Genomic DNA, 144,179 nt, shown 5'->3' with positions numbered 1-144,179 from the left:
AAGAGAGAGAAAAGAGAAAATGGAAAGGACAAGAACAAGAGAATAGAGAACTCATGAGTGTCACAATCACTGCACCTAGGGGTCCTCAAGTTAGGTGCGTTCGGTGGCTTTAGTTGGCTGGCTTCGTCCCTAACCCCCCACCCCATTTTGATTCCCCACTTAACGCTTAGGACACATCAAGGGCAGGGCATACCTAAGGAGGTCAACCTCGCCTATGGTTAGACATATCTCCCTAAACTGCACCCATTGCACCTCCCTCACACACGAATTGGGTCCTAAAGTGTGGGACAACACGAGTCTTTTGCATGTGGTTTGGACCTAGCTCTCCGAGTTCCACTAGCACGAGCACAATGCACTGCACGGTAAGGTAGACACATCCCCTAGATAGTGCACTTTTCTTCCCTTTGCAGATAGATTCGAATGCTCCCAACTAGCTACATCGGAGACCCTGCCATCCACTCGATATACCCTCGGTCTCCACTATTGCAATCAATTGAAAAGCTTTTCTCCCGTGAACAATCCCCACAAAGCCCCATCATCAACTCACATGACCACCCTTCAAATCGTCGAGCCCTCATCCACAAAGACCTGTAACTGCCATGGGGCTAGCACTCGACTAGGAGGGGGGTAATGTTAACCCCCATATGAGATGAAAAAAAGAAAATTTAAAATATAGATTAATGTGAAAAAAGATAGCCCAAAAAACAAATAAGAGAGGAAATGCTAAAAGTGCAAAAGGTCAACTCGAAGGTAAAGGCACATTTTAAGATATAAAGGCATCACAAACATTTTGTAAAAGAGCATCAAGCTCCCTCCTATGCAAATCATAAAATCTAGATGAGCATAGGTGAATGGATAAGGTACCTAGAAGGGAATAGGGAAAGAGGACCTTGGCAAGATGCCCGGTCATGTAAAAAAGGGGACGTGTGCCCAAGGGATTTAGGGCTTTTATATAAACTCAAAAAGTGAATGATAAGCTCATTCTTTGTGTGTGGCTAAAGTGGCTTCTTCTTCTTCTCTTCTATTCTCTTCTCTCCTTCTTTCTTGTGTGTTCTTGTGTTGAGAAAGGGAGTGTGAGAGTGAGAGGAAGTGAGTGTGTGAGGGTAAGGGACCAAGGAGGAGAAGCTCTCCATCTTATCCTCTCTCCTTCTCTTCTCTTCTCTTCTCTTCTCTTGTCTCGCGTGCGACTATGGAAGATGGAGCTGGAGAGAGGAGGGTTGAGGTTGCTTGAGCTTGTTCTTGGATCGTGGAGCTACCGGAGTGCTTGAGGAAAGAAGCCACTCATCGGGGCATTAAGCTAAGCTCACTACACTCATAGGATCGGAAGTGCGTTGGCTAGGTGAGAGATAGCCATTAGAGCTCGCTTGAAATACTTGAACAATAAGCGGTCCGTGGGTCTTGGCAGTTGAGTGTGAGCTCACTACAACCATAATTTATATGAAGGAACCAAAGAAGCTTTTGATCAACAATGAGCAATACTACTCAAGCCAGAGCACCTGCAGCTAGCAGTCATCTCCAGTTGTCACCAAGACGACCCTACCTTAATCCAGTTAATTCATGAATCCCCCTTGTTGCATGATGATTTTGACAACAATGTCAAGAGAAAAATCAAGAGGGAAAAGGAAATGAAGTTTGTGATTTTTAGGAAACTAATGGATTGTTATACTATAAGGATCTACTCTACATCCCTCCAAAAAAGCTGGGACCCCAGATACTCCAACAACACCATGACACCCTAATAGGAGGATACTTTGGAGTTAATCAGAACTTAGAGCTTATTTCAAGAGATTTTTGGTGGCCCTAGATGTGAAAAGAAGTTAAGGAATATATAAAATAATGTGATACCTACAACATGGCGCTAAGGTACCTCGTCACAAACCAAATAGTTTCCTGCAAACCTTGCCCATTCCAACGTGATCTTAGTCTTCTCTGTCTCTGGATTTCATAACAGATCTTTCCAAATCAAACAAATATGACTCTATTCTTGTTGGAGTAGATAGGTTCACAAAAATGGCACATTTCATCCCTACCACCAAGACTATCACAGGCATAGCTATTGCTAAACCCTTTCTCATATACATTTTCAGATTATATGGACTCTTAGATGACATCATCAGTGCAATTAGGGTCCCCAATTCATATCTAGCTTTTAGAAGAGCCTTTACAATCTCCTTGGAGTCCAAGTTAAGTTATCCACGGTCAATCATCCATAGATTGATGGTCAAACAAAATGAGTAAATCAAGTCTTGGAACAATATCTGTGCTACACCATCCACTACCATCAGAATGATTGGTTTGAGTTCTTTCCCTTTGCAGAGTTTGCTTATAACAATAGTATCCATGCATCTACTAAGCAAACTCCTTTGTTTGCAAACTATGGCTAGCATCCAACAATGGATATGCATCTCTCCAATCAAGTAAAGAGCCCTACTGCCCAAGATGAAGCTCAACACCTAGCAGATATACAATAAAAACTCAAGCAACAAATCCAAAATGCTCAAAATCAGTACATGCACTATGTGGACTAGCATCATCTCCAACATCCAACATACAAAGTCAGTGATGATAAAGTTTGGTTACTCAAGCATAAGCTCCAAACAACAAGGCCCTCCACCAAGCTAGACCACCAAAGATTTGGGCCCTTCACTATCATAGCCCAGATCAACCAAGTTGCTTACTAACTCCAACTCCCCAACACCATGAAGATCCACCCAGTCTTTTATATTTTCTTGCTTGAGCCACACCATAGCTCACCACTGAGGGGGGAGAGATCTAATCCCCCACCACTTGTCTAGATTGAATATCACAAAGAATTTGAGGTCAAGCATATCTTAGACTCAAGGATCTCCCGGTCAATTGGAATACATAGTTCACTAGAAATGATATGACATTGATCGCACTTGGGAATGTACAAAATATCTCCAAAGAGCACCTCCCAAAGTTAAAGCATTTCACAACAGTAATCCCACAAAACTTGGACCAAAGCACCAAGCCTCTCCTCATGGAAGTTTTTGCTAGAGGAGGGGTTGATGTCATGGACATGCCATGATCAAGTATACCAATTAATTCTTGCTTATGCCATATGAATACACACCCCATTCGAACGCACCCTTAACAGGACATCCTCATGTCAACCATAACAGTCAATGCATTTTTTTCTATTATACCACTTAGCTTTGCAATGTTGCATTAAAGAAGTTATGGGAGCACTAGGCTGTGCTCCCATAACATTCAATGCATTTTTTTCTATTATACCGCTTAGCTTTGCAATATTGCGTTAAAAAAGTTATGGGAGCACTAGACTGTGCTCAAGAGACTAGACTAGATGCAAGATTTGTTATAAGAATTTTGATTGCAAGATGATCCCCTGTAGGGGCACAAGGTACAATGATAACTTAACAAGATATGGAAAATCCCACAACCCGCAAGGTCCCTAGGGATAGACAACATGACTTGATAGGATATGAAGGATCCCACGACTTGAGACCATAGATATGGATACAAGATATCGAAATTACAAGATCTCCCTCAACAAGGATGAACAATATACAAGACAATACTAGACAAGATCTTGTACTACGAGATTACAAGGTGGTGAGACAACACGAGTATAATGGAAGATAAGACAAGACTAGATATAATGACTAGACAAGAACTAGAATTGGAACTCAAAGTTACTTGGAGGTATTGACTCCTTGAGCTCCTAAGACTGGCATTGGCAAGACTGCGGAGCTCTATGGTGAGCCCCTCCTTTTATAAGTGTTGGAGAGGGGCTAAAAATCTTCTAGAATATTCCATGATGACATCATTGATGATGCACATGGTGACATGGCATATCTTCTAGAAGATTCTATAATGGCATAGCAAGGGTCGGTTTGCATGGTTGCCTCGAAGATGTCCTATTAAGGGTGCATTCACATGGGGTGTGGATTCATATGGCATGAATAATAATTAATCCGTACACTTGATCATGGCATGTATGTGACACCCCCTCCTCTAGTGACGAGTTCCACAAGGAGTGGCTCATGGTTTGGTCCAAGTTTTGTTGGATTCCTATTGTGAAATTATTTAACTTTGACAGGTGCTCTTTGGACATATTCTGTAGGTTCCCAAGTGTGATCATTGATGTCATGTCCTTGCCAATGAACAAGGTATTCCAATCGACTTCGGGAGATCCTTGATTCTAAGATATGCTTGACCTCAAATTCTTATGATCTTCAATTTGGACAGGTGATGGGGGATTAGATCTCTCCCCCCTTAGTCGGTGGTGAGCTATGGTATGGCTTGAACAAGGAAATATGGAAGTCTGGGTGGATCTTCATGGTGTTGGTGGAGAGTTGGAGTCGGTAAGCAACTAGGTTGATCTGGGCTACGATAGTGAAGGGCCCAAATATCTGGTAGTCTAGCATGGTGGAGAGCCTTGTTGTCTGGAGGTTATGCCTGAGTAACCATACTTTATCACTAAGTTTCTATGCTGGATGTTGGAGACAATGTTGGTCCGCATAGTACTTGTACTAGTTTTGAGCCTTCTGGATTTGTTGCTTGAGTTCTATGTATATATCTGCTAGGTGTTGAGCTTTATCTTGGGTAGCAAGTTTCTTTACTTGATTGGAGAGATGCACATTCATCCTTGGATGTTGGCCATAGTTTGCAAAGAAAGGAGTTTGCTTGGTAGATGCATGGATACTATTATTAAAAGTAAACTCTACAAAGGGCAAGAGCTCAAACCTATCATTCTAATGTTAGTTGATGGTACATCAATGGAGATATTATTCCAAGACTTGATTTACCCATTCTATTTGACCATCAATTTGTAGATGATTGGAGGTAGATAACTTAACTTGAACTTCAAGGAGGTTACAAAGGCTCTTCCAAAAAGTAGATATGAATTGGGGACCTCGATCTCATTGATGATGTCATTTGGGAGTCTATGTAATTTGAAAATGTATGTGAGGAAGAGTCTAGTGGTAGTAGTTGCACTTGTGATGGTCTTGGTAGTGGGGATGAAATGTGCCATTTTCGTGAACCAGGGTTGCACTTGGATGGGCAAGGGTTGTAGGAGGCCATGTGGTTTGTGATGAGGTATCTTTGCCCTATTGCAAGTATCACATGATTTTATATATTCCTTAACTTTGTTCCACATTTGGGGCACCAAAAATCTCTTGAAATAAGCTCTAAGGTCTTATTAACTCCAAGTGTCATGTTATTGGGGTGTCATGGTGTTGTTGGAGTACCTAGAGTCTTAGATTTCCTAGAGGGATGTAAAGTAGATCCTTATAGTATAAGAATCCATTAGTCTCATGAAGCCCACAAACTTCATTTCCTTTTCCTCTTGATTTTTTCTCTTGACATTGTTGGCCAAATCATCATGCAGCAGGCCTTCATGGATTAATTGGATCAAGGTAGGGTTGTCTTGGTGACAACTAGAGATGGATGCTAGCTGGAGGTGCTCTATCTTGAGTAGTATTGCTCCTTGTTGATCAAAAGCTTATTTTCCCTTCTTAGGTATCAAGTAGGATCTTCTTGATAAAGCATCTGATTGGCATTGTTGGCATCCTAGGCAACAAGAGATGACAAAGTCAAACCTAGATAAGAAGTTTTTCAAGCGGGATTATCTTCAATTGAGGATGCAAGTTGTTATAAAGTATTCTAGATTTTTGTGATCTATATAAACGATAACTTTATGGATTGCACCCTCTAGATGGTGACACTAAGTACTAAAGGCATCTACAATGGCAAGGAATTCTTTGCCATGGATCTCATAGTTTATCTTCGGAGGGGAGAACTTCCTTGAGTGGAATGCCACAAGATGCATATGACCATCATCTCCATGTTGGGAAAAGATGGCTCCTAAGGCATAGTCTAATGCATTGGTCTCCAAGAAAAATGGCTTGGTACAATCTGGGTGAACTAGGATTGAGGCAGTGGTGAAAGTGGTCTTCAGGGTGGCTTGGAAGGCCTTCTCGGCTTCTAGGGTCCATGAGAACTTTGAGTTACTTGTGAGTCTGGAAAGTGGTGTGACTATCTTTGAGTAATCCTTGATAAATATCCTATAGAAGTTGGCAAAGACACAGAAGCATTGGACATTGCAGACACATGTGGGTGTTTGCTAGTCAGGAATAGTCTCAATTTTCTTGGGGTCCATGAAGATTCCTCTCAAGGAGACAATGTATCCCAAGAATTCCACTTCCGTCAGATGGAAAAAACATTTCTCAAGTTTTTCATATAGTCCTTTTTTTGTGAGCTTTTCCAAAACTAATTTTACATAGTGCTCATGCTCCTTTGGATCTTTTGAGAATATCAAGATATCATCAAAGTACATAACTACAAAATCATCTAGATGCTCTCGGAAGATATCATCCATCATATATTGAAGCATTATGTAAGCATTGTTCAAATCGAATCACATGACAATATACTCAAAGTGACCATACATTGTGCAGAAGGCTGTCTTCCATTCATCTCCTTCTCTGATCCGTACAAGATTTTAAGTCCCTCCTAGATCAATCTTTGTGAAGATCTTGGCTTTTCCAAGGCATTCCAAGAGCTCTGGTATCAATGGAAAAGTGTATCGATTCTTGACTGTTCTCTTGTTGAGTCCCCATTAATCCACACACATTCGAAGTGACTCGTCTTTCTTCTTCAGGAACGGAATTGGGGCTCTAGTAGGAGACTTTGAGTGCCTAATGAACCCCTTGGCTAAGTTATCATCGATGGTCTTATGTAGTTTAGCTAGTTCATGAGGGGATAGCTTGTAGATGGGTGCAAAAGATGATTGCGCCCCCTCATGGAGTTCTATAGCACAATCATATGATCTATGTTCGAGCAAGAGATCTACATTATTTTTTTCAATGGATTTCTTGATACTAGCTTGGTAGCTTGATTGACTCATCCTTACTAGATTCTTGAGCTAGTATATGATATATCATGTAAGTCAGTGCCTACCTTGCTATGTGCATAAGGCTTTGGCTCCTAGATATACCAAAAAACTTTCTTTTCATGACGTGCAATCTTTTTTTTAACCTAATCAATCTCTGGTTGTGTTTCTTTAGCCAAGGCATCCCAAGGATGATTGGATTTGTGGGATTCGATATGACATTAAAGCATACATGACATTTGCACCAAGAGTTACCATGAGTGGTTGGGTTTTCTTGGCAATATCTCTAAATGCTAGAGATCTTCTATCCAACAACTTTAGCTGTTGCAAGATTGGTCTTTTGGAGTATTGGAATTTGGTATTCATTCACAAATCCATCATCAATGAAACATGCGAAGGCCATGTAGTCGAGCAGGGCTTTGAGGAAAAGGGTCTTTCTTGACAAGAAAGTTTCCATGGGTGTGGCTAGGATCAAGAGACTCTTTCTTATATCAATGTCTAGTTGTACAGTCTCATTTACAATCGAACATCCTTGTTTTCCTAATCAAGGATGGTTGTAGCAACTCTTGGGGTTCTTGCCCTCTTATTTGCGCAATATAGAGTGATGTGTCTAGGGTTTTCACAATATAGGCATAGATGATTCTCTTTATTTTTGCTTTTCTTATAGGGTGAAGGGCTAGAATTTGGTATTATCTATTTGCATCGATTTGGGCTTGGTTTCTTCTATGATTGGATCTTTGATTGGGGTTGGGTTCCTTGATGAGGCCTTAATTCTTCTTGCTTTTATTGCTTTCTCTCGGAAAATCTATTATCACACTGGATGGCTTGCATGATATAATCGTTGAGTATTTTTGCCTCAGGCATTGTGAGTATGAGGTCCTTGATATCATCTCGAAGACCCCATCTAGATTGGCCAATAAAATACACCTCTTGCCAAGTGAGGTCACAAACTAACCTAAATTTAGATGCATGAGCAGAGACATGGTGGTTATATTATCATAGCTTTCGAAGTTTTGTTTCTACTACTTGACCGGTGTCTGCATCTGCAAACATGGAAGCGAGCTCACAAAGAAATGTCTCATAGTAATGAAGTATTGGCATATTCTTTTCCAAGATTAGGGTGATCCATGATACATCATCTAGATACCTATCCAATTGCAAGTGGATATAGAACTTTACTTATTGCAAGAATCCCTTGAACTTCGAAGGGTCACCATTGAACTTCTTTGGCATGCTAATCTTAGGTTCTCTTTTTGGGGGTTGATAAACACGTAGAATCATCTAATCACTTCTTTTGTTGTTTTGCAAGTCTTGGATCTAGTCTTGCATCTCTTGAAGCATAGGGCCTAGATGCATAGGGTGTTCTATATGAATTTGTGCTTGTCATTCATTCAATTCTTGAATTTGTTATTCAAAGTTTTGAAGGGAGGCCACAATTCTTTCAACAAGAGTCATCCCCATGGTGCTTAGTAGGGCTAGAACGTGGACTCCACTCCAAAGATTACACTAGATGAAAGAGTTGTTACAAGTATTATGATTACAAGATAATCCCACATAGGGGCATAATGTACAATGATAACTTAGCAAGATACAAAAAATCCCACAACTCGGGACCGTAGGTATAGACAACAAGACTTGGTAGAATATCAAGGATCCCACAATTGGGGACCATAGGTATGGATACAAGAAGATATCAGAACTACAAGATCTCTCTCAACGGGGATGAACAAGATACAAGATAGTACTAGCCAAGATCTTGTACTATGAGATTACAAGATGACGAGACAACACAAGTATAATGGAAGACTAGACTAGACTAGATACCATGACTAGACAAGAACTAGAACTAGAACTGGAAGTTACTCACTTGTAGGTTTTGACTCCTTGAGCTCCCAAGACTGGCATTGGCAAGAATAAGGAGCTCTATGATGAGCCCCTCATTTTATAGATGTTGGAGAGTGGTTAAAGATCTTCTAGAATGTTCCATGATGACATCGTTGATGATGTAGACGATGACATGGCATATTTTTCAGAAGGTTCTATGATAATATGGCAAGGGAGGATTCACATAGTTGGCTCAAGGATGTCTTGTTAAGGGTGTGTTTGCATGGGATGTGGCTTCATATGGCATGAGCAAGAATTAATCCATATTGTTGATCATGGCATGTCTGTGACATAATTAAGGAAGATATCTTTGCATGTCAAACATAAATGTATTAGGCTAATTAGATAAGTAAAATAAACCCCCAAGAAAAACAAGAGGGTGAGATCCTTGATGGGTTTGTTCTATGGATGTGTGGTCTTGGTGAACCAAGAGTTTTTCTTAAGGCACTAGACTTAGGAAGTGGCCGAATGTGTGACTAGCTAGTATGTTGTCTTAGATAGTGATCAATGTCATTTTTAAGGAACGAAATCAAGACTATATCTTACAGATAGAGTCGTCGATGTGTCTCACTCCCTTCATTTCTCACTCACTATGAACCAAGTGTAGCATTGATCTACTTCCGATTGAGTTGAGCCCAAGGACCAAGGTTAGTTAAGCTATTAGGTGACCTTAGTTTCAAATCAAGAACTTACATATCAAGATCAATCCTTATGGGTTATGGCTGAAACCCTACATTGTGGAATGGACTCGAGGAGCCTAGGAAACAAACCATGTGTTATTCTAAGGAGCATTGGGTGGCATTGCTTATGAAATGTCTCTCGATGGATCACTAAGTTGTGGGATCGAGGGCTCATTAATTGAACACATTACATACATGACCACCTTCTTTAGCCACCAATCTTGCCTTACACTTAGGCAACACATCAAATGTAGTTTCCTTAGCTTGTAGACCCAGTTACATGGCAATGCATGTTTGTCCTTAGGCAAAGAAACTAACTCCTAGATAGAATTCTTTTCCAAATAATCCACATAGTTCTCTTCCACTTATGATTGTTATCCCTAGTCATAGCATATACATAACAAGAAGGCTCACCACAATCCATAACCATGACATGGTCTATAGATGGAGTATATCTATTTGCCAATCTAGAAACCCTCATAAACCTATGTAAAACTGACTCAAGAGGAGCCTCTAGTTGTCCCACCTATCAATCCTATAAGGCATGAGGTTGTCCACCATTGTATAGCACTTCCACCTCAACATTTGCTGGCTATCAAAGCTCTTCATCATGTGGAAAGGCCATACACTCTACTCATATGCTAACTTTCCATTTTTTTGAAATACCACTCTATGGATCTTAGCCATTTTGATATATTGCTTATGCATCTTATCCTCATTAAAGATGACATTAGGGTTGTGTACTACCTTCTTTGATTTAGGATCCCACAAATGATAGCCCATTTCACCTGACTCTCCATAGCTAAGAAAAATGTGTTTAATCTTACTTTGCTTGTCTAGATATATGCATGAATGCCTCACAACAATAAACAAGCAACTGATCATAACTAGGTATCTTGCCAGACCATAACTCCTCTGATATATTATCATCCAATGGCTTGCTAGGAGACCCTTGATCAAATGCATTTATGTCTTTATAGCTTCAGCCCAAAATCCATTAAGATCCCATAAGAGATATACATTTCATCTGACTCTCCATAGCAAAGAAAAATGCATTTCTTAGACTTAGGATCAATTGTACTCCACTTGTCCCTAGATATATGCATAAATGCCTCACAACCAAAAACACGCAAGTGATTATAACTAGGTCTCTTGTTGCTAGACCATAACTCCTTTGGTATCTTACTATCCAATAGCTTGTTAGAAGACCTTTGATCAAATGCACTAATGTCTTTATATCTTCAGCCCAAAATCCATAAGTAAGATGTAGTTTCCTTAGCTTGTAGACCCAGTTACATGGCAATGCATGTTTGTCCTTAGGCAAAGAAACTAACTCCTAGATAGAATTCTTTTCCAAATAATCCACATAGTCCTCTTCCACTTATGATTGTTATCCCTAGTCATAGCATATACATAACAAGAAGGCTCACCACAATCCATAACCATGACATGGTCTATAGATGGAGTATATCTATTTGCCAATCTAGAAACCCTCATAAACCTATGTAAAACTGACTCAAGAGGAGCCTCTAGTTGTCCCACCTATCAATCCTATAAGGCATGAGGTTGTCCACCATTGTATAGCACTTCCACCTCAACATTTGCTGGCTATCAAAGCTCTTCATCATGTGGAAAGGCCATACACTCTACTCATATGCTAACTTTCCATTTTTTTGAAATACCACTCTATGGATCTTAGCCATTTTGATATATTGCTTATGCATCTTATCCTCATTAAAGATGACATTAGGGTTGTGTACTACCTTCTTTGATTTAGGATCCCACAAATGATAGCCCATTTCACCTGACTCTCCATAGCTAAGAAAAATGTGTTTAATCTTACTTTGCTTGTCTAGATATATGCATGAATGCCTCACAACAATAAACAAGCAACTGATCATAACTAGGTATCTTGCCAGACCATAACTCCTCTGATATATTATCATCCAATGGCTTGCTAGGAGACCCTTGATCAAATGCATTTATGTCTTTATAGCTTCAGCCCAAAATCCATTAAGATCCCATAAGAGATATACATTTCATCTGACTCTCCATAGCAAAGAAAAATGCATTTCTTAGACTTAGGATCAATTGTACTCCACTTGTCCCTAGATATATGCATAAATGCCTCACAACCAAAAACACGCAAGTGATTATAACTAGGTCTCTTGTTGCTAGACCATAACTCCTTTGGTATCTTACTATCCAATAGCTTGTTAGAAGACCTTTGATCAAATGCACTAATGTCTTTATATCTTCAGCCCAAAATCCATAAGTAAGACTAAGCATTGGAGAGTATACTCCATACTCTTTCTTGAATGGTCCTAGTCATCTTCTTAGCCACATCATTTTGAGTAGGATTCTCAAGAGCTATCAACTCTCTTTTAATACTACTGCTTGCACAAAAGTTCATAAATGTATGCGAGGTGTACTCTCCACTATTATTAGTTCTCAAGCACTTAAGCTTCTTGCTTGACTAATTCTCTACAAATGCAAAGAAATTTTGAAATGCATCTAGCATATCACTCTTCTTGTGAAGAGGATGAGCACAAACCTTCATTGTGGCATCATCTATAAAAGTGACAAAGTATGATGCTCCTCCCAAAGAAGCCATGGGTATTAGCCCACACAAATTACTATGAAACAAATCAAGACATTCTAATATTCTACTCCCACTCCTCTCTTATATGAATTTTCTTTTGCTTTCCAAAGAGACAATGCTCACAAAATTCAAGAATGAAAATTTTAGATAAGATAGTTTAAATAGTACAGAGCTTTCATTCCAATGATTGACATATGGCCCAAATGGTGATGCCATAAAGAAAAAAATGGTTGTTTAGCAATAACTACAATATGACCTTTAACACCAAAAAACATATAAAGGATACTAGATTTTGGCCCTTTGGCCAATCCCTTGCAAATCTTCCACGCATGATCACCAAAGATCACTCTATAGCTACAATTATCAAGTTGTCTTTTATTGATCAAACTTTTTGTCAAGTCTAGAAATACATTCCACTAGACAAAAGAAGAACCATTTGGCAATAACAAATGTATATCCCCAATGCCAACAATACTACATGCATTGTTCTTTCCAAGACAAACACATCCTCTCTTTCCAACCAATATCATTAGTAGAGAACCACTCTTTATGTGGAGTAATGTGAAATGATGCTCAACAAGCTAGATTTGAGACAATAAATCCATCAAATCTATATGCAATCCAAAGCCCAACCCAACCACATTATTCTACTTATATGCTAACTTATTTCTTGAAAGAAAGTTCCAACTACATGGATTGAAAGGAACCAAATGATCTAACTATCTTCAATATTTTTCCAATCTTCATTTAAGGTTAAATATCTTTGACTTGGCATGATGTCCTGATCATCAAGTTTGCCTCATCGGTAAGCGAATTTAGACTAAATATAGGGAGTTCTTTCAACCTTCCGTACACCTATGAATTTGCTATAATAATATATATTGTATAGTTTTAGAAAATATTTTTGAATAAATAATGATGGATAATCAGGTTAAATGAGGTTGCTAAACTCTATGAACATGACTTTAAATAACATTAGGGGTGTTCCACACTTATTAATGGAAACATATATCCACAAAGGAATAATGTAAATAAGGGACATGGCCATAGCCTTACAATGAAGTAGAAAATACTGCTACATAAAAGGTGCAATCTAAAGATATTTTTCACAGAATATACATAATGAATGTTTACATGTCATTCTTTTAACATGTAGTTCAAAGCTTATGATCTATCCTTTCCTATGAATTGTAACATTTTCTCTCTTTTTTATATTAAACTCATGAGTATCTACTCATGGAGCTTGGAGGTTCTTGGATGCCATAGACATTCTCTTTTGCAGTAACATGTGCATAGCTCTACAAAGTTATATGATCACTTAGAAGAAGCCATAAACTTGATGCGTCAAAAAGATGAGGTGAGATTAGAGTGGAGGTGCCAAAATAATGAAGCAACAAAACCATTTTATACAATAAGATGCCAAAAATATTATATTTAAATGCTTAGATCGAGGAAGATGTTTCTACTTTTTCAATTTTGAAGGCACCTAAAAACTATGCCAATTCTTGAAAGTCGCATCAACTGTTGTGCTTTTGGCTAGAAATCCCTCAAATGGATAATTTTAAAGATACTTTGTGACATTTTTGCTAAAAATATATAAATATTGGTCTACTTAGTTCAAAATCAAATGTTACATTTAACCATCCATTCCCTAATCTCATTATTAGTGAAAGTTACTACTTGGCCCTCCTTGAGGAGTTTTTGTCCCTAATATATGTCATGATCAACATGGACCTTGACAAAGTATATGATAGGGTGAGATGGAATTTGACCATGCTTGTGATGAAGAATATTGGGTTTGAAACTATTATTTACACATAGTTGGATGCATGCATTAACATGCCTTTTTCTAAATGGATATATACAAGCATTCTTTCCTTTGAAGAGCAACTCTTATTTTGTATGGTCTCTATTCTCATGTTTGAAATGTAGACAACTCTAAATCCTCACATTGCATTGAGGAAGACAATAGTTAAGATCAATGACATTGATTTTGGAAAATCATCATGAAACTTGGCTATCTAATCAAGATACATATTACTAGGAGTCAAAGGTTTAAGTGTCTACTTGGAAAAATCAAAGATAATGGAAAGATGGAAGGATGCATCTATGTCCTTGATAGTCAAATATGTCTTATAATAATCCATGAAAATATATTTATGCCACTACTTTTCCATTGTGTAAGAATTATTGGATGTGGTTCAAATATAGTTTTTAAAAATTTTATGTGGAAGAATGGGGTTCAACAACAATTGCATTTCATTACATAGAAACAAGCCACTTCCTCAAAATATTTGACATGAAAATAGTGTGAAATAAGAGTTTATGAGATGAAGCACTTGATTCACAAGCCTAATTTCTATGACTATGAAGACTCTTAATAAAGCTTTAATAAAAAAGCACACAATAATAGTTCAAATGATAAACTAAAACTAAAAGTAATACAAAGGGCAATTAAATGAGATGGAAGTAAAATGGGCAAAGCATCTCTAAAGGATGAAGAAAAGGTTCTTTCCCACCTTGATAAAATCAACATTAAAATCAAGCCACATTGTCATTCAATCACTAAAGAGAAGTAGTTGCAAGGAAAGCAAGTGTTTGTGTTTCCTTTCCTCCTTCAACCCATCATGATATATGCAACTTTAGTGAAAGAGCCTTATGGTAGGTGACCATTTCATATAGTTTGGAGAGCTTCATTCGGCTTATGCAAGTAGATAAAAGTTATGTTATTTTATCACTTATATTAAAGTGCCAAAATGTGGTGGTCAACTCTACTTATTATTATAGAGAATTGTTACATTAGAATGTTGATCTTAAGATGTTATTTTTGTGTCATTATTTCCAAGATTCCCTCTATTAAGAAAACTATTCATAAGAAGAACTAATGAATTACTTCTTTGAGGTACACAAAGTAGTGGAGCTAATCATAAATTGCAATGCAATAATAGTAGGAACTAGTAATAGATTGCAATGTGACAACTAAATTACTATTTTATGCACATAAAATAGAGGAACCAATAACAAAATTTTATAATAAAGAGCTCGTGTAACATATTTTCTTCATATATCAATTGTAAAAAATATAACAATCAAAAAAGCAAATAAATTGAAACCATTGATAATTAAAATGCACCCATCATTATACCTAATGCACCTTGATATTCTTCTCATCATGTTTGTTTCTTTGAGAGATAAATAACTCCAACTATAGGGAACCTCATGTGTTTCTAGAAGGACAATGAATAGAACTAAAGTGTAGTAAGAGAAGACTAGATTAAAAGGGAATGGGGCTAAAGAGAGGAACCATGGGATTGAATCTCGTCTTGGTAGGTGTTTTATTTATTATTTTCTTGAAAAAACATTCATTGATGTATTCTTCAAACCTTAATTATAAGGCTATTATTTTTCCCTAGAAGTGGCTAAAGAATATTGAATCTCCTCAACTTTGATCTTTGTTACTTAAGAATAGGATAACTAGGACTCCAAAGATAGAAAGTTATATCAAGTATTACCAAGTTGGAAAGGTTATGGTGAAACCTAAAAGGATTAAAATCAATTTTGTAGTTCTCCAATTGAGAGAGATGCTTTTCTATAATTATAGTTTTATTTCAAATTTGTAGCTTCTCAATATAAAACCCCCCTAGTGGTGGCAAACCCTCATTAAGATCCCTACAAATGATGGATTAAAGAAAGGGACTCCAATTTATATTCTTACACTTCTTTCTACAAATCAATATGTGGAAGGATTATCGTTATAAAGGAAACATTACACATAAACACGAAATTTTATATATGGGACATTCTCGTGCAAGAAGAATTAGTAAGTAGGTGTACTTATGAAAGCACGATATTATATGTCTCTTACTTTGAACCATCTTGAGGATAGATTTTCAATGCATTATGGACGGTTATCTATTCAAGTGATTTGTTCATTACCCAATTGTAAGTTACCTTAGGATGTTAACACCTATGTGAGATAGTTATTAAATACATTAGGATGGTTATCACTTCATTTCAAATATTGGCTACCCTTACATACAATGATTGGATTTCAATACATTGGGAACAGTTATTTACTAATTGTCACCTTTTGATGTGAATGCTAATGTAGTTAAATTTTAATCATTTTTGTTTTTTAACCTACTTAATTAAAAATAAAAATAAAAGAAATATTTCTAACTATTATATTAGCTATAATGCTCTACTACACTTGATATGATTTTGATTCTTGCTCATGTTTAGGGTTCATAATCTAAGCTATGCATGATGGAAGCTTTCTAGCTAATTCATCTCCTTCTTCCAACTTCGTATACTCCTTTTAGATTTGATATTCTTTTAGGAGGCTCATTATGCTGCTTACCTTAGTGCAATGTCAAGGGAGTGATATTTGCCTCGAGCCTCTCATACTAAAGGTACTAGTAACCTAGTAAATTACCACAAGTATAATAATCATACTTGAATCCATGAGGAATAAATGCAATAGAGAAGAGAAACATGCAATGTACCATATTTCTCTTCCCTTCTTCCCCAATGGAAATTGCTTCCATACATGATTTATTTTCCATTGAATCGAACATTTTTCTTTGTTTTGAATGGTTTAAAGAGTAAAATTGCTATGTCTATTATTGTCCAAATCATACTAGATTGAATGTTGTTATGATCATGGATGGTTAGAGGGTGAAAGAAATCCTAAAATTAGTTTCATATCAATCTAGATTGCACACACACACACAGACACACACACACACACACACACACACACACACACTCTCTCTCTCTCTCTCTCTCTCTCTCTCTCTCTCTCTCTCTCTCTCTCTCTCATGTGTGTGTGTGTGTGTGTGTGTGTGTGTGTGTGTGTGTGTGTGTGTGTGTGTGTGTGTGTGTGTGTGTGTGTGTGTGTGTGTGTGTGTGTGTGTGTGTGTGTGTGTGTGTGTGTGTGTGTGTGTGTGTGTGTGTGTGTGTGTGTGTGTGTGTGTGTGTGTGTGTGTGTGTGTGTGTGTGTGTGTGTGTGTGTGTGTGATGCATGCCGACTATATAATTTCTTAACAATGCATCAATTTGATTACTACGAGCCACACAAGTGCAAAGTGATCAAGTTAGCTTTCTATCAGATCCATCTTAAGGAAGAATTATTTTCATGTTGTTTCATATAGAAACACTAGGTGGGGCTAGTGGCAATTAAGACCTCCTCCCAAAGCTAAGAGAGCACATGATTAGGGGCTATGCAAGCAATAAGTTCTCCCATAACCCTTTGGGATTCTGAGAGGACTTTTTCCACACACCTTCATAACATGAATGATCTAAATGTAGCTAATGTGGAACCAAGAATTTTCTTTATCTACAAGATATACAAACATATCATGCACCACAATCTCATATCATCTAATGAATGCAAGTACTATAAAAAAAGAAGCAGCCTGCAAAGATGCTTCTAACATCCCCAAATTTCCACACTATTATGATAAGCTTAAAGCCTAACCTTGGCAACTTGATCCACTAGGACCTTTGCTAAATACTTCCACTAATAATGGCAACATAAAGCTCAAGAGCAACAAATAGACCTTTAGGTGTCATGCATCCCTAGTTAGCCAAAGCAATCGTGCCACATGACAACTCCATGGTAGGCATGTACTCATCAAGTGATTATTGCCCCTACCCATTTGAGTATAAGAGAACTATTAGAATTGGCAATTAAGAGCTAGAAGACATGAGAAACATGAGTCTACTAGTTGCTCCATTACATGCTCTCCAAAAACCTCTTTGAAAGCTATCAAAGTAAATCTCCTTGTGGGCAATCAACTTCTCACTCTAACACTGCTTACAATGTTCTTGTGTGCAACATTTAAGACCATTGTTTCTCATTTATGTGTCTATTATCTTTAGTAGATAATTGAATAGATTTATGTGTCTATTAACTTTAACAGATAATCCAATAGATGGGACAATCATTCGCATTGTACCTAAGCCATTGCAACTTATGAAGGTCCCACAAAAAAAAAAGACTTAGCTTCCAAAAGCAAAGGTATCACTTTTCCAACTCCTAAATTATTCAACATTGATTCACCCAATGTTATGCAAGCTCCAAAGCTCCCACAAAGTCATCTTCTTTGATTCTACTTTAGGAAAATCCACTCTACCACATCAACTATACTTTTTATATCCACAATAATCAAAGCCACATTTATCCTTGTAAACTAGACGATCCAAATGAGGGACTATAGCTTTTTATTTGACAATGCAAGTGGAAAATAACTTGTATCCTTTTGAATTGATTTGTATTGTTAGTTACTCACTGGATTTTTTTCCTTTATAGCTCACAATGCAAGTAAAAAGAAATGTGTATCCTTTTCAACCAATTTGCATTCTTAGTTACTCATTGAATTTGTTTTCTTTGTAGCTAATGGATATTTAGAACAATTAATAAGACCTAGCCACTAAAGCAGTCAAAGGTTGTGATCATGCCACACTCTGGGTTAGAAGAGACATAGTGCACACTTCTATCTGTATGACTCAATTGGATACCTATAACCAGAACTCAAGCATATCACAATTATACTCACAAACATAAAAGATTAATATCTTGAAGTCTAGGTTAGATCCACCAGAATACACAGTTATAATCAGATGTTAATGATTTTGAATATTTTATACAATGTGCATATGAAGGTTAAATATTTATGCACATATCTTTCCAAAAAAAACTAATATATTTTTTAATATACTAAAAAAAACTTTTACATGATATCCATATTAGGAGGGGGATCATTGATTCCTAGGAGATCCCTAAATTTTCAGAGATTTCTAAATTTTAGGAGCCTTAGATTAACCTAAGAATATTATGGCTGAAAAATAAGGATGAAATTCTAATAATAGTAAGTTTGTGTTCTAAGAGCTCTACTAAATTTGGTTATTTCTACTTCTTAGTAGTTTTCAACCAAAAAGAAAATCCCATAAAGAATAGACAAATATCAAGGCACTTGTCTCTTAAGCTTCCAAACATCCTCCACTTGTCTCACTTCACATGCTACTCCACTTTTCCTCTTTGCACTTAGTCTACCTTCCTTCTATGAAAAACAAAGCTCATTTTCTCTTGTTCCACACCACATTTCCTTGCTAAAACTCAGGTATAATAGCTAAAGATAGGCCCAAAGTTGATCACGGTCATCTCGATCACATCCTCTATTTCTTGTCATCAAATCTTTCAATTTCCCTCTTCTCTCACTACTTTTTAATTAAACATCAAGCCTCTAAATTCATTCCAATACCTCTTTTTGAAAGTCTTCTTTCACAACAAAGTCAAGGTTAAGAAGGAAGCCACATCGATATACTACTGATCAACCATGAACCTTCCACTCAAAAAATTTATTAAAAATCTACAACCACTGTGAGGTCCATCCTCAAAATCACTTTAAAAACCCATCTTTCATGGCCACTTAAAATGGTTGATTGCTTCCAATGGGATCACATTCCTTGCTTTAGAATAAGAAAGTTTGGCATACTTTTGGCCTTTTCTTGGCTTTAAATTCTACTCTCATTGGCGAACATAGGATAGAGCGACTCGGCCCATCAAACCCTTAAACAGATTTACGCACAAAAACCATAGAGAGCATCAAGTTGCTTCCAATAAAATATACAACAGAACACAAAACACAGCCCTCACCCTATCCCTTGACAAAATCAAGGCATGAATTTTACAAGGGATAGGCTAAGCGCAACCAAATACGAGATTAAGAGCTAGCTCCAAACCAGTGCTCCAACACAAGCTGACTAAAAGAACTATCAAAGAATTAAAATCAATTGTTTTATTACATAGAAAGTATAGACAATTAATGCTTTTGTGTGTGTGTGTGTGTGTGTGTGTGTGTGTGTGTGTGTGTGTGTTGGGGAGGGAGGGTGGGAGGGGAGACAAGGGAGTGGTTTTGTGTGTGTGTGTGTGTGTGTGTGTGTGTGTGTGTGTGTGTTGGGGGGGGGGGGAGGGAGGGGCAGGGTGGGAGGGGAGACAAGAGAGTGGTTTTGTGCCCATCTTCAACCCTCAACTTATCTAAATTTATCTTATGTCCATGGTGTAAATTTCTAATCAATTATTGAGCATGCTACTTTTTATGATGCATTTGTATTGGTATCAAAGCTTTAGCTCAATCCTCATCCCAACACTAGTAGTGCTTAAAATTATAATTTTTTCTTATTTTCAACCATTGCATTGAGTGCTTTTTACATTTCTCATAAAGTCTCAATCAAAGAGCTGAGTGATGTCATTCAAGCCATTTAGAGCCTTAGAGAAGAGAATCAACATATTCTGGAGCAAATTTTTAAACCAGAAAGAGTTGAGAAGCGTAAAGAATCCAAGGAAGAATCCCATCTTATTCATAGAGACAAAGACATCAACAAATATCAATCAAGAAGCCCAACTACTTCCAAGTGGTAAACTAGAACAAATAAGAGGATCAATTTCACTTCAAGATGAATAAAGAGCTTGTATCCAAGCCCATTCTCAAATTTTCAAAGACATTTGGTGCCTTCTTAGATGGATCCTCATCAAGTGATAAAGAGTCACTCTTCTTGTGGATGATCTCAACATCAACAAAGGTATCATGACTCTCCACCCTTATCTCTATCTTTATGCTAATCAACCACTTCATCATCTTCAATGTCAAGATATAGACATGGAGGAAAAATTTGAAATCATAAATCTAGGTTAATATCTTAGTTTAAAAATATCAAATCACCTATGTGTGATGGGTCATAATGTTGATCTTCTTCATAAGTTTATTTGTCAAGTCTAAATATTGTAGTGATGTAAATTACAAAGAAAAAGAAAGATTAAGTCTATTTTGCGCTACATTTTACCAACCTATCCCAAACTTGGTGGATAGGGATGGAATATGATCACATCCTCTCAAGGTCATGGAGATCCTTTGTTCACACATTACAAGGCCAATTCTTCCTACTCATTCCAAAACAAATGTAAAGAATAATTTGGGATCCATCTTAGCAATCAAAGAACGAGTCATCTGATTACTAACTTTTGAAGGTCCAATAAGCTAAGTTCCAAGCATGTCTACATTTCAAACTTCATACTTTTCTTAATGATAATCATTATTCTAGGTTGAGAAAACCCGTCAAGCATGATGAGACATGGGAAAGAAAGCACAATGGTAAAAAATTATTCTAAAGCAATGATAAGAAAAGACCGGCTCACAATGAGGAATATTCAGTTCTCAAAGAATAAATAACAATAGCAAAAGCAACCATCAAATCAAAAGAAGATAAAGCCCTATACACCTCCAATGCTCCTTAATTTTGCTTCAATTTATATCCACGAATCAAAAAGCAATTCAAAAAAGACAAGAAGCACTAAAAAAGAAAAGAAAAGTGGTTTAATTATGGACAAATATGCCACGTAGCAAAGTAGTATCTAAATAAAGGCCAAGCTCACCATTTTGTTCATCGAATCTTCTTGTTCATAAGAAGGATGGAACATTCAAGATGTGCATTCATTATTGAGCCCTTAACAAAATGATTGTAAAGAATCTAAGTCTTATTCCTAGAATTGATAGCCTTTTAGATCATCTAAAAGACTCCAAGATTTTCGACCACATTTATCTAAAGAGTGATTATCACCAAATTACGATAATATTATAAGATGTACACAAATTGCTTCCGCACTTCATTTGATCTTGTAAGCTTTTCATGGTTCCTTTTGGCTTGACCGATATGCTAACTGCCTTCCATCTAATGATGGAATGCACCTTTAGAAATCATTGATAGTAAATCTACACTTTAATGGTATTCTTTTATTTAGCAAAATGAAGAGAAATTACCATTCTACAACTGTTTTAACAAAATAAACTCTTCATAAGTGGTAAAATGAGTGAATTTATTATGCATTAAGTAAATTATTTTGGGCAATGTTCTCTCTTCTAAAAGGATCAAATAGATCTTGAGAAATCAACATGATTCAAGAATCTGATGATCTTTCTTATGTACAACAAGTATGATCTTTTCTTAGCTTATGCTCCTACTATCATTGCTTCATCAAGCATTTTACACATATACCTTCTGCTCTTCATGACTTTATAAAGAATAAAGCTTCTTTCAATGGAAGGAGAAAAATGAGATAGCCTTTATAAAGCTTAAAATCACTTTCAAAGTTGTTCCAAGTATTCTAGATTTGGTAAAACCATTTGTAATGATTGTACTGGCGCATTATCATTCAAGAAGACCAAGCCATAGCATTTGAAAATCATATGACGGATGTGGAAAAAAGATTTGAAATTCATGAAAAGAAGATCTTAGTTATTAATTCTTTCAAGATATAAAAGCATTACCTTCTAGGCAATGAATTGCTCGTAATAACTTATCATTAAAAATTAAAGTATTTTAGGACTTAAAAGCATTTACAATAAAAAATACAAGATGGAAAAGTTTCTTATCAATGTATTGTGCTTCTCTTTGCACAAGAAACTCGTTTAAGGATCCTGGAATCATTTTTGTAGTCTATTTTAAAGGAGCATTCACATGATATCGATATTGGAGGTGTCCCTAAATTATTAAAGCTTCGAATTCGCTTAAAAATGTGAATCCTAAAAAAATAGGAATTACATTTTAAAAGTCATAAGCTTATATTCTTATAGTTCTAACTATTATCAAGCCTCGTTTCTTAAGCTTACAATTGTCACACTATTGGTCTCACTTTATGACATGTACACTTTGCCTTACACTACTCTACTTTCCCTCTTTGCAGTAGGTCTATCTTTCTTCAATAAAAATAGCTAATTTCTTCAAAAATTCATTCCAACCTCTTTTTGAAGGTCATCTCCCATATCAAGATTAAAATCTCTCTTTCCACTCTTAATTTGTAAAGAAATCACTTTGTGCATGATGCAAGTATACATCCTTTACATGATATTGTGAGTAAGAAATGCTTCTCTTGACTCTCAAGTTGATCATAACTAAGTCCCTAGGGACATTGATCGAGCAAAAAATACATCACTTTACGTAATTAAGCTCGCCAATGGAAAATGCAAAGCCATTCAACTCTCAATTTGTATCCATGGTGGTGGTTTTCCAAATAATTATCATGTTCAACAACCATTTTCTTCAAATGTTTCTCAAAAATAATTAAATATTATAGTTATCGAGTATACTAGGATTTGCAAACATTTATATCCCAAGAAAGGGAGTCATCATGAAAAGATTTAACTTCTATCCTTCTACTCGAACAGCATAACATGGTCCTTCAAAATGTGGAGGAAAGATAGGATGTACAAGGACACGGTTATATTCTTGAAATCGAGGTACCTTCAAAACTCCATTCTAATTCCTTGAAAGGGCAACTCGGAAGGTTAAAGGATTTCAATGTCCCACGTGACTCTACAATAGCAACACCAAAGCTCTGGTGAGATCAATGTAGTGTCCTTCAAGAAAGATCCTGTTCTGCTTAAATAGGGTTGGGTTGCTAGATGACAGGCTCTTTCACTTCAACTTCCCAGATGGACCCTTCCACTTCAGCTTCTTGGATCTTATTGCCTTAGATATGCTTGCCTTAGACAACACTTAAGGCTTCCTAAGAATGCTAAGGCTCTATGCTGCCTGAGACATCTATGGTTAAGACATTTTGGAAGACAACAAGCTAAATTGAAACCAACAGCCAAGACCTTTAGATAAATAACTTTGCCTTTGTTTGCATAATATCACCACTGTAAGTTGGACAATTTGTTGCCGATGAGTGACTTGATATTTATCTTTATAGACACAAATTCCCAACCCATAGTAAACAGTAAGCTTCACATTCCTACATGGAAACTTTCTTTAGCCAGTTGTTCTAACGTCAATCACATGCTTCTATTTGCCAAACTAGACTACTTCATGAAAGATTTTTGAGTTACACTGCTCGCTGGAAAAATGCTTGCCTCTTAGATTCCAGGAAATCTCTAGTAATGAGCTCGAGCTGTCTATTTTCTGTGCGCATACACAGAATACACCAGAGAGAATTGTTCAGAGTGTTCAGAAACCGAATTAACTTAACTCATACAGACCATTTACTCCTGCTGTTTGAAGCTACTGAGCAAAACTTTCAGGCAAAGGAAATTTTCTTGATGCTTCCCCTCTGCATGCTCCAGATCAGGTACTCATCACACACTCGTAAAACCCCTGTACTCTCAGATTCACACGAAAACAGCAAAAATTCCATGCCATAGAAAAGGCAACATCTACTAACTTTCGGTAGCTTGTGCTAAATGCAAAATAATATCTGTGAACAAAAATAACCAGATTTCCAAGCGTCAGCACTGTCCCCGCACTGCCAGCAAATTAAGTTCAATAAAATGCCAGACCACCAACTCAAGGCACCTACATTTTATATCAATTGGCTAGCCGATCTATTCGTGTAAGTGGTTGTGTGCCAATAATCTACTAGTGGAGTGTGTTATTGCAAGGCCACTCAATGCCCTAAGTCTGTAAATACCTACTTCAGTCAGTTCGTTACAGGTTCAATTCTCTGCTGTGATCACTGAAACAGAGATCGAAGCTCTGCAAAAGAATACCGTTTACAGACCCTTGGCTAAAATTAGTTAGATTAAGCAAATGAAGTGAAACACTAGGTAAGTTTTGATGTTACAAAACATGCCCAGAATGTTCCAGCTTGATTATACAAAACATGGCAATGGCTTTAGTGGTTTCTAAGTTCCTGTGGATGATCCTTTTGGTTTGTTTATGTATACATGGTTCATCATATCCTAGCAATGTCTATAACAATTACTCTGCCAGAGAAATAAGGAAGTATTTCCAGTGTGTCAAGAGCAGAAGATGAAGGCACTATGACAACTCCACCATCAGGCCAATGAAGACACCTAGTTTTACTGTTGAACTGTATTGTTGCTACTGTTGTTACCGAAGTTATTTGAAAGGAAGTGAATTGCATTAGCTATTTGAAACAAAGCCATATTGTTTTGTCTTTCATTTTCTCGTTTTTCCTTCTGGAGTTGTACATTGGCTTCAAACTCACTTCTTCTAATGTCAGAAAGCTCTCTTTGCCATTCATTGCGCTCTTCTTCCACCTTTTGAAAGATGTCTACCAACTTTCTGAAGCTTTCTTCCAAGTCTTCTTTTATCAAAGGAGCCCCCTCAAGTTTAAATCTTTTGTAGCCATTACTGGACTCCTTTGCATTGCGGTAATAATCATTTCTACATGTCACATTTGTGACCAGGTCTGCTTCATCAGATGATGCATTTTCAAATGCATGTGCACGTGCAATGCCATCAACATCAAGTTCCATATGTTCTTCACGAGCATGCACACTGTCAGTGGCATCAGATCCTGGTAGGTGCAGTTTGTATGAGAAAACTAAAGCAAAGTGCAGATGCAAGGAACACATAATTTGCCAAAAATTTTGTAATTTTAAAACAGAGAAGGCAAACCTAACATGTCCCCAGCTGAGTCCATTAGCATGTTGCCTCGGAGGTTGCCCCTTGATCTACCATAGCGGCTCTCTATTGCCTTGTACAGATCAGAGTCAAATGTGCCTGGCAGCTTCGCAGATTTTCTTTCACGAATCATCATGGACCAGTATGAATGTTGGCCAGGTGGAATATTCTGCTCATAGTTGTAAATTGCTTTCCACTCTTTGAGGACCCTGTTCCATCTGTTCATGCATTGGGTCCCAGTTCTTCGAACCTCTGACTTGGCACACACCTCAGATATATAGTCCCACCGCTGATTTTTGGATTTCACATCATTAGGAAGCTTCTTGCTCTCAATCAGCTCTTCAAGGCGAAGCTTGGCAGCCACCAGCACAGTGGTCTCAAGTGGGTCCCAGTTGTCAAACGATGCATTTTTGTTGCCGTCTTGCTGGTCACCACCAGAGCGAGCCACATCGTCTCCCATTTCTCCACCAGCCTCAGACTGGGCACCTTGAGAAGCTAGTGGGGCATGAGGCAAATCGAAGTCAGTACCTTTACCAGGAGTATTGTTACTGTTGTTATCAATGGAGGGTTGACCTTGAACTGAGGTCCTTGCTGTGATGCCTTTACGCTTCAAAAGGTTTTCACTTGCTGATACTCGTGAGGGTGGACTACTTCCAGCAAGGCAGTTCAGTGGCATTCGAGATGATGGAGGCATCCGAATGGGTGTTGTTAGGCCCCTTGGAGAGGGCGATACTGTTTGGACCCTTGGATCCAGAAAGGGAGACAAACTTTTGGAAACAGGAGGGACAGTGGACTTCTCCATGTCTTGATTCCAATTAGCATTCAAGTCCCAGGATAAAGAAGAATTCATGGCAAAGCCACACAAGGAAATCCCCATATTTGCTGCAATCAAGAAAGACTATTTTGTTTCACTCTTGTACAAAAAATTATACACGACAGTGAACCACTGAAGCATGTGCATATCCATTTAAAACAAGGCATTTGATGTCCTCCGCAACAAGAAGCACATGAAACCTGGGCCTAAATGCCTGTCACATGGCACAAGAGCTAGTAAACATGCATTAGAAGCCAGGCATTAAATACACCAACTTCCCATTCTATGAATGATCATCAAACCCCAATGTCCATTGTTTCTGCAGTATACCTACCAGCTATATGATTAGACTGAACTACATGATGTATATGCACTAGAAGACAGGCATCCAAACACACTTGCCATTCTGTACAGGTCATCACTCCAAAATATGCGCTGTTTCTGGAGTAGATGTATCAGCTCTATAATTTCACTTGACTGCACCATGTGTGTGTATGAATACATGCCTTTTCTACATACAGAAAAAGATCTAAACCTTGCAGGGTACTTGTGATAAAAATGAAACAATCATGAGTTTGATAGAAAGTAAAAAAACACTGTTTAATGATTTTAGTAGACATGATATGACTAGGGGATTCTTTTAAACAAGATGGGGAAAGCTATAAAGATACGTAGGGTTTGAAAAGAAAATATTGAGTGTGTGAACACACCTAACGTAGAGTGAAGATGTAACCAGCCTTCCTTCCATGGATGGGTGGTAAATCCCTGATTAAAACTTAATTACAATAGCAAACAATTAATGCAAATCTGAAAATACAAATTTGCCTACTCATCTTGGACAAAGCACACCCGATTGGCCCCAAATTTGGCGCCCCTTTCGATATTTCTTTAGCTTTATTGAAGAAGAAGTTGATTTACAATGGGATTCTCCCATTCCCCATTGCAATCCAAACTCCCCTTGCTATCCAAAGTGTGACCAATAAGACTTCAATTTGATTTTCCCCTTGATTCGGGCACTTAATTGGCCTTCACCCACAACATAGACGATAGAAATGCCCCAAATTGAATGGTTAGCTAGTCATCCACCTGAATTTAGCTGAAATTCACCTTCAACCCTGAAAAATCCAAGTCTTGGAGCTTCCAATTTCTGGCACACTTCTCGAGGCTGCAGCACAAAAATTTGTAATTTCTCAACCTCCAAGGATCCAAATGCTAAGATCTTCAGAGCAAGGTTGTGAAATGGCTGGGAGATGAGAGAGAAAATTCAGAGTTTTGTCGTGAAGAATGACTGAAAATCAGTCAAATGTAGCTGTTGCCTTGCCCCAACAGCTTGTAGATGCAAAGAACTGAAGAAATTTAGTAATTTACTGCTGCTGCCCTATCTCAACAACGTGTAAATGCTATCACCTATTATTGATTGGTCTTCTCCTACCCCTCGCTACCTTAGAAGGTCATCCAATGGCGGCAAATCAAACCAGTAGCATCTCCTCCCTCTCTCTTGAAAGTTAAATACACTAAAAATGCCTCTCTTCAACCTCTAAAGACGTTTTTCAGTCTTGCATGGGCATTTTTGACAAGTGGCAGCCTTTCCAAATAGTTTTTTCAACATTACACATAATTAAATATTAATTTTCAGTCTTAAAATATGAAAAATTAATCTAATAATTATTTCGATGCCCTGAAACATAATCTAACTGGCCAATAATTAAATTGGCTAGGCATCTTTCACTCGTGAGTGTCTCTGTGCCATCTTTGACTATCAGATTGGCGTTAGGTATCGTGAAACACCACTTCTATAGTGTCACCAACTGACACTTAATGGCCAAATGAATGACCTAGGCCAACAATTGACACCACATACTACCAAGTACCTGTGCAACATAACTTATAGCAACTTTTCCCTTTGATATCCCATGATTTCTCGGATCCCGGGCTCGTAAATTTACTCTAGTCCCCACCTCACATGTGCAACAGTTACTTAATCATGTGATTAAAAATTAATCCACATGTTAAGTGAGGTTTCAAAAATACATGTCCTCATGACAGAAGAACTCTTAACGGTTGAGAATGAGAATCCCATGAGCTGCCCCCTGCTTGAAGCAAGGCCCCAGCTCGTAGCAAAAGTCAATGCACGCCTGAATTGTTGACACAACCTACTCATCCTGAAGCCATGTATCTTCCCACGCCCATCCGCTGAAGCACTATCACACACAGCCCCATCTCACACAGCCCTACTCACCACAATCTCACCACCACAGGCCCGTCATCACAGCCCTACCAACACAGTCCACCACCAGAGATCAGACCATCCTACTATCACTCTGTCCACCACACCACCACAACCCTACCACCACCTCTCTGACCTCACCTTGTCACCACCTGCCTGCTCTTCGCTTGCAATTCTGCCCACACCATCACCACAGCCCTGCCATGCCCCGTCTCTACCCAGTACAAACTCCCAGTCCTGTCGCCGCCCACTATTCTGCACAACACTCCCACCCACTGCTGCCCCTCCTCCTGCCTATCTGCCACACCCGCACCTACACCAGCCACCTGACAGCGCACCTTCCCACTCCACCCACCCTACTTTCCCCCTTGATAGAGGTGCGCCCTTCTGCCTTCGGCCTCCTCATCCACTTTTGCAACCTCTGTACAATTTCTCACCCAAACAACCTCCATCTCCCCTGTTCTCGATCAACCACAATAAGCATTACTACAGCATAGTTGACCAAGAAGTGTCCACATCACATACACCTAGAGCTAGTGTATCACCCAAGACTGCAGCCAGTCATCCACCACTACTAGGGAGTTCCAATGCAGCCCCCCATCCACATGCGGCTGATGCCTTCCCACCCATTCACTTCGCACTGGACATAGAGTTGGCACTCAGGGACAAAGTGATGGCCCTTGAAACGGCTTCTCTAGCCTACAAAATGGTTGGGGCTCACCCGCCCATTTACATTCTTAAGGACTCCATCCAATCAGGTCTCACTAGCATCCCAGCTAGACTCACACAAGTGGTACCCCTAGGGAACGGGTGCTTTAGGCTTCAATTCAATTCACCTTAGCAAATCAAGGCAATGCTTGCTACCAGCCCGCTCGATGTCACATCTTCAATGGGATACTTCAACAAATGGATCGGGTCACAACTACTCCTCACTCAGAGATGGCACTATCATCACCATTCGTTTTCCCGGTCTTGATGAGTACTTCATACCATACATTTCTCAAATTGGTAGTGCCTTCAGCCATGCCATACAGAGGGATAGGACCTTTGCTGATAAATCCAAATTATCATACCCACACAGTCTTTACACTCCCCCAAGGGCCAAACCATCAAGATTTCCTTCATCCATGGATGATATCTCACTTAGCCACTCACATATACAAAACTCCTTGACCAGTGCTTCGCATGTAGAATGATTGCACATCTAACAACGGAATGCCTTAAGACACGATAGTGCCAGAAGGCCTTCAATGATGAGGGAGGCAATCAACCAAGGCTGTGAAGGAGAGGTGACGCAAAGCACCAGAGATGACACAACACTAGACAAAGGAGGTGGCAATGCCAATGATAGCAAGAGTACACAAATGAGAGACAAGAACAAGCACAGGAGCAGTGAGGCCTAGAGCTACAGAGACGGGCAAAGGGGCAATAGAGAGTGGTTAGGGACCTCAAACAGCCAATCCGCATTGAAACATCCCCCTAGGATCCAACTTGCATACGAGATACGACACGAGCCACATTCACAATGAATATAAGGGACTAGACATCAAACTCAACTCCTAGCTATAGAGCCAAACGAACTCATCCCTCAGCCTAGGAGCTAGCAAATGCTATGTCACGACAACATCCCAAGGGTTGGCATCTATTATATCATCCAGATGGGTGCTAGAAGCATTGGTCATAGGGAAAAACACCGCTCAAAGGCACAAGCTACTTGGGAATCAATACCTTTGTTGAAGAGTTGCTTTTCCTACTTCCTTCCTAAGAATATTGCTAAGGACAACAACCATTCATAAGGGGGGAAGTGTTATATCCTTGGATACTTGGATGAACACTAGGAGCATTGGTCATGAACTAAGGGCACTTCAAGGTTAGGGCAACCAAGTCCTATTTATAAAACTCAAGGCCCTATTGTACACATTTATTGTGTGATCACTACTCTTGGACTCTTGGCCCGTTGGCCGACACATCCATAGACATGGATGGTGTGGGCTAGTGGTATGAGACACCACTCCGCACCTAGTATACTGTTGAGAAACCCTTCACCCGCAGTTTGCGTTTTTGTGTTTCTATGTTTTGCGTTTAGGGTTTGCAGCCCCAAAAAGGGGCGCCACCCTAGACTGACTATGCCTATTTATAGGCCACTCTCTCACTCATTCTTTACGGTTGATTCATTCAATATGTCACCTCTTCTCTCCAGCCTCCCCACTGCCCTCATACCCCTTCAGGAGGACATTGTGGTTCATGGTTCGTGGCTATCTTTATCATCTTCCTTGTGCTACGGCTTGTTCCCTTGTATCACATTCAGTCCATGATTCAAAACTTCATCATTCCATTAATCAAAGTTTCTTCTCTCTTCTCTTCTCTTCTCTGTGTGTGTCAAGTTCACTCCGTGTTCCTCCCCACAAACCCTACTGTCTCGCTGGTACGTCATCTTCTAACATGGTATTAGATCTGGATTTGCTCAAACAGCAGCAAAGATCCTCCACTCTAATGAAGGCAAAGACCGGTGGCAAGTTCGGCATCCACTTCTCTTCTTCCGCTGCATCAACATCCTAATTGGCGGCTACTCCCTCCTGTGTTTGCTGTTTTCCAGCATGCATTCAGGGCTGTTACTGCCACCTCTACCTCCCTGCTACTAGCGGCTCCTCCCTGCTACTGGCCGCTGTTCTCCACAACATGGTTGCAGATTTTCTCTCTCCTCCCTACTGTCGCTACTGTTTTTTTCTCTCCTCAGCCTGTCGCAGTAGATTTTCTCTCCACTGCTTGCGCTTGCTGTTTTCTCTCTCCTACAGCCTGTGTTTTTAGTATTTCTCTCTCCTCACCTGCATTTTTCTCCTGGTTGCAACCTCTTACTACTAATCACATCCTTCTTCAGCAAGGCACACTAGTATCCATGGCTTCTTTACCAACAAAAGACCAGACTACTAGGTGCTCCTATTGTGGCATCATCGAACACACCACCAATGCCTGCCGACTTTGACCTTTGTTCCCCACCCCCGAGAGTATATGCGTCTTCCACCAGGCACTCCTTGTGCCACCTCTCCTTTCTAGGCAACAGAGATCGTTATGTATCGACTATCAAAGTACTATGCTCAAGGCCATAAGACGCATCTAATACGCACTAAGTCCTTTCGAGCACATGGAATATCCATTGGTGCTACGACCTCCTGGAGATCGTCACAATGCCAGTGATAGTCTTCCCCCACCTATTTTCGAGTACAGTGCCTACCACGGCCAGTGGTTCTACAATCCACTCCATCAAGAGACAATGAATGTTTGATACCATCTCGTCAGTCTGCTCCTTCGAGAGACATTGGCTGCTCAACTCCTTCCTCTTCTATGGCTTCTCAGTCCACTCCATTGAGAAGCACCGCAAATAACACAACACACGAAGACATGCAATCCAATGTGACATCCTAGGTGCTGTGAAATACTAACTGAGTATGCTAACTAAGTAAGCTAAATCTGGCCTAGTGTGAATTAATCAAAGAAGTTTTCCTACAACAGAACGATAGGTGTGTGCATCGAAGGGCTGTCCTAGGGTATCCTTTGACAAGTGGACAGTAGGATCAAGAGGCATGGCCACTGACCGTGTCTGATCCGAAGTGGTAAGCTTACCTATCTTGTCATTAGGCGTGTGTGTGTATGTACGACACCCGAAGATTCTGAAGTGGAAAATAACAGGCCGAGAGCCAGAAAATGCCTCATACGCGGTCTTCTGAGGAAGAGCGGCAGTCGAACACCGGTTGAGGATGTACACCGAAGTGTTAACAGCCTCGACCCACAAGCCCTCAGGAAGCTCTGCTGTGAACATCATAGAGAGTGCCATTTCCATGAATGTGCAGTTTCTACGCTCTACGACTCCAATCTGAGAGGGGGAGTTGGTAGAGGTGAGCTGGCGAGAAATATCATGCTTCTGTAGAAACTCGGAAAACTCATGGGAGATAAACTCACCGCCGCTGTCACTCCTCATGCACCCAACACAATGACCAATCTGGTTATGAACCAACAACACCCAAGCAGAAAAATATGTGAAAGCATTTGACTTATGCTTGAGAAAGTACACCCACATGTATCGAGAATCATCATCCACTATCAAAAAAAAGTACAGTGCGCCATTCAAAACAACAGTGGATGTCGGCCCACAAAGATCAACGTAAATCAATCTAAGAGGCTCCTCAACTCTATGTGTAGACTGCTGAGGAAATGGGGTACAATGTTGCTTTCCGAGCTGACAGGCTTTACAGACATCTCGAGCTAGCTTCAAGCGTGGAAGGCCCTCAACCAGCTCACGGCGTTACAACTCATAAAGTGAGTCATAATCAAGATGCCCTAAGCGAAAATACCAAAGACACTCATTGTGTGTAGGCTCCCGAGATGTGGCTAAGGCCTGGAAGCTATGGAACACAGAGCTCTCGGCACTCGGCTCGGTGAGAAAATGAGTCATGTGGTATAGGCCATTAGGTTGTGCCTCACCGCAAGCAATCACTAAACCAGTCTGAGAATCAAGGACCTCGACTGTGGTCATTGTAACGAAAACTGCTCGCCCCAACCTGCAAAGCTTCTGAACAGATAACGAGTTCACCCCAAGCTGAGGGACATGATATATATTGTCCAGCAAAAGCCAGATACGGACCTTTGTCAGTGGTAAAACTGACGCAACCTTGAGCCTGAATCTTGACCGAGGAGTTGTTTCCTACACCGACCCACTCGGCTGCAAGGGGTCAGGTACGGAAAATGTTCTCTATAGGAGTCATGTGATGTGTAGCTCCATTGTGAAGTATTCAGCTGTGACGAGTGGGCCTCTGTAGTAACCTCGTCAGGAGACAACTCACAGATATGAACGAGACTTGGATCGGATGTCTCTACGGAGACGATGTGGGCCTCTACAGACCAGTCAAACAAGCCCTCTGGAGCTGAGAACATTGTCGATTGAGATGGCTGTGCGGTGACAATGTGAGTCTGACCTTTAAACTACCCCTTGCCGTCACCCTGCCTCCCCTGCTGGGGGTTGCCTGACTGAGGGGCGGGGGTCTGAGACTTAGGTTTGGTGCTGTGTCTCATGCCTTTGATCGACACTCGTCGTCAAAATGGCCAGCCTTTTGACAATGTTGACAATACCTATTCTTTTTAGGTACATTCTACCACCCAAATTTGAGTTGTGACTAGGAGTTTCCTTGAGAATCCCCAGATTGATTTAGCTTTTCAATTTAATTTTGATTTTGAGTGGAGGTTTGCTTTGGTTTGCCCTTCCCTTGTTGCCCTTTTTAAGAATGGCTAAGAAGAGCCCCCTCTGAAGAGGAATTCATACGAAACTGATCAAACCACCGTGCGTAATGCAATTGCTGACACTCAAATTCATAGAATGTAAGCATGGTAGGTTTTGAAACTATTCCTTCCACAAAATTTAAGTATTTCTTGGGGAGTTTATTTAGGAACAACGTGACCTGATCGTCAGAGGACTTGGGAGTTGCCATAGTGGAGAATTCAGCGAGGAGACGCCAATACTCAGTCAACTTGACTTTCAAGTCATCCCAGTCAGTGATTTTGAAAAGCTGAAGCTCATGGTCAAGATTAATACGACAGGTCCTATCTCGAGCCGCATAGCGGTCAGTCAAGTGTGCCCATCACTCTGACGCTAAGTCAAAATACTGAAGCTGAGAATGAAACTCTAGCAATAAGCCCTGCATCAGCTCGACAATAGTGGAGGCATTCCTAGCCTTCCATGAGTGGACGACCTCATATGGAACAAATGCAGGATCGGATTGGGGTTTCAACCCCTGCATTAAATCCCATAGATTCTGTGAATCAAGAACATGTCTCATCAAATTCGACCAAGTAGTAAAGTTTGATCCGTTAAAACGAGTCTTGTCATTAAATGCATTCTTGACAGAAGATGAGCTAGAACCATGAGGTGTTGGACGGGTGGAGTAAGATGATGGTGGAAAAGATGGTGGAGGTGAGAGTGTCTGATAAGAGTAAGGAGGGAGAAGAGGTAGGTAGGCAGATGTAGATTGTGAGTTTCCAATGAGTGCCGATTGATGCGGAGGCACTGAAACATGAACGTTTCCATAAGGTGCCAGTGTAGGAGGAGGTACTCGGACACAGTAGCCTTGTCCAAAGTAAGGCTGGGACACAGCATTATGACCAGAAGGTCCACTGGGCAATGCCATGGAGGCAAACTGTGGAGGCAACTGATCCACACTCGGGAGAGACCGAGTGAAATACCCAAGCTGCAATGATCCCAAAAGTGTGTATGAGGTAGGTGAAACACCACCCGGTTGAGGGAAGGATGAGGTCCTAAAGGATGTGTCTATGTTTCCATAACCCCCCGATCTGATGTGCGGTGTAACATGAGGTGTCTGAAATGGAAATGGTGTAAATGGAAGTGGCGAAGTAGTGGAAGAATATGGTGGGATGGATGGGTTTTGAAAGTGAGATGTATGAGGTGCAGATTCTTTTTGTTCATTTTTATCATTTAAAGACTAAAAATGAAACTGTGAAGATGATGATGATACACCATATAATGAAGTGAAAGAAACACAAAATTCATTCTGAGAAGGACAGAATAAGAGTTATCTGGCTTTTTCTTATAATCCCTGCGACGTGTATTAACATACAAGAATTGGTCCTCTAGAGAACATTTTCCGTAGTCAACAGACTGGAATCTTTCTTCCACATGATCTCTACCAGTATATTGCAAAACAGAAGAGATAAAAGAAAAAGGCACAAAAGACAAATCAAAAGTACCTTGCACCGGAGAGAACGGAAGAGTCTGAAAAAATGGAACATACTCTGGATCTTGCTCTCCAAGATGGGGGTCCATCCCTGATGGAGGTCTCGACAGCCCTGCAACATCATCAAACTTACGCACAACATCTGAAGAGTGAAATCCATGCATATCTTCATTTAGAAGCTATATGACAGCAGTGCAGATGATCAGCAGTCATTTGCCAGGTAGAAATAGCAGCAATCAGCGTGTGGAGGGCTGGAAACAGATGCCAGACTGTAGGGAACAATGATGAACAGCAAGGGCTGAGATGTCCTCTGTGACTGGGTTGTGGGCAGCAAGCTGGTAACACCTAAGACTTGCAAAAATGAGATTGTGAAAGAGTGGAGGGTTGGCTGCCAATTTATAGAAAAATAAGGGTTTTAGATCCTCTCCCACTTAACTTTCTCGATCCGCTCCCCATTTTAGGATTTTGGCTAAAATAAGCCTAAAATAAGCATGTTTTGGAGTTGTTTAAGTGGCTAAGTGCATTTCTTAGCACAACAGGGATTTGTCTCCAAGTGAGGAGCCTTTGGAAGAAACTTTTGATAGGGAGGCTTCAAGATATGACACCTTCACATGGAGGACCATGGCAGCCCAGCATCCACTAGATCGTTTAGGAGATTAGGATTGTAGATTTAGAGAGAAGCTTTGAGGTCAAATGTGCAGCTGCCATTATCAGAACATGGAGATATATATCATCCAGGCTTCACCAGCTACCTCTGACTAGAATCAAAAGAGAAGAGGCTGCCATTATCAAAGCATGGAGATATATATCATCCAGGCTTCACTGGCTACCTATGAGTACAATCAAAGAAAAGAGGAGGCAGCCCCTTCTCTTCAATCACTATTTGAGATTAGAGTAGGGTCATACACTTGGACAAAGGACATACTTATCATGGCGAGATTCTCTTTACAAGTAGCTTCATCCATGGGAGATTGGTTTACATTCCAAGAGCTACCACATGAGACAAAGACAGAGACTACAAGGTCTTAGGGGAGCTTGAGCTATGAATCATGATTCAGGCCATGACAGAGGAAGTTCCACCAAATTGGCGTACAAATATGGGCACTTCTCAAACTTGGATCAGTCCCTTCTCTAGAGGGGACATTCTTCTATTAGTCATTGTGACTAGCAAAATCAGGACATTCACTTCAAAGGACTGTGACCAAACAACATTCACTAGATGCTCCAAATAAAGGGTTGGAGTAGTGGCACACTTTGAGAGGAAGTAGCACATCGACCTAGATCCAACCACCTGTCTTGTAGATGGATGGAGATATTGGGCTTATGATAGGAGACCTTTATAGAGATTACAATGGGATCCACAAAAGTGAGTGCGGAGGGATCTGTTCCTTAGTAGACCATGTGGCATGGCCTTCTTTGGCTACACTACTAGGCTAGGAAGGAGGATACTAGCTAGGCCAACTCCCATTAGCACAAAGAGGGATCTCAGATGAGTTCTTATATGACTTTTGGAGAAGGCTACATGATAGCTTTAGACCTAGTAAGATATATCTCTTCCTACAGCTTGTAGCTCATGAGAGCTTAGCAATGGCACTTGACTTGGATACAAAGGGGATGCAGTAACATGCACAACATGTACGAGCCACACTCCACACACACGAGGGGATTCCCCTAGAGCCCAAGAGGTATGGAGGAGAGCTCTTAGGATGGTAGTCCATGGCACAAAAAAGACCATCGTGGCGACTTGGGGCGTTGTCATTGGGTCATAGATAGAGGCCCAACATGTAACTATAAGGAGGGAGTTTTCCTTTTCTTATCATTGGACAGCATCTAAGCAAGATCCTCACTCTAGATTACTCGAAAGACTGATTCGCAAGGCTAAAGACAACAAAACAGCAGGTTGGATATTGAAGCACGTTAGTCTCTGGGGCTGGAATGACCAAATGCAGCAGTGTACCACCTAGCAGCAATCTCTATGCAAAGGTGGAGGCACAGTGCTGGCAGCCACCCAGAAGGGGTGGCAGCCATGCAGCAACGATGCAACCACCAGTGATGAGGGCAGTGACACCAAAGGGAGTGTGGCTGCCTACAGCAAGGGGGCAGCAGATGGAGATGACGATGACGACAATGACAATGACAACAACGATGATGACGATGATGATGATGATGATGGAGGGCTGGCACAAAGTGTGGAAAAGGGATGAAAACCGGCGTAGCTAGAATGAAACAGAGGGTGTTGGACAGCTAGTCAACAGCAGCAGATGTGGAGAGTGCTGGCAGCCAAGGCCCGAAACGCAAATGGCTGGAGTGCTCTGAAGGCTGGTTGCAGCCACCCAGCAGGGGTGGCTGCCTGCAGCAAGGGGGGCAGAACACGGAGATGATGATGATGATGACAACAATGATGATGGAGGGCTGGCACAAAGTGTGGAAGAGGGATGAAAAGTGATGTGCATATAAATCCCTTTTATGGAACATTCTAGGCCACAAAAATGTTGTCTTGTTCCAGAAGCAAAAATGCCTTTCTAGTACTGTTTAATGAGCCAAAACAATATGATAATTTAGAAGGAAATTTTAGGTAGCTCAACAAAAGCCAATATGATTGAGAGACAAATATCCGCAATAATTCCCCCATTTTAAAGGACAGATCTATACAGTTAATAAGATGAATGATCCATCTAACTCGAGAAATCCATGCATTGTCAATTCGTATCAAAATTCGAAATGTTCCTAGGTTTTGAGACTCTTGTTAGCAACAGAAAAACTACCCCATATTGTAACATTAACAGCAAGGGGGAATCTTTCCACGTATGGTCCCAATACCAACATCTAGACCACACAAGGGAATCACCTATTCAGGAGAACTGCATGAATGCAAACATCTAGACCACACAAGGGAATCCAGTATTCAGGAGAAGGCCAAAACTTTCCACTATCAAACAGCCATTCCGACTGTACAGTGTACAGAAGTACCAACTTAAGAGCAAAACTTCAGTTTCAGCCCTAAATCCCAGCAGTCCACCAGTGCCAGCGAGCTACACTCAGTGTGCTGCAAGACCCCTGTTTATTCCCTCCATGCTGGCCACTCAAGTGCATGACAGCCAATACAAATGAGTTCACAAAGATAGACAAACAGATCATAACCTCAAAAAGCAACTGAGACGTTGTTTGAACAAGGGGAAAATTTTAGGCAGCAGCTCACAGACTGAGATGAGAGATTGAGGGCTGTGATAAAGAAGAGGAAGTAAGACATAACAGGCAAAGCTGGAAGCATTGGTGCTGTTGTTCCCACCTTTTGAAAAGGCCCTTTAAATTGGACCTGAAAATGGCTGGTCTGACTGGTGTCGTGACAACGGCATAGGCAGGAAATTTGGGAATAATCACCACATGTAGAGTAAAAAGAAATTCCAGGGAAACAAAAAAGCAAGCACTGCTCAAGAAGTATGCCTTACTTGTGTGAACATGTTTTGGGCAAAACATAAAGGCATCAGTCTAGTGCGCACCCCATTGATGTGATTAAAAGGCAGATGGTCAGTAGACCAAAGACTCACATTTAATTTCCTAGTTGTTTAACAATGGTATCAGAGCCTTACGCCTCTCTGATTCTCCTTCTAAGCTCTTCTAAAGTTGCTCCACTCATTCTCTACAAACGTTCTTTGAAGCAATTTGTCACAAATTTGAAACAAAATTTCAATATCTGCTGAATTCTGCATCAAGACAGCAGAACTCATTTTCTCTTAGCCTTCACACAGATTGAGGGGAAATTTAAGTGCAACAGCAAATAGTTAGGACAGCCATTAAAACTTGCTTTCCTTGGCTATAATTCAGTAATCAATGCCAGAAATTCTCATTGATTGAAGAAGAATTGATCGTGGTTACTTCCTTTGCTGCACACAGCCCCACAACACACTAATTCTGCTTTGCTGCACACAGTCCCCCAACACCTGAATTCTGCTGTGTTCAGGACAGAAAACCCTATCTCTGACACACCCGAACAGAAAACCTGAATTTGACTGCACATGATTCAAGGTGCCTAAGAAGAAATTCAAATATACATCTAACACAAACAGCAGCACATTTCAATGGCTGGAGCAAACAACAGCAAATTTCACCCCAAAAATTGCTGAGACTAATTATTTAGAAGCTAAAGACTGTTGCCATCAGCAGTGTCTGTCAGAAGTGGTGCAGCAATGGAAGCATAAACAACATGCTGAAATGGAAGCATAAACAACATGCTGAAACACAAGACGAGAATGAATGAATAAACACAAATACAGATGAGGACTCGATGTATGCTTGGGAAACGGAATCCATATCAAACATGAGACAGCAACATACAACAGTGAGTCACTGGCTGTGTGGGCACCCTCGCACCGGCTCCTCTCTCCTCAAAAGAATCCACAAATGATGGCTGAAGTACATAGAGGAGGAGGAGCCCTAGCAATATATAGGCATAAAATGGGGAGAGCAATAAATGCAGTCGGCCAGCATTTAATGCTGGTCAGCCAGCATTAAATGCTCCCCAGCCCTAAAAAGGGCACCAGAAAATGCCATAAAAAATACTACATAAAATGTTGTAGCCTCTATAGCATAGATTCACACCTAAGCTGACTAATCTGCTAACACCCTCTCTCAGATCAGGGGTGATCTGATACAATACAATAGTACAATGATGGGGTATCATAAACATAGAACCACCAAAAGAACCATGGATATCCAAGCAGTGAGTGGCCAGCACACCACCAAGATGCCTCGGAGAGTATCTGACGTCGACATAGTTTTTCCATACGTGAATCAAACGTCAAACGCAAACGCGTATGAAAGTATGAAACGAGTATGATTCAAACCCTAGACCTGAATCATACGTGACCCTAATTTTTTAACATATTCTTAACAAAATATGAGAAAAATACACAACTTTAAGATATGATAAACATGATAAACATGTGCTAGTTTCAAAATAAAAGAACAATGCACAACTCTTGAACTTTGAAGACTGAGACTCGAGAGTTTGAGTCAATATAGAAGGATTCATGATTCATCATTCAACTTTCAAGGAATTGACATGATACATGATACATCTGTCATCAAGATTCAAGCCAAGTTGCCCAATGCCAACTGCATAGTAGACTAAAAACTGAAAGGGAACAACCAAAAGAAAAATTGAAAACTGTATAATTGAGTCACATCATATATCATGATTCATGATTCATCTGTCATCAACTAATCTACTCATCATCTTCATCATTCTCAAGAGTGCAGTCCTCCTCCTCCTCCTGCTCATCATCATCATCATCATCATCGTCGTCGTCGTCGTCGTCATCATCATCCTCCTCCCTCTAATGTGGACCAAGAGAACTCGAGCCAGAAGCATCACTAGTGCTTGCCTCCCTCTGTGGCACTAGCAATGAGACTACGATGTCCTCTTTCTCTCGTATCTGCTGCAATGCAAGCAATCTATCATCATCCTTCTCCTTGTTAAGCATGTCCAATGTAACCTCAATCTTTTCATAGCCTGATTCCTTAATTTTATTAATAAGACGAAGGTTTGTATGATATATACAAGCTGCTCAGTACGTTTTGGAAGCAATTTATTCCTTCTCTTTGTTTGAATCGGTGAAAATGTGCTCCAATTTCTCTCACAAGGAGAGGCACAAGATCCTTGTGAGAGTATTCTTAAAGCCAATTGCTGCAATCTAGGTACGCTCAGTGCTCACAGGCTGAAGCCTGAGAGAGAGAGAGAGAGAGAGAGAGAGAGAGAGAGAGAGAGAGATCTTACCTAATGATCAAAAAGTTTGGGGCAGCAGTATTTCCAAGTAGAGAGCTGTGTTTCCCACAGTTTGTGGAGTTCCTCAGGCTGAGTTCAGTCGTTTTCAGTCACGATTCCTCAAGAGTGTGTGTTTCAGACTACCTAGATCCAGGGAAAGAGTCGGCAGATAAAGGCGACCACATTCTATATGCTTTTGTGTAAAGTCGTCAACATTTTTTAATTTAAAAAAACGTCAAGTCTGATATGGGGTTTTCAAACGTCTGTTTTTTAGACGTTTACAGACGTCTGAAATTCATTTCAGACGCGTCTGAAAACAACTATAGACGTCGATGTCGATCACAACAGCACCACCTGAAAATAGAGATGAATCATAGCAGCTCTCTGTGTTATGTCACCTATGTCACTTAGGACATACAAGACCAATCTGCCAAACATGTCTCTGAACATGTGACCATGGAATCCCCACCTTTAGCCAAAACCACCAAAGTGTCCCCTCATGTGAGATTCAGACGAAAGCCTCCCGCTCTCTATCAAGTAACCAGTCCTTCATGAACCTGGATGTCAATCCTAGCTCCACGATTTGTACCTGCCAGACTTCAGTCGATACGTCCGGAATGTCACTCTTTGGATCCTATGCATCTGTATAGACATATAGATGAGGCACGGCTACCCCATCTCACCATCCTCTCACACTCCCTCTCTGGCATTGGAGAGTCGTGAGGGATGTTCGCATCACCACCACTAGAAAGCAGCTGAGGAAGGGGCCACTAAGCCCTTCCCACAATCCGAAAAAGAGGATCCCTTCCGCGCCTTGGACTTCACCTTGGCTGGAGGATTGGGATCAAAATCTGAGCCAGAGGATGACTCGTCGGAGGAGTCCGCGTCCCGCTTTGTCTTCTGCTCATTTTTCTTCTGGGAAGCCGCTAACTCTTTGCAGTCCTTCCTTAAATGACCTTTCTTGCCACAGTGGTAGCATTAGACCTTCGACTTCTTCATCTATGAACCCCTCTCTGAAGCTGCAAGAGCCTCACCTGAACCTCCATAATGTGACGGAAGCCTCCCCTATAGTCGCAAAGTAGCTTCAAGCTCAAGTAGCATGGAGGACATGTGAAGAAAACTGACAGGAGTCGCATATGTTTGCGCCCATAAAGCATTCGCCACTCCATCAAACACTCGAGGAAGCTTGTAGAGTACCATACCAACAAGATGTGCCTCTGATAGGGCAGACTGCATAGTGCTAAGCTGGTCCTGGAGTTGGATAACACGAAGTAGGAAGGATTGAATCGTATCTTTGGATTCAAACTTCAGTTGCTGGAGCTGGCCATAGAGAGTAATGGCCCTCATGGTGAAAGAAGCCTCGTACATCAACTGTAACTTCGACCATGCATCTGAAGTTGTCGTACAGGAGGTGACCGCCGGTAGGAATTCTTTGGAAATACACCGAAGTAAGGCCGAATAAGTACGGGCATCATCCGAATCCCATATAAGCACAGCCTCCTCATGGTTGTCTTCATCAAAATCAGATGGAACTAGAGAAGGTTGTCGAGGACGTGCCATAGCTCCGTTAACCACATACCATAACCGCTTCTGAATAAACCAAGCCTTCGTCACTACACTCCACGTGTAGTAATCAGGTCCATGGAGCTTGTCATCAGTGGATGTGCATGGAGGAGCCATCTGGAGAGGATTTAGAAAAGAAGTAGAGATAAGAAGGGATTGGGAGAGGGAACACAACCAAACCACGAGCATAGACTGCAAAAAACAAGAGTTCACATGTAGTATAACCCAAAAACTGATCAAAATAAAGCCAAAATCTGCTGCACAAAGTCAAAAAATCAGTTGAAATCTACTAAAAACAGCAAAAACGGCCTGTTCTGCCAGTTGCCCAGCCCAAAATAGTGCTGTAAACAGCAAAACACAGGCTGCACACTACCTAAACAGGTGTAGGGAACTGTCGCCAGCAGCCTGATGAGGAAAACACAGGCAGCAGGAGGTGTTGGACAGGCAGGTGATGCATATGCTGACCTAAACGCAAAGTATGGAAGCCAAAATCTGGTCGCAATCAGGTTGACAGCAGTCGCCAGGGCAGCAAAGGGTAAATCAGTCCTGAAATCAGTAATAAAACATAGCAGAAACACAAATCTTGAAATTTGATACCATGTCAGAAGTGGTGCAGCACTGGAAGCATAAACAACATGCTAAAATAAACTGCTGAAACATAAGACAAGAGAATGAATGAATAAACACAAATACAAATGAGAACTCAGATGTATGCTCAGGAAACGGAATCCATATCAAACACGAGACAGCAGCATACAACAGTGAGTCACTGGCTGTGTGGGCACCCTGGCACCAGCTCCTCTCTCCTCAGAAGAATCCACAAATGATGGCCGAAGTACATAGTGGAGGAGGAGCCCTAGCAATATATAGGCATAAAATGGGGGGGAGCAATAAATACAGTCTTCTAGCATTACCAACCCTAAAAAGAGCACCAAAAAATGCCATTAAAAATACTACATAAAATGTTGTAGCCTCTACAGCACAGATTCACACCTAAGCTAAGTAATCTACTAATAGTGTCATGTCATTAGTCAACCTCTGTTGCTGCCACATGGCAATCCCAGCCTATTGTCATCCTGGTCATTGCATGATAGCAAGTGGAGCATTCATGTGTATGTATCCCTCATGCCGCATATAAAAGAGACCACACTCTTTAAAGAATCCCAGCCGTCCAATTGGGCCAGAGAAGATATTTGGGTAATTTCAGCAAAGGATTGAAAAATCCGGGTTAAATTTTATTGTATCCTCTAGGTTGTGACCGTTGAGATAGATGAACATATTACCTACTATTGTAGATGATCCAGTAGAAAAGGATCAAGTTCCCATACAAGAAGAGACTGAGGAAGAAGATGTGGTACAAATGGGGCAGCTTCAGCAGTTAAAAGTGCACAAAAAATTACAGAAAGTTGTCTCATTGGGATGGATTAGAACACACCTAGGAAAGTATACACATTCACAATACTAAACAAGAATATAAGTGATTGTCACACAAAGTAAACAAGCTTTTGGGACATCCCAGTTCAATCAAAACGTAAAAACCAATACTACTTAGATAGATAGATTTTCGAGTGCCTACTATGGATAGAGAGGGTTTAGGGGAACCATAAAAAGTGTAAGTGTGGTGAGCACACAAAGGCCATGCTTATTCATGTGGTTAAAAGGTTGGTCTTTTAAGGCTCAAATTTAGTTTTCTAGCCATCTAACAACTGGCTTATCCTATTGATTATTAACACTCTGATCCACGTCCTCCATCTGGCTTTGTCTAGCCTACTTCCATCAAGTCCTATCTAGCTTCATCCAATTCCCTCCACTATACATGCAACATCATCATCATCAACTTCCTTAACTTTAGCTGCTATTCACACATTAAACAGGTTGATCCCGTAAATTAATTGGCCTTAGCCAATGCAATAGAAACATGGAATGGGGAGCAAGGAATGGGTACGGGACCGGGAAATGCGATAGGACAGGGAGACCCCATTCTGGGAATGGGACATTTAATAATAGATAGATTTGGGATTTTTCATCATTCTGAAATAAACAACTTCTTAAGTGTGGCACGGACAGGAAGGCTGATAGCTTGTTCTCCAAGTAGTAGATGGAGAAAATAGCACCAAAATGGATCACAAATGGGGGCAGCCACACAGAATGTGGCATTTTCAATAACATTCCTCCAGGTTGGAACATTTCCTGTGGGAGATACTACTGAGAACATGACAAGGAACGTTCCTAGCAGTAAAAATCCACTCCACATTGCCATCTGTTAGGGAAGGGCATTTCCACATTTCAAGTCCCCCGTCCCCTATGTTCCATGCTGAAATGGCCCATGTGCACAAGGGTGTTTTGCATGCGCATAACTGTCCCATGCCCTGAAACCCACGTGTATTCTATGATATGGCTACAACTCCTAATAATAAAATGCACACAGAATGTGGCATTTTCAATGACATTCCTCCAGGTTGGAACATTTTCTGTGGGGGATACTACTGAGAACATGACAAGGAACATTCCTAGCAGTAAAAATCCACTCCACATTCCCATCCGTTAGGGAAGGGCATTTCCACATTTCAAGTCCCCCGTCCCCTATGTTCCATGCTGCTATGGCCCATGTGCACAAGGGTGTTTCGCATGCGCATAACTGTCCCATGCCCTGAAACCCACATGTGTATTGGCTACAACTCCTAATAATAAAATGCAGGCTTTCATATACCAACTTACCTTCCCTTGTATTCCATAGAAATCAGAAGGACAAGCATATGGCCATGGTAGATCATGAACAAATAAGAACCCCATCAACCCTATGTCAAGGGTGAAAGTTGTACTCCGGAAAAAGTACCCCACAAGTACTCAAGTTAACAGGTGCACTCACATCTGCATACTTGAGCCCATCATTAATATACGCACGTAACTGAAAGCTTTACTTGGGGAAAAAGTACCCACAAGCACCCAAGTCAATGGGTGCACGTGCATTTGCATGCTTGAGCCCATCATTCACATACTCATATAACCCATGGGCATGTTTTGCCATCATGTGTAAAAATATTTGTGACCAAATGCAAGCTCAAAATATAACAATAACTATGGAGACTATGAAACTAAGAAAGCTTCAGCAATTACTTCTGTAATGAAAAATCATATTTCTGCGTACTTGGTTTTTGCAAAGCAAATTCATGAAGTTGACACTAATATGTCTATACTAGATGAAAGTAGAAGGGCTTTCTTGGATAAGTTCAGTGATTGTTTCTCAGATTCGTTACCAGGAGAGTTACCCCCTGAGAGGCTTGAAGATCATACCATAGATCTTATTCAGGGACTAGTCCGCCCAATAGGCCACCGTATAGGATCAGTGCAGCACAACAAAAAGAGATTATGACACAAGTTAATGAGCTTTTAGAGAAGGGACTAAGTCAGCCCAGTAGTTCTCCGTTTTGTTCACCTGTGTTGCTAGTTCAAAAAAAGGACGGCTCTTGGCGAATGTGTATTGACTATAGAGCCTTGAATAAGAACACGATCAAGAATAGGTTTCCGATTCCGAGGATAGATGACATTCTTGATCGATTACAAGGAGCATGAATGTTTAGCAGGATAGATTTGAAAGGTGGGTACCATCAGATCAGAGTCCGGCCAGAGGATATCTATAAGACTGCTTTTAGAACGACATTTGGTCTCTATGAGTTTTTAGTCATGCCGTTTGGATTGACCAATGCTCCTACTACCTTTAATAGGATGATGGATAGAATTTTCCGCCCTTATCGAAGTTTCGTTGGCACATTCTTTGATGATATGATTATCTTTTCAAAAAATGAAGAGGAGCATAGAAAACACTTAGTTACAGTCTTTAATGAGCTTAAGCATAATAGACTGCTCATTAATGGCAAGAAGAGTGAATTCTTTTTTAAAGAGATTCACTTCCTTGGGCACATAGTTTCTAAAGATGGTGTGAAGATGGATGCTGCAAAGATAGAAGCAATTGTCTCTTGGCCAGACTTGAAAACCGTTCATGATGTCCACAGCTTTCTTGGCCTATGCTCTTATTACAGAAGATTTGCAAGACACTTTGCAGAGATTGCCTCTCCTTTACATGCTCTTGAAAAGAAGGATGTCAAATGGCAATGGACTGACAAAGAGAAATCAACATTTAGATGTTTGAGGGGGAAAATGACTACAGATCTAATACTTATTTTGCCAGTTCTGTCTAAGCCATTCGTAGTGCAATGTGATGCATGTGGAAATAGCATTGGTGTTGTATTAATGCAGAATGACCATGTTGTGGCATACGAGAGTAGAGTACTTTCTCTCGTTGAAAGGACTTACCAAATTTATGAGAAAGAGTTATTAGTTGTGATCCATGCACTTTCTAGTTCAAAGCACTATTTGCTTGGTGCTGATTTTGTAGTGCAAACGGATCATCAAACACTTAGATACTTTCTTACACAAGCTAAATTGTCAGAGAAACACATGCATTGGGCAAAATTCCTATCTATGTTTTATTATAGTGCATGTGGAAGGCAAGAAGAATATAGTTGCAAATGCTTTATCTTGCAAACCACAGGTGTCAGCTGTTTCAATTTCTTATCACCATGAATTTGATGATATGAAAGAGCAATATGCCGATGACGAAGATTTCTCTGAAATCTATGAACAATTGACCAATGGCCAACATCATGATCATTATGTGTTCAAAGAAGGCTTTATCATGATGCATGGAAGACTATGCATTACAAAACAACTAAGGCCAAAAGTTTTATTAGAAAGTCATGCTCCACCATATGCAAGACATCGTGGTATTGATGCTACAGTCAAAGCGGCAGAGACGTTCTTCTATTGGCCAGCCTTGATATCTAATGTTGATGAATATATGAGATCTTGCAATAACCCTAGTTGCAATGACATTCTATGAATATATGAGACAGAAGGCACCAGGGTTATTGCAACCACTGCATATTCCAAAAAGGCCATGGGAAGTATTGCCATGGAATTCATTTTTTATCTTCCAAGAACTTCTTCAGGGAATGATGGAATTTGGACTATCATTTGCATATTCAACAAATAGGCACATTTCATTCCTGCAAGGAAAAAGGTTAAGTTAGAACACATGGTAAAGATATTTATACGTAATATCTTCAAGTACCATGGAATGCCACAGTCAATTGTCAGTGATAGGGACCCAAGAATGACTAGCTTATTTTGGAAAGCATTGTTTGAAAACATGGGCACTACGCTGAAATTTTCATCTTCTTTCCATCCACAAAGTGATGGACAGTCTGAAGAAGCAAATTCGACTATTTTAGATCTACTAAAGTGTTATGTTTTAGATCATAAGACTTCTTGGGAACACTACTTGCCATTGGTTGAGTATGCATACAATAATGCAGTGTACTCATCTACTAGCAAAGCACCTTCTGAGATTGTGGAAGGTGGAAAGAAACTGCCTCCCATTTTGCAGACAAAAGATAACATTTTTGAAGTAGATCGTTATGTAAAAGATTAGGAAGAAGCATATAAAAAGGTCAAGTATGCCTTAGAAAAGTCACAAGCTAAATAAAAAAGAGCTACTAATAGTCATCGTCGGGAACTCTTGTCCAAAAACAATGATTGGGTCTTATTGCGTTTTAAAAATGCACGTTTGAGAAAACAGAAGGGTAAGAAACATTTGTTTCCAAAGCTGAGTATGCGTTACTATGGCCCTTTTAAGACCTCAGAGAATATCAATGATGTGGCATATGGACTAAAATTGCTAGAGAATTGGAAAATTCATAATGCATTCCGTGTGAGCCTATTGAGACTATTGAGGCCTTTTATTGGTGAAGTGCCAGAAGATATGGTTTAAGAGGAACAACCTTAAGTAGAGGAATTAGATGAGATTCTAGTTCCTGAGCAGATCTTGGCACATAAGGATAGGAAAGTGAAAGGTAGAGTTATAAGAAGATTTTTGGTGAAGTTCAAGAACTATTCACCAATGGATACCAAATGGATGGAAGAGGCTGAATTGGCAGATTCACCTCAATTATTGCAACTCTACCGAGAAGCTTTCTTACTAGAATCTACAGTGACTTAGAATGCTTTTTGAAGCAATATACATTCTCTATTGTACAATTGAATACTGCATCTCATTGAATAATGCACAATGTATGGTTTACACTTAGCATTAACATGTGTATCATTGAATGAAATCTCAGTGCTTTGAAGTTGTATTTGTTACACTTCAGTTGAATGATTATACATGTTGTGACACTAATAGTTCAGAGATACGTGCTATCGCCCTGTGTTGCATCCGGAAACATGTATATTAGAAAGGCTCCTAGTGATCATAGTTGGATATAAGATGTGATCCTCCACCTATGTGAGACTTGAACTTGCAATGGCACAAATGGTAGTGGGAAAACTCCTACCATCGCCCCGTGTCATCTGTTAGCAAGTGATACATGCGATGGCACTAATAACATGGAGAATCTTGTTATCATCCTATATCATCCGTTAGCATGTGTGGCATGCAATCGAGGTCGCTTGATTCTTTCAAGAGAGGGATATGTCACCGGGTGGTGATACTTTTTGCAGTTGCTTTCCTTATTTACTTATATAAATATTTTATTTTTCTTTTCTTTAGTTACTGTTGCTTTTTACCCCCAAAGTTCTCTTGGATTAAGCCGGGATCTTTGCATGGTCAGAAGAGGCAGCCATTGGGACAAATTGAACTAACGGTTTGTCTGAGCCTTAGGACCAGTTCCATATTGAATGGGCACTGAAGAATAGAATGCCAATGGTTTGGGACTATGTGCTTAGCTACCGGAGATTGGTGCAGGACAATGAACCTGGCGAAGACAGAAGATGCACATGTGAGAATGCTCGCAGAATAAAAATCATCGTAACTAAGCCACATTACACTTTTTGATGTGGTTGCAATCATAAAAGTTGCTCAAAACAACTTGAGAAATGTAGAGGTCACCACTCCTAAAATTTAGGGAGTTACTATTTTTGGACCCCAGAATCTGTTCACGTCATTATCTTCGTTTTTCCACGAGGATTAATTCTCTGGTCTGTGCAAAGATCAAATTTTGCACCAATCATGGAGAATTTTAGGCCGGAAGGTTTAAATGGAAAAATTGTTACATGTATGCCATGTGGCACAAATTCCCGAGAGAGAGAGAGAGAGAGAGAGAGAGAGAGAGAGCATTTTTTTAAAAAACGTAATAGGCATGGGAGGTAGATCTGAGAGTAAAGTTTTGAGGAGCTGAGGGCAGATTGCTACATCAGCTATGGAGAGTACTTCTTCGTCTAACTCATGTACGAAGGTAGAGCTTGCTCCCTCTGGTCAACTCTCTCTCTATTCTCAAAAGGAAATGCCATGCATGATTGACTGATTCCATCGAAGGTACAATTATGTGTTTTCTTTGCACTTTTCTGAGGCAAGAACCTCACTGTCCAGGTTCAAGAGCAGCTGTTGGCTTTTCCAATGCAAGAACTAAAGCAAGTGATGACCATGCCACACAAGAACAAGATTTTTCAGTTCTGATTTAGTGTTATTTGTGGGACTGTTTTACTACTGGAATGATGCTTTCCTAAAAGGGATGTTGAAGGGATGTTGTTCTGGATATGCTGGAAAGTAAGAATAGTGAATACAGAGTTCTACAAACTGCAATTCTGCACATGAATCATTGAGTTATGGTCACAGCAAATGCTTTCCTAAAAGGGATGTTGTTCTAGATATGTTGGACAGTAAGAACAGTAAATACAGAGTTTTGCAGACTGCAATTCTACACATGAATCATTGAGTTATGGTCACAGAAAATGGTTTCTTAAAAGGAATGTTGTTTCGGTCATGCTATACCGTTCTTATGTAGCTGAAATTTACTCGAAAAAGATGAAAACCAACTGTTCACAGGTTATGTATTTTGAAACATTTCAGTTTTGTAACTTTTCATCTTTTAATTGATAAAGAAATACCGAGAGAGGCACCGGTCTTCAGGGCCAATCTGGAGTTGAGCAAGGGAGTGAGGTCTCTATTTGTGTGTGTGTGTGTGTGTGTGTGTGTGTGTGTGAAAAGACCAAGTGTTAATTGAAGGAACTACCGCTTTATGTGAGTCTTAGACCGGTTTCAGGTGCAGCTGTCTCAAGCAGTCTGCAAGTCAGGCATGACCTGTTTCAGGCACGCGACAGTCAATTTTCAGTCAGGTGACACCTTTTTCAGGTCAGTGCACGTCAAGCGAAGCCATTATAGGTCAGGCACAGGTCACACATGTAGTGAGACAGGCAACGGGCTGTTCCAGGTCAAGCGCGGCAATTCACGTTTTTTTTCTGGTAAAAATCACGTTTTCTTTCAAAGGTTCATCCTTTTAGGCAAATTTGTGAGCTGTCACGTGCTGCTAAGCAAAAATTGAAGAATCTCAAAGATTGTGTATGCATTTACTCCCTGAATTTGGGGCTTCTGATGTATGCTTGGAGATTTTACTCGGTGAGTAAAATTTGTGAAATTTGCACACATTTGGAGCTTAAATTTTGCAGTTTTTCATGTACTTCTGGGAATTACACAATGACAAGTACTATTTCTTGAAATTTTGATACATTGGGCCCCGTGCAATTTGGGGCTTTTGCAAAATTTACAAAATTTGTGTCAAATTTGGTCTTGAAATGCACTTGTGGTACAATTTCTATGCAAATTGAGCACATTGGACCCCGGGCAAATTTGGGGCTTTTGCAAAATTTACGAAATTTTGGCAAAACTAGCTTGTGAAATCTACTCAAGAGTTATGTCTAATGCAATTTAAGCAATTTGAGCAAAGGAATTTTGGGGCTTTTGACCGTGTGGGTCAAATTTGTGCCCATGGATAAATTTGGGGCAAATTTCATAGCTAAAATTTGGGGCATTCTCATGCAATTTGATGTATTAGCCCGAGGAATAGCTGCAATCAATTGTGTGGTGCAACACACATTTTGTGACTCTGAAAATTGATTTGCTGATCTGAAATTTCTGCAATCACTTGGTTTTTCATTGCTGGTTTATACTTGTTTTGTACCTTGGTCATTTGTGTGATAATTGGGCTTGTATTTGTTGACTTTTGAGTCATTTTTGGGCTATAAATCATGGCTGGCAGCGGTGATAGCAACACTCTCTTGCATCAAGAAGCTTGAGCGTGCATACAACTTTGTTGTATGGCAGAAGCAGTGCTATAATGTCTTGGTGCAAAAGAAACAGGTGAAGCCCATAAAGACAGAAGGGGTAAAACAAGCAACTATAGATCAAGATGAATGGGATGAGTTAGATGAGCTTGCATGCTCTACCATAGAGCTTTCACTGTCAAACACTCTACTATTTAACATAAAGAAATTGAATTCTGCTTATGGCATGTGGCAAAGACTTGAGGATTCATATGCTCAGAAAAGTGCAACAAAACAAGGTTTATTGGTTGAAGAAATTGATGGACCTTCGTATGAAGAAAGGTATAGCCATATCTATACATTTGAATGAGTTATAACTCTATTTTCAGCCAATTGGTTGCTTTGAAGTTCAACATTGATGAAGAGATCAAGGCAATATTTTTGCTATGCACTTTGCCTGAAAGTTGGGACACTTTTAGGACAGTAATGAGTAACTCCAATGCCATGCTGTTATATTCAGATGTGGAGAACTCTTTACTCATGGAAGAGCTAAACAAACAAATTAATTCAACAAGCAAGTCTTCCAATGCATCATTGTATACTAGATGCAAATCCCAACAGAAGGGCAAGTCTGAAAACAAAGCACGCAACAAGTCTCGTGGAAAATATGTAGAGTGCCATCATTGTGGCAAGAAAGTGCACTTCAAGTGGGATTGCTTGAAGTGGAAGAAAGATAAGGGCAAGGACAAAAGCATTGATGATAGCAAAGACGAGAAAAAGCACAGCCAATATGCAAAGAAGAGCAATGTGAAGATAGAGGAAGTCAATGTAATCAATCACGAGAGTGATAAGTAACTCCAATGCCATGCTGTTATATTCAGATGTGGAGAACTCTTTACTCATGGAAGAGCTAAATAGACAAATTAATTCAACAAGCAAGTCTTCCAATGCATCATTGTATACTAGATGCAAATCCCAACAGAAGGGCAAGTCTGAAAACAAAGCACGCAACAAGTCTCGTGGAAAATATGTAGAGTACCATCATTGTGGCAAGAAAGTGCACTTCAAGCGGGATTGTTTTAAGTGGAAGAAAGATAAGGGCAAGGACAAAAGCGTTGATGATAGCAAAGACGAGAAAAAGAACAGCCAATATGCAAAGAAGAGCAATGTGAAGATAGAGGAAGTCAATGTAATCAATCACGAGAGTGACAGTGGCAAAGATATACTCTTTGCTTTTTCTTTTAGTCCATAGTCATTGATTGCAAAAAAGCCACTCACAATGTGGTGTCACATGGAATGAAGCATATGAATCAAGAATCCAAGTGTGCATGTCATCATCAAAAGCCACTCACGGTGTCGTGTCACATGGAATGAAGCATATGAATCAAGAATCCAAGTGTGCATAGTCATTGATTGCAGATTTTGATGATGACATGCACACTTGGATTCTTGATTCATATGCTTCATTCCATGTGACACCACACCGTAAGTGGCTTTTTGACTATAATGGCGGCAAACATGTTGTCCACTTGGGAGACAACTATGCATGTGACATTGTAGGGATTGGCAGTGTGTAGTTGGCATTTCAACATGGTTCAGTGTTCACCTCGCATAATGTGAGGCATGTACCCCAGCTCAAGAAGAGCTTGATAAGCACAAGGCAACTATATGATGAAAGCTATCACATCACTTTTAGGAATGGCAAATGGAAGATATGTAAGGGATCTAGGATTTTTGCTAAAGGCTCTAAGAGTGACACTTTATATCAATTACATGTATCTAGTGTGCGTGACCATGTTGTCACCATAACCAAGCAGCCAAGTGTGTCTTTGTGGCATAGCCGGTTGGGACACATGAGTCAAACTGGAATGAAAGTGCTTCCTCGTTTGGGTTATTTGCCGTGTTTGAGATATGCTGATTTTAACCATTGTGATTATTGTATATTTGATAAGCATGCCTAAACGTCACATAAAAAGTCTCTTTCATTAAAGTCTTCACCCTTAGAGCTCGTACATTCAAATGTATGTGAGATGCCAAGGTTGTCTCTAGGGGAAATAAATATTTTATCATGTTTGTTGATGATGCTACATGCAAAGTATGGGTTTATCCAATTTTGCTGAAAATATGACCAACAAGACATTAAAGTGCCTTCACTTTAACAATCGTGGAAAAAATGTGTCAAAAGCATTCCAAGCCATTTCTGACAGCAAAGGGATAAAGAGGGAACTCACTAACCCTCGTAATCCACCCCAAAACGGTGCTGCAAAGCATATGAATAGGACTATTCAAGAGAAGGTTCATACCATGCAGTCTCATGCTGCATTACCCCATGGATTTTGGGTAGAGGCTGTTATGGCAATCGTACATTTGATAAATCGGTCACCAAAAAGGTCTTTGGGGGAGAGCGTCCCTCAAGAAGTGTGGTCGGGCAAGCCACCTTCATATGCACACTTGAGAGAGTTTGGTTGCGAGGCATTTGTGCATATACGCAAGGAACAACACAGCAAATTGGAGCCAAAATCCTATAAATACATTTTCCTAGGATATGGTGATGAGGGTTGAAATGGGATACAGATTATGGAATCTCGAGAAAAGGAAAATTGTACGCAACAATGATATTATCTTCCGGGAAGGTCGTATGCATAAATAGCCCAAAAAGACTAAGGAAGTCAAAAGGATTGTAATCTGAGAAGAAATACTTGGACAGCACAAAGTGCCCGATGTACAACAGCAAATATCTGTTGTATATGACCCTATAAATGCAAGGAATGATGCCGAAATTGATCAGCAAGAACTTGCCTATGATATATCACAATTTCAGTAAGAAAATGAGCCATTAGAACAGCTGGAATAGGCAAGGCAGCATGCTGAACCATTTGAATAGCAAGCTGTTAATGCAGATTTGCAAGTTGAATAGCCAGCAAACACTAATCATTGGGTTAGTAGATCGACTAGAAATACCAAACAGCTGGATAGGTTTGTTCTTGGTGCAAACTATGTTGCTGATTATGTCATGTTGACATACTGTGGTGAACCAGCATGCTTCAAGGAAGCAATGGACAGAGAGGATAGCAAGAAATGGTATAAAGTTGTGCTATCAGAGAAGAAATCTCTAAAGAAGAATGGCACTTGGGATTTGGTTCATTTGCCCAAGGGGCAGAAAGTCCTACCATGCAAATGGGTTTACAAAATGAAGGTCACTTCTAGTTCCTTGCCACAAGTACAAAGCACGGCTTGTTGCAAAGGGGTACAAGCAAAAACATGGGATTGATTTTGATGAGATCTTCTCTCTTGTAGTCAAGATGACTACTTTGCAGACTATATTGGGCTTGGTTGCATGTAAGGATATAAGACTCATACAGATCGATGTAAAGATTGTTGTCTTACATGCTAATCTGCATAAGAACATATATATGCAACAGTTAGAAGGTTTTGTGGCAAAGAAAAAGGAAAAGATGGTATGTAAACTCAACAAAAGCTTGTAAGGGCAGAAATAGTAACCGTGTGAATAGTATCACAAGTCTGATACATTCATACAATCTCAAGGATTCAAAAGGAGTCAAGTGGATATCTGCTTATATATCAAGAAGGGAACAGATGGCAACCTTATTATGTCAGTTTTGTATGTGGATGACATGTTGATTGTTGGTAGGGTTGTTCATGCTTTGGACACATTGAAGCAAAACCAACACAACAATTTTAACATGAAGGATCTTGGTGAGACAAATCACAATCTTGGCATGCGTAAATCGAAAGGTCTTCTTTATTTGTCATAGCAAGAGTATGTATCAAAGATTTTGCAGCATTTCAATATGTAAGGGGGGAAAGCAATTGGCGTACCATTGCCTCCATATGTGAAACTTAGTGCAGAGGACAGCCCTACATCTAATGATGGAATGGCTGAAATGGCCAAGATTCCATATGCTTCAGCTATGGGTAGCTTGACGTATGCTATGGTTGCTACACACCTTGATATAGCATTTGCAATGAGAGTGGTTAGTAAGTACATGGCACATCCTAGCAAAAAGCATTGGGAAGCACTAAAAGGTATCGTGAGATATCTTAAGGACACAAAGGATTTGTGCATCTGCTTTGGAAAGTAAAAGGCATCCGTCATTGGCTTTATGGATACAAACTATGTTGGTCATATTGAATGCAGAAAGTCTACTTCAAGGTATGTATTCACCTTCACAAGGGAAGCAATTTCCTAGATCTCCAAGCTATAGAAGTATGTTGCATTATCTACTACAGAGGTAAAATATGTGGCTACGACTAAGGCATGCAAGGAGGCTTTACGGCTTTCGCGTCTGGTAGGAGAGCTTGGCATTACCGAGATCCATGTCCTCCATTGTGATAATCAGAGTGCTATCATGCTAGCACGGAACCCTGTCTTTCATGCAAAGACGAAGCACATACACGTAAAGTCTCAACTTATCAAGGATGAACTTGACAGCAAAAGCATTGAGCTTGTCAAGGTCCATACAAATAATAACCCTGCAGATCTTCTCATGAAGGGTCTTCCAACAGAGCGATTTGCTCATCGCTAACGGATAATGGAAGTTGGATAGTATATGTATTTCAACTTTGTACATACTTAGACTTAGCTAAATCTTTTCCTCAACCTTAAGATACGTTGCCTTTAGGTGGCAGGTTGTTGGGAATAAAGGGCCACTGTGCCTTTTATATGTGCATGGGTATGAATGCACCCTTAGCACTTGTAATTTTATATATCTATCTCAAAAACCTAAAAGAGATACATCTATTGTAACCACACATCATGCATCTCTCTCTCTCTCACTATTGCTCTACTCCTGCTCACGTTTTTCTCTCTATCTGCCATCACCATTTGCTGACCATTGCATCTCCACTGTGTATCGCTCACTTCACATGACTTTTATGTTCCCACTTATCACTAAAGAATGCACTACTTCACAGGGAATTTGGGGCATCATAGACAAATTATCATGTGTTTTGCCGAGCTCACCTTACCATTGTATGCACTCTTAGGGGATTTGACTGCAAGAGAAACATGCTATCAAGGCTTTCACCAATGTATGTCGCTTTATTATCAATACTACAGCTTTATAATTAAACTCATGAAAAACAAGACCTAACCTCTTTGAATCATGATAGCCAACATGGAAAGGTTTCTCAAAATTAAAGTTATTCATAATATATTTTGTTGATCATAAATTTCACTCATATACAACAATAGAAACAATAGGAGAAAGCACTAACCCAAGTATCCAGGTGAATAACCCAATTCGCGGACACCGTGAAGCCATGGAGGTGGATCTTTATCCTAAAGAAAGATAATTTAGACATTAGCTTGACTAAGATGTACCTTCAAACTAGATGTCTTGCACCAATACACAAGCATCACAATAAACAAAAAGAACCTCCAAGCTACGAATTTTGCTTAGTAAATGATAACATGCTTTATCCAAATGTGTAGTCCTTTTGAGTATAATACCAATAATATGGATTATTATCAACATGCTTACATAAATCAAAGTTAGAATGTTGATTATTATCAACATGCTTCAACCATCCCATGACTTCATTATTTACTTTACAATAAAATCTCTTTTGGTACATTCACAAATTGTACTTACAATATGATAAACATTCGAAAAAAGTCACATAATGGAATCAAGTCTTGAAGTAAAAAGGGTTGTGAGTAGGACTTTGGGTTGCTTTCTCTAAGGATCATGGTACAATCCATTCTGCATATGTTTTTCTATAGACATGTATAATTGGCATTATGGCTAGAAATACTTAAGAGGTTTTAAAATTGAACCACTGCAAACCAAATGGATCCTACTTTATGGATCTAGAAATCTTGCATAGACATGCTAACTATCATAGCTACTCTAGAGAGTTTGTATGAAGCAGGTTGGAGATGGGCTATGGTGTTGAACTCTCTTAATGTTGTTAGAAATATTAAACTATCCATATTGGACATTATTGAAATGATAGTGGTGTTGTTTGAGCTGCACCAAAATGATTGTTGACATTAGAGTGTAAACCATTATCCTAATGCAATTTAGAGTTCCACAAGTCCTTATGGAGCGATCTGCCCTCCAAGATGGTTCCGCAATGAGTGAAAGTACAACTTATGTTTAGGTCAAGGGTTGACCTAACCAACCTTCCACCAACTAACTAGAGTTAGGTTTATTTTACTCTAGAGCCTAGTGTCACTACTTTAAGTTTCTAAGACTCTAGGTGTACATACCTTACATTGACACTTTAATAAGTGTCCACACCACACAAATTACATCGGGCGTTGCCCATAGAATCGGCAAATTCTAACACCCCCCTACAGTGCCAATGTGATGAAGTACAAGGATGATCAATCACCAAAGGGTGACAAGTTTAATGAGTTTCGAAATGCCTCAAACTTCTCATGCGGTAGTGCCTTGGTAAAAATGTCTGCAACATTTTTCTGTGTGGGTACATACATCAAGTTGATCTCTCTTGCATAACATCTCTCTCTAACATAATGGTAATGCACCTCTATGTGTATCGTGCGAGCATGAAACACAAGATTTCGTGCTACTGCAATAGCACTCTGACTATTAGAAAGAATGGGTGTAGGACCCTCCAATGATAAATGTAGATCAGCCAACAATCTGCGCAACCATATACATTCCATTGTTGCCGTGAAGGTTGCCCTGTACTCAGCCTCACAAGACGAGGTAGTCACTATAGGTTGTTTCTTACTTAGCCATGAAATGCATGAACGGCCTAGAAAGAAACAGTGTCCACTAGTAGATTGCCTAGTGTCAGCATCACCAGCCCAATCTAAATCACTATAAGCATGTAAGTGCAAGTCTCTCCCCCTAGGAAATAATAATGCATGTGACTGAGTACCTTGCAAATATCTGAAGATCCACTTAACAACTTGCCAATGTATGATCCGTGGGCTATGCATATACTTGCTCACCTGAGATACTGCATATTGAATGTCAAGGGGGTGTGTTGCAAAGATAAATAAGACAGCTAACAGCCTGGCTGTAAATTGCAACATCAGACATCTCTTCACCATCATGCATAGACAGCTTTAAGCCAGGCTTTGTAGGAGTGTACATAGGTTTGCAATATTGCATACTAAACCTGTGTAATAGCTTATCCACATATTGTGACTATGACATGATGATACCATGCTGATTTTGGGTGAATTGAATCCCCAAATAATAGTGTAGGCAGCCCATATCTAACATAGTGAATGCATGTTTTAATTCAGCCTTAAAATCTGCAATTTTTTCTTCTATAGGTCCAGTGAGCAGCATGTCATCTACATAAAGAATGATAATCAGCAAGTCCCCCCCCCCCCCTCATTCTTAATGTATAGAGTGGGAGCAGTTGGACTATTTTTGAACCCTTTGCTAGCCAAATAAGCATCAATTTTGGAGTACCATGCACGAGGAGCCTGTTTGAGACCATAAAGAGCTTTATGCACCTTGTATACCATAAGCTCTTTCCCTTTAACCACAAACCCTGGAGGTTGTGACACATAAACATCCTCATGCAAATCCCCATTCAAGAATGTTGTCTTGATGTCCAACTAATGTATTTTCCAACCATAATTTACAGCCATAGCAATCACACATCTCACTGTACTCATACAGGATGTAGGAGCAAAAGTTTCTTCATAATCTATGCCCTTCTTCTGTGCATAGCCTTTTGCTACCAACAGTGCTTTGTACCTATCAATTGTACTATCGGCCTTGCGTATAAGTTTAAAAACCCATTTTGTGCCAATGGCCTTCTTGCCAGGTTGTAAATCCACAAGATCCCATGTAGAGTTGGTGGCAATAGAGTCTAACTCATCCTGCATGGTCTGTATCCAATGTACATCTTGCTGAGCTTCGTCCAAGGAAGTAGGCTCATCATCATCCAATAGTGAACTCATAACCACATGCTCATCACAATAATTTACTTCCGTAAAATCAATCAAATGTGCCTCCCCTGCATCATTTCTTGCATTTTTAGCAGCCCTTCTAGTGCGTTGAAGTATAGGAGTGCAATGTCCCCATTACTTAGTTTATTTTAATGTGTGTATACATTCCAAAGAAAATTGATTCATATCACAAATTTATTTATTTATTTTTAAATACTAGCTCTAATTATGAAACTAACTATCATTATGAAGACAATTAATGAGGTATTATATGCTAATTCATAGAAGGACTTGGGAGACCCTCCCAAGACTAACTTATTAAAACTATGTTTGTAATATAGAACAACAAAAAAAGAACTAGCCTAGTGGATAGTCACTATCCTAGTGGATAGTCACTTGGTAGTTAAGCGCACTTGGGTGACAACACTATTGGGATGGGTAACCTCCCAAGAAGATTTTTCTATAAGCTAGTAGGAGCTTCTTATGCGCAACCAATGGCGCCAACGAAGCCTTCGTAGCCTGCTGCCAAGTATGCCAAAGTCTATGCCTTGGTCGCCGCCTTAGTATTGAGCCTTGAAGTGACACCCGCCCGATGACGCACCACACAGTGCTCGCCAATAGATTCGTAAATTTTTATCTTCACGTTACAAAAATGAATCTCCCTCTTTGGCGACATCAATGATGTCATCAAAAGCGCTAAAAGAAAGCGTTCTCTCTTTGTCATCGATGATATCATTGAAAAACACTAAAAAAGCAAGCGTCCTCCCTTCTACCCCCCCCCCCCTTGCAAAACTATAAATTGAGGACTTGGGGATGACCAAAAAGAGCGACAAGAGCAATCTTGACGGGATGAGACGCTGATCACGAAGGAGGAGACTCTATTCCACGAGACGAAGAGACATCATTCTGTTCAACCCAAGGAAGGGGATATGCTAAAGGTCTCTCATCCTCTTCTACTCTGATCCGAGAAGAGAAGACACTGAAGAAATCTATCCTATTCTATCATACCTCTACTCTCGTCTCTATTTCACCTACTAGAGAGAGTGAAGTATTGCTCTCCACGAGACGAGAAGAATCATCCACAAGGCCTACATCATTGAATCCCACAATATCCAACATCATCATCGAGAGTCTTACACCCTTGTCAACCGCTACTATTGTCGTGTTCTTCCCCTTCTTCTACGAATCATATTTCCGTCATGGCCCCGAAGAAAAAGAATTCAAAAGCAAAAATCGCAAATGACCCTACTATCATGGAAGCGACAATTGGAGTTGCGAGCATGGGAGTCACTAACAGAGTCACGGGCGCGGATAACAACCCTTTATCAATCGCGATACCACAAGTTTTTCTAAAAAGTTCTATCCAAATAAGATAAGTCTCTTGAGAAATACTGACTTAAGGCCAAGAAAGTTGGTTACAAGAACTGGGAAGTTAGAGACCCCAAAATCTAGATACCCCTAGTTAAATTCCAAGGGGAGGATTTCATTATGTGAAACTCAAGTATCAATTGCTACTAGAATTAAGCATCACTTAAAAGTTGCATGATTGATTGAAATCATAAGTGCTTGCAAACATCAATCTTATTTGTGATCTTCTAGATTAGATCATGATTGAATTGAGTATTGAAACACATAAAAATTGAGGAGCCCTATACCTCCCCCAAGGATAGATGCTGAATCCCCATACCAAGAGGGAATGTTTTTACTGCCGCGGAAGCATGGACACGCTCCGATGGCGAGGTCTCCCAACAGGGATCATATTAAGTAGGAGGTGGATAGGGTGCCAAGGGGGCTTTGGTTAGTAAATCCCTTTTCGCACCTAGGAACTACTTGGTCCCCTGTATAGCCCGAGTTCTACTTGGGACACCTATAAATGTTAGCCATAGGTGGATTTGATCTTGGTGACGTGCAAATGCGTCGGATGAGGCAGCACGTGAAATTGTAATTTTTCTCTTATATAGGCAAGAGAACACACATTATGAAATATAATTAATGAAATTGTTTTCTTCCGATTGTATGTCCACGAGTAAATTACATAAACAAACAACTCTGCATAAAAGGATTTTAATTAATGAAGCTGTTTCTATATGTTTCACGTAATGTGGTAGATACTTAGATAATTAAGAACTTCCATAGAGGGAAGCGGGTGGATGGATTCCCAACGAATCTAGTCCTATGGCAGGGTGGTCTCAATTAGCCGAGAGGTTTTCCCAAAAACAAACACTAGGAAGAAACTCTAGAAAGGGCCGATTTGCTGACTTACTAAGGGTTTGGTCTTAGAACTCGAACTGTAAATTATCTTAGGGGAAAGGTACGAAGGCTATGCCAGAGCACTGCGACAGATTTCATAAATCCTTAGTCTGCTACTGGAAAAAAGCATTGTACTCCATGAACCAAGGGTAATGGCAGTCGCTCCTTCCAGACAAGAAGCCTCTCGAAGGACGCCTCCGAATATGAGTTAGTTGTTGATAGGTGGCTGTTAGGTCAATTAGGAACCTTCAGGTCAGTCCTCCGTGGGTAACGGCAGGGCGCTTCCCTTGCGGGGTAGACCTAGGGTTAACTAGCCGGACAAAATCCAATCATTTTGATTAGAGTACAGATAGCGACGGCTAGAAGGTAAACTCTGGGTAACTACTAAAACGTTATCTATCAAGAAATCAAGGCGGGTACATTACAAGTGGTATCAGAGTAAAAAGAAATCAAAAAAACTTGGTAAATATAGCATGAGATGTGAGATGTTTTCTCTTTCTCTTGCTGATATGTGTTTTTTTTTAAATCATATCACAGAGAGATGAAGATTGGAAGAAATTCCTAGTCTTCCGAGCATTGTTTACATCGGCAATGCATTCTACGGATAATGGATAGAGAATGCAAGTAATGCAAATTCTGGATCGCATCTACGATCCTTCTCCACTATACTGAAAAAGACGTTGGATGATAAACGGTGGAATTTATTATATCAACGCAAACCGTCTTGCCTTCCTTCAAACCAATTTGAAGAGGATAAGATGGATGGAAAACCTTAAAGTCGTGAAGGTTTATTTATTCCATGAAGCCAGAGTGAATTCAACTTTATTCACTAGAGGCCGGGAGGTTAAACTAAATCGATATATTTACGAGGAAGTGATAAAGGTCATCCCAGCGGACCGAATCATAGTTATTGGCCGCTCTAAACGCTGCAATTACGTCAAAGATGGACTTCTTGATCTTTCTTTAAAGTACCGATTTTTAGATATCCATTCTTCAAAGCCCGATTATTACCCAATGGATATATCCAAATGCCATGCCTAGATTGTATTAGGGAAATCTTCTCTTCCAAATAACCAGCCATCCCAAAATAAACCATGTATTTATCCCCTACAGCAAAAGAAATTATTTTGTCTATCCATTGAATATGAAATTGGTTACCATTCTAGCAATTAAGAATTATGAAATTGGTTACCATTCTAGCAATTATGAAATTGGTTACCATTCTTCAAAGCCCGATTATTACCCAATGGATATATCCAAATGCCATGCCTAGATTGTATTAGGGAAATCTTCTCTTCCAAATAACCAGCCATCCCAAAATAAACCATGTATTTATCCCCTACAGCAAAAGAAATTATTTTGTCTATCCATTGAATATGAAATTGGTTACCATTCTAGCAATTAAGAATTACGAATCAGTAGATATATCTGAAATCCATGGTTAGATTCCTTAAGTTCATTCAAAAAACTCTATCATGATGTAACCTTCTTTGAAAATTTAATATAAAAGCATTTCTATCCTTCTAAAAATGATTTCTCTTTTGAAAAGATACGAGCAAATTGTATGATAACATTCGTAGAGCTAACTAGAGAAAATCTTACAATACCACAGGAAGCTGTTCCTACCCTTAATGCTGCTGATATCCAAGAAAAAAAGTTCTTGCTTAAACAAATCAAACCACCTGAGTTTGATGGCCAAGGCAAAAACATCGAGGTTGAAGCAGAAATATGGGTTGAGTCCATGGAAGATTATTTCATTGCTACTGGAATTACCCCAGCTAATCAAGCAATGATCGGCAAGTTGAAGCTAACACAAGAAGCCCGAATTTGGTGGAAACAATGGTGTAAAGACCAAGGAATCTCCGAAGCGTCTGTTAGTTGGGACATATTAAAGAATGCAGTGCGAGGCCGGTATCTTCCGCCAACATACCGCACATAAAAGATGAATGAACTCTTTGGTCTAAAGCAACTTAAAATGACACTGGAAGCCTATTACTCCAAGTTTGTAACACTTCTCAAGTATGCACCATCTATGGACATTGCGCAACAAGTATCCAAGTTTTGCCACAGATTGGATGATCCCCTGAACACACAACTTGGAGCAATGCGTCCATCTGACCTCCAAGATGCATTGATAAGAGCAAGACCGATTATACAGGAACTCCAGTCCAAACCAAGAAACAATAAGCCTTGGAATAATAAGTTCCAAAACAGAAATATAGCTAGGGGCTATGCAAAAAGAGCCCAAGGTCAATTCTAATCTACTAATAGCAAGAAGGCTAAGACATCGGCAGTGGAGAACTTTACTGGTGGTAATAAGGATACTTTGAGGTGTTATGATTGCAAGAACCTGGCCACATCCAAAGGCGATGCCCAAAACTCAAACAAAATGAACGCCAAAGCAAGTTCCGTAACAACCAAAGCTGGACAACCACAACTAGAGGAAGAGTTGGCAGCATAACCCTCAAGGAAGTAGAAGATGATGAAGGTCCCACCTTGGAAACCGATATGGAGAAAGCGAGCATTCACGCCTCTCTCAACAAGAAGGGACCAAATTGACAATTCTCAATGATTCAAACACCATCAACCTACAACGGTAAACCCTTTAAATTTTTTATTGATTGTGGAAGCACACATTCATTCATATCACCAAGGTGTGCTTGAAAACTAGGCATATACACAATGCATGCACCTGGGCTAATAGTTGAGGTAGCTGATGGAAAAGAAGTTTCCTCAACACAACGCAATGAGCCTGGGAACCTATGAGTGCCTATTAGGAATGGACTGGTTAATTCCCAATGACGCTCATATTCATTGTTAATTGGACCAAGTCACATTCTTGAATCTTGTAGGACAACAAGTGACCACACAAGGAGAAGCAGAAAAACTGAAGATTCAATTAGCGAACGCTTCTCAAATCGCTAAAGGTTTAAGAAAAGGCTCACCTATATACCTAATCAAATTAAATAAGACTGAACAGGATAAAGAAACCGAAGATTTAACTAAACTTCCACTACAAAGAGAAGTCAACCACGAAATCAAGCTAGTACCAAGAGCTGCACCAGTTGCAAAACGACCATATCGAATGTCCATTCTGGAAGCCATAGAACTAAAGGAACAACTCAAACAGCTCTTAGATCAGGGATACATTAGACCCAGTAACTTACCCTAGGGAGCTCCGATGTTATTTCAAAAAAAAAAGGATGGGACTCTCCGTCTCTGCATTGATTATCAAGGGCTAAATCAGGTAACAATCAAGAATAAAGATCCGATTCCAAGGATCGACGAACTACTTGATCAACTACAACGAGCGAAGATTTTCTCCAAGATTGATCTCAGATCAGGGTATTACTAGATCAAAATTAAGCAAGAAGATATTCCAAAAACCGCTTTTAGCAGAAGGTACGGTCATTATGAGTTTATCGTAATGTCATTTGGATTAACCAACGCCCCTACTACCTTCAACAGATTAATGCAAGATATATTCAAACCTTATCTTGATGATTTTGTCCTTATATTCTTTGACGACATCTTAACATATTCCAAGGATGAAAAAAGTCACGAGTCACAACTGCGGACAGTTCTTGAGACAATGCGGACTCACAAGCTATATGCTCAGAAAAAGTGTGTGTTCTTCAAGAAGCAAATCGAGTATTTAGGGTTTATAGTTTCAATAAAGGGAATTTCAATAGATCCAGCCAAGGTCAAGGATGTACAAGATTAGCCGCCTCTAACCACTGTAAGCGAAATTCATAGATTTTTGGGCTAAACAAGATGGTATTGGATCTTTATCAAGAATTATGCCTTGATTGCTGCACTCCTCACCGACCTACTCAAGAAGTAGGTTGCCATTAAATGGACCCAATATGAGCAGTCAGCCTCGATCCTCAAACTATCCGATCTTAACAAAGAATTCGAAGTGGTGACCGATGCAAGCTCTCTTGCTTTGGGATGTGTACTCATGTAGGAAGGACATCCAATAGCATGTTCCTCTAGAAAATTGAAGACTCACGAGAGAAATTATGCTACTCGTGACTTGGAATTACTTGCAATTATCCGCCCTCTTAAGTTATTGAGACATTATCTACTCGGGAAGAAATTCTCTCTGGTAACCGACCATAAAAGTCTTAAATGGATCTTTACTCAACCAGATCTAAATATGAGGCAATGTCAGTGGATCAAAGTCTTGCAAGAGTATGATTTTGAGATCAATATAGACCGGGCAAAGAGAATGTAATTGCAGATGCTTTAAGCTGCAAATCATTTCTCAATGCACTTATCTCAAAAAAACCTCTTAGAGATCAAACACTAACTACAATGATATCAATGCCTATCAATCCCATCATCGAGCTAGCCAAGGAAAATGTGAATAATTATCCCAAATATCAACAAATGCTTAAGGAAATTCAAAATAAAGAACAAAATTCTAAGCTTAAGACAAAGTATCTTTACTTCTCTATTGACGAAGGGCTTGTCTACTTTAGGACAAGATTATGTATTCCTTCAAGTCAAGATCTTAAGAAGAAGATACTATCGAAAGCTCATGATTCCCCATTTGCAGAACATCCTAGCTATGCCCAAACTCTCAATGCAGTTAAGAGAAGCTATCATTGGAAAAAGCTCAAAAGTGACGTACTTAAATACGTAATCAAATGCTTGAGTTACCAACGAATAAAAGCCGAATGAGTTAAGTTGCCAAGAAAGCTACAACCACTTAAATATTCCTCAGACGAAATGGGAATTCATTAGTATGGATTTTGTAGTTGGATTACCCTCAGTTAAAGGAGGATACAACTCGATCATGGTAATTGTAAACATGTTGACTATGGTTACCAACCTTATTCCGATCCACACTAGCTACAAAGCCTCAGATATTGCCATGTTATTTGTCAAAGAAATCTTTGGACTTCATGGACTATCAAAGAGAATTATCAATGATCGTGATTCTCTATTCACTACGCATTTTCGGAAGGGATTATTTGAAGCTCTCGGTACACATCTTTGTTTTAGTACATCTTATCGCCCTCAAACTGATGGACAGACAAAGCGTGTAAATCAGGTCATTGAAGACATACTTAGGGCATATTGTTGCAAAGAACCTAGACGGTGGATACAATATCTACCTTTGGTGGAATTCACTTACAATGTGTCCTATCATCAGAGCATTCAAATGACCCCATTTCAAACTCTATATAGGCGAAAATGCCTAACCCCACTAAACTTCTCCGACCCTACCTTGAAGGTTGAAGCTTCTAAGAAGATGCTTTAAGAGATGGACGAACAAGTCAAAACCATCAAGCAAGATATACAAGCTGCCAAGGATCGACAGAACGCCTATGCTGATCTAGAGAGAAAACAGCGAATCTTCCAAGAACGGGACAAGGTTTTTATCCATGTACGCCCAAAGAAGAGTTATTTATCCTTGGGAAAATTCAAGAAGCTAAGCCCAAGATACTGTGGATCTTACAAAGTCATAAAGGCTCTTGGACCTAATACTTATAAGCTGCAACTTCCTAAAACCCTAAAAGTTCATGATGTATTCCATGTAAGTCTCTTGAAGCCCTATGTACCTAATCCTGATCATATTCTTGATGATCAACAAGTTGTAATGTCGAGCCAAGCTTTACTTGAACTTCAACCTAATAGAATCTTGGATGTAAAAGAAAGAATCCTTAGGAATAGGACCCTTAGAGAATATCTCATCCAGTGGAAGGATTATCCTTAAGAGGATGCCACTTGGGTAGATGAGGTAACCCTTATAAAAGAATACACCTAGTTTCTCTCGAGATGAGAACATCTCGATTTCTCTAAGGAGGGATGAATGTAATGTTTCCATTACTTAGTTTATTTAATGTGCGTATACATTCTAAAGAAAATTGATTCATGCCGCACATTTATTTATTTTTTTTAAATACTAGCTCTAATTATGAAACTGACTCTCATTATGATGATAATTAAAAAGGTATTATATGTCAATTCATGGAAGAAAGACTTGGGAGACCCTCCCAAGACTAGCTTATTAAAATTATATTTGTAGTATATAACAATAAAAAAACAACTAGCCTAGTAGATAGTCACTTGGCAGTTAAGCGCACTTGGGTGACGACATTGCCCAAATGGGTGACCTCTCGAGCATATTTTTCTACAAGCTAGTGAAAGCTTCTCGCGCGCAGCCAACGACTCCAACGAAGCCTTCATAGCCTGTTGCCAAGTATGCCAAGGTCTATGCCTTGGCTGCCGCCTTAGTTGTGAGCCTTGAAACGAAGACCGCCCGACGACACACCGTGCAGTACTCGCCGATAGATTCGTAAATTTTTAAGCACACTTGGGTGACGACACTATCAGGTAACCTCCCAAGAAGATTTTTCTAAAAGCTAGTGCGAGCTTCTCACGCGCAACCAACGGCACCAACAAAGCCTTTGTAGCCTGTTGCCAAGTATGCCAAGATCTATGCCTTGGTCGCCGCCTTAGTATTGAGCCTTGAAGTGACACCCGCCCGATGACGCACCACACAGTGCTCGCCAATAGATTCGTAAATTTTTATCTTCACGTTACAAAAATGAATCTCCCTCTTTGGCGACATCAATGATGTCATCAAAAGCGCTAAAAGAAAGCGTTCTCTCTTTGTCATCGATGATATCATTGAAAAACACTAAAAAAGCAAGCGTCCTCCCTTCTACCCCCCCCCCCCCTTGCAAAACTATAAATTGAGGACTTGGGGATGACCAAAAAGAGCGACAAGAGCAATCTTGACGGGATGAGACGCTGATCACGAAGGAGGAGACTCTATTCCACGAGACGAAGAGACATCATTCCGTTCAACCCAAGGAAGGGGATATGCTAAAGGTCTCTCATCCTCTTCTACTCTAATCCGAGAAGAGAAGACACTGAAGAAATCTATCCTATTCTATCATACCTCTACTCTCGTCTCTATTCCACCTACTAGAGAGAGTGAAGTATTGCTCTCCACGAGACGAGAAGAATCATCCACAAGGCCTACATCATTGAATCCCACAATATCCAACATCATCATCGAGAGTCTTACACCCTTGTCAACCGCTACTATTGTCGTGTTCTTCCCCTTCTTCTACGAATCATATTTCCGTCATGGCCCCGAAGAAAAAGAATTCAAAAGCAAAAATCGCAAATGACCCTACTATCATGGAAGCGACAATTGGAGTTGCGAGCACGGGAGTCACTAACAGAGTCACGGGCGCGGATAACAACCCTTTATCAATCACAATACCACAGGTTTTTCTAAAAACGTTCTATCCAAATAAGATAAGTCTCTTGAGAAATACAGACTTAAGGCCAAGAAACTTGGTTACAAGAACTGGGAAGTTAGAGAACCCAAAATCTATATATCCCTAGTTAAATTCCAACGGAAGGATTTCATTATGTGAAACTCAAGTATCGATTGCTACTAGAATTAAGTATCACTTAAAAGTTGCATAATTGATTGAAATCATAAGTACTTGCAAACATCAATCTTGTTTGTGATCTTCTAGATTAGATCCTGATTGAATTGAGTATTGAAACACATAAAAATTGAGGAGCCCTATACCTCCCCCAATGATAGGTGCTCAATCCCCATACCAAGAGGGAATGTTTTTACTGCCGCGGAAGCATGGACGGGCTCCGTGTTGGGATATAAAGGCCCGGTGACCTCCGTGTATATAGTACACGCACACTGTACATGTGAACGCATCCTTTATGTACCCTAAGTATAAATACATTTTATTCTTTGTGTACCAACACATTGTTGGTACACTCTAATCATCTCGAACTTTCACTCTGCTCACACTCTCTCCAACCATCACTCTCATACACTCTTGCTCAATCTCAAACTCTCAACTATGTCCTTCCACTTCCAACAACTGGTACCAGAGCCAACACTCTCCCACTTCCCAAGATTCAGGTGACAACTGTTGGGCTTGCAATTTTGTTGCAGCTGATTGTTCAATGGAACAACAATCACACTCAACAGAGTCGCGGCGTGAAACAAGCAGCACCAGCATGCACACGCTGTAGGGAGTCACGACCGACCTGCAAGGGGCATGTGGGCACGACGGCAGAAGATCACGCGTTCAAGCGAAGCGACGAAGCTTGTTGGTAGTGGGCAAAACGGATAGTGGCACGTGGAAGGGACCAGGTAGCAGCCGACGCGGGCGGACTATGACGGCCAGTCGTCGAGTCGTCAACGGACAGGCTGCGCGACCTGCCTGAAGGTCAACGGACCCCCCGCGCCCCCGCTTGTCAATTCCTTTGTTTTTTTTTTAAATCGAATTTTCTCTAATCTTCTCATTACCACTTACGGGAGTTCACACGCCAAAAGCACATATCACAGATCTGTGAGGAATCAAGCCTAAAATTTGGGGCTTTTCCTAGATTTGGCATCATTCATGCCTGTCAATGACTTTTGAGTCAGAAATTGCAGACATCGCGAGTGGTGACAACAATTAAATTGGGAATTTTGCCAAATTTTGTCGAAATTTTGCATTTTTGGATAAAATTTCCCGACGTTGGATCCTAGAAATTTGGGGGTTTTCATGTATTGGCAAAGCTTTACTCACCTGGGTCAGATTGAATGGCATTCATGCAATTTTGGACTTGAACTTTTGGGGATTTGCGCAGATTTTTGGTGAATTTCTGCATCTTTTGCCAGTGAAGTGGCTGGTTAATGTATAAACAGCAGAGATTTATTTCTGGTTGAGGAAAAACAGTAGGGTATTTTGCTGGTTCAGCTTGTGCTTCCGCAAATTAGTGCATTTACTCTTGTGTTCGTGATAAAATGGCTGCAACTTCTTCCAGTTCAGACATTAAGAGTTTGATGGAGATCAAACAGTTTGATGGTCATCGCTTTGACCTTTGGAAAGACCGTATGCGGGGCATTTTTGTTCCTGAAGGATTGTGAGGATGCTTTGCAGGAAGATAAACCCGCACTAATGTCTGATGCAGATTGGGCCAAAGTGAATAAAAAGGCTGTGGCTTACATAAAGATGGGTGTCACTCATAACATTCTGACAGACATTAAGGGTTTAGACACAGATTATGCAATATGCAGGGCAGAAGGCAACAACTCAACTTATAATGTAAGAGGCAGGGCTGAAAAGAAAAATGCACATGCAGGGCAGAGAAACAGGAGCAAGAGCAAAGGAAAGGATAAGAGTGACATTACTTGCTATCATTGTGGTCGAAAGGGCCACAAGAAACCTAATTGCAGGTACTACAAGAAGGAACAAGAGAGAAAGAAGAATGCAGAAGATAAAAAGAAGAAGAAAGAAAAGACAGATGCATTGGAGACATCCAAAGGCAAAGAAAAGGCCAATGTGGCCTCCAATGTGGTCATAGAGGAGCTTTCAGATACAGAGGCCGATGTATTATGTGCAGTTGATTATGATGCCCTTGTATGTCACATACAGGATATGCAGATTACCAAGGCTGATGTTATTGATGCACTCTTATCAGTTGATGATGGTGTCACTCAAACTTGGATTGTAGACTCTGGTGCCTCTTTCCATGTAACTCCTTGCTTGGAGTGTTTTGCTATGTTCAATGCAGGCAGTTATGGAAAGGTGTACCTTGGAAATAACCATGCTTGCAGCATTGATGAGATTGGCACCATACACTTGTCTTTAGACAATAGTCAAGAGCTTGTGTTAAAAGATGTCAGATATGTGCCTGGCATTAAAAAGAGTTTACCATCTATTGGTCAGCTTGACTTGCATGGCTACACCACACTGTTTGGTGGTGGTTTGTGGGAAGTAAAAAAGGGTTCCATGCTGATTGCAAAAGAACCAAGAAGGGCACATTGTATTGTTTGCATTGTAAAGCCTTGAATGGCAAGTTTCTTGCAATTGCTGAAATTTGCAGCCACTTGGAGTTATGGCATAAGAGATTAGGCCATATGAGCCAAAAAGGACTAGATGTTCTTACCTCTCTGAAGAGGGTTGATGCAAAAGACTCTAGTTTTGTAATGAGTGTCAGTTTGGAAAGCAAATAAAAAATTCATTTTATTTTGGTGTCTCTTGTAAGTCCAATGTCTTTTGGACTTAGTGCATTCTGATGTATGTAGTATGCCCGTGAAATCATTGGGTGGTGCTGTATATTTTGTCTCCTTTATTGATGATTGTTCCCAGAAGATTTGGGTGTACTTGCTGAAAAAGAAAAGTGAAATGTTTGCTGTTGTAAACGCCCCGAACAACGTAGTATGCTTAACAATTATGATATTCGCTTGTTTTCGAGATTTAATATAAAAGATAGTGAACACTTAAAGCTGAAAATGAAAATTACTCACAAAATTACAGCCATGAAAATGTAAAAGTAATGGAGACAAGATTGAGGGTTGAAGATGGACAAACCCCCCCTCCCCCCCCCCCCCCCCCGAAGGAATGTATTTCTGCTCAACCCAAATCCCTTAGGGAAGAGCTCAGTTACAATCAACCTGAGAGTGAGGAGAAGTAATTCTCACTCTCACAAGATCATGCAAAGATGTACAAACACACATGCATTATCTATTATGCAATGATAAGAACTGATTTCTTTACAGTATGAGAGAAGAAAGAGGAAAAATCAGCATTTCTCCATCGTTGCTCAGCAGTACATGGATAGGGCTTGCTTCTTGTTGCTAAAATGGAAGAAAGAGCTCGAGAAGGAGGTGCTGTAATGAATTTACAGGCTTGCTGTCCTGTAAAACAGCAGTGATAGAAGAGGGAATATGGAGGAATTTGATAATGGAGAAGTGGGGGATGATGATGGGGTGGATGGGGCCAATTTTTGGTTATCTGTGGATGCTGTACATGAGTTTACAGCAAAGAAAAATGATGCTGAATGAAGAAAAACGAGCTCTTATTTATAGGAAGGGGAAGAGCTAGTACAAAAGGGGAAAGTGGAGTAGCACAAGACAAGTGTCCAGCCACATGTCATGAGATGTGACAAGCGGTGGGACACTTGGAAACTTGTGTGACAAGTGTCTTGACACTTGTCTCTTCTCTATGGCCTTCCTTTTTGGGCTGAATACTGTCAAGAATAGAAACAACCAAATTTAGTAAGCACAGTCAGAGTACAGAATTTACTATTTTTAGAATAACATCCCTATTTTTTAGGACTAGCATTTTTAGGCTAATTCAAGGCTCCTAAAATTTAGGGACCTCCTAACATTTAGGGACCCCCCCAATATGGGTGTCATATGAAATCTTTTTCCGTGTACATCGCAAAAACGGTATCAAAATCTTCATGTGACTTTCCTATGCAAAGAAATGTGCAGTTCAGGCTTTCAGCCCACACATGCACATTATACAAGCATTTCATGATCATGCCATCTTGTTGATTGTAACTATTTGTTCTGGTGGATCTAGCCCACACTTCAAGGCATCAATCCTTTCTGTGTGCGAGTCTAACCCTAATATGCGTGAGTTCTAGTCACAGGCGCCCAATCGGGCTATATAGGTGAAAGTGTAAACTATCTTTTCTCTAGCCCACCGCGTGGGTCCACCATAACCTATGACCACTCATCAGTGGCCAGCTTCAATGCACTTTTCTTTATATCTAATTAGTGCAAAGGAAACAAATTTTTTAAAAATCATTATATAGACAAATTAGTGAAAAAGGATACAAATTCTGTTTCTATAGAGTTGTGATAGCCCTCTTGCTTTTATTCAGCTGTCCTCAACTGAAAAGCTTCTTGATATGGCTGAAGAATGTCTTGGTAATCCTTCATGAATTTTTCATCTACCCACTGTGCATCTGTTGTGGGTAGATTCTTGAATTTTAGTAAGAATTTTCGTGTCACAAGGCTACTTCTCGTGGTTCGATCCTTATGAAACAAAATCTGTTCAGGTTCCAAGAGTTGCTCTGTTTCTTCAACTTCTGGGGGATCTTCAGTAATGGGTTCTTTTGGTTCTGGTCCTATGTAAGGTTTTAGTAAACTTACATGAAAAGCATTGTGTATTTTCCAATGAGCAAGAAGCTCAAGTCGATAAGAAACTTTATTTATTTTCTTAATCACTTTGAAGGGTCCAAAGTATCTACTGGAGAGCTTTGGAAAAGATGAATTTTGACTGGAACCTTGTTTGAGCCTGCTTTTATCAAACTTTAGCAAGACATATTGTCCTTTTTCAAAAGCCAAAGGTCTTCTTCGTTTATCTACTTGCTTCTTTTGTTGCTCTTGGGCAACTTTGATAGTGGCTCGAACTTGATCCATTGCTGTTTTTAAATCTAAAGCAAACTCATCAGCAGCAAAAATCTTATCTTTAGTGCGAATAATTGGAGAAGGAATCACTTTACCCTGTACGATTTCATTTGGAGCTTTCCCTGTGGATGAGTGCATTGTATTGTTGTAAGCAAACTCCAATAATAGAAGATATTTCTCCCATTGTGACTTATGTTCACTAACATAAGCTTTCAACATATCCAAAAGAGTGAGATTCATCACCTCTGTTTGGCCGTCAGTTTGAGGATGAAAAGCTGAGGAGAACTTTAAAGTGGTTCCCAAATTCTCAAATAAAGCACGCCAAAAGTTACTTGTGAATTTGGAGTCTCTATCTGAAATGATCTCAAAAGGCATACCATGTAATCTAAAGATATGTTGAATGAAAAGTCTTGCAGCTTGTGCGGATTTTAATGTTTTATGACATGGAATAAAATGTGATTGCTTGCTGAATCGATCAATTATGACCCAAATCATATCATGACCTTGAGGTTTCTTGGAATACCTAAGATGAAATCCATTGTGATAGATTCCCATGGATCTTTGGGCATTGGAAGAGATTGCAACAATCCTGGAGTCTTCTGCCTATCATACTTGGATTTTTGGCATACTAGACAAGCCTCAATGAAGTTATGTGTATCTCTTCGTAATGTTGGCCAATAAAAGTAGCGATCAATTGCACTTAGAGTGGCTGCCCTTCCTCTATGCCCTACATAAGGGGGTTCACGACTTTCTTTAAGCACCTTTTGTCGAACAAGAAGAGTGACACAAAGGCGATTGTTCATGAGAAGGTAATCGTCTTTGATGGAATAATCTGGATAAGAATCTCCTTGCTGTAAATTTGACCAAATTGCTGCAAAATCATTGTCTTCATCATAAGTATTCTTCATCGTTTGAAAATCTTCATGATGAGCCACTGTAATAGTTGCAATGCGAGGCACTCTAGAAAGTGCATCAGCAACTACATTTTGTTTCCCTGGAGTGTACATAATTTGAAAATGAAACATAGACAAGAAATTTTCCCATCTTGCATGTTTCTCCTGCAAATGCTTTTGAGTCTTGAAATACTTCAAGCTCTGATAATCAGTTTTAATAAGGAATTCATTGCCTAAAAGATAATGTTTCCATATCTTCAAACCATGAACCACTGCTAAGAGCTCCTTTTCATAAATGTCATACCTTTTCTCCACATCATTTAGACGGCGGCTTTCAAAGGCTACGGCATGGCCTTCTTGATTTAGCACTGCACCAATACAATCACCGCAAGCATCTGCTTCCACCACAAATGGTTTTACCAAATCTGGAATGATAAGAACAGGTCCAGAAGTAAGAGCTGTTTTCAGCCTTATGACGACTACATTCTCTTTTTCCTTCCATTGGAAAGAGGTCTTTTTCTTTGTAAGGTCATGAAGTGGAAAAGCCATTTGTGCAAAATGCTTGATGAAGCGGCGGTAATAAGAGCATAAGCCAAGAAACGATCACGCCTCATGTACATCATGAAGATGAGACCATTCTTGGATTATCTTGATCTTTTCAGGATCCATCTGAATCCCTTCAGAAGAGATGACATGCCCAAGGTAATTTATTTTATGTATGAAAATTTCACTCTTTTTACCATTTACCAAGAGTTGATTTTGTTGAAGTAATTGTAGAACAATCTCCAAGTGTTGATGATGCTCCTCTTCATTCTTGCTAAAGACAAGAATATCATCAAAGAAAGTACCGACATATTGTCGATGCTCTCTAAAGATGCGCTCCATCATTCGATTAAAGGTGGCTGGTGCATTGGTTAATCCGAAAGGAACCACCAAGAATTCATAAAGACCATATAAAGTGCGGAAAGCAGTTTTGTGTACATCTTGTGGTATTACCCTAATTTGATGATAACCACTCTTTAGATCAATGCAGCTGAAAACCTTTGAGCCTCCTAGACGATCCAAAATGTCGTCAATTCTGGGAATAGGAAACCGATTCTTCACAGTGATTTTGTTGAGGGCTCGATAATCAATGCACATCTTGAATGTGCCATCTTTCTTTTGAACAAGAAGAACCGGTGAACAAAATGGTGAGCTACTTGGCCTAATTAGCCCACAGTTGAGTAGGTCTTCGACTTGCTTTCTGATTTCTTCTTGTTGAGGATGGCTCACACGGTATGGTGCTATATTAGGAGGAGAACTGCCCGGAATAATATCAATATAATGGTCTTCTGGTCTTTCTGGGGGAAGCTGATAAGGAAGATCTTCCGAAAAACAATCTTTATACTTTTCCAAGAGCTGAAGTCGCTCTTGGTTTTCAGCATTCATATTATCTTTTACATCAGTGACATAAAGCAAACAACATTGAACACAATCCTTAATTGCTCTAGAGACTTGCATATGGCTTACCATAGGTATGGTATCTCCAGAAACTCCAGCTTGGATCTCGTACTTCTTGCCTTTGTTGGTGAGTTCTACCTTCTTTTTCTGAGAGAAGATGGTTGAATCTACTCTATGATTCCAAGGCATGCCAAGAATCACATCGCAACCATCAAGGTCTCCGATACAGAAGGTATCTTCGTCACTGTAGCCTTGAATTTGAAACTTGAGCTTGCTAATGTAGGGTGTCACAGTCTTCACTGTGTCACCTTCATCGGCATTTAAAGCTTAGCGAACTTCTACCGGAGTGTCCATCTCTTAATTCTTTAATCCAAGCTCTTTAGCTAATTGCAAGAAAATGACATTTTTATTCGCCCCAAGATCTATCAAGAATAGTGCTTGCTTATCTTGCAACTGTCCCCAAGCTTTTAATAATTTGCGCATCTCTGGAGTGTGAGTTGTGTTTGCAACTACATCACTGATAGCATTGATTTTCACTGGCGACTTAGGCTTGTTGTCAGAAACCTTGCTTTGTCCTTTGTTTGGACATTGCTTCGCAATGTGGCCTATTTGTCCACATTTAAAGCACTTCCCTTCTTTCGGGGTCTAACCTAAAGGTCAAACAATGGTAAAATCTTGTGAGAAGCTTCCCAGTTCTCTTAGAGCACCCTACCATCGTAGGACAGACCCGTTGGGGTTCTGACCATTCCGCCCACCCACTTTTCTCAATAGGCATTCTTTAGTTATTTAATTAGGTCCTATCACATTTATGAGTGACATTTAAAAACAAATTCCTCAATTAAGCCTTTAGGGAACATGATTCCTTCGCGTAATTTATAACAACAAAGAACGAAATTGAGGAGCATTAGGAGGTGCATAGGGCTTCATCTTCTTTTGATTTGATGGCTGCTTTTGCCGCTGTTTTTGTCCTTCATTTGGGGCTGAATACTCCTTATCATCAGCTACTCTCTTCTTATCATTCTTTTGGAATGATTTGTTGCCATTGTGCTCCATTTCCCATGTCTCAGTATGGTCCATGAGTTCTCTGAGACTAGAACAATGATAATGATTAAGAGCAGTACGAAGTTTAAAATGCAAACCTCCTTGAAACTTCCTAAGCTTTTCCGAACTGCTGATCTTCTTGAAATGTTGGACCTTCAAAAGTAGCTCCCAAAATCTCTTAGTATAGTCACCAAGTGACTCATTTTTCCTTTGCCAAAGCCGATCCCATTCCATTTTTACATCTCTTTTGAAATGAACGGGAAGAAATTGGCTTTGTATCATGCGAACAAAGGACCGCCATGATTTTGGGGCAGCATGATCATATTCCAACCCTGTCCACCAAGTATGGGCTAAGTCGGTCAAATGTAAAGCTGCAAACTTAATCTTTTCTTTTTCTTTATACTTGTTACGACCATACAAAATTTGAAATTGACGAATAAACTTCAAAAGAAGATCAGGATTTCGGGAACCATCATACATACTGAACTTGATCTTCTTTTCAAGTTGAGATAGTGGCTTAGTCTTCTTCTTCTTCTTATGCCTTCGTCCATGCCCCGATCTTGAGGTTGAAGATGATGAAGTGCTTGATGGGGATGAAGATGGAGACGAGGGTGAAGAATGTCGACGCCTTTGACGATGATGAGGTCTTCCACGAGAAGGGTGTGACTCTTCGTCACTAGAAAAGGGTCCATCAGAGTAGGCGCCAAATGACTTTGAAGAAGAGAATGAGCTTCGACGCGATCTCTTTCTTTGTCTTGAAGTAGAATGTGACTGCCTCTTAGAAGTAGTTGAACTTCTTGATCGGCTCCTTTCATTGGTATGGCTTTGTCTCCTTGAAGGAGATGGGCTTCTTTCCTTGAATTCTTTGGGATTCTCAACTTTTTCTAGTTTGAGAAGTTGCTCACGAATTTGCTGATTCTCCTCTCTAAGACTTTGAATGGCTTGAAGGATAGAACTCAACTGATCCATTGAGACTCTAAGAAAAATATACTGAAGCACTCAATGCAAGGGTTGAAAACAAACAAACTTATAATTGTAAGCACTACCAGTGTTGGGGTGAGAACCGAGCCAAAGCTCTGATACCACTGTAAACGCCCCGAACAACGTAGTATGCTTAACAATTATGATATTCGCTTGTTTTCGAGATTTAATATAAAAGATAGTGAACACTTAAAGCTGAAAATGAAAATTACTCACAAAATTACAGCCATGAAAATGTAAAAGTAATGGAGACAAGATTGAGGGTTGAAGATGGACAAACCCCCCCCCCCTCCCCCCCGAAGGAATGTATTTCTGCTCAACCCAAATCCCTTAGGGAAGAGCTCAGTTACAATCAACCTGAGAGTGAGGAGAAGTAATTCTCACTCTCACAAGATCATGCAAAGATGTACAAACACACATGCATTATCTATTATGCAATGATAAGAACTGATTTCTTTACAGTATGAGAGAAAAAAGAGGAAAAATCAGCCTTTCTCCATCGTTGCTCAGCAGTACATGGATAGGGCTTGCTTCTTGTTGCTAGAATGGAAGAAAGAGCTCGAGAAGGAGGTGCTGTAATGAATTTACAGGCTTACTGTCCTGTAAAACAGCAATGATAGAAGAGGAAATATAGAGGAATTTGATAATGGAGAAGTAGGGGATGATGATGGGGATGGATGGGGTCAGTTTTTAGTTATCTGTGGGTGCTGTACATAATTTTACAGCAAAGAAAAATGATGCTGAATGAAGAAAAACGAGCTCTTATTTATAGGAGGGGAAAGAGCTAGTACAAAAGGAGAAAGTGAAGTAACACAAGACAAGTGTCCAGCCACATGTCATGAGATGTGACAAGTGGTGGGACACTTGGAAACTTGTGTAACGAGTGTCTTGACACTTGTCTCTTCTCTATGGCCTTCCTTTTTGGACTGAATACTATCAAGAATAGAAACAACCAAATTTAGTAAGCACAGTCAGAGTACAAAATTTACTATTTTTAGAATGACATCCCTATCTTTTAGGACTAGCATTTTTAGGCTAATTCGAGGCTCCTAAAATTTAGGGACCCCCCCAATATGGGTATCATATGAAAGCTTTTTCTGTGTACATCGCAAAAACGGTATCAGAATCTTCATCTGACTTTCCTATGCAAAGAAATGTGCAGTTCAAGCTTTCAGCCTACACATGCACATTGCACAAGCATTTCATAATCATGCCATCTTGTTGATTGTAACTGTTTGATCTGGTGGATCTAGCCCACACTTCAAGGCATCAATCCTTTCTGTGTGCGAGTCTAACCCTGATATGCGTGGGTTCTGGTCACAGGCGCCCAATCGGGCCATATAGGTGGAAGTGTGAACTATCTTTTCTCTAACCCACCGCGTGGATCCACCATAACCTGTGACCACTCATCAGTGGCCAACTTCAATGCACTTTTCTTTATATCTAATTAGTGCAAAGGAAACAAATTTTTAATAAATCATTATATAGACAAATTAGTGAAAAAGGATACAAATTCTGTTTCTATAGAGTTGTGACAGCTGTTTTTAATTGTGACCACTCAGATAGATAGAAAGCTGAAATGCTTGAGAACTGATAATGGGGGTGAGTTCACATAGATTGAATTCAAGTCATTTTGTGACTTACATGGTATTAAGAGGGAGCTTACAGCCCCTTACACAGCCCTTCTTCAAATGGGGTGGTTGAAAGATATAACAGGACTTTATGTGAAAGAGTGCGGTGCATGCTGTCCACTGCTAATCTCCCTCATGCATTTTGGGGAGAGGCACTCAAAACCGCGGTTCACATTTGCAACCGCTCCCCAGATAGGTCCTTAAATAATGGCATCCCTGAGGAGGTTTGGTCTAGCAAATTGGCCTCATATGACCATTTACGTATATTTGACTGTGATGCTTTTGTACATGTTAGGGATGAGCTAAGGAACAAACTTGACCCAAAATCCACCAAAGGCATTTTCATAGGCTATGGTGATGAGGGTGAATTTGGCTACAGAGTGTGGTTACCTCAGTCCAAGAAAATTATTCGCAACCGTAATGTTGTGTTTAATGAGGCAAAATTACTGAAAGGCTCTTTAGCCTCTAATGAAGATCTGAAAAATGTGAAATTTCAGAGTTTGCAACCACCCATAACTTCAGAAAATGAGCCTCAAGGTGCTGTACCACAGGCTGAAACTGATGATCAGCCGGTTACTTTTGAGCCAGATGATGATGGACAGCAAATAGAAGCACAAGGAGGTCATGGACAGCAAGATAAGCTTGCTAATGATGAAAATGCAAGTGCTGGAAATGAAAATGAAGGTATTGTACAGCATGAACAACATGCTGAAAATGGTTTACAGCAGCAAATGAATGCTGAAAATAATATACCTCCTGATGTAGACCCAATTCCTGACAATGTTGATCATTGGGTACGCAGGTCTACATGCGTAAGAAGGCAACCATATAGGTTTGACCCCTCCTTGCATTATGTGATGCTTACAGATGAGGGTGAGCCTCTTACATACAAAGAGGCCAAGTCATGTGAGTTTAGCAGTAAGTGGGAGCTAGCTATGCAAGAAGAGATTAAATCTCTATATGCAAATGATACTTGGGATCTTGTGTCATTACCAAAGGGAAAAAAGCCACTTCCAAACAAATGGGTGTACAAAATCAAGACAGTTGATGGGAAACCCAAGTACAAGGCAAAGCTAGTTGCCAAAGGTTATGCACAAAAGGAAGGGATTGACTTCCAAGAGGTCTTCTCACCTTTGTGAAGATGACCACTTTACGTGTGCTTTTTGCTCTTACTGCTGTTTTGGATTTAGAGCTGTATCAAATGGATGTAAAAACAGCTTTCTTGCATGGTGACATTGATGAGGAAATCTACAAGAAAACAGCCCGAGGGCTTTGTAGTTTCTGGAAAGGAACAGATGGTGTGTAAGCTAAAACACAGCCTGTATGGGCTGAAGCAAGCACCAGGGCAGTGGTACAAAAAGTTTGATACTTTTATGCTATCTCATGAGTTTACACGCAGCCATGCAGATCATTGCTTGTACATGAAAAAGGATACAGATGGCAGCCCCATAATACTTGTTTTGTATGTGAATGATATGTTACTAGCTGGGAAAAGAAAGATTAGCTTGGATGCTCTCAAAAATCAGCTGAAATCAGCTTTCTCCATGAAAGATTTAGGGAATGCATAGCATATTTTGGGCATGAGGATTCGTAGAGATAGAATGCAGAAATTGTTGTTTTTATCTCAAGAAAAGTACATTGGAAAGATATTGGACAGATTTAACATTGCTGAAGCTAAGCCTTTTGGGGTACCCTTACCTCCTTATCTCAAGCTTAGCAAAGCCAACAGCCCGAAAGATGACGTGGAAGCAAATGCTATGAAGGGAGTTCCTTATGCATCAGCTTGTGGCTCTCTTATGTATGCTATGGTTGCTCCTCATCCAAACATTGCTCATGCAATGGGAGTTGTTAGCAGGTTTATGTCAAATCCTGGCAAAGCACATTGGGAGGCTATCAAGTGTATTCTTCGATACCTTAAGGGTACACAAAGAAAAAATATTTGCTATGGGCAGGGTGCACTTAGTTTGTAGGGTTATTGTGACGCAGACATGGCAGGTGACTTGGATACTCGTAGGTCCACCAGCGGGTATGTCTTTACAGTTGCTGGTGGGGCTGTTTCTTGGTGTTCCACGTTGCAAAACATTGTTGCACTGAGTACCACTGAAGCTGAATACATATCAGCTTCTGAAGCTTCTAAGGAAGCTATATGGTTGAGCAGACTTGTAGATGATCTTGGCATGTCTATGGGTACTGCAGTTTTGGGATGTGGTAGCTAGAGTGCTATGTATCTGGCTAAGAATGCCATGTATCATTCACGCACAAAGCATATAGATGTGCAATATCACTTCATTAGACAGATTCTGCAAGATGATCAAATCACATTAACCAAGATTAAAACACAAGATAACCCTACAAATGTTCTCACTAAAAGTCTAAGAAGAGCTCAGCACGAGCATTGCATTCGACTAGTGGGAGTTGGTTAGCTAGAGGTTCATATCGGACCTTTAAGTGGGAGGTTGTTGGGATATAAAGACCCGATGACCTCCGTGTATATAGTACAAGCACACTATACATGCGAACGCACCCTTTACGTGCCCTAAGTATAAATACATTTTATTCTTTGTGTACCAACACATTGTTGGTACACTCTAATCATCTCGGACTTTCACTCTGCTCACACTCTCTCCAGCCGTCACTCTCATACGCTCCTGCTCGATCTCAAACTCTCTCAGCTGTGTCCTTCCAGTTCCAACACTCCGATGGCGAGAGGTCTCCCAACAGGGATCATATTAAGTAGGAGGTGGATAGGGTGCCAGGGGGGCTTTGATTAGTAAATCCCTTTTCACACCTAGGAACTACTTGGTCCCCTATATGGCCCGAGTTCTACTTGGGACACCTATAAACGTTAGCCATAGGTGGATTTGATCTTGGTGACGTGCAAATGCGTCGGATGAGGCAGCACGTGAAATTGTAATTTTTCTCTTATATAGGCAAGAGAACACACATTATGAAATATAATTAATGAAATTGTTTTATTCTGATTGTATGTCCACGAGTAAATTACATAAACAAACAACTCTACATAAAAGGATTTTAATTAATGAAGCTGTTTCTATATGTTTCACGTAATGTGGTAGATACTTAGATAATTAAGAACTTCCATAGAGGGAAGTGGGTGGATGGATTCCCAATGAATCTAATCCTATGGCAGGGTGGTCTCGGTTAGCCAAGAGGTTTCCCCAAAAACAAACACTAGAAAAAAACTCTAGAAAGGGCTGATTCGTTGACTTACTTAGGGTTTGGTCTCAGAACCCGAACTGTAAATTATCTTAGGGGAAAGGTATGGAGGCTGTGCCAGAGCACTGCGAGAGATTTCATAAATCCTTAGTCTACTACTGGAAAAAAGCGTTGTACTCCATGAACCAAGGGTAATGGCAGTTGCTCCTTCCGGACAAGAAGTCTCTCGAAGGACACCTCCGAATGTGAGTTAGTTATTGATAGGTGATTGTTAGGTCAATTAGAAACCTTCAAGTCGGTTCTCCGTGGGTAACGGCAAGACGCTTCCCTTGCGGGGTAGACCTAGGGTAAACTAGCCGGACAAAATCTGATCATTTTGATTAGAGTACGGATAGCGACGGCTAGAAGGTAAACTTTGGGCAACTACTAAAACGTTATCCGTCAAGAAATCAAGGCGGGTACATTACAAGGAGCATCCATTTTACTCTCCTGGAGAGTCTATATCAGCCATCTTGGGACTGTTTTGGCTGCATTTACAACAATCCGTTCATGTTGTACTGCTTCTTCCACTACATGTGGCAAACCATCATCGATACCCTGCTGTTCGGGAGCATATGGTGCAGCATCAGCTTGCTGTATTAAGTCTGTCCTGCCATTTACAGCAGGCAGAGACTCCAAAGTAAGTGGCAAAAGACCCTCAAAGACATCACCAATGTCATGGCTGGCTGGCATTTGAAACTGATCATGTGAAAATGCAACATTTTCAGCAAATAGGACATCCCTATTGACAAAGACTTTCTTTGTGCGTGGGTCATACAAGCGATAGCCCTTGCTCTCCAAACTGTAGCTAATAAATATGCATTTTATAGCCTTATCATCAAGCTTCCCATGAAGCTCTTTCAGAACATGTGCATAGGCTATGCAACCAAACACCCGAAAGTAGTCTACTTTGGGTTTTTTGCCATACCAAGCTTCGAACGGTATGATCGTTTTCAGTACCTTAGTGGGTGCACGATTCAACACATGATTTGCACATAGAAGGCCTTCTAGCCAAAATTTATGAGGTAGCCCCTTGCTTTTTAGCATACAATGAGTCATCCCCATAAGAGTCCAATTCTTCCTTTTAGCAACACCATTTTGCTGAGAAGTCATTCTAATAGTAATGCCATGATCAAGCAAATATGTCTCAAAAGCACGAGACATGTACTCCCCCCCTCTATTTGTGCGAAGTGTCTGCACTTTTAAGTCAGTTTTAGCTTCAAGCTTTGCAACGAGATGTTTGAAATGCATGACCACATCGGATTTTGCCTTCAGCCCATACACCCATGTGTACTGAGAGTAGTCATCAATAAATGTAACAAAGTACTAATGACCTCTAAGTGCACGTGTCCTCATGGGACCACAAACATCAAAGTGAATAAGCTACATTTTTCAGACAGCACGCACTGCACCATCCTTTTTGAAGGCTAACCTATGCATCTTGCCCAAAATACATCCCTCACACGCATGAGGAGGTGGAGTCTCCCACTAGAGGCAATGCATCTACCATATGACACCTCTATAGGGTCATCAAACTCCCAAAGCTCATGTGTCCATAGCGGGCATGCCATAGCTCCACATTTTGCATAGCGGACGAAAGAGTAGTGACTGCTAAAGCATCATGAGACTATCTGTCATATGTATCCAACAAAAATAGACACTTATACAGGGGGCCGAACAACCTAAGTGCATAATCCATCTCTCTGTCTCTAACAATGCATTTGGCATCCTCAAAGATGACGTGAAAGTCATGCTCATTAAAAGCAAAGATAGACAGCAAGTTTTTTATAATGCCAGGTACAAACAAGACATCTAGAAGCATGAAATCATAACCATCTGCATCAGTAATAGTGACTATCCCAATGCCACATACATCATAACTACTGTTGTTCGCACATGTAACACACTTCCCAGCAGGGGCTGAATGCAAAGAGGTAAACAAACACTTATTGGAAGTGATGTGCTTTGACGCCCCACTATCAAAATACCATGTTTGCTACGTTTCAGCAGCATTAAAAGCTGAATCAGCCATTGAAGAATCATAACTACATGTGAGAAATGCATAGTCCTCCTCTACAAAGTTGGCTGAAGTATCATCATCAATAGATTTGTTAGCTGATGTTTCTTGGACAGCCAAACCGGAGTTCTTTTTCTTCTCATTTGGCCAATCTCTTTCTACATTCATCGATATAGTAATTGGGCTTCCTGCAATAATGGCATTTCCCCTTCTTTTTAGTCTTTCCTCTATCTTGGACAATCTTATTTGATGGCTGTCCAACATCATCCTTTTGCTGATTTTTTACATTTTGCTTGACTTTTCCTTTGCCTTTGAACTTGGAAAGCATAGCCACATCACCTGAACGCAATGCCACATTCTTCCAAGTCTGTTCCTCTTGCAGTAAGAAGCCTTCCAACTCCACAAATGTAAGGGGCTGCTGTCCCCCCCCCCTCAAAGACAACATCAAAGAGGTGTGGAAACCACGATATGACTCTGGAAGAGAGTTCAGTGTGATATTTACCAATTCAGCATCCTAAATGACCTCATCAACATTGAGTAACTGCTCACGCAAATCCTATATGTGAGTAAGGTGACCTATCATACTATCACCTTCATCCATGGTCACATTGGCCAACTCTTTGCAGAGATGGGATATCCTAGCCTCATTGCATGCTGCAAACATACGCTCAAGTACATCCCATGCTGATTTTGAGGTCTTACAAGACCGAATGTGCAGAATAATTTCCCTTTTCATTGACAAGACAATCAAAGAAAGTGCATGTGCATCTTTTGAGTTCCATTTCCTCTGATCCTCGGTAGGAGGGAGAGGAAGGGCAGCAGCAGTAGCAGCATTAATACCACCACTAGCAGCATTAGCAACCTCTCCTCGAGCGTTACACTGAGGTGTCTAAGGTGCAAGACCTCCTGGTCGTTGCAAATCACCTGTAACATAGTCCCACAAGTCCTTCGCCACAAGAAGGTTACGAACCATAAAACTCCACAGTGGGTAGTTTGAGCCATCAAGTTTGTCCTCTTGAGTAAGGACACCAAGGATGTTGCTCTGATCATTATTCCCCTGATGTGCCATGCTGTCAATGATAGACAAAAATCTGCAGCCAAATACTTCAATACTGAAGTATAGAGTATACTCCTCGGAGTATCAAAATCCCCCACGGGATTAAGAAACAAGTACCAAACTATCACACAAATGCCAAAGTGTGCACAATGCCATCCAAATCAACACTCAGCCAGTAAATTACAGCACTGTATTGTTGTACCACACCCGCCTCGAAATGTGTGCCCACAAAAGTATAAAATACAGCAACTTAATGCTGATTCTAACCAAAATTTATTGAATTTTTCCAAAATTCTCTGCCCAATTTGACTGTAACAACAAGTAAATGCTGATGTACTGCTTGTCGCTTGCCTTGCAGTGCGAGTTGGGCAAAAGCCCAAATTTCTTTCTAAAATTTCAAAGAAATTGAAGAAATTTGTACCTTACAACCGGAATGTCTGCAAAAATGCCGCCTCGCGCTGTGTAGGGCAAAGCACATTGGGAAGCAGTAAAATGTATCTTATGGTACCTTAAGGGCGCACAAAGAAAATGCATTTGCTATGGCAAGGGTACGTTAGATCTACAGGGGTATTGTGATGCAGACATGGCAAGTGACTTGGATACTCACAAGTCTACTAGCGGGTACATCTTTACCTTGACTGGTGGAGCGGTTTCTTAGTGCTCTAGATTGCAAAAAATAGTAGCACTCTCTACCATTGAAGCTAAATATATTTCAGCCACTGAAGCTTCAAAAGAAGCAGTTTGGCTTGGTCGTTTGGTCAAGGATTTTGGACTGCCCACCAAAACATATATACTTAGATGTGATAGCCAGTATGTCTGGCTAAGAATGCCATGTTTCATACACATACCAAACATATTGATGTTCAGTATCATTTTATCATACAGGTTCTGGATGATGGTCTAGTCACCCTAACTAAGATCAAATCACAAGATAACCCTATAGATATTCTCACTAAAAGTCGTGCAAAGGCTTAACATGAGCATTGCATTAGACTTGTGGGAGTTGGCTAAAGGTTCGTTTTGGACCTTTAAGTGGGAGGTGGTTGGGTGTAAAGGCCCTTTATGCTCTCCTGTGTATATATTACTTCACACACGTGAACTCACCCTAGCAAGTGTAAGTGTACCGTACCCTAAGTATAAATACATTCTTTCATTATTTGTGTGTGCCACCTTGGTACACACCTATCCATCGACTCACTCTCACACTATCTCACTGTTCCAGCACTGTTCAGTTCAGTACTATTGAGCACCTCGACTAATGTCCATACCCTCTCTCTCTCTCTCTCTCTCTCTCTCTCTCTCTCTCTCTCTCTCTCTCTCTACTTTTGTTTTCCACTCATCATATAGAATGTGAGAGAATGCTGTAGAGAGAAATTTCAATGTTTCATCGTAATAAAGGCTGAAAATTTGTCGTTGCCCTCTTGCTCAAATATCCATGGAAGCTATCACCTACAACTTAGGAACACCAGAAAGACTATTGCCCCGTCCTATATGTTGTCACGTGCACCAAAAGAACCTTGGCCTACTATCATCTGCACATTGAGGACTCCAAACAACTATCACTTGCTATAGTACTGGCCTTGGTGGCTGCAAATCACATCAATGGCATCTCCTTGCTCTCTAACAACTTCCCCTCTCACCACGGCAGGAATAGACTTTCACCAAGCCCCAAAAACGTTTTCCATACTTGCATGGGTAAGTTTTACCAAGTGGCAACCTTCTAATCCCATTTTCCAGCAGTATCCAGCTTATTAATTCATTTTCAAAGCATTACTTTTGAAATTTAATTTAATGATTATTTTAGTGCCCAAAAAATTAATTCACCAACCAATAATTAATTGGCTAGGCCAATTTGTCTTCCAAGTATCCCTAAGCAATAATTAGTCCTTAGATCGGCATTAATTACTTAATTAACTAATATCGGGCACCACTTGGCACCTACGAGACATAACTTTTTACAATTTTTGCCTTTGCCATCAACTGATATCTCGAAGTCTTGGGTCCCACACTGTGAAAAATTTGATGTGCACCTCACGTATGCACGTCACATTAGCACATTTAATCAATTTCTAATCAAATGCTAAGTAATGCAATAAAATTTCACGTGACACCCAAGAATGGATAGGCACTCTCGAACTTATTAGTGACGTCTACACTCTGGAGATGAAGTCCCAAATCTGTCTAGCAACCAGGCAAAAAATGAAAAGATGGATAGGAGTCACATCACAAGTAGCACAAAATATACATTTGCCACAGGATATCTTACAAGCCCACAACACTTTGCCAGTAGGCAAACCCCCAATTGAAGCCTCTAGATAAAAACATTTCCTTGATAGGGAAGCTTTGACTTCCGTAAATGAAGCAGGCGATTGCACCACTTAACTGCACTATCACAAACAAACCAAACTTTATTAGCTTTTTCTGTGATCTATCTTTTATCCTCTGCCATTTTGTGGTAGAGATCTCTCTCTCTCTCTCTCTCTCTCTCTCTCTCTCTCTCTCTCTCTCTCTCTCTCTCCACATTTCATCTTCAACACCAACCGTTGTATCCACTTCCACATTGCTACACTCTAATATGGTATTGAATCAATAGCAAGTTACTACAAAGGTGGACAAACTTGAAGGAGGTATTGCTTCAATGAAAATGTGGAAGACATCTCAGAAGGTATTCATGCATTCGGCTGGGTCAAACCTCATTCCTCACAGAGGTTGAGAATCTTCAGCTCTTAAAGCACCTCTCCTCTGATACCATGTAAAGAAATGCTATGCAAACACAAAAATTGGAAAGTGCACAACAACGCAAAGGACAATCTATAGAATGTTTAAATGCTAATGGATAAATGAGGATGAAGATGATATCATCATAGGGCCTCAAACCTCCATGTCTCCAGGACTGTGACTGAGCTATCTCGAGTGGGTGTAGTGTGTCATACTGCAACGGATCTTGAAGAGGCCGTGCCTCTAGGATCATGGCAGAGGTATCTGGAGTAGGTGTCAAAATGTGTCATACTTGAATGGTCTGAAATACAACAGCAGCAACCGGACAAAGCCTGATGATGAGACTGACTGAGTTGTAGGCAATGTAGGCAGTTGTATGGCAGCAAAACACAGATCTCCCAAGGTAGGTGATGATATTAGCAACTGTAGATGCACTAACAGTCAGGCAACCAGCAGAATGGCCTCTTTAAGCTCTGAAATGATGACAAGGAAGGTCAAGGTGGCAGTTATACAAGATTGATCTGATGGGTGGCCTGTAGAGCAAGAAACGCAAAGTGCAACAGCGGAATTGTGCCAGAACCAGTAGGCCAGCAGCTATAGACTAAAATGCAGGTGTATAATGGCTAGAAATCTGGTCGCCCAGCTGTGTAGGGTCTATGGACAGCAGGGGCAGCACTCCAAGAAGCTCCACAAACTGAGGTATCCTGTGGATAGGGCTGTAGACAACGGTCGGCAACAAGGGGGCTCAAGGATAGTTGACTATAAAAGGGATTAAGGATGCATAACCACAAGACTTCTATTTAATTGTGCTCTTGTCAAAAATAAGCCATTTATTTTTTGAAAGTTTGCATTAATTGCTTTTAGGGGCTGTTTTAAGGAGACTAAATTAGAGGCTCATGCACCACAATTATGTCTGAATGCAAACCCTAATATTACTAGCTCAACACCAGCCACTCCCTCACTAGCGGTCTTCTCAAAGCACTCACTGTTGTAACCCTGAGCAATTTTGGCAAATTGTTAGCATGTGGTGTCTCTCTTTGCATATAAACCCTAACCGTAATGTGCGTTCAGAAGGATAAAGAGATTGTTAAGTATACAAGATTGTATGATGGAAACTATTATTGGCAGCCTTGGATAAGATGAGCTTCAAGAACCAAAGTTCCAAGATGGTTCATTTGACTGTAAACATGACCATGTTCCATCACGGTAACATGGTTGCTTATATCATAGGCATGGCTCTGTTAACATGGCATCAAACTTTAATCGATCAAGGAAGTATCTTCTTAATTTTTAGAATTTATTTTTGAAAACAAAAAGTGAAAGCTTGCAATTTGATATGACACTGAATTAAGCCAGAATGCATATATATGGAGGCAGTGTCACTCTACTGATGAAAGCAGCCTGATATGCAGCAGCCATAAATAGAGTGCAGCAAAACTGGCCAACCTGCTCACTCAACATGAAAATGCTGCAAACAATTGGACCTGTCATAAATGCTGCAACCAGCTGTCCAACCAGCAATAAATGCTGCTGCATAGACAGAAATGATGCCATCAGGACTGCCATGTGGAAAGACAAAATGCAGCTCAGTGGTAAACGGACTAGCTCTAGGCTGGAAACTGTCATGCAACTACCTCCTTGCCTAAAACTCTGGCCTATGCCCAAATTTAATAAATTAAATGAAATTTTCATTAAAGGTTAATTCAGATTGAATTAATTAATGTGTGCATAAACTTATACCCTAATTTAGTTGTTTTATTTATAGAACATTAATTGCCAACTAAATTCTTAAACTACGGTTACATGAATGTCATATCAAGTATTGCAAGACGCTGCACTCTTCCATTATTAATTACAATGTATCCATACAGATGTACATCTTCGGACTTCACTCTTCAACATAAAGATGATGATTCAAGTCAGATTGAATTATGTCTTGCAGGCCTAGTAACATTGAATTTGTGTTATGTCCACTGGCATGTGAAATGGAAATCACAAGGAGAATTCAAATATTTACAGGATATATCAAAGTTGGCAGGCAAAATTGGGCACCCTCTTGACCAAACAAAATTACTTAGAGCTCATACATGAAGAAATCCGTGTTCCCCTTTATGCATCACGATCATGTACCAGATAGGGAAACCTGTCCATCAAAAGATGCTCAATATTGTAACTAGTAAGAAAAATGCTTACCAGAATTCCAAGTGAGTGCCTTGTCTCATTGCCTACAAAGCCAGTCTTCGAGTCATCAGATTTGCCACCAGTTGCACTTTGATGATATCTAGATGTGGCACGTGGTCCACCTGCAGGGCCCCGCTTGTCTAGAAGCAATTGTCGGGTATTATTTACAGCACCATTGTCACGTGGCCTGCAACATTCTTTTAAAGAATGACTACACAGTTCACAAGCTAAACACTTCAAAACCTCATTCAACAATCTAAATTGCTACAAAAATTTCAGTAATAAAAAGCTTGCTTAGCACTTAACATCAGTAACCATGGTTCAGAATGAGTATAAAAAGATTGAACCCGAAAAGAGTTTAGACAACTACCACTCCTTAGGAATTTCGGCCTGGTTACTTCCTAGACGGCCAAGAAATGATGCCTCTTTTTCTCTGCTCAGGCTACTTTGTGTGCACTCCGGTGTACAATTCCCTGAACGAACCTGCTAAAAGGACTTGTCCATCGTAAAAGACCCAAGTTGAAAAAAGGAACTTCTTATACTTGAACGGATCGCTCTCCTGTGTTTGTGTAATGAAAGTGAATTTGTGGAAACAAATTAGCTTACCGCACTTGACTTGTGCTCACCCACTTGCAATGTTGGATAGTATGTTTCATCCCCACTTTGCAATGATGTTTGATCAACATCCTGAAATATAAAAACCATTTTACTAAGACCTACTGTCCAAGTATTATGAAAGAGCAATTGTCCAGGCCTCTCTGGTTCTATCTGCATCCACCAGGTATGAATGGCCTCTAGTTCTATGTACTCAAATCAATCACAAGCAATTAGAAACTTAAAACTTCTACCAACATTGAATGCAAATAACTAGTTCAACACAGCTGCAGACAATAAGCAAATCCGTTAGGTATGAACAGCCTCTAGGTCTATGTACTCAAACCAATCACAAACGATAAGAAACTTAAAACTTCTACCAACTCATTTTCATTGGGGCCTCCACATGCAAATTCGTTTACAATGGCCCTTCGGCCCTAGCCTCGTTTAAAATAACATTAAATGCTGTCCAACCTCAATTTTAAATTCCTAACCTCTTTGAACATGAAATTGGTGAAACTTTCCACGAACCTTAGTTAGAGACAATTATGGTTAGATGAAATTCTAAATGGAATCCTAACTTGTTAGACGCCCCTTGCACCTGGGTACCCACAAGCTATCTTTCAATGTACTTCCTCCACTTTCCATGTTCATCCTCTCTTTAGCTACATGCACACTTGCTCACATCATGATATCAAAGTGCAGGCTACACAGCAGCTCATGTTGGAGCATGATGACACCATAGCCAGGTTTCTAATCAAGACCTGATCATGTGGCAAGCGAGCAGTTCAAGGCTTGACAGGTAAACACACCATGTAGACTTGGCAGCCCAACAGACATCAAAGTCAATGCATTGGCTATGTTCAAGCAACGCACATGAAAGGGAACACATGCAAAGCTGAGATTCAAACAATAGTCTAGCCCACATGAAGATGTGCAATGTCAAAATGGCACACATAGGTAGGCTTGACTACACCAGCACATGGCACAACAACAAAGTGCAACCAGGCATAAACTTCACAGATTGCATGGCAGCAAACAAAACCCAAAGCATGTAGTTAACAGTGACTCACAGAAGGAATTGCAGACCAAATTGTGGCAGTTCATGCATTTCCTTCATGTCATAAAGCATCTCATCTTGTTGAAATGCAAAGTCAGTAGGCAGCCATCAACCTAAAGCTGCTGTCAGCTGCTCCTGAGCTTCCTACTGGCTGGAATAGCCTCCAAAGCAGGTGCCTACGACAGGTCAGTCTCTCTATTCCTCCCTTCAGCCACAAGAATGGTGGAATGAGGCTCCAACAGCCTTTTCCCCTCTTGCATGGGAAGGTTTTGCCAAGTGGCAGCCTTCTAATAGACTTTTTCAGCCATTTAATTCATTATTTTGAAAATTGTTTTCAGCCATTGTCCCTACATAGAAAATTAAGTGTGCCCATCCACAATTAAGTTGGCTAGGCCATTTTGACTCCCAAGTGATCCTGAGTATTAATTAGCCCCCCTTGGACTGGCATTAATGCCTAGTTCCTAATGTCAGCACTGACATTCAATAGCTCACTAAAAACCCAAGGCCCAAACTAACACCAAGCACTACTTAGGACCTGACCAATATAGCTTATTGCAACTTTTGCCTTTGACACCCACTGATATCTCAAGATCCTTGAAATGTCATTGTGACTTAATTGACTCACACATCATAGATGCACCTCACATGGGCACATGTGAGTGAGGTGAACATGCCCACCTTAGACCCAAACTCACACCAAGCTCCAACTAGTATAACTTATTACAACTTTTGCCTTTGACACCCACTAACATCTCAAGGCCCTCAACCTGTCATTGTGACTCAATTGACACACATCACATGTGCACATTTCATTAATGTCTAAGCCAAAATGCTAGGCACAACATCAAAATTTCACATCTTGTTGATAGGCCTCCCCCTTGAAATCCTTTCAATTGCCCTCAGTTACTACAATTTATCAAAAGTATCCATTGCCACTACTGGAAATACATGTTGACATCATAGTCAAACATGTGCACCTATTGCTCAACCATGCTCATCTGTATGTCTCAAATCTCAACCACTTAAACCAATTACAATCCACCCACATGAATCATAACCGCAATCACAACGTTAGAAGATGCATCCACATGCTAGAATCCAACACCATTCTAACCATCGAGGCAAAGTAACACATAAACTAAGCATAAACAATGCCTCATTGCAATGATGTACCACATGATACTCATGTAAAGTATACATGAAATACAAACTATATGTATCTTAGGCAAATGTACTTCTCTTGCATAACCTACAAATGCACATTGCATATCATCCATGTGTCTCATACATGCTTTGCAAATGTACATCACATCCAAATGTACATTCCATGTACTCCATACATGCCCGAAACCTAGCAAATGTATAGTTTCAAAGCCTAGGTGCAAACTATACACATTTGCATATCAACTCACACTGACTAGTACACTAAATAGTGATCCCAAATTCCAATGGCAGAAACAATGTCAACATGCAATACCTTGGATGCAAGCAAAGTACATCTGAAATTCACTATATAACTCAGCTATCAATCACTAGAGAAGTGGAGGTGCAACCTCCCCCTTGAGCATCAAGCACACTCTATGCTTTGCTGAATCTGAATGAGCCCAATTCAAAGTCGGCTTTGACTAAAACACATCACGGTAACCACATAGAGAGAGAGTGCAGCGAATGCGGAAGCATATGGGCAAGACTGAAAGACAATGAACATGATAGAAGAGGGAGAAAGAAAGGAGACAAAGTGCACACAAATCTACAATCAATGGATGCTGAAATGAAGAAGGCAGATATACAAACAGGCTATCGAAGTATCTCCTCCAGCCGATCTCTCTTTCCACCACCTGAAATGGCAAGTGTGATGGGTAGGCAAGCAGCCAGCTACTATAAATAGCTGTGAATATGCCAATAAATTAAGCAGGGCAGCCAGCAAACTAGCTGACCAGCTAAAAAAAGCTGGCGATCAGCAATAAATACAACCGATTGCACATAAGATAATGCCTAATAATGACGATCACCTGCCAAACTGCCACATGGCACTGCCCCTGCCCAGTAACAGGTGTCCATACATAGTAACTACTGAAGATGCCCAAGAAAAAATAATAGGAAAATGCATAACCGTGCCCAAGAGAATTGACTATACAAGCTGTCCACGAGGAGCCTTCCAAAGGGGCTCATAGTTGAGGTGACCAAACAAAGCATGCCAAAATTAGTCTGAGTTTATGGAGAAAGAAGAAGAGAAGAAAAGGCCAAAGAAAATCACATCTTGTAGACTCCATTCTCCTCATGTCCTGCACAAAGAACCTGTCTAGACACTCCATCAAGAACTTGAAAGGAGTCCTTATCAAACTCGACTATCAAACTAAGGGCACAAATCTTGCTCACTAAAAGGAGACGATACCCTAAACCCGGCACATAGAGCACCTCTGATGTGTGGGCATTGCATCCAAAATCAGCTACATATCACCTTTGCCTTTGATCGAGACTAAAGAACTATCACCTATGACAATTTTCCCATGCATTGGACACATGGGTAATACCATCTAGAGGAGTCATGTGGCAAGAAGCACCACAATCCACAATCCACTCACAAGAATATGGGGCTATCATCATTGCATCAACCGCCAACAGAGGAACAGTCTTCTCCTTCTTGGGGTCCTTGTCTACCGCTCCTGAGCCCTTTGTAGTCTTCTCCTTCTTGGTGTCCTTGTCTTTGTCGAGGCAATCCTTATTCCAATGACCTGTCTTGCCATAGATATAGCAAGTAGAATCCTTGGCTTTGTCCTACTACTACTACTACTACTACTACTACTCCCACCACCACCACCACCACCACCACCTCCTCCTCCTCCTCCTCCTCCTCCTCTCACTTAAGGGTTTTTGTTCAACCTAAAGCAATCAAGGTAGAACAGAATGCAATAAGTCAAGGCAGTAACTAAGAGAGGAGTTTTCACTATGTCCACGGCAATCACCTTCCCTGCGTTCTGGACCTACATCTACAATTGTCGAAACTTATTGACATGCTTCCACATAGAAGACGACTTGTTGAGACTCAAAGTCCACATTTAAAGTTTAAACCTCCAAACACACCCACTTCATCATGGTCATCCAATTGTACATTTGATCTAACTCCGGTCACATCTCCCAAGCCGCAATCAAGTACTCGATGTAAGCAATGACAATTAGAGTGCAAGAGATAAAGAGGAAAGAATGGATGTGGGCATTCAACTTGTCCCAATGTGATTGTACCTTCATCAACTCGGCCCCTTTTGGTATTCCAACTCCCCTTAACTTGTTGTCTAAAATGACCGGCAAGTCTTCAATTTGATTTGCCCCTTAATCCCTTCACCTGAATTTGATTAAAAACAGCTTCAACCTTGTCGAATCCAAATCTTGGAGCTTCCAATTTCTAGCACACTTTCGAAGGATGTTGCTAAACTCTAATTTCTACTGCAAATTAGGATTTATAGCAAAGAAATCTGAAATTTCTCAGCCTTTGGTGATCTCAATGCTGTAGTCTTTGGAGCAAGGCTGTAGAAAGCTTGGAAAATGAGAGAGAATGGTGAGGAGAGAGAAAATTCAGACTTTCTTCGTGAAGAACTCAAGAAAATCAGTCATTTACTGCTGCTGCCCTGTCTCAACAGCTTATAGATGCAAAGAACCAAAGAAAATTAGTCATTTACTATGGCTGCCCTAATCTCAATAGCCTATAGATGTTGTCACTATTGTTGATTGGTCTTCTCCTACCCTTGGCTGCCTCAAAAGGTCCTTCAATGGCTGTAGATCAGACCAGTAGCATCTCCTCCCTTTCGCTCTAGATTGAATATACTAAAATGCCTCTCTCTAGCCTCTAAAGATGTTTTTCAGTCTTGCATGGGCATTTTTGACAAGTGGCAACCTTCCCAAATGGTTTTTCCAGCATTATCTATAATTAAATATTGATTTTCAATCTTTCAATACTAAAAATGAATCTTATAATTATTTCGGTGCCCAAAAAAATGATTTGACTGGCCATTAATTAAATTGGCTAAGCAACTTCCATTCTCGAGTGTCTCTATGCCATCTTTGACCATCAAACTGGTATTAGGTACCATTAAACGTTGTTTCTTTAATGTCACCAACTGACACTTCTGGCCAAATGAATAACCTAGGCTGACAACTGGCACCAGATACCATCAAGTACCTGTGCGATATAACTTATAGCAACTTTTGCCTTTGATATCCCATGATTTCCTCAGGTCTTGAGCTCATAAATTTACTCTAACCCTAGTTACACCTCACACGTGCAACATTTACTTACCCATGTGATTAAAAATTAATCCACATGTTAAGTGAGGTTTCAAAAATATAGATCCTCATGACAATAGCACCTTCGACGGTGATGGAGATGGTGATGGTGACAGAGACAGAGAGTGTGGAGCTTCTTGTCCGTGATAAAGATGGGAAAGATTGCAGCCACTTGACGGAGAACCTAGAAGACAACAAAGTGAACGATTTGCCCATTGATTGTGTTTGCTATATATAGCAAAAAAACTCAAAAACCGGCTAAGTGATGTTTGCAAAAAATGTAGTTGCATGCAAATGCTGATGCGGCACTTCAGCTGTTGGAAAATTTTGCAGTCACCTTGGTGGGCTAGAAATCATCTAGCATGGCAGCACAACTAACAAACACACCAAAATTGAGAAGAAAGACATAGTCAAAGCTCAAATACTGGCATTAGAATCTAACTAGGGCTCACAACTAGGAGATGAAAAACTGGCAAAATAAGGCAGGCTAACAAGATTGCCCACAAGAAATTAGGATGAGTTGATATCTAATTGGGCCCAAAACATTGGCATTCCTTGTGATATTTCTTTTTCGCGTCAAGTCTAAAGCTCGTGTGGTACAATTGGCAATTGGCCAAGCCAATTCTCCAACAACATTTGAAATAAAAAGTTATTCTCCATAATCAACAATCACAAAATTTAATTTGCCTCTTGATTTGATGCATATTGGGGCATCAAGCCCCAAATTTTCCCTTGATTAATGCACATGCGGCACAAATGGACAATTGCATGTAGGTTCTAAATAACCAAGTGCATCAAGCCCCAAATTGCCCCTTTTATTATTGCATATAAATTAATTTATCCATAGATCCAAAATCTCACCTATTTTAACTTACATCAACAACCTTCTTGAATCATTGAAGCACTCATGAAAGCATTTCAATGCGGCCATGCAAACCCTATTTCTCGATGGTTACACATTGAGATCAGTAAATCAGCAAATTACAGCACAATCTAGTCCAAATTTGAGGCTAAGTCTTCAATTTTCTTCACTTGATAGTACAAGGTATAGGGATTTCATTTCTTAAGTATCTCTTTTCTTTTGAGTTCTTTGCGCAATGTTCTTCTTTTGTTGTGTTTTTCTCTCTCTCTTTTTTTGTGTTGCAAAGTCTGTGAAAGCAATTTTCTATGCTTCTATGCTACATCGACTTTTGACACACTTATTTTTAATAACCAAGTCATTAATTAGTCCTTAATTAAAAAAGAGATTTGATTAGGAAGTAGTTGGTTACTCATTTAGAAACTTGATTTTTCCTATTTGGGGTTGCCTTCTCTCTCATTTGAGAAGTATAAGTTTGGATTTGAGTCATGAGACATGAGTTGACTATACGTATGGAGTTGGGACAATAGCTAAGTTTCTCCTTTCCGCATGGGAAATCCATTGGTAGCTCTATAACTTCATTTATAGCAAGGTATGCTACTATTTTTTATGTAATCCTCATTGAAATAGGTTATTATAGCACTAGGGGTTGAGATTCTCTTGTCCTCAGAAATCTCAAGCTTAGCACACTTTCTAGGAAACTTTGGTGCAAAGAATGTGATATTCTCACAATTTCATTGCAAGAAATCCCTTCACAATATTTTACGATTTCATCGCAAGAAATCGCTTCATTTGTAAGAGAGATAGTATAAGATTGCATGGAAATATACAAGACCATTGTTAAAGCAAATGCTCAATGAAATTGGGCTTAAATGTTGGCTGTTATTTTTAGGGTTTAGCAAGATGAATTGTTCATGCGCATTTTGATCACTCTATAGTTGGTTAGAGGCCAACATTGAAGGTGACAAGGTCATTGTGCATGTATGGGTCAATTGCGCGTAAAATGGCTTAAATACAGCCATTGTATGGTAGAAAATGGATGGGAAAATTAGGGAAATGCAAGGCAGTACTTAATGGAATGTATATCAAAGGGATTAGAGTAATTGCCCTTTGTTTTGGGGCATAAATTAAATGTTGGTTTGCTATGGCAACAATGCAGATATGAAGTGCAGGTGTGAATTTACTCAATTTGACAATGAATTGGGTGTACAAAGTAAGGGCAAAGCACTAGGATTGATGCATGCATAAGCATGAGACTTCACACAGTAGATTAGATCAGTTTGGAATTGATGTTTGTGTGTTTTATGGATTGCTACAACCTGCAATAGTGTGAGTCTAGGTTTACACCTTGAATGCCACTTTTGCAAGTCATTGGATTGCGGATAGTATTGTATTCTTATGCATTACACTTATTAGAGTGTGAATGAATAAATTTGTCACACATCTAATCAAGGTTGATGAAAGCAACTAAGGACACTACGTCTAAGACAGTTTGGGATGATTCAAGAGTAAGGCACATAGAAATCATTGATATCAAGAGATGTTAGTTTGATTTATCGTCGTGTGTGAATACACATTAATGTGTAAATGTTTGTTTAGGTCTGAATACCTTTTACATCATGTAGCATCAAACAATGGTCAAGGGGTAGGCACACATCTTAGTCTATGTATTTAGGCCCTATTAGTCGAGAATGATGTGGTGGAGGGTGGCAATCAGACCATGCTAGAGAGATGGTCCATCGATGCTGGAGGAGCATAGGGGTCTTTCTCACTCCCTTTGAGATGAGGCAGCAACTACTATGTTTCATATCCACAACCAGCCTCATATCTCCACATTACAAGATATGACTCCCAACAAGGCTTTCTTTGGAAAGAAGTCTTTCATTTCCCACTTTCACATCTTTGAATGCGATGTGTTTGTCCATGTGGACAAGAAGAAAAGAGGGAGCAAACTTGACTCCAAGTTAAAGAAGCTTATCTTCATGGGTTATAGTGCGACCGCAAAGGGCTATTGACTCTATGACCCAACAAAACGAAAGATTGAGGTGAGCAAGGATGTGATCTTTGATGAGGCTTTGGCCCTTGATAATCTTGTTGATGGTTCTTCTACATGTGGTTCTTCATCTTCAACGAAAACAATCCCCCCAAAAAAAACCATCGTCCCCTCCCCTTCCTTCCAAACTATCCATTCACCCTTCTTCTTCGTCTGCAAATCCTCCCCCTCCTCCTCCCTCTCCCCTACTTCCCTTCTTTCTTTGACAACTCCTTCTACTTCTACTTTGTCTTCGCATATTTCTACTCCCTCCCCATACATTTAGATTTCTTCTAGGTGAATTGAACCATCAAAAGGGGAGCCTTCCTCTTTAAATGAAGGGGATTTACCTTCACCTAGTGAGGGGGAGTCCCTACCCTAAACAGGTGCATTATAGGTACCAGAGGCTCCTTGGTCTCCTTTGCAACAAGATGAGCCTATCACCATTCCACAATGGTATCGGCAGCTTATGCAAGATTCAAGTGTCTCCCACTTTCCTGCTATCCCTTCATGCCCATATAGATCAGCTAGATTGTAGGCCCAACGAGATAGTTCCACCTCTGTGAGCTACCCCTTTATGTCATAGATTCTTCAAGATCATGAGCTTACTATAGTTGATGTGACTCTTGCACAAGATATTTGGCATCTTGATATACAAGAGGAGCTCGATTCTATAGAGTGAAACCTAACTTGGGAGTTGCTTCCGCATCCAAACAAGAGGAAGGTGATTGGTGTGAAGTGGGTTTATACGACCAAGTATCTTGCAGATGGAGGAGAAACATGAAAACCCCGAGGACATGAGCAATCCTAGCATTGACCAATCTTGCTCATCTAGTCCTAAGCCCCCAACTATGCTAAAGCCTAGGGAAACTCCTAGAACCTTGCATGAGATAGCAACCGAGCAAGCCCTCATTGAACATAGAAGTTTCACAGAGTGCTTAACCGAGTTGGATGCTAAACTCAAATTATTCGCACGTGCCTACGTCCTTGCAAACATGGACACATTCCCTAGGGAGCAGCGTGAGGAACATTTGTCATATCCGCTATCCGATGTTTACAAGTTACAAAAATCCCTCTATGGCCTGAAGCAAATTCCTCGAGCTTGGTAACAAATGATTGATCGATTCTTCTTACACAATGGTTTCCATCGATCAAATCATGACCCCAACCTTTATTATAAGGTCAAAGGTGATGAGTGTGTGCTCATCATCTTCGATAAGGATCACTCGATTATCACAAGGAGTGACTCACAGGAGGTTGATTGGACTTGGGAGATCTTGAGACAAAAGTTCAATATGACAGATTTACTATTTAGGGATCCTACACTTCTTCCTTGGCTTGGAGATCTATCAAATGGCATAAGACATCTTCATATCCAAGCACAAATACATCTCCGAGTTACTTTCGAAGTTTGGTGTGGCCAAGTATCTGTCTATTTCTTGCCCCATGAACCCAAAGTCTAAGCCTTTGATGACCGGTGATCCCCTTCCAAATGCTGCCCGGTACAAGTGCCTTGTTGGCCTGTTGTTTCCTTTGTGGTGGCATTGTTTTATGAAGACTCCTACTCATACTCACTAGAGAGCCACTTTACATGTTCTACGCTATTTGCAAGGGACTCAATCCTACGAGATCACGTGCGGAGAGGGGACACTCCTTGCTGGAGTGACATAGACTGAGCAAGTGATATGGATTCAAAATGATCCACTACAAGTTATGCTTTCTCCCTTGGATCAAAAACTATCTTGTGGAGCACTAAAAAGCAGCCTATTGTGGCACTCTCTTCTACAAAGGCTGAGTACCATGCCCTTCGATCCATAGCTATGAATTTGGCTCCGCCAAATGTTGGCAGAGATTAGCTTTCCACACACAAGTCCCACTCAGTTGCATGTGGATAACCAATGTCTTAGCTCTAGCCAAGAACCCCATGTTTCATGCTTGCACAAAGCACATACAGATTCAGCATCATTATATATGGAAGTGGATCATGGATTCCGAGTTAGCAATGGTCTAGTATCCTACATTGGACAATGCAGCAAATCTCTTTATGAAGCCTTTACCCAAGGCTACTATGCTTCATCACGTGAGATTGTTGGGTCAAAGTCTGATAGGGACATTTGGAGCTCTAATTTTGCTAGTCTCTATCATCTCCTCATTATGAGTCCTAGTCAGAGTCTAATAGGGACATTCGGAGCTCTGATTGTGTCTTTCTTTTGGGTATCAGTGTGTTTGTCAGTTGTGTTGCCCTGCTAGATGATTTCTAACCCTCCAAGGTGATGCAATTTTTTTCGACTACCCGAGTGCTATGTCAGCATTTATTCAATTGCATTAAATGCAATCAAACAGCGTTTAATGCAGTCGGAAAGCTTTTGAGTTTTTTTACTATATATAGCAAACGCAATCGATGGGCAAATCGTTCACTTTTAAGTTTTGTCAACCAGGTTCTTCATCAAGTGGCTGCAATCTTCCATCTCCATCATGGACAGCATGCTGCACACTCTCCATGTCCATCACCATCTCCGTTTCCATCGAAGGTGCTGTCATCATTATTCAGCCTGATCTAGTGCCCTCAGTGATGCCTTGGCTGCATGTAGGGACTGATCAGTCCTCATTGTATTCAGCCTTCTTTGATTCTCTTTTGTTATGCACACTCACAAATCTAGCCCAAAGTGGTAAAGTGGTGCAATTTTGATTTTTCACATTTATTTTACGAATTTATTGCTTGCTGTAAATTGCAGTGAATTAGTGCATTTTAGACTTCCATCATCCTCATGTAAAAAGGAAGGTTGGTTGCACTAGCAACCACTTCCACAGTTTAATCCCACCTTGAAAATTGCATCCTTCGAGTCAAGCTTATTGATGTAATTCCAAGCAATGTTCCACCTCCTTGCACATGAAACACGTGTTTTCTTCTTTTAGCTTCTTTTGCTCCTCCCAAGCAGCCGTGTCGTTGGAAGCATCTCCCCCTACTACTTATTTACTTGCCCTTCTCTTTGGCTTTGCCCAATTCTAGTTTGCCATTCTTGCAGATTTCTTAACTTGATACTGAGGCTGAAACAATAGTGTGCAAAGACAAAATCATGCACCAGGTAAAAGCATGAGGTTTTGTTTTTGGAAACATAGGAGACTTACCTCTCCCATCCTTCTTCCCAACATGACAAGGGATGCCCATCCCCTTATTTAGGATGGATTTGGGGATTCCCCCATTCCAATTTGCTATTCTACTATCAAATTTGTCAAAAATATTGTTCCGGGTGATTGTCCCTTGCAACTGTGGTTTGAGAGAAACACTCTAGGACATTTCTTATTTCCACATACATCAAAACTTTAAATGTTTATATAAAATAACTCCCAGAGTTTGCTGTCTTTGCAATCATTTGCAAGCCTGTGAACAATTTATTGTGACCATGACCCCCTTGCTCCAACATCTTGATTTCACTTGGGTGACCTCTTGGGCAAGTCAAAAGAATATATCCACTGCCTCTACAATAATGCTAAGGAAGGAAACAAAAGTCCAGATGATCATTCAGATCAAACACAGATTGGCATCCATGAGGTCATATTTAGCAAGACTTGGCTCTCATAGCTACTGGATGAATCTTGGTAAGCTGCAAAATTCTTACCACCACCGTTTGTTAGGCTTTATCCTGATTTCTTATTTCACAAATAAGTAAAGAGATTGACTCTCCGATCAAGAAGACACGTTTATCAATGGCCGTGCAATGTGCAAAGAAAGTGAGATATTTTCTGCATAGTTGCGTTTAGGAGTGAACACTTTTTTGTCTCCATTCATGACCATATTGAGACTTAATGCATTTCTTTCTATCATATGTGCATTGGTTATTAGGAAAATCTAACCATCGCACTGACTCTCGAATATAAAATAGTGTAACCAGCCAGATTGATGACAATTCCTGAGGATCCGTGTGGATCCCACAGTCACATGTGCACTGAACTCCTAAAGACCATTTCTGATTGAGCGTTCACTCAGCTTTCTTATATATCCAAGCACCAGCAAGACTTTAACAGTCAATCCAATCTATCATTCCCTTCCATCTTTTACTGAAAACATATCTGGAAATTTGCAACAGCTTAGCTATATAAAAACCTTAGAAGACATCTATTGCAATAAAGCCCATACGTCCTCACCTCCAAAATTGCAACAGATTTGCTGTGCCAATCAACCCATTGCTGCATCAACTCTTTCAACTTGTTTGTACTCTCACTAACCACCAACCACCCAAATCAAGTTAGCCAAAACCACACAGCGATTGTTCAGCTTTTACATAGGACTTATCATCAGAAAATGCATACCGCATGCTACAGACACAGTAAATAATAGACAAATGTGCATAAATATGTGCCGATGGCACAATCACCAGTAAATTACCACTTACTTGGTAAGGCACTTATAGATGACTTGCACACATGGAGTGTACTCGTGACTAGAGGAACGGGGTCGTTTCAAACTTGGCTTTCCGGCTACATTGCAAAGCAAAGATTAGCTACAACAACACCATTTTTTTTTTTAAAGAAAAACAAAAGAATTTGCACAAAAACACGGTCCAAAGGACCAGTAGTCAGGCTCGTCTGATCACACAAGAAAAGGTTGTTACAAAGTAGACTAATTTCATCGTGGCAGAAGCAGCTACCTGAAGGCTCTGAGGGTGCGGTCGGAGGCGCGGCTGGTGCCGGCAGGGGTGTGGTGGTGGGGGTGGGCCGGTCGTCCTCTGTTTCTTCTTCGTCATCGTCCATGTCGTCGCCATCGGGGCGCCCTTCGTCCTCGTCCTCGTCCTCTTCTTCCTCCTCGTCCTGAATTTCCTGCTTGAGTGTGAATTCGACTTTCGCCGACGAGAGCAGAGCTGGTGACGGCTCCCCCCCTCTGTCTCCTCCGCGGTCCTCCTTGGCCTTCGCAGGTTCCATGGCGGCACCGGATCTCAGGGGAAAAACTAGTAATTTTTTTAAACAACAGTGGGAGAATTAATCAAAGGCACTTAATTTCGCTCTGGCCGCTGGATGCACACCACCAGAGTGGCTGCCCACCGAGCCGCGGCTCCATTTTGATCTCTTCTTCTTCCTCTTCTTCTTCTGATGAGAGCTCTCGCCGCGAAAAAACCAACCAGTGGCAAACCGGAGGGGAGGTAGGGGGAAAGGGAAGGGAAGAAAGGACAGGTCTCTGACGTGTAAACGCCCTCCAATATGGACTTTTCTTTTTCCTCTTACCTACTTCACACATCACTTCACGTCCTACCAACTTTCAGCTTACTATGTATATGAGGGCGTTCGCATCCCAACTGACTGCACACCATAAAGCCCTCTCCACTTAATGCCGTCATTCTTTCTTCATCCACTATACTCTACAGGGCAAAGTTACAATGACACCCACTACACAAATTGTGAGATTCTTGGTAGATTGTTGGACTATAGCTTGTGCGAAATGCCACTTAGCCTAGGCTAGCCAATCATGCGATAAGCCCCATTCGCAACACTCTTTCCCACATTGCTATGTGCAACTGTTGGGACATGCACCCTAAATCAATATGACAAGATCACATTGGGATCTAGAGGAACTATGTTGACTTAGTGCTTCCACGATCCTTAAAAACCCTGGATCAATCAATCACATTGGGAGTTAGACGAACTATGTTGACTTAATAATCCCACAAATAAAAACCTCCAAACTTTTCGTTGCTATGAGTTTTGCTCATAGACACCACCCACTTCTCATTTAGTTAACATATTAATTGCATATGTTGCACAATTAGCATCTTCTATTTACACACGTCATATGGTGACCATTATATTTAAAAGTTTGAGTCACCGATTGCCCATCCAAACTACTTAGTTTTTCTCCATTCATCACATACAACAATTATTGCTGCTCATGAGCATAAATAGCCTCAACTCAAACCATAGGAGAACAAGCAATGCTTAAGCTTCACCATTTATCGAATCTCCACAACCTCAACATTTAACCCTTAAGCTACACTCAATATTTACAACATCTGGCATAATTTTTTCATGTAGCCTATCCTTAAACAAGGAGTTCCAATATGCCCTAGCCAATCCATCATTTTCTCACCTTGCATAATTTTTCCACCTACCCTATCCTTAAACAAGGAGTCCCCATATGCCCTAAACTAACCTCTAGTTTGTCATTGTAAGGTGTGCCTATGGTTGGATCATCATTCTCATTCAACATCCTAAGTGGCTTCTTATCATAAATCACATGGAACTCATATCATAAGACCCAATTTGAGCAAGAAGATCTTACCTCTTATCCCTCCAAGTTATCAAATTTCTTTGTTTAAGTCCAAATCTAACACTATGAGACCCTATTTGTAACTCCTCATTAGACCCTTAAACCCCATCATTGAGGATTTAGAAGCTAACAAAAGGGTAGACATTGAAGACCAATTTGAAACTATAGTTTCCATAAATCTAGAAGCAAGTGTTAAAGGTAAAAATGGCAATAGCTATAGGAGGCACTAGAGAGTACCTAAAAGGATTAGGGTCATATGTATAATCCTTGACTAAGTGGGAATCTAAATCTTCTATATTGAAGCTTCGATTACCTTAGGATGCTCAACACCGAATCGTCTCACCTACATGTGCATTACTCCACCAAAGTCTCTCTTTGATTAGATAATATGTTTAAACAACAACCTATAACTTCACATCCCACTTAAGCATGTCAATAACTTCAAGTCCAACAAGAATCCCTTCAATCAAACCACCTTACATGACAAGAGTGTGCTCCTTACAATTTCAGCATTAATACCACTACCACCTACCTTGCCCTTGATGTGAATTTAAGTCATGACACCATACTCGCCTATACCTTTATGAATGCCTAAATACCCACTTTTGTACCATCATACATGCCAATGCTGCTAGAGTTTGCCGAAATCTAGAGAAAGGTAGGTTCAAGGGACAACACTAGCACTACCAACAACTATTATTCAAGCCCAAAAGTTTAAAGTTCATATGTCTCAAGGCTGCACACTTACAAAGTTAGTATTGCACTTTCAAGGTAAATGGTAGTTCGTCATCGCACACGAAGCAATTTGAGCTAGCAATCAAAACCCTTAGTAGCATTCAAGATACAAAGAATCTTAAGGCCTTTTGTTTGACCTCGAAGGAAAACAGAGGTCAATGTTACATCACCTAGACACCATTGAGGAAAAGATGCTCCAAATATCTCAAGTCTACCTTTAGAAAGGGCTTTTGCACCCCCTAAAGCTTTGATCATAGTCTATCGATCCGAATTGTGCCAAACATCAAGAGACCTAGCAAAATGATAGGAGACTACGTTTTAAACTTAAATCACCGAAACTTAAATTTTTTATGTGATTATTAAAAACCCTCATACCCTTGTACGACTACAGTTTCTTTTGAGGAGTTAGAAATAGTCAACTTCACAATGCCTTTTAACGTATTATATGCTTGACTTTCAAGGAAGCAAACGAGTACACAATATATGTAACCAATGATGAGTCAGTCAACACAAATGCATTAAAAGATTTCTACTTGTACATGTAAGATAGGATTAGACTACTTACAAACAAAGAGCGAGCAACTTATTATGAAATCAAAGGCATAGTTGAGACAATGCTTTCAAAAAATATAATTGACTTGAACATTAACAAACAAGGGAATTCATAAATGTGCCTACCCAAGCAAGACATTTGATACTCATTTTGTGCTCTACACTAGACCACCCAATAAAAACATGTAACTAAGAGCGACAGTGAAGAAAACATTCTTTTAACTTGTGCCAAGAGAATTTATTGTAGGGTATCAAGTCTCTTATGTCACTAGCTTGAATTTATTCTAGTATTCATATTGAAGCCCAAAATGATAGTAATATTATTTAAGAAAAAAATATCACACATTCATAAGTTATGAGGGCAAAAGCTTCAAAGTGGCCAGGCCTTCCCAAATAATTTTCCCAAAATAACATGCTATATTTAGAAATCACCTTGCCTTGTTCTAAAATTTAGCCTTGTTGACTTCTATCCTACAAGCATTGAAAACTAGTTTGGTCCTGGCTTCCCATAATTCTTGAAGAGTTAAGATTCTAAGTGAATGTAAACCAAAGAGCTTAACTTTGTTGCCTCAAAACTTGTCACATAGGATACACCACTCTATGTTGTTGATTGGACCATTCAACCCAAGACGTGGGAGGACCCCAACCCATGCTCTTCTAGCAATGCAACCATTCCAAGAGACATGGACCGTCATTTCCTCAAGCCTACAAGGGAATTTCTTGTCTTTGAAACTCAAGTAATTGCAATCTACGAATAGTTAGCAAAGCTCCAATGACCACACACTAAGTAAAGACCTTGTCCTTGAATGGTAACTTAAGCGCCCAAATCCCTTTAAAGACCCCTATAATATTACATCAATGATTTCCAAGGCCCCAACTCATCTTGATTCTTGCAGCAATGTTCTAGCTATCATGTAACAAATTTTTGATAACTTGAGTCTCTAGACCTTCTATGATATGCCTACTTCCTATCATAAGCAGAGGGGGCTAAGAGCAATCATTTAAATAACCTCTACTAATGACTTGATCAATGCTCTACCTGACAAGTTTCCAAGTGAGATTAAAAGCCTTAGCCAAACTTAGAGGCCTTAGATTGCTATCATGGCCCTATTGTATTGCCCTATCCAATACATTACCTTGTTTACTTCCCCTTCTGGTAATCAAGGTGCCTTTCCTACCTAAACTATGAGCAAGAGGGGGTTGAAATGCCTTGCTCCAAAAGATATTGTCTTCCTAATGTAGGGACCATAACTACAAGATACGCTTACACTTTTGATTAGCACTTTCATCCATGAGGATAGAAATTGAAAAAGGGGCCCCTTTGCCTTTATTTCAAAGGTGAACTGAGAAAAGAGAATATCATCACTGCTTATATTCCATTTTTTGCATAATTTCTTGTTTTGAGCCGTGATGATATCCACCATCATCACTAACAAAGGTGTTTTGGGATTCTAGACCTGTTTGAGGAATCTAATTATCAATGCATATTAGATCCAATTTCAACCTCCAGTAGTTATGAAGCACCATTTTCAAGACTAAGCTTGAGATTTTGCATATTGATAGGAACAAGGTATCTTGTTCTCGTTCAATTTGAAGTCACTCATTTGAATAAAGAATTGGCAAGTAGTATCTACATGTCACGTACATGAAGATGTCTGAGGTTTTCAATTTGACATATAGAGGCCACAAACCATTATCTTCTAGTATTAATTTTATTATTTACTTTTTCCGCGACCCATATCCTTTCATAACTTCACTTGCATGTAGGCTGATTGGAAAATTTTGGTAAAATTTGAAGGTATTACCTCCCTTTAGACCTTTCCTTTCCATTTGAAAGCTTGTAGCATATTTTGTATAAGACTAATGAAACACGATTTATGCAAATTGATTCTAAATACATAAGATTTCTCATATATTGCCAAAAGGCATGTAGCATTGTCTAGGTTGGATTTGCTAGCTTTGAGGACCATCAAGAGGCCATGTTATCCATAAGATTAAAACAAAGGATGTGTTGCAATTCCAAAGAGGAGTGCACATTTGCAAGCTCATTGGATGAAAATGCTTGTTCAATTTACTTGTTGTCTTCCTTGGTGATCACCGTTGGGACTAGTTTCAAAATTTGCCCAACACCTCTGTCATCACGTGTTCCAACTTGTTGATAGAGTTCACTCAAGTGTTCCTACATCTAGATGCAATTGTGTTTTGATTCATAGTCTATTTCTCATGATCCTATAATATGTTCGTAATTCTCTTTCTAGATTTTGTTTTTCAAAATTTTGATGAATTTTGATGACATAAATTGTAAGTCCTCAATTAACCGTCTATTGTAGATCATGCTCACTTTTTCCATCTCATGTAACAGAGCAGTATGCTTTATAAATCGAGCATGTCATAAATACAAAAGTTCCACTTTGCTAAGTTCGTGGCCTTTTGCTATATCAATCCACCAACCGAACACTCTCTCAATCCGTTTGGGCTCCATCCTTTCCTTTTCACATAGCTAAGAGCCTCATAATAAGATGCATTGGTGTATATTGACATAAGATGTGGATCTAGAGCATTTCATGAGCTATGGAGAATGGAAAATGTAGACAAGACTCATGAGGACATAGACTTAGACAAGACCAACTGTCACACAAGTGAATTAGGTTCCAAGATTGAGACTTGGACTCATAAACGCATTCTTGTGTGTATGGACAATGACAATGACACTTGATAGAAATGACAATAGCATTGCATTGAAATAAGAGTCAAGTACAACCTTATATAGCTTTCCAGCTTGTTCCACTCTCCTCACTATGCATATGGGATTCAAGACATCTCTTCCTGGAGCATACATCATTTGTTTATTTCTCAACACCCCCCCCCCTCAAATGATGAGTTCCTACACTTGTTGGCTTTTGCCCCCCTACACGATGACATGGCCAAGGGCTTGAGTTACAATGGCTATGGTGGATTGTTTAGGGTTTTGACAGACCACTGGTTTTTTATTTACTGCAATGTGTTCGGGCAACCATTGGCGGAGATACTTGGTGAGGGAGAAGCTCTTCTAGTGGGCTTTCATTTCCCTATAGCTCCAAAACAAATCGCAGCTTGTGCGTGGAGATTCAGAAGTATGATAGGAAGAGGCGCAAATTTTGACATCGAGCTGCAATATTTGAAATGCTGGTGCATAGAGTGGCTAATGTCCTGCTATTATGTGCCAAGAAGGGGTGCTGTAAGCAGGGAAGATATGTCTAGAAGGAAGCTTGCCAAGATTTTGTCTGGATGAAGAGATTCAAGTGCTCAAACAGAGGTGGGCGCAGCCTGGCTATGGCAGCATGAATGGAATGAGGGTAGAGATGAAAATGAGGTTATAAGCTATCACTAAGCTAGACTAAAGTTACGAAATCTTGAGAGAACAAAGAGGAGAGCTAGATTAAGCTGGGCCATGCTTAGCTGAGCTCTAATACCATGACAAAAGACGTGGATCTAGAGCATGGCATGAGCTATGGAGGATGGAAAATGTAGACAGGACTCATGAGGACATAGACTCAAACAAGACCAACTATCACACAAGTGAATTAGGTTTCAACATTGAGACTTGGACTCATAAACACATTCTTGTGTGTATGGACAATGATACTGATACTTGATTGAAAGAATAATAGCATTGCATTGAAATAAGAGTCAAGTACAACCTTATATAGCTTTCCAGCTTGTTCCACTCTCCTCACTGTGCATATGGGATTCAAGGACATCTACATCATTTGTCTATTTCTCAACATATACCATTTGCAAAGCTATTCCAAGGATCTTGTTTGCTAAATAAGAGTCAAGTACAACCTTATATAGCTTTCCAGCTTGTTCCACTCTCCTCACTATGCATATGGGATTCAAGGACATCTACATCATTTGTCTATTTCTCAACATATACCATTTGCAAAGCTATTCCAAGGATCTTGTTTGCTAAATATGCTGATTATGCATTCCAACATGTATTTGAATCTAGTTTATTTAAAATGCCTTGCATTGCCAACAATTGACCACTAGTGCTAGCCTTCAAGTTTTCAAAATTCACAGGCTAAAAGAGATAGAATATTTGGGGAATGATAGACAAAATACATTTATAGCTAATTTCCAAAATCCTTTACTATTATTAAAGGAAGCTTTGGAAGGGGGCATGTGTCCACTCCAGGCTTCACCGTTTAATGTTTTTTCAAAAGCCATGTCTCACCTTCAAGCCTATACACCCAACCATGAATGCCCACCCTCCTACACATATACCATAAGCACAGCAAGCAAGTCGCAAGTGAGACTGAGAGACCATATACAAAGGAAGGGTGTAGCTTCAAAGAGGAGAAATTGCAGCCTTTAGATCAAGCACAATCGGTCGGCCTGTAATCCTAGAATATGGATAAATATATATTTTGCATATGTATTGTGTATGGCTTGTGTAATGTAATGTAACATAAATATCATTGTAATAAATATTTGCATGCACGCACGCACACACACACACACACACACACACAAAACAAGGAGAGATGTCAAGCTCATCAAAAAATAAATACCATCATAGCAATCTTTTATTCTCAATTTTCGTAAGAGCTTTTGGTGAGGTAACCTCGCACATGTTGTAAATCGGTCCACACTATGGAAATGACAAATTCCACAAAAATGTGAAATGCTTTGATTGCCTTGATGATGCTTTTGTGTTGGAGTAAAAATTCTTGAAGCATAGTGACAGATCTAGAGAGATTCTGGTCTGGTAGATAGAAGGGCTTTTATTTGTTGTTGCAAATCAGTCGTATGGAGAGCTTTCCAATGGAATTTATTTTTTTGAAGGAGAGGATATAGATCCTATGTATACAAAGCAAGATTTGGGATAGAAGATTTGATCCAATTTAAGCACCCTAATAATTGTTGCAACATTTTTATAGATTTTGAAATATCATCCACAAATTATTGTATAGTTCTTGGATTGTGCATTTATTCCAATTCGTGGGGTATGAAGATATTCACCTTTGTCAAAGTATCTATGCTCAAAGTACCATGTCGATGAAAATCATGAGGATTAGAGAAGAGTTTCTATTTGATTTGATTCTTTTGTTTTCCTTTTGTTTTGATGAATTAGTCTTCGAATCATCAGAGGAGGACTGAGTCTTTGATGATCTCTCTTCATAAGATTCATGTTTGCTTTTCCCTTTTCCCTTATGATGTGATTTATGTGTGTATGAAGTGAGGGGAAATATTTCTCTTTTCCTTTTGAGGAAAAACTAGGAGGAATGGCATGGGCATTCAAAGACTATACCAGGATTAAGGATTCTTCTTCTTCATCTTTGTTGTCATATGTGAATGCATCATCAATGGAAGCTTCTTCATCCCAATAACTGCAGGCATCTATAGAGTCTGTCTCAAAGGTAGAATCAGTAGTGGTAAATTGAGAATCACTAGAATATTCATCCAAGGATGAAGAATACTTTTATGCTAAGTCAGAGTCATAGGAGTCAAAGGTAAATGACTTAGTAGGAGATTCTAAAGAATATGCAGAATCTGATGAGGATGCCTTAGAGAGGTAATGATGAAGGTTCACCACCTTGGGTTTTGTCATCTTTTAGCCCATTACTTGCCCTTTTGGAGACATTTGTTGGCTAAATGATTGGAGCTACCACAGATATAGCATTTCAACTATTTTTTGTGAGAGGACATTTGGGCATACTTGGATGTGTCGGTTGCCATTGGAGCCATAACGGTCATTCCTTTGTCTTTGGTAGTGGTCTTGGTGAGAAGAATATATGTGTGACTGGCAATGTCTATGATGATGGGAAGAAGCTTTAGATTTTTACCAGCCAAAGTGAGACCTGGAAGAATTCCTAGGAGAACAACTACATTTTTCGTATCCAAAATCTTTATAATATTTTCTAGCATGTTTGATGACTTCATGTGGAATCTTTGCTATAGGGAAATCAATTTATGTTGATGGCATACTTCCTTAATAGTCTTCTCAATAGTTAGGATAATTTGACCTACACTGTTATTAAAATCTATGTTTTCTTGTTGCATTTTTTGCTTGCAGAAGAATGGGATTGGTTCCAGAAAAGAACATACCAAATGCTCTTTCATAGATGCATCATGGGCACCCATCCCTTCACATAATAGATCTCTCATGTATATGAGATACTCCTTGCACTATCTTGGATCACATAATTTTGATTTGAAAAATGCTTCTCTTGCTTCGACAATATCATTTTCTGCTTGTAGAAAAATGGGATTAGTTTCGAAAAAGAACATACCAATTGCTATTTCATTGATGTATCATGGGCACCCATCCCTTCATATAATAGATCTCTCATGTATGTGAGATACTCCTTGTACTATCTTGGATCACATAATTTTGATTTACAAAATGTGTCTCTTGCTTCGACAATATCATCCAATTTATTATTGACTAATTCCCCCAACAATAATTTGAAGAACAAGGTAATTGGGTCAGGTTGTTGAGTAATGGCTAACTTAATTTGGGGATGAATCGAAGTCCACCATTGGCGTAAAACACCAATAAAGCCATATGTCATGGCATTAAAAACATCTAAATTGTTACCAATAGTATTTCTTAGCAATTTCAGTCCAACATAAGTATACATCATGCAGATAAGCAATTTTATCTCATTAGGTTTCTTTCCATCAATGGACCAGATAGGAAAACTTTCCATTTTTTAAGGGACACCTAATTTGTTAGGATTTTTGGATGATTATGCATCCTTAGAGGAATGAGGATTAAGGAATTCAAGGTCTGAATCAACATGATGATGAGGATTAATAGGGATGAGCTAATCATCATGTTGATTCAGGGCTTGAATCAACATGATGATGAGGATTAATAGGGATGAGTTGATCATCCACCAAATCAATTACACTATCACCATCCTCGTCAGAAGAGGAGATGTTATAGATCAAGTGGTTATGAGCATTAGCATCTAAGATGTACCAAGTAGGGATACTAGATGTGGGAGTGTGTTCTAGAGATTCACCCATCATTTAGGAATCATAATTGTTCTATACATACCTGCAATATCATCTTTATCAGAGTGTTCAAGAGCAATCTTCAAGGGCATTGCTCGAAGCATAGTATCTTCTTTTTTTTGAGCCATGTGGAATGCTAAATAATCAATATAATCAAAAGCATTTTGATATGCCATTAGTTCCCAATCTGGAAACATCATATCCATCTATTCTTTCAATTCTTATTCTACAGGTTTTTCGTGGGGATCCACTAAAGGCGCTCGAGTAGCTTTGCCAAGTCAATTTGGAGGCAAAGAAGTAGAAGGATGAGCACCATTAGTAGACTTAGGTTTATAGACAATAGTTTCATCAATATCATCTACAAGGGGAAACATGCAAGGCACATGGATTATTTGGATATCTAGTAAGATAGAATCCAAATGAGCTTCACTGATATCATCTGGATCTGGACTCACTAGGGCTTTGCCTTTTATATCAAGTGGGACTATTGTATGCACATTAGGAGTTTCTCTAAAAGGGGAACTGAACATTGGTGACCATCCTTTACATAACCTCTTTTCAGAGAATGTTGTCCAATCAATAACACAAGGTTGCATTAAGTTAGCAATAGCAGCAATTGTCATGGTAGTAACTGAACTACCAATAGCTGGGGAAGCTACATTAGCAATAGCAGCAGTTGTCATAGTAGTAACAAAACTACCCGTATTTAGCTAGGGAAGCTACATTAGCTTGCTATTGGGCAAGAAGCTTCCGCTCTAGCTTTTGCATTAAATTTTGTAATTCTTCACACAATTGATATAGCTTTTCCATTTTTTCAATTAATCTAGTTAATATCAAATGGGTTGACTTCATAGTTTGTAACTCTGCAAACCAAGTAACATTATCTTGTGGACGAAAGGAAGGAGCATTCTTATAGACATGACCTTCATATTTAAATTCTGTTATAGCATGAACAATATTGACAAAGGTTTTTTCTATCTGTTTCTTATATTGGAGATAGATACCATTAGATACTTGAGAGTGAGGACAATCTTGAGAGATGAACTTTAAGGAATTTGCTCTCTAGGAAGAAGAAACCTTCAATTGTAGTTGTTGTTCTTGCATCACAGGAGGTACAATAGCTTCAACGACAGTTGAAAAAGAGGAAGTCGGCAAATCTTGGGGTAACATCAAGGTTTTCCCTTTGATATTACGAACTGTTATCTACTTTAGGTGGCACAAGCTCTTTCTTCTACAAAGATTGGATGTCTAACTACCACTCTTGTGGAACTGTGATATCAGACCAATGGATGCTCTCAGGAAGGAAGCATTAAGTACTCTCATCAACCTTCATGATGATCATATGGCCTTTGTCTATATTAGTATTTGCACCTTCTAAAACCTTGGGAATAGCAAGGGACATACAATGGAAAAACATTATGTATTAGATAGCTAGATTAGCTACAGAGTTTTACATATGGAGGCTAGAAGTGCAGATATGCAACAAAAGTAATTTAGGCAAGTAGGCATCTTCCAGAAAAAATTACATAATTAGGGTGTAATTCAAAAAATATTGGGCCATTAGAAAGAGGTTAGATAGGAGCATCTACAATCATATCCATGAGTTCATGATGGTGGGTATCTAAGACAACAGCCATACCAGTTACGTTGAGGCTACGGTGAAAGAAGGGAATGATGCCTATAGCAATATAGCCTAGATGGACATATGAGTATTTTTGTTGGGTTTTCTGCCTTTGCATTTTATGCATAACTAAAGAAAATAAATTTACATGTTGGTCTTGAGCAAGAGTATCACCGATAGTAAGAATACATTCGTCCTCAACATAAAGTGTTGAAGCTTTAAATTTGAAGATGCTATTTTTATTGTAAATATTGGCAGTGCCAATTTGAGGCAGAATCCACCTAGTACTTGGATTTGCTTCATCCATTATAATGATCGAATTGCCTAGTGACTTATAACACTCGGACAAGCTCTTGAATGTAGTAGAGAATCCACCTCGAGTAGCTGTAGGAATTACCAAACTTTGTAGAGGATTTATGAACTCTTTCACACAGCCTAAATTCCTCATGCCACACCACAGCACCACAACGATGATATAGCTTAATAGAGTCTTCAACCTCACGTTACTAACAACCGATTATGGCTTACACAAGAACCATGCTTTAATACCACCAGACACAGAGCACGTAGAATGGAGGAGTCCACAAAGCAAAGATAAAGAGTAGACAAGTAAGACAGAGTGAAACAAGGAGTGTATACGAGAAATGGAAAGTGAAAGTTATATTGCCTCTGCCTCATCTTGTGTTGCAAGAGGTATTTATAGAGTTTACAAAAGGTCCGGAATGCAAAATGAGTCAGCAATCCAATACCAAAGTGGGGCAAGCATCTTTGTACATGATGGGATGATAGACCATTCAAATATTGGTATGTGTGAGTGGCTACAGTGCTCATTGTGGTTAGTGGCTATAGCGAAAAAGTATACATCATGATGGTTTGGTCTCACGAGTGCGAGAGAGTAGGTTTGCTATGTGTGTGTGTGTGCGCGCACACACACACACACATCGTATATATATGTGATATATAATGCATATTATCATATTATAATAAGTATATATATACATAAAAATAATACAATATTTATATACATGTATAATATGTATTATCATAAATTATTAACATTTTTATATCCTATGTATATAACATGTATATACTAACATATTATGATGTGTGCACACACACATATACACATATAATTAATATATTTATAATATATTTATAATACATTAATTATAATACACACACGCGCATGCACACACACGTGTGACAACCCCACTCCCCGCATTTGCAACCCCTCGCGGCACCTGTGTAAATAATATTATGTATTATATTATCTACATAACACACACACTCTGTCTATATTATATACATATATATGTATTATACATGTATATATTAACGTATTGATAATATGTGTATGTGTGTGTAGTAAAGAAATAAAAACAAAGAATTCATAAATATTACTTACTCAATTCACAAAGAGAGAGAGAGAGAGAGAGAGAGAGAGAGAGAGAGAGAGAGAGAGAGAGAGAGAGAGAGAGAGAGAGAGAGAGAGAGAGAGAGAGAGAGAGAGAGAGAGAGAGAGAGAGAGAGAGAGAGAGAGAGAGAGAGATGTAGGTCACCAATTCGTAATTTAGAGGAGATTATTAATGGCTAAGAGTGCTTGACACCACATCACAAGTAGTTGTGTTGAAGGGCATAGTGGTAATCTATTTAACCTATAATTAACACATCTAATGAGGCAAATCCCAAGCCTCTATTTTCTTTTTTGAGGAATAACAGCTCAGAGGACGAGGACCAAGCCACATAAAAGAAGGTGACTCATTAACTCTTTCTCTAACTAAAGCCCACCACAACCTCTCTCTCTCTCTCTCTCTCTCTCTCTCTCTCTCTCTCTCTCTCTCTCTCTCTCTCTCTCTCTCTCTCTCTCTGCTCCTAGCAGTCTTATCTACTTCCATAGCCCATTGACACTTGGAAGGATATCGAGGGCCATGGGGTCTTTGAAGAAATCCTCCTAAAAGAAGGGCAACCTATTGGGGTTACAGTAGCCATGGAGAAACTCCCAACGCCCTAATCTCTTGAAGCTCCTAGGTTGCATTAGCATCCTCCCCTTCTTCTTCTCCTTCTTCATCTTCTTGTGGAGCATCTTTCTCTTCTCCTTCACATGATAAGCCTTCATTTGAATATGATTGCTTTGGCTGCTACTCCACGTTATGGAGTTGTTCGAATGATTCCCTTGATCACTAGACCATTGAGAACATCCATTGCTTCGGCAGAAGTATCATGTTGCAGATCGAGAAGAAAAAGGTAAGCATTAGGACTTTGGCAATGACAAGGATGGTAAATGAAGGGGAAATTTGTTGTAGAAACGATGGAAGGATAACAATGCTACCAGAGAGCTAACTAAATTGTGAAAGGTGGATGAAATAGGGGTATGTGCCCCTCACACACTTGGTGTATTTTGAATAAACATCCAATGTAGGCCATATCTCAACCTCCTCACAATCAATAGAATTGGATGGAACTTTTGTAGTCTTTTTGTAGCGTTAGAAATGCATTAAGAAGCATTTGAGAGCTTGTGATGGAACCAGGATTAGCACAAAAGCTAGCAAGAAAGTCACTACTAGGAAAAGTTATAGTGACAAAGATTGGCACATGAACAAGATTAGCTTTCATGGCAACTTCTCTGACTAGTGGTTTTTGGGTAATAGTGGCTTGGGTCATAGTACGAAAGGATAGCATTTTTCACGGTCCACCAATTTTGAAGGAAGGGCTTCTCCATGATCATGATGGAGGTTAGTGGGTGAAGAAAGGGGAGAATACATTGGCCGAGGCCTAATATAAGGAGGGTCCCTCCACGATCATGATGGAGGCTAGTGGGTGAAGAAAGGGGAGAATGCATTGGTCTAGGCCTAATATAAGGAGGGGGGAGATGAGGACATAAGTTTACAAGTTTAGTATGTATTAGATGTAGTAGAGGGCACAGTGGTAGAAGCAAATGAAGCTTTCTTTGACTTCTCTCCGTCTGTCTGTCTCTCTCTCAACATTGACACCATCTCTATTCATAATGTGTCCTAATTGTTTTTTACCTTTATCCTACATTAGCAGTAACCCTACTAATGCCAATCATATTATAGGTCCTATAGAAGATGAAGAAAATAAATTCTATAAAAGATGATCGCAGCTTTTGTCATCGTATCCTTGGCTTACTACAAAGCTCAAGGCCCTGTACAACATGGCTATGGAAATAGAAAACAAGAATTGCATGTGAGGAAGATGGAGTGAGAATGAATAGATCTCTTTTTGTGCTATTTTTTTGCACAAGTGATGCAAATGCAAACTCAAAATAGGATCCTATCTCCACATCTTTTTTTAAGGCATGTAGCACATGCCTAAAGAGAAGAAGAAGAGATGAGCATAGGCTGTATGGTGGGGAGGAGAATCGTAAGAAGTGGAGATGAAGAAATAGTTGCAGATGATAGACCAAAGAAAAGGCATGCGATAATTTTTTGGGCACATCCTCTCTCCCTCTCCCTCTCCCTCTCCCTCTCCCCCTACTCTCTTAGATCATGGCTGCATCCTCATCTCTCAAGTTGTACAATCTCATCGGTAGAGGGTTGGTTGTATGGTCTATCTTTTGTCACATCATTAGAGATATGGGATTATATAGGTTACACCAACACCAATCAAGATTTTCATCTCTCTTATTAGCTGATGGATGTGGCTACATCGACTAATGTCTTATCTCTAATTAGTTGACGGATGCGGCTATGCCAGCTCATGGTTTACTCCTGACTACTGGTTTCTCTCTCTCTCTCTCTCTCTCTCTCTCTCTCTCTCTCTCTCTCTCTCTCTCTCTCTCTCTCTCTCTCTCTCTCTCTCTCTCTCTCTCTCTACACACACACACACACACAACCTATAAATTGGCAAAAAATAGATGAATTAGGATTGATTGATGCAAGATTATTATAATAAATGATGGAGATTGATTAGTACATTGAATCATACTAAATTGTAATGCTAGCAATCGAGGAGCCATAACATCATGTAGTGGTCAAGGCTTAGTCTTCTCAATTAATGATTCAATACTATCGTCAACATCCAAGGATCAGACATTATTTGAATTTAACAAATGAACCATGAGCCAAAATACAAGTTTCCCCTCTTGCAATACTATTTTTAAAGGTAGGCCAATGATGGAGATGGATTCTCTATTTGGAAAGGAGCAACCGTTTCATATCAATAAAAGATGGAAACTTCTATTGAGAAGAGGCTCTCCTGAGCAGGTGTGGATCTCACGCACACGCACACGCACACCAACTCAGAAGTTGTTGGTTATGTAGGGCCTCAACTACAAATGTCAAAGGTAAGATGTGCATAGACCTAGTAGGGAATAGGGCAGCCATGGCTTCAAAAGTTGTGTGTGTGTGTGTGCGTGTGTCTCTCTCTCCCCTTTCTTTCTATATAGCACTCTCAATTTTCTATTGTTTGTATGCAGTTGCTAGCAAATGGCACATTCAATTATAGGATGGTAGATGAAGCACCAATGCATGGCATTGGTAAAAGGGAGGCTAGACTAGATTCTTCCACCCATAATGGAGTCCATAATTGATGGAGTGTCAATCTATTTAGTTTCTCAATTGACTTCTCATCCTTTAAAATAGTAGATGGTTTTGAATTTATAAAAACTACTTAAAAGATGGTATATGGCTTTCAATATCCTTCCTTTGAACAAGACAACAAGAGCCATATATTAAAGTGTAACGCACTGAGTGATAAATGTTGCCCATTCTTGCAATTTACTCAACTTTCTATCTAAAGAAAGATCTTTGCATCTTTTGGTATCTTTCACCTTGGATATGTTTCATTCATTCATGTACACATTAAAAGGAGCAAAGATGTGATAGCATGTAGTGCATGTCAAGGAAATCGATAAGGTATTGCTTTGGTAAAGTGTATTTCTTTTCAAAAGAATGTGCTCTTTTGTATATGTGATTCTCATTTTATGGAAGGATGAAACTTACAATTTGGGGTGCATGAGGAACTCATATTGGTGAACGTACTCGTGTGCAAAATTTGGATTGTGGGACATATATTAAAGTCTTAATATGTTGATTAGGGAATTTATCTCAAGTGTGCAATTTGTCTTGAAGGGATCCAAACCACTTAAATGCATATGCCAAATTGTCTTGAAGGAATTCAAACCACTTAAATGCATATGCCAAATTTGGACTTTTGTTGCAATTGATTTAGATTAATCACATGAAATGCATATGATACTTCATGTTTACAATATGATGACCATCTTGATACAACCTTATGATAAGTCAACAATCTTTATCAAGATGATGATTTTTCTTAAATGGGACCTTCTATGTGAAATTTGGGTTTTGATTGAAACCTAAATTTAAATCACCTCATTAACCATGGGTTTGATGATTCCTTTGATTGGGGCAATCGATACTTATGCATAATATAGAAGCTCTAGGGCCTCTCATGGTTGGTCTCTTTGTGCCTCAACTACCCATGAGCTCTCTTGGCACTTGAAATATGCATTAAGATGTGAAGTGCCTTAAGTGTTATTAATATAGGTGCCTTGAATCCCGATGAGAAGCACCAAGAGCACACTAGTGCAAAGCACCATGGTGTGAAGTGCGAGGAGAATCTTTGTGTAGAGCACTTAGTAACAACTAATGGCAACCATTCACTATACTTTGTGGAGTACCATTAATCAAGCATGGCCTAGTATTTGGGATTAAGTAAGGGAATTTAAAGTTACATGTGTCCTTCAACAAGGTGTTCTTTTATTTCTGACATGCTAAAATGATCAATAACATTTTCCTATGTCTTGAGTTCCTCCATGTGTGGCCTTGCAAGTGTAGAAGCATCAAGATCATGTTGGGGGGTTAAAGGCCACTTGTGCCTAGCCACCTACATTTACTTATACTTATTGCTCACACACTTGTACATTGTAGGTGGTGGCCGCTCATAATGTCACTTTACTCTTTATTCTTACTATGACAATAGAATAAGGATAGGCATGCCGCACATCGCGACTATTGGAGTTCCCACATACTGTCTTGCTCTCTCTTGCTTGAACCTCCATAGCTTTTTGTTCTCTCTTGCTTTTGCTTGTGCTACCACTCTTGCTCCACCTTTCAACTAGTACTAGAGTAGGAATTTGAGGAGTTTCATTGCCATTGTGTACAGCTTGGAAAGAGAGCTTGACTTATAGCATTCATGGTAGCGCCATTTCAATCCATTTGAGATATGCATTGGCTTCTCTACCTTCAATACTTTTTCCAGGCTAGTTGAGGAGCTTCCCAAGGATAAGTTGAGCCTTATTAAGTGATTACTAAGTTGAGAAGTAGTCATTTTGTCCATTTTGAGTGGATATAGAGCATGCTGTAGAAGTCATGTATAGCTATGTTAGCTCAGCAGTACTTTCATATTTTGGCCATAACTTTTGCATATGATATCGGATTGAGGTGTTCTATAGGTATAAATGAAGAGCACAATGAGAACTATAGATTAGTTTACAATTGTAAAAGGGAGAGCTAGAGTGAAAGCAAGAGCAAGGTAAAAGCTATGGCAAAATGGAACGAGAGAGAGAGAGACACCATATGTGGAAACTCCAACAATCAAAATATATGATTGGCCTCACCTTATTCAATAGTCACTAAAAGAATAAAGAATAAAGTGACTATGATGGGCACCCACCACTTGCAATGTACAAGTGTGTGGGTACATTGTATAGTGAATAAATTTGGATGGTTGTAGACACATGCATCTTTACCCCAAATAACCTTTCACTTAAAGGCAAATGTGCCTCAGTAAGGAGTGAAAGAAAAAGAGAGAAAGTATAACATGTGTATAGAGTATATCCTATTGTACGTAAAGAACAATGGGATGAAGAAAGATGTTATCTCATCTTATGCCCATCATCTTCCTAAGGAAATAAAAATGTTCCATTAAGAGACTTTTAGTGAGTAGATTTGTGGGATTCTCACGAGCCGAGATTTTGACATGCTCAATGAACTTATCCTCTACCATCGGCGAGCCATCTAAAGCCCGCTCTTGTCCCGCCGCACCGGCCCACGCTGACCAGCGCCCCGCGTCGAGCGGCAGACCAGTTCGCACCGTTCCACATCCGACCGGGGTGCACCCGCGGCCTCCATTCGCTTCCCTCCCAGCAATTTCAAGCACTTTTTAACTCTCTTTTCAAAGTCATTTTCATCTTTCCCTCGCGGTACTTGTTCGCTATCGGTCTCTTGCCCATATTTAGCCTTGGATGGAATTTACCACCCACTTAGGGATGCATTCCCAAATAGCCCGACCAGTAGACAGTCATTTCTGCAATGTAATCATGGATCGCATCTTCCGACACCTGGGCTTCAAAGACCTCATTGCATATTGAGATCGACAATATGTTCACCTTCTTCTAAACATATTTTCAAACGACTTAACATGGAAAGCAATATGAACTTGGATGTTTGGATGTAAACCCAGCCCATAAGATATGCCAGTCTTCTTGGTGATTTGAAATGGTATATAGTATCTTGAAGATAATTTCTATCATTTGTGTGTGCTAATCTTGGAGTCTCTTGGCTAAGTAAACAGTACTCATAAAATTCAAATGCAGTGTAGGAGTCATAAGTATACCATGATCTACAACCAGATAGCCTAACCACAGGGCCTCCTTGCAATCCTCAGTGGTGTGGTTACAATATACTCAACCTCAGTAGTAGACAAGGCAATGCATTTTTACACCCTAGACATCCAAGAGATATCACCTCTAGTATAGGTAAAGACATACCTAGAGGTGGACTTCCTATTGTCTACATATCTTGCATAATCTGAGTCAGTGTAATCCATGACTCTTGTATCTTGGTTGTCATAGCAAATACACATATTTGCTGTGCCCTTTTAGGTATCTCATGATACCCTTCATGGTTTCCCAATGCTAGAGATATCACCTCTAGCATAGGTAAAGACATACCTAGAGGTGAACTTCCTATTGTCTTTATCCTATTGTCTTTATGTCTTACATAATCTATGTCAATCTGACCCATGACTCTTGTATCCTAGTTGTCATAGCAAATCTCATAACAAATGCACATATTTGCTGTGCCCTTTTAGATATCTCATGATACCCTTCATGGTGTCCCAATGTTGTCTCCCAAGTGTATCCATATAGCATGCCATAACTCCCACTACAAATGCTATGTCAAGATGAGTGACTATCATAACACACATCAAGTAGCCCATGGAAGATGCATATGAAACCTTGGCCATTGCGCCCTCTCATCATGTGACTATGGACAATTGGCCCGACTAACCTTCACATGAGAAGGTAAATGATAGCCAATAGGCTTACCATCTTGCATGTAGAATCACTCAAGTACTCTCCTTTTGGGACAAGTAAATAAGTCCTTTGGAGCAATTGCACATGATCCACATACAAGATATGTGTGAGGCCCATCCCATGTCTTTCATTTGAAAGCTCTTCTGGAGCTGAGTCTTGAGAGCATGCAACTCAACATGAGCACTCCTAATTATAAGCATGTCATCAACATAAAACACCAAGATAATAAGGCTAACATCATTGGCCTTCCTTGTATATAAACATGGATTTATATTACTGCGTGAATACCCCTGCGAATGCATAAAAGCATCAAACTTATGGTACCACTCCCTAGGTGTCTACTTAAGCCCATAAAGGCTCTTCTTCAATTTGCACACTAGGTGTTCTTCGCCTTTCTCTGCAAAGCCCTTAGGCTATTGAATATAAATCTTATCGTGCAAGTACCTATGTAGAAAAGCTGTCTTAACATCCATCTAATAAAGATGCAAATCCAACTAAGCAATCAAGACCAAGAGCAAGAGTAGCATAGTCATATTGAGTAAAGGAGAAAAGACTTCATTGAAGTCAATACCATGCTCCAGCTTGAAATCCTTTGCAACCAATCTAGCCTTACATGCTAGCTTAGGGTGACTAGGGGTGCTCTTCAACATGTATATTCACTTGCATTGGCAATGCACATTTTCCATTAGGAAAGGAAACTACGTTCCATATATGGTTCTTTTGTACCAAATCAAACTCAGACTACATAGCTCTCTCCTAAGAATGAAAATCACCTTTGCATATAGCCTCCTTATAGGTAAGTGGCTTAGCAATCTGTCAATATGACATAATCCATAAAGGGCTTATATTGATCAGGAGGATGATCAATATGAACACATAGACTCCTTATAGGCAAGTGGCTTAGTAGTCTATCACTATGTCATAAAGGGATCATATTGATTAGGAGGATGTGAAGCTCTAGCAGGGCACCTCAAAGCTAGCGGGCAGATCTTGGGACATTGTGTCATCAATTGTAGGTTGTCTAGCTGGTTGTATTGCAATAAGATACTTCTCCTGAAAGGCCACCTTGCATTCCTCAAATAATTGGTTGGGTTGCTTATGTATCTTCTCCTCATGGAAAATCACATCATATCTATAGATAACCTTTCAAGCCTGCGGATCCCATAGGCAATAGCCCATCTCACCTGCATCCCCATATCTAAGAAATATGCATTTAACGAACTTCAGATTCAACTTATTGTGCTTGTCTTTAGAAATATGACAAAAAGCCTCACATTTAAAGACGTACAAATGAGCATATGATGGAGGTTTCCCAGACTATATCTCCTTTGCAACTTGACAACCAAGATCAATGTACGGGGGATCTATTAATTAGATGTACCGTAGTAGTAACTACATTAGCCCAAAAGTATTGTGGCAAGCTTGCTTGACTAAGCATACTACATACTCTTTATTGAATGGTCATGTTCATGCGCTTTGTAATACCATTTTGGGGTAGGGTGTATGGGGCGATCAACTGATGCTCAATACCCCATTCATCACAAAACTACTCAAATGCCTTGGAGACATACTCACCCCCATTGTTAAACCTTAGGCATTTTAGCCTATACCTAGACTTGTTCTCAAAGCACTAAAATGTAATAAGAACATTTGATTTTTGCTTAATAGGATAAGCCCAAATCTTATGTGAATAATCATCAATAAATGTCACAATGTACTTCGCACCACCCAATGACTAACATGGCATGGGATCACATACATCAAAATACACAAGAGCTAGAGGCTCACCATGCACATAGAGCCAAACTTCTTGTGCAAGTTAGTCGACCTATCATAAAGACAATGATCACATGAATCAAAATGCGAGTAATCAAGTGCAAGATACAACAAATGAGTTAAGACTTTTATTTATTTCAAAGTCATATACCCAAGGCAATGTTGCCACAAAGATATGCATGGTAAATCGGTTATAGCCAATACATGGTTAATAGACCTAGATATAAACAAAGGATAGATCCTATTGGCCTTCTCACCTTTAGCAAAAATCAATGTGACCATGGGTATCCTTCCATGCAGAGTCACCAAAAGGGACATGATAACTTGCATTATTTGTCCAACAGAGAATAGGCTTTTGGTGGTTGCAAAGGCGATATGACATACATTATGCAAAACAAAAGAGCTGCTTGAAGCAAACTGCAATCTAATATCCCTAATACCAATGATATCCAATGCAATGTCATTTTCCACTCTCACAGAATCTGCAATATTATGATAGGTATGAAACCAATCTCGATGTTGGGTAACATGGAAAGAAGCCCTTGAATCAAGCAATCAACACTAAGAGTAAGTAGATGAAGCATCAATCAATTGAGAAACATCAAGAGATGAAGCAACTAAGAGATAGTCATCATCAGACTCAATATGCAGTACGTTTATCTCTTCAATCTTCACATTGGACTTACTAGGGACAATGCTATATGATCACAGACTTTGCATCATCGTGCACTTTCCCCTTGCCTTTTTCATTGCACCTATCATTGTGCATTTTATGGCTCTACGGTCTAAAAATACCCTACTACCCACAATAATGACATGTCAAAGAGGACTTATGTTCACGGGACTTATTGCGAGATTGCCCATGAGATTGAGACTTGCCCCTATTGGGCTAAGAGTCTCAACCACAGTTAATACAGCCATTATCACCATTTTTGCATCTAAAAATCAATGCATAAGAAGTACGGGCTGCATCAATGTTCTTCTTATTGACTTATTTGGTCAACAAGATCAATAGAGCACTCTCTACATTGCTACATTTAAAACCACCCTTAGGGGATGATGAGCACTCATAGTAGTACGAAAGGTGTCCCATGACTTAAGTAATGTAATAAGTAAGAACAAAGACTTGATATTATCTTCAAATTGAATGCCTTGTGATACAAGTTGGCTGAAAATAGAATGAGTAGATATAGTCGTACCCTTCTTCGTGCAAATGTCCACAAGTTTCTTCAACCTTTTCCATAATGCATAAGCACCACCCTCAGTGTCGATGATATTAAAATACACATACTTTGATAATGATAGAATGATAATAGCTTTGCATAGCTTATCAAGTTATGCCCACTCCTTCGTATCATAAAGCTCAGGCTTTCTGACCTCTAACTTCAATGGTTTAACTTGCCTCTTTTACACTAAGATTTGCCATATTTTCATCTTCTAGTATTTGAAGCTACTACCCTCAAGATTTTCAATATTGAAGATAGCACTATTGAATGATGAACCATCCATAATAATTGCAAATGCCTACAAAGGATAATAGTATGGGATGTTGTACATTCAACAAAAAAAAGGACTAGGATGTATAAAAGCAACTAGCAATGAATAGGTATATAATTCATACTAAAGTCTATTATAATCTCAAAGTGTGAGTAGACCATACATTCCATAAGCATATCATGCATGTAGAAGATCTCAAGAGCAAGTACAGAGATATGTCAAATACATAATCAATTGAGCAGAGAGCAATGAAGCTCAACATATAATCAAGAAGCGTGTATATATCACTAACATCCTACTAACAAAGGTAAGTGCCAGTATCGAAGGATGTAAAAATCAAATCATACTAAAGTCTATTATAATAGGTATATAATTCATACTAAAGTCTATTATAATCTCAAAGTGTCAGTAGACCATACATTCCATAAGCATCTCATGCATGTAGAAGATCTCAAGAGCAAGTACAGAGATATGTCAAATACATAATCAATTGAGCAGAGAGCAATGAAGCTCAATATATAATCAAGAAGCGTGTATATATCACTAACATCCTACTAAAAAAGGTAAGTGCCAGTATCGAAGCATGTAAAAATCAAAGCCCACTAATAGGTATAACTACATACAAGAGCATCCAAGAGAGCATGTACATAAGGCAAGAGTCCCACTATCTCAATAAACCAAGCTCAACTACATAGAAGATCTAAAGCTCTTGTGCAAAGTATTCAAATAAATATAAATATCTCAAAGCCCATCTACTAAAGCCTATCGAGAGTGTAAAAGAGCAATGTAAGGCTTAATACATTAAGTACATAACATCCTAGTGCCCAATGACATCAACCAATACATTCGAGAGTATAGAACCCAATAAGTCTTCAAACCCCTAAGTGACAATCACTGAAGCAACTATAGCATATGGACAAAGCTCCAATATATCTAAGGTAGCTCAAATTCAAGTGCCAAAGCATTCCATAATCATGTCTAGGTCCAACCATCAATGCTAAACATCAATACATCCAAGTGATATATGTGAATGGCATCACACCTCAAGAGACACAACTTTCCTAATTAAATACTTGATGTCCCATAAAGTGTACAATAGTAAAAGGCTACTTAAATTGAGCTATTTGAGATCAAAGCAATCCAATAAGCACATCAAGGCATTATCATAACATCCTAGCATCAAAGCTAAGCTTTAGAAGCATCGCATAAGCAATGAGAATCTCACTTCATGCTATCCTGAAGTGTTCACCATAGGCATGCATTGTTCCATAGTCAATGGTTAAAGTATTGCACTTGGAAGTGGAAACAAAATACAACCAACCAATGCGTAGATTTTTTGGGGGTAATGGCACTTGTGCCTAGCTGCCCATGTATTCATTATATTGATAGTACCCATATATTTGTACACTACAGGTGGCAGGTGCCCATCACTGTCACTTCATTCTTTATTATTTTAGTGACATTTGAATAAGGGAAGGTCGGTCACACATTGTGTCTATTAGAGTTCCCACAACTTGTGTCTTTTGCTCTTGCTCTCTTGCTCCTTTTACCATAGCTCTTGGTTTTGCTTAGGGATTCTGCCTTCAACTAGTATTAGAGCTAAGATCAAGGAGCTCTTCCCTTCAATTTGCTTCAACCTATGATGATACCTATAGTAGTTCACCAATTACAACCACAGCTTCTTCACTCCAAGGAATGCATCGAGTTCTATATTCTACTTGGCTTGTTCCCACCTGTTGAGGCTTGCCAGGATGCACAATACCTTTCTCATCAGTGTTTAAGCCCAATATTGAGCAATAGTGCCAATAGGTAGGGTAGCTAGCTCAGCGTGATGATTTGTGTTTGGTTGTCTAGCTCCCTTCTCTGCCTTGCAGCACCCACTTCTAGGTCCTAGACACTCATTGGACACTTGGAACTCATCTTTGTCAGTCCAGACATTAGTCATTAACATTGGCATTGATCTTTGAGCTTCTCAACTTTAGTTTGTGGTTGGATACTCATGGCAGTTCATTGAACCACTTTGAGAGCTTCACTTATACTTATTTACTCATGTTATGATGATGGGATCATTCGAGGATGATTGTCCAATGTCTTGAGATTTTTTGTGAGTTGATCTTGAGCTCTATTTGGGTTGTATAAGGTCAATCATTACTGGTTATTGCAGACAATTTGTTGTAATACCTCTAGGACAACCTATTGCTTAGAGTTTTGGAGCTCTACTAATGCTTGTATGCATGCATATTGATGTTAGATCATTGGGAATATTATGTTGATGTCTTGGAATGAATTTGAGAATGATTTGAGCTGACATATCTCATGTTATTTATGTAAATATATTCATTGCTGGTCATACTCAAGATAGCTTGTCACTTATTCTACTGTGTTTGATGCTTTGGCACTTGGTTGCAATGCTTGGTTACTAATGCAATGTATTGAAATGCTTTTGAGCTTGGATTGAGCTTGCATTAGCTCATTTTTAGTATCATATCACTACTGATTTATTGTGAATAGCAAGCTTCTATAAGATATAGTATATGCTTCATGCTCTTTGATGCTTTACAAGGTACTCAATGGATGTATTGCTACTTCAAGTGTTATGTATACTTCCTAATGTGCTATGGCATGCTTTTGAGCTGAGATTTGGGCTATGTTACATTGACCTTGGTTATGGTTACATGCTGTTGGATGCTCCCCTTGGATGCCACAATAAGATCTTGAACAATATATCGGGTCTCATGCTTCCAGATGTATGTCACATGTATCTTGGATGCTTTAAGCTACACCTTTGATGTATTGAGACTCTTCTGCTCATTTAGCATTCACTCTTTGTTCCAGTGGGAGCTTTCATGACATTTTGGATGTTACGTAGAGCTTTGGATATTTGCAGTTGATCTTGAGCTTACTTTCATCGAGACTGTGGGACACTTGCTTCACATACATGCTCTCTTAATAGGTATTGGATGTAATTACCCTACAGTGGGATGATTTGATAATTTACTTTGGACTTGGCACTTATGTCTATCAGTGTGTTATCGGTGATATTTATATGTTTTGGGGTTATGTATTGAGCTTTGCTCAGTGGGTTATGTATTGAGCTTTGCTCAGTGGGTTATGTATTTGGAAATTCTATTCTCTTTACACAGAAATCTCCCATGTGCATGATGTCTATGCCTACCACATGTATGGTTATTGACACACTGCAATTGTGATAACTTTTAGTGCCGGTTATTCCTGGTATTCCTCTCTTGGTTACTCACATTTGGTTATTGGCATACTGTTGTAAAAAAAGTTTATTATAGTAGCCTATCATTTTAGTTTAGGCATTCTATCTGAGGGCAGTCTCTTGGATTTGATAGTTATTTGATTACAGTTTGTGGAAGCTCACCATTTTGTCATTTCCTCTTACTTAGCCCTTAAATTGGCTGATATTTTGGGATAATTTTGATGTCATTTATAGTAGCCTTTATTGTTTTGGACTGTGTTTTTATTTATTACATCATGGTTGGTGGATTGAATGACAGTTCTATCTTCAACATTGACAAGTTGGATATCACCAACTATAGCTATTAGAAGGCACAAATCTAGCAAGTTGTTTTAGTGCAGAAATTGCAAATTAAGCCATTAAGACATGTGGACTGTAAAGCCAAAATAATTTGATACAAAGGATTGGGTTGAACTAGATGTGTTGTGTAAATCTACAAACATTTTGTCACTCTCTAAGTAGGTCTACTATAATGTTATCTCTAATGCGTAGATCACCTGATGTCCATTTTTAGCCACTTGTCTTCGTAGGGGGTTGAATTTAAGGACAATCTTCATCCCTTATTCTTACTAGTTAAATTGCTTGAGTGATGGGATCCATTCCATACTACTATGCGTGCAAATATACTTGCTAATGGGATAAAATTGTAGGATGTTCACGGCATGCTCTTGAATGAAGATGTAGAAATAATGTAGATGCTTCTCGCACCTCTCATGCTTTGACAGTTAGAGGCAATAATGATAGGAGCAGTAATGACCGTTGTGTGAGACTCTCAAAAGTCTCATTCTTAGCCATGTGGAATTGTGGAAAGCATGGTTATATTTATCCGCACTACCATAAAATGTGTGATGACAAGTGCAATGAAAAGAAAGGGTGAAGTACAACAAAAGAATTATGATCACAACATTGTCCGTAGCAAGAGTCCGATGTTAGGATTGAAGAGATTAATGTTGTACAGACTAATTCTAATGATGATTACATACTTATAGCTTCTTCTCTTGATGTTTCACAGTCGACTAATGCCTCGTCCACCTATGCTCAGTACTGGCTGATTGATTTAGGGGCTTTATTTCATGTCAATGTCCAGTTGTAGTTTCCTTTAGGTAGTATGTTTACTTTGTATGATGTATGCCATATTTCAGCTTTGACTAAAAGCCTGCTTTCGGCTATACAGTTGGATGATGCAAGTTATGTCATCTCTTTTGGTGAATCCTCATGGAAGTTTATTTGTGGGAATCTTGTCCTAGCATGAGGTGCTAGTTTGGCTTTCTTTATCCCTTACTTATATCTAGGTCAATCAACCATGTTTTGGTAGTGTGGCTATAGTACCACATGTATCAGTATGGCATCGTCACCTTGGACAAATGCTATTGAAAGGAATGAAAATGCTTACTCATTTGCAGTATCTTTCATCCCTTGACTATAAGTGTTTTGATTTTTGTGATCATTGTCTTTATGGTAGGTAGACCTATAGTTCACATAAGATGTTTAGCATTATGTACATGGGTGAGCCTCCAACTCTTGTTCATTTTGATGTTTGTGGACATATGCCTTACAAGTCTTTAGGTGGCATGAAGTATTTCATTACTTTCATTGATGATTACTAGCATAAGGTTTGGGCATACCCCATAAAGCAAAAATCGAAAGCCTTGGCTACATTTCAACATTGCCTTGCTTTTATTGAGAACTAATCTCAGTATAAGTTAAAATGCCTATGAGATCTGATAATGGGTTGAGTATGTGTCTAAAGCCTTTCAGCAATTTTATGATGTGAGGGACATTAAGTATCAATCGACTGCCTCATATATCCCACCCTAGAATGGTATGGTTGAGCACATGAATAGGGCAATTCAAGAGCAAGTTCATAGTATGCTTAGCCAAGCTGGCTTACTACAACACTTTTGGACTGAGGCAGTTACTACTACTATATATGTGATTAATCAATCCCCATGCATTGCTCTTGACTATCAAGTTGCAAAGGATATATTGTCTAGAAAACCTCCTTCATATGCTCATTTGCATGTCTTTGGTTGTGAGAAATTCTGCCATGTTCCCAAGGACAAGCGCAATAAGCTGGATCCTAAGTCTATGAAATACATATTTCTTGGTTATGGAGATGCATGTGAGATGGGCTATTTCTTATGGGACTTGTAGGTTTGGAATATTATTAGTAGCCATGATGTTATTTCTTACTATAGGAGAAAATGCATAAGTAGCCTGAGCAGGTCATTGAGGTATGTAGGGTGATATTTCAGGAGAAGCCTCTTGCTACTATACAGACAACTAGATAGCATGCACAACAGTAGAGCTGATGCTTCAGTGGCCTAGAACCATAATGTTAGATGGGAGGTATAGGCTCCATAGCTTGTTTTGCAGTGATCTACTAAAGATAGACATTAGCTTGATTGATTTGCACCCTTTATGGATTATGTTATGGTGACAAATGTTGATGAGTCTCTTACCTATGATCAGGCCATGCGTAGACATGATTGTCACTCTTGGGAGAGGGCTATGCAATCAGAGTATGACTCATTGTAGAAAAATTATACATGGGATTTGATTCCATTGCCTAGTGAAAAACGTGCTTTGCTAACATGCAAGCGGATGTACAAGTTAAAGAGTACTCTTGGACAACCCAAGCCAACCTATAAGGCTAGTTTGGTTTCTAAGGATTTTAAGCAGAACCATGGTATTGACTTTGATGAAGTCTTCTCTCTTGTAGTCAAGATGATTACCCTATGCTTGGTGTTGGCTTTGGTTGTGCAACTAGATCTAGACCTCTATTAGATGGATGTCAAGACAGATTTCTTACACGGGGACTTGCATGATGAGATTTATATACAATAGCTTGAGGGCTTTGAGAAAAAAGGTAGGGAATACCTAGTGTGTAAGTTGAGAAAGAGCTTTTATGGCTTTAAGTAGGCACCTAGGGAATGGTGCCACAAGTTTGATGCTTTCATATACTCATTATTAGCATATATATCATAGTGATATGGATTCGTGTTTATACACCAAGAAAGCCTACAATGGGTGGTAGCCTTATAATTTTCATACTCTATGTGGATGATATGTTGATTAATGGGAGCTCTCATGATGAGCTGGATGCCTTGAGAGGTCAGCTCAAAAAGAGCTTTGAGATGAAAGACATGGAGCAAGCCTCACATATCCTTGGTTTGTGCATCATGCGTGATCGTTGCCAAGGGCTCCTTTACTTGTCATAGAAGGAGTACATTAAGGAGTTCCTTGAGGGGTTTCATATCAAGATGTTAAGCTTATTAGCTACCCTTACCTTCTCATATGAAGGTTAGTCAAGCCAATTGTTTATAGTTTGATGAACAAAAGGCCAAGATGACTAAGATTCATTATGCATTTGCAATGGACAGTTTGATGTATGCCATGACAGCCACTCATCTTGAATGGAGAAGAATAGGGAAGTGATGCTAAAAATTAGGCAAGCAGAAATAGCATGTTTATAGCTACCTTAAATGGTGATGCCTTTTCCTTTAGCAAGGCACTTAGAGAGCTCCAAATAAACCTCAATTAACCCTCATTAATAGATCCCTATGCATTACTCTTGGTGGTAGAGTTGTAGAGGAGGTATGGTTTTGTAAGCCTCCCTCATATGCATACTCGCGAGTCTTTGGATGTGAAGATTTCTACCATATTCCCAATGACAAGTGCAATAAGTTGGATCTAAAGACTGTTAAATACATCTTTCGTGGATATGGTGATGTAGGTCAGATAGGCTATTGCCTTTAGGATCTGTAAGCTTGAAAGATTATTTATAGCCATGATATTATGTTCCATGAGGAAAAGATGCACATGAGACTAGAGCAAGTGATTGAGGTATATAGGGTGATCTTTTATGAGAAGCCTCTTGTTACATTACATTATACCATTTTTATGTAGTTTCCGATAATGTAGTGGCCTAAGATGTGCATGTTGTGTAGAATCATGATATTGGACACAGAGAACAAGCCAGATAGGTCCCACAGCCAATCGTGACATGCCCCAATAGAGCCTTACATCCTCCCAATTGTTTTGAGTCCTTTATGCATTATGGTATGTTGATAGATGCTAGTGAGCCTCTCACTTATGAGGAGACTCTCGCCGTAGAGGTGATAGTCACTCCTGGGAGAGGGCCATGTAGTTTGAGTATGATTTGCTATAGAAAAACCATACATGGGATTTGGTTTCTTTGCCCAATGGAAAACATGCATTGCCATGGAAGTGGGTGTACAGTTAAAGAGTACCCTTAGTCACCCCAAGCCAACATATAAGATTAGATTGGTTGCTAAGGGTTTTAAGTAAGAGAAGGGAGTTGATTTTGACGAGATATTGTACTTCTATATGCAGTTAGTACTTTGTTACTTTTTAATTATTTTCTCCACATTGGACACATTCACCTTTAAGTGAGAGCTTGTCATGCCTAGTCATCTACATTTACTTGTACTTATTGCCCACACACTTGTACACTGTAGATGGCAACCACTTATCACAGTCACATCATTATTTATTATTACTATGACAATAGAGTAAGGGAAGGTAGGTCACACATTGTGACTATTGGAGTTCCCATACACCGTCTTGCTCTCTCTTGCTTGAATCTCCATAGCTCTTGCTTCTACTTGTACTTCCACTCTTGCTTCATCTTTCAAATCACCCATGACAATATTAAAGTCTCATGCTATTAGGCCTCTATCAATATTTATAATGACTAATTCTTGCCACATGACCTTCCTTAATATTGCATCATTGAACTTGTAGACATTAACAATGTTGAGAGGTTGATTCTCTTGGTCACAACAATTATTCTCCCATATTGAGAAGCAATTTTAAATTGGGGTTTCCTATGAGATTTAACAAAAGTAGTTAGTTTGATGCTCTTCCCTACATACCACTAAAGAAGCATCATTAGTTACCATATGAAAATATCTTACCATGTTGGAGTGCGAACTATGCTCTTAGATTAAGGAATGTCTAGATCTTCTTGGAGAGTTTATTTTCAAAGGAGCCAGTTCATGAATTCTCCAATAATTCCTTTCATGTTATATGATTCAAGTGTAATTGTGTCCTACATTACCTTCTACAATATGGAAAAAATGGAAAGCTTTATCACATTTTTTCCATATTGTCTTGTTCATTAATCCATTCATTTGCCAAGGGATTGCAATGCACTTTGCCAACACTACTTTGAGTGGCAAAGCACCTAGACTCATGCCATTGAGGAGGATTGTCACCATCTTGATTTTTGTGTCAATACTAGGTTATTCTTGATTGTGCTGGTCCAATAGCAGTTAATTAATGTTTGCAAAAGTGTTTTCTCTTACTTAGCTATTCTTAGAAGTTCCTGATGGGGAAGGCCTTGATCAAGTACTTCCGGGATAATCTCCCTTTTGCCTATCCACCACTGATTTCTATGTGGCTAAGAACTAATTGCCACGCATCCTCATCTTCAATGTTATCTTCATGAGTTTTGTTATCTTTTCCCCTTTTCTACACATCTTTGATTGTCATTGAGACCCATGAAGTTTTGATTTTCTTTGCTTTACTGTCTTCTTTCTCTTATTTGATGGACGTTCCTTGATGAGGTTTCTACAAACTTACTCTAGCTAAGCTTAAGTTGGAGCTCACCCACACATGGTACCCTATATTCATAAATAGTGGCTTTTCTACAAACTTACTCTAGCTAAGCTTAAGTTGGAGCTCACCCACACATGGTACCATATATTCATAAATAGTGGCTTTTCTTCTAGGGTGTCCCAAAGGAGTCATATTTTGTTCTTGAAGGGGTTAGCTAAGGGTGGGATATACATGGGTTGGCCTAGTCCCTTTGTAACATCTAGGAGGAGATTCTAAAGGTAAGCAAGAAGGTCCAAGATTTCCACCCAAATTGGGAAGCCTCTTTTGATGTGTTCATTTCCCCATCACAATGAATTGCCATGGCATGACGTACACAAGGCCAAGCCCCCACAGAAAGTACACTATGCACTTGCACCTTTGGAGAAATTTATTTGCTATTGAGCACCACTTCAAACCATGACCCCCATAATAGATTTGATCAACCTGTCCATGTCCCTTAAGAATTGGATTGAGCCACATAGCCATTTCTAAATGTTTTGGTGGTTTGCTAGTAAAAAGTGCTAGCATAGCTCTAGTATTAAAATTAAGTACATTAGTGTATACCTTTTTTGAGTCTAAGTTAATCTTCTTAATTGTTCCATCCTTCTTGCTCTCCCTATTTTTCCATAGAGATTCAATTAAGATTTTAGATACAATATGAGGATCAGCTTCTTGACACAAGCCATTATCTTCAGTAGTGCTAATTAACTACTCTACCATTAATGCATCACTGAGTTTGGTCTTGATCATTTCAATATTGAGACTATTCTCAACACTCTCATCCCTCTTTCTTTTGTGTGAACATCTACTTGAGTTTGGCTTATGACGATGCTTCATTATCTTGCACACATGACTTTGCATGAGAAGCCTAGCCAAATTGGAGTAAATGCTTACATGAGCAATAAAAGCCACTTCACCACTAACATCCTCTCTTATTCTAGCCATAGGTCATCTTATGCTTCATTCACTTTTGAATTGATGGTCCATTTGTAATAGTTATAGAAATCATATTTATTAGAAGGGTTTATATGTTGATACATGAGATAGGTTGACACTTATCATATTCGCACATTATGTAATATAGTTAGTATCTTTTTGTAAGGCAATATTGAAGGAAATATCAACTATTCATTATAAATGCCATGAGCTCATTATACTAACAAAATGATTCAATTTACATAGTGTTTTATATTCTAATACAAGTAATCTATAACTTTTACCACATAACAAAGTAAGAGAAATGGTAATGTAAACTTAGTCTCTATTTAGTATTGACCTCAATATTGATTGGAGAATCATAATGTCATCGTATCAACAAGAGGCATTATCAATGTCCATTGCACCTAACATCAAATAGAAGCAACTAAAGACAAATGGTAGAAGAGAAAATGCCAAAATGATAAGAGATATGTATATATAGCAATGAGACTATGCATAAACACTTAACAAACATGGAACATAGAGCTTTTCTAGAATGGTGGGTGGAGAGTTGGCATAGTACTCTCCAAGCATTCATAAATAAGGGGATAGTGTCATTTCCATGTAAAGCAGTAGAGTTGTCCTACTCTACACTTTACTATATTGTTTTATGCTATGGTAAAAACCGATAAAAATAGCAAAAAACTTACCAAGATATTCAATGTTTAAGTTGTTAATGTATTGGTTATATGCATATTGGCCTTCGTTTAGAAGTAAGGCTTGTTGGCTTGCACCAACATAGAGCCAACATCAACATAATATTTTTAAAATTACTTAATATTTAAAACATGACTTAATAATGTGCCAAACTCATGTCCATAAACATTTCGAGAATGTATGTCAGGAGAGAGAAACCCCTATCATGTGCATAATCCATAACATCCAATTACATAATCATAAACCCATCCACATGACTTAAACCATCAAGACAAATTGTGACAATCTTATGTAAATGGTAGTTGCATGCCTAGTTGATATTCAAGAAGAGGAAGTCACGTTGTTCAATCATATACTTCTTACACATGCATATTTTAGTTCATAGATCCTCCTTTTACTCATGAAACTTAACTTAATGCGTCCATCTCACAAGTCAATGTTGATTTGAGGCCTAACCAAAACACAAATACCTTCATAAAGGGTCCTCTTGGATCCTTAGCCATTCATGCTCTTTTGCTATTTGGGCAAACTTTTGAGGAAGAGGAAGCAAGCTTCATGTAATCTATTGGTTGGGAAGAGAACATTGAAGGTAGCTAGTTGACAAAAGAGGAAACTAGTAATCAATGATATTCATGATTGGCTTTTACTTAAGCATATTTTTCCAAAACTTGATGCTTTTATGATGAGATTTGATAAATATATAAATGTGTAAAGCTTCACAGTGCTTTTGGTGATGAGATTCGAAACAAATACCAAGTGCATAAAGTTTTGATATGGGACCAATTTCTTAAAGCTAGAAGCAAGAGTTTACTTCTTAGTTTGGATGGATTCACATTTCCATGTTTCACAATTGAGAGGAGCGACAATCATCTAAATCAAGAAGTTTTAGAACTTCATCTCAATCCTCCCATGTCCAATTGCTCTTAGAATTTGTGAGATCATAGTTCTTTGTATCATGTTTTGAGTGGTGGGATATATCAAGGATGTTTGCATATAAAGCTTTAGTCTAGCAAAGTTCATTGTCTCAAAATTATAGTTGTACATGAATGTAGCATAAAATTTGTCCCATTAAAACAAAAGTGCACGCGACAAATCTTCAACTTTTATTTTGTGAAGTGGACATGTTGTGTCTCAGGCATCACTTGATCTAAAACTTGCATTAGAATGTAATTAAAGCAATATATTAATATCCAAAAGAGATAAGTGGGCAATTAGAAGCACAAGAGATAAACATTTCTACTATGGACTTCTCGCAGTCTTTAGGACCTAGTAACAATATGTCCAAGTTATTACAGGTATGATAAACAGTCTATAAGAGAAGCTCCAACAATTTTGTGTAGCCATTCTTCAATCTAATGTCACTAAATTATGCAAAGAGAATAATAATGATATTTCTTTGATAGGCAAAAGCACTATCAGGTAAAGGCCAATGGTCTATAGCTAGGTGGGCACCCCTTGTAAATGTGTTATTTATTATAATCACAATACTTTACTGGATTTCACTATGGAAATAATATGCTTTTTATTTTATTATGGATTTTGCATATTTGCTACATGATCTCTGACTTGTCACACAAGTGTGCACATTTGAGACTGTTTGAATTATGCTTGTTGTGTATGATTAAAATTATTAGTTTATTTGTGAATTACAAGTTTAAGCTTTCTTAGTGATAGTTTTAAATGAATAAACTATAACTTGTATTAGGGATGGTTTTGACTAAGTACGCATAGTTTTTAAGTTAATCTTAGCCAAACTCAACCTCTTAGTCTAATTTTGTATTTTGTCCAAAAATATATCATCTTGTCATTTTAAAGTATTGGATAAGTGAATTATTCATTGTTTTTATATTATTATTGGTTGGATACATTTTCTAGATCATTGAAAAATCTAAAATTTTATTTGATGTATAATATTCCAATTATTAATGAAAATTAAAAGGTATTTCAATCTTAAGAAGAAGCTTTTCCAGACAAGAGAAATTAGCATTCTCTTCCATTTTCTTCCTCTCAAATATATGTTTAGCAAAGGAGACCTTTCAAGCATTCATTGTGGAGCTATCTTATCCATTTTGAGTGGATATAGAGCATGCTTTAGAAGTCATGGATAGCTATGGAAGCTTGACAAGACTTTATATTTTGGCCATAACTACTGCATACGATATGAAATAATTTAGCCTACAATACTCACAATATGCACATGATATAAAGAGTACAAAAAGTGTCATGGTTTGCACAAACATGATATGCCAAGGGACTGTGAGTCCACCTTGCAGCAATGCATTTGGCCTTGACCCACAAGGATCAACCCAAGAGGTCCTACTAACCTATAGTCTTTAATGGCTTTCTAACAATCTGATCTATGTTTCTTGCCCATGTAATTTCTAATTTATCTAAGCCTTAGTGATAGTCTTGAGGTATTCTTATGCACATTGTTTCTAATTTCTCCAAAAAGCATATTATCTATCTCATCCTATGTTTGTTGATTTTTTTCTAGTTGTTTACAACTCAATATAATTCTGTTTAAGTAAAGTGTGTTGTTTATTGACACTCATTATAATTTATCCTTCTAATTTTTTCCTTAATGTTTTTGCTAGTCAATGCGGCAATTTGCTTACAATGAATTGGTCATTCTATTATCCCTAAGTGCAGTAATTTTTGCAAGTGTTTCATCAAAAGAAATTCAATAATGCATCTAATCACTATTTTAATAAGGTATTTTTCAAGCTCAAATTTCTTCAACTTTATTTTAATCATGTATATTTCTAACTATCTCTTTGTTGATTTATTTTCCTATATTAATAAATGAAGAAATTTCACATTTACATTATCACAATAACTAATTTAAAATTACTACATAAATATTCATTCATTTAAATAATCTAAAAATTAATACTTTTAAGAGTGTATTGGCCTAAATTAATTAAATCAATTTTGTTGGAAAATCCTTCTTAATGATAACTAGATTAAAAAGTTAAATCAATAATAGTTAATTAAAAATGGTTTTTTCTTCCCATATACAATTTTACTTATGCATAATTTACTTATACAATTAGAGGCTTTTTACTATCACACACACACACACACACACACACACACACGCCGCGCACAACTATTGAATTTAAAGGAACATACAATGAGCTAATTTTTTTTCTATTTCTCATTTTGATTCTGAAAACTTTGCTATCACAAATTTTTCTATCTTTAAGATATCCTTTTAAAGCATTTTATGAATAATAGCATATCAAAGCTTTCTTTTTGTAAACCTGTCTACATATAGATTATTCTTACTAGATTTTCCCTTCTAGTATTATACTTCATAATTAATTTGTTATGGGTTTCTTTTCATGATGATCACATGTTTTCCATGGATTAATTTTATTAATTTACTCAATTCTCATTGCAACTATTTTGATTTATCTAAAGAAAAATTGCTCATTAATGTAAGGTTAACTACATTGTCTTAGTTGTTATGACTTAAAAAATAATTTCTTAATTAGTCTAATTACATTCTACATTTAAACAATGGGATATTCAAATTCCACTAAGATTGCTTTTGAAGAATCTTATCTATGCAAATTTAGAAATTGTAGGTTCTATGTCTCTTTTGTTTTGCTATTAATTTATTGAAGAAAAACTCATTTAACTAACTATTTATGACTTTGTTTTGATTATGATATAACCATTTAAAATGAAATACAAAGAGTACATGTACTTCGTTTGTATTATTTACATTTGCGCTTGTGTTTCAAATGGTGGAGGATGGACTTGCCGAATTTGAGGGCCCTGCTAAGTTGAGGCACTTGTGTTGCGGCATGATGAAAGGGAACGAAGGGTTAGAGAAGAGTTTCTTTTTAATCTTTCTTGTTGACGAGAATTCGTAGAGGGTTCAAGTTGCCACAGAAATGACACATTTTCTACAAGACTAGTGTTAATGTGTGCTTGCTTCGAGTAGACTCGATGTGGACACACACACACACACACACTCTCTCTCTCTCTCTCTCTCTCTCTCTCTCTCTCTCTCTCTCTCTCTCTCTCTCTCTCTCTCTCTCTCTCTCTCTCTCTCTCTCTCTCTCTCTCTCTCTCTCTCTCTCTCCCTCTCTATGGATGTAGTAGCCTTTCGACTTGACTTCACTTATTTTCTTCTTCTCCCATAGGAAGGTATTTGTAGAAATTGTTGGGGGGGGGTCAAGTTGTTGCTAGGAGAAGTGAAGGAGGATTGTTGATGATGATAGAGGATGGGATGACATTTTTGACATGGCAATCATTTGGAGTGGCAAAGGGAAGGGTATTGCCTTTTTTTAATAAGGGCGGAAGAAAATCAAATTAATTTTTGAGGAGAGGGGGGCATGATAGCCTAGTGGCCTAAAAAATGGTTGCCCTCTACCACATTTAACTCCCTCTAAACCCATCCCCCCCCCACAAAAAAAAAAAAACCTTAGGCTATCATTTTTCATCATTTAAAAAAAATATCTATGCTTCATGCGTGCGATAAAGATTCAACAAACTGTCGAGCCAATCATAGACTTGAGGTTAATCAAATTGTCTTCATGGCTCATTGAGCATATTGCAATATTGAGAGATTGTTCAAAGTGTTTGATAGATGGCATATAGTAATAGAATCAGCATGCATATATATAAAAACCTTGGTATATTACATTCTCTTCCTCTTAGAGAAATTGAGATATCCTCATCTCAAGAGAAACTCGGGGTGATCTCTCTAGAGAGTAGACTCCTCAATTCTTATTGCATCTTCTTTTAGGAAGTCTTTCCATTGAACAAGGTATTCTCGAATAGTACAATTTCATATTAGAGGATTCTCTCTGATTTCTAATATTCTCTTAATTGTACCTCAAGGACTCCTTGAGTTGGCATTACAAGTTGTTCATCATTAAGAACATCTTCAAGGTTAGGGATGTAGTATTTTAGGAGGCTTACATGGAACAATATGCTCTAGACTTTGAGATGAGGCAAAAGCTCTAATCTATAATCATCTCTACCGAAACACTTGAGGATTCCATAGGGACCACAATATCTAGGATTGAGTTTTGTGAATTTCTCAAGGAAGAGTGAGCTTTTCTTTGGCTGAACTCTTGGGAAATCCATGTCCCTCCCTTTGAAGGTTTGTAGAGTCCTCTTGGGATCTACATAGGCCTTCTATCTATCTTGACCTGCCTTAATGTGTTGATGTATTGCCTTGGTCTACTCTTCCATCTTCTCCAGCATTCTTTTGGATGCTTCAACCCTCAAGGTTGTGTTGGAAAAATTTAGAGGGGATAGACACTTTTGCCCATACAATGCTTAAAAAGGAGTCATACCAATGTGTTGCTAATTTGAAGTGTTATAAGCAAACTCAACTAGTGGTAGGTACTCAATCCATTTCTTTCTCTCCCTACTATAATAGGCCCTTAGAATTTCTTCTAGAACTTGGTTGATTGGGGCCAATAGGTTGGAAGTGAAAATTCAATCCTTATCATTGACAATTTTCTTGGGTGATTCATGTAATTGAAATATTTATTTGACAACCAACTAGTAAAGCAGATGCCTGAAAGGTAATTATTATAGGAATGATGTGTCTACCTTCATCAACATGTTAACAATTACTAGGATGGAATCATATCCTCCTTATATAGTTGGAAGATCAATTACAAAATCCATGTAGATGTATCTCCACTTGATCTAAGGAATGTCAAGCGAACGTAGCTCTCATGGCAATTTGATCCCTTCATCTTTGATCCATTAGTAACTCAAATATTGAATTATATACCTCAGTATATCAACTTTCATTCTCTAGGATGGTGGTAGCTCTTTTTTACAAAATTTGGGTCATCTAACTGCTTAAAATGAAGCATGAACAATACTTGGACTTTGTTTGTGTTGTTTGCATTTGCACTTTTGTT

The 144,179-nt window shown here is 39.4% G+C and overlaps 1 protein-coding gene across 3 annotated transcripts; it reads right to left on the bottom strand.

Moving 5' to 3' along the window:
* Window positions 1–24,601: 24,601 nt before the first annotated feature.
* On the bottom strand, window positions 24,602–105,211 carry LOC148009512 (uncharacterized). Of its 3 annotated transcripts, none has more exons than XM_087672423.1 (10): window positions 104,666–105,211; window positions 104,411–104,495; window positions 104,163–104,238; window positions 91,797–91,877; window positions 91,561–91,673; window positions 91,203–91,401; window positions 56,911–56,974; window positions 35,263–35,361; window positions 25,463–26,350; window positions 24,602–25,361 (listed from the first exon to the last, which is right to left on the bottom strand). In XM_087672423.1, the coding sequence occupies exons 1-10, from the start codon at window positions 104,934–104,936 to the stop codon at window positions 24,901–24,903; spliced, it is 2,337 nt and encodes a 778-aa protein (XP_087528549.1). In that variant the 5' UTR covers window positions 104,937–105,211; the 3' UTR covers window positions 24,602–24,900. The 3 variants fall into 3 exon arrangements, with proteins under 3 accessions (XP_087528549.1, XP_087528550.1, XP_087528551.1); XM_087672424.1 differs by having other exon boundaries at window positions 91,203–91,377; window positions 104,666–105,204; XM_087672425.1 differs by lacking the exon at window positions 35,263–35,361 and having other exon boundaries at window positions 104,666–105,202.
* Between the last annotated feature and the right edge of the window lie 38,968 nt (window positions 105,212–144,179).

The sequence above is a fragment of the Lygodium microphyllum genome, chromosome 30 (genome assembly GCF_053477565.2).
Source record: "Lygodium microphyllum isolate KBCC chromosome 30, Lygodium_microphyllum_v1.1.10, whole genome shotgun sequence".
Classification (NCBI taxonomy): Eukaryota; Viridiplantae; Streptophyta; class Polypodiopsida; order Schizaeales; family Lygodiaceae; genus Lygodium; species Lygodium microphyllum.
The sequence above is the reverse complement of the archived record's forward strand: the minus strand, read 5'-3'. Positions and strand labels throughout refer to the sequence as shown.

Excerpts from the sequence above, each read along its gene's own strand:
- LOC148009512 (XM_087672423.1), bottom strand. The coding sequence starts at position 104,936 with ATGGAACCTGCGAAGGCCAAGGAGGACCGCGGAGGAGACAGAGGGGGG. Across the intron at positions 104,496-104,665 it reads CGCACCCTCAGAGCCTTCAG|CCGGAAAGCCAAGTTTGAAA; the intron begins GTAGCTGCTTCT and ends TTTGCAATGTAG. Across the intron at positions 91,878-104,162 it reads AATCTGTTGCAATTTTGGAG|GATGTTGATCAAACATCATT; the intron begins GTGAGGACGTAT and ends TTTATATTTCAG.